Source organism: Labrus mixtus, chromosome 9 (genome assembly GCF_963584025.1).
Source record: "Labrus mixtus chromosome 9, fLabMix1.1, whole genome shotgun sequence".
In the NCBI taxonomy this organism is placed as follows: domain Eukaryota; kingdom Metazoa; phylum Chordata; class Actinopteri; order Labriformes; family Labridae; genus Labrus; species Labrus mixtus.
Genome location: NC_083620.1, coordinates 4,845,322 through 4,989,500, shown reverse-complemented (window position 1 = coordinate 4,989,500; position 144,179 = coordinate 4,845,322). Strand labels below are relative to the sequence as shown.

Here is a 144,179-nt window from a genome sequence, read left to right as displayed (position 1 = left end):
ACTGACCAGCATCTATTTGGGCTAATAAACTTACTACACGTACCTCCAACCACACTTTTTAAAAACAAACTGTCTCTTTAATGCTTATTTCTCTGAGTATGTTAGTTTGAATTCATTATTTGATGGTTTACAAAGAAGCATAACATTATGATTGACAGCTCTGTTGATGAGTGAGGCTTCTGTAACGCTGCATGAACCGGATTATCAGAGAACAATGATGCATACATGCATGCCAGCAACATTTCTGCAGCTCTTCTCTGGGATTAGACTCCATCATGACGACTTGTAACGACATGTAATCGGAGCGGTAATAAGGCCAACAGCAGACTCCCAATTTCTACCTTCAAAGTGTAAATGAAAAATGGACTTGAGTTTGTGTAGCCGTTCTCGATAGTCTGAGAACTTTTTACACGGCAGGTGACACACACGGCAGAGTTTTCTATGTGAAGAGTCCATTCAAACACATTCACTGACACAGCAGTGGGAGACATTTGAGGTTTGAAGTGTCCTGCTGTAGGACATGTGACTGCAGGAGCCGCCTGAGCTGCTGCGCACATTTCATTCCAGAAAAAAAAAAAAATCACACTGTAGCTTTAAATACCTTTCATAACAACAGGTGCAACATTTACCTCAAGATTCTTTAAACGTTTTTGTGATCATTATGGAGACCCCTAATCTTTGTTAGTTTGTTTTTTCCTCAGGTCTGGACTACATTGTTGCCAAGGGTGATGAAGTGTTTCTGGAGTTTACTGACTTCTCCGCTGCAGAATAAAAAACATTTACTGTTTACATCGTCAAACTTCTCTGTGCACTTCATGCTCATTTTAAGTAAAACCTAATAAAAAAATATAAAAACATCCATCTGTCCTTTCCTTCACTGTGTGACCATAAGAAATAAATTGCGAACCTAAATTATATATATATATATCTACACACACACACACACACACACACACACACACACACACACACACATTACATTACATTATTAATCATCAATCTTTATTTGTATCTCAACTGCACGTCAACTCATAACAAGAGTTATCTCAAGACACTTTACAAAAAGCAGGTAAAAAGACCTTACTCTTTGTTATGTTACAAAGACCCAGGTTAATCCATCATGAGCACTTTAGCAATGCAGCAAAAGTTACATTGGTAAGAAAAAACTGCCTTATTAAAAGGCAGAAATCTTCGGCCGGATCCCCGGCTCATGACGAAACAGCCCTCACAGCCAAAGTTTACATTAGATTATAATAATTATTTGGTAAGAGAAATGTTTTTAACATACATTTCAAAATGTTTATGTTTTGAGTCTAATCTCTGATGGCAGATTGTGACTGAATGTTTAGTCAGGACTCTGGACTGAACAAGGTGATCAGAGTCAATAGATATAAGGTTTCTGCTTGCTTGATACATTTTTAAACCAGTCAGTAATGTATTCTAGGCCTATATCGTTCAGTGACTTGTAAAAACTCTTTCAAATCTATTTTAAAATCAACTGGGAGCCAGTGCAAAGATTTTAAAACCGGAGTGATGTGCTCCAGTTTTCTGGTCCTGGTCAGAATGAGCATACGGTTAAACAGCTGCAGCACTTTGAATGAGCTGCAGCTGTTTTATAAACTTTTTCAGAAGTCCAGTCAGAAGACCATTACAGTACAGTAGACAAGTTACTTGAAATAACTGGACGAGTTTCTGTAAAGTAGTTTGACACAAGTGTCTCGGAAGGTGATAGGAAGGCAAACTCAGCAGATGACATTTATCCAGAGGTGAGCATTTATTTACAGTGATAATCCCAACACGTCTTAACTTCACAAAACAACAAAAGTTCAATGAAAAATCGGGTAAATTAACACATACCTAAATCAGATTAAGGACCGTGTTTAAAGGCAGCACATCCTCACCTCTTCCCCCCGCAGGAACAAATATCTCCTCATTTTATAGACTGCAGAGAAATACAAAATACAAATAAAGCCTTACCTTTAACATCAGATCATTTACTCAACTAAATGAACTTCAAATACTTAAATTATATTCTACCTGTAACTTACATAAGAAAGAAATGATAAGACAGAAAACATTTCTCAGAAAACAAAACTTTCAGATGGTCTGCCCCAGTGATGTCAACGATGACCTCATCAACCTTATAAATACCCAGGAAGTGCTGGGCCAGCCCCTTTAACTGCATGGGACCACATGGAGAACTGGACAACAGAACAAACAAAAGTAAGTATGGAAAACAGACAAACAATGACATATTGCAATTCCAGAAACTAAATAAAAATGACTGAACTAAATCAAGACTGTGTGTTTGCTTTAAGTTGATTTATACTTTGATGTGACCTGTAACTTAATGCTAACACAAACAAACCTGGGATAGTAAGTGCTGCAATGTTACACAAGCAAAAAATACATTATAGCAAAATACACAACTGTAAAGAATAATATGATTTGATATTAAATGAAGATGTAAGTGACAAGTGGTGAATAACAAAAGAGCATCTCACCCACTTTGTCACACTTTGTCTTGGTCTTTTTGAGACACAAACCCCCTCATTCAGGCTTTACTATGAGATGATAAAATGCTGTGTATGAAATGGCTCTGATATAGCTCACAAAGGTAAGATCATAATGGGGATTGACAAAAATGAATGAATCTCACGTGTCTGCCTTGAAAACACCCAGCAGCTCTCTTGTTCGATGCTGAACGTATTGAAATGAAGACCTCCGTAGTCATGACAATTGAGGGGATAGCAGCAAACACAACATTGGTCTGCAAAGTTTTCCAGGGAAAATTGATATAAAAGGCAAAACGTTTTTCAAATTAACAGCACACGGAAAAAAACACATTCATGTTTAGCTTTATCCACTAAAGCAGATGCCAAGGCGGGCCTAACAACTAAATATGTGTTGTACGTAAACATACCACTGACACTGAAAAAAACACACATGCTGGTTTTTTTTAACGTAATATCTGGAATATAAGTCACACTGGTATAACATGCAGTTGGATTTTAGAAGTCAGAATGAAATTGGTTTCAATCTGTCTTCCCTGCATGATGATTTCTATCTTGTTCAGCAAAATTTAAATCTGTGCAGTTGTGTCACTCTTGTAGTACAATCTGATGGAGGTTGTACTCTTACTGATTGAAATCAGTCCAGCACTCCACAAGTTTTATCTACTGAGCAACAACGGTTTGTATATAAAGCACCATTATGAACTCATGACAGAGGGAAGGTGTTTAAAAGTGGGGCTGCCAGCCTGGTCTGCATCGCTATGTCACCCAGCAAAACTTGCAATACACAATGAATGGCAGTGAATATTCAAATGCATCATGTAGCGTGCAGTGTGTGGTGGTTGCTGCTGCACTCACGGCAATGACTGCGCTTGTGTCAGCATTTTATACTGCTATATTAATCGCACCAGAGTACAGGTTGCAGTCAACTTTTTTAGAGGAAAAAATAAAAGTGCATCTTAATACACCAGATTTGACAATTTTTTTGCAAGTCACACAATGTCTCTGATGGGTAGGCCTGGGACATTTTGGGTATATCATAGCCATGTCACCTGCTGTGGGAAGTTGCTGACCATGGAAGCGATTAGTGATCAAAATTCAAATGAAAAAGCTAATTTTAAAATGAAAATACAGGAACAGAAACGCGTTTTAATTTTCAGAATATAGGTGCATTATTTGACCTATATTTAAAATTAATATTCAGTCATCCAGTTTGCATTATACTTTTACTCTCTATGTATGCATTTTGTATGACATAATTCAAACTTGCCGTGCTAAAAAGTGATCATAATTCAAACCAACTCGAAAACGAAATGGCAAAGTGGACGGCGCAGGAAAGTGACGTCAGACTCCAGAAACTAGTTTTTGCCCTGATTTTGATTCAATTTTGGCGTTGTAGTTGATTATTCTTTTAATAACTACAAAACAATCTCTGAATGGGAGAGAGAGCTCATACAGTTGGTCGAGAGGGAGAGTGTGTGCCATTATGCACAGAGGATGAGAGACACTTTGTGTACAGAGCTGGAGAGATTATTTGAAACAGAAAATTCAATCGATAATCTTTTTTAATGTAACTAAGTTAAGCAGAGAAGAGAGTGATCTATAATCTATCAATAAAGCGGTCTTAGGACACGTCTGTGTGAATTTCACAGCATGGAAATGTGGAAATAAATAAATGTGGAAATAAATAAATGTAGAAATAAATAAATGTGGAAATAAATAAATGTAGAAATAAATGTAGAAATAAATGTAGAAATAAATAAATGTGGAAATAAATAAATGTAGAAATAAATAAATGTGGAAATAAATGTAGAAATAAATGTAGAAATAAATGTAGAAATAAATTTAAGACATTTAATTATTTATGTCCCATTTATTTACCAGTTTTTATTTATTTATTCACACAATTAATTATTTATTTATTTATTCATTAATTCTTTTATTTATTTATTCCAGTAGTTATTTATACATTTATTTATTTATTTATTTATACTTTTGTCAGGTCTCGTCCTCCATACTGTTCAGTATGGAGTTTCAGTATACTGAACTTTCGTGGTCATTCAGTATGCATTTTTTGGGTCCACCTCAGTATACTGAACATTTCAGTATGGATACTAACTTCCGGGTTTCATGCAGTATGGATCGGATGCGTGCTTTCAGGAAATGAATTGTATTTTACCACCCACAATGCTGTGCGAAATTAAACGTAAATCATCACTTCACGTCCAACCTCCAAATCAAAACAAATGAGTGTGGATTAATTGAATCAATTTTTAATCTAGAGTTAAAGTCCCGACTGAAATCACTACTTTTAATTAACAACAGAAAATATAACAAATATCTGCATTATTATAAAACCTTTCCCCCTCTATTTAAATAATGATTTCACTATTTAAATGTGTCTTTATTGGTTTATTTTATATTCTGTATATTACTGTCTTTCATTTGTACTTTCCTTTATGTAGCCTACTGTATGTTATTTAATCTGCCTTTTACTTGATATACATTGTGATATTGTTTTCTTTACCTGACTGTATATGCACATTTCTCTTCTTGAATAAAGCTAAACAAAGAAAAAAACAGGTGAATACGGCCGGTTCGGGAAACGTAAATGACGTCACTTCCATACCGAATGAATCAGACGAAGTAGGAACAGATATCTGCCTACTGTGTGCGCCTACTGAATAGTAGGTACTAAACAGTATACAGCACAGATAGTAGGTACTGCCTACTGCCTACTGACAGATTGAGTAGGTACTTGGCAATTTGGATACAGCCACCGTATACTGTAGTGGACTTGTTGCAATCCACAATGCATTGTGAAAAGGTCGGTCACTAACACATCAAAAATAACCATCATGCATTTTGGTGCAAAGCTTTACAGTGGAAAGAGACGTTTGACTGCCCTCATCTGACGGACAATCTGAGTACGAGCAGCACGAACACAGAACACAGAAAAGTTCATATTGTGTGGCATTTGAATGGAATAGAAGAAGCAGTTTTTTTAAAAAGAGTATAAGATATTTAAAAGAGTAACCTTAGTTTTCCCTTTGGCTGATGACAGCTAGGCACTCGACCAAAGTCTGTAAGCACAACTTAAGTGAGTTGTTGCACGGAAATGTTTCATTCATTTAAATACAAATCTGTGTAAAATGTACAATCTGTAGTCTGAGGTTTGGAGTTTAGTATGAGAAGTGTTCTGGTTCCTGTTTGTAGTCCGAGCAGTATCGACCAATCATGTATCAGCAGGCTTTAAAAAAGCAGTCAGGATGGAGAGCAAAAGCAGGCATAAGGCAATCCACCTAAATAACATCACAGCACCCATGAGCAGTAATCTGACGATGTAGTGATAACAGTGACTGTTCATGAATAACATTTGAATCAGATTAATATTATGAAGTAAATATGCAGCTCAGTGCTCTAAAATGTTGCATTCAGATATTTAAATTTAAAGGATTGTTTATTCAGTTGTAGTTCTGCTAAAGTTTTCACATTTTTATGAAATATATATTTAATGCTTGTTTGTGTTCAGAGTAAGTGAGTGAGTGAGGTAAAGAGACGACAGGTGAGACAGAAAGATATGCTCTCATCTTGGATTTATTTTTATTGTTGCACCTCTAATTCTAGTTTTCATGAGATCCACACAGAGATGGAAAAGACAGATCAGGATTGATGATTGTAATATGTTGAAATTTAAAAAATAGAAAGAAATGCAATCAGAAGTTTGATTGTTGAGGATGCAAACAGTGATCTGATCTTCATATTAAGATTTACTTTTATTGAACCCCACAAGGGCTGACTGCACAGTTGTGAAGTCAGTAAAGTGCAGTACCACTGTGTCATCACTGCAAACATTGTAGTCAAGACCTGTGGAAGTGAAGAAAAACACAGATCAGTTCATGCAAAACAAGAAACATCACATAACAATATGAACCTTTCAAGAATCTTGGGGAGAACATTGTTGTAGTTTTAATGACAAATACGATACCTATTTATTGTCATACTAAATAATAGGAGTGGGTACACCCATCCACTTTCCCTGCCTCTCTCTCTCTCTCTCTCTCTCTCACACCTGTCTCTACTGTCCTATCTTTAAATAAAGACATAAAAAGCCTGAACAAAAAAACTACTTAAAAATGATTAATAATTCAATATTGACTTGACACTATTTGACTGTTCTGTTGAATAAATCAGGGATTTTGACTTACTGAGAGGTATGAAGCCACCGTTTGCACGATAGAGGAGTGTTGACCAGTACTGACTGAATCCACTGTTCTGCCCCATCACTGAGCTCACGTACATGCCGCTGCTGGGGAGATCTTTGGTCTGAAAACTGCAGAGACAGAACAGTGTCAGAAAAGGTGCAGAAATGTTGCTGAAATGCTTTTTGCATTTACTGCTTTGTGTTGAAATGTGATTTATGAAATAAAGACTTCATTGTATCTGATATAAAATGTTATTAAACAGAACTAAGATGCACTTAAGATTAGGACGTCTGGGTCAAATACAATACAATACCACTCCCTCAGACAGTCACATCTTTACATCTGGCTGATTTACCAGTTACAAGAGTTAAATGATCTTCTATAATGTGAGATATATGCATATGCAAGGATTAGACACATCATTATAAACTTCATACATCATATTTTGTTACTCACCGAAAATCAGTTTTGGTTGTCTCGTAAACTTGCAGTGCCTGAAGGAGAGGCTTACCGCTTGTTGTCGGCACAACAAACCTTTTATAATCAGCCTCTGGATTGAATAGAACCAGATTGAAGGTGATTGGGAGATCTACAAAACACAGGTTAGAAAAATTAGAATTCATAGTACAAAATCTGATATTGCATTGCTAGCCAGTTTGAGCAGTAATTTTGCCTCACTTGAAGCCATCGTTGTCTTCTCGTTGTCTTCTCGTTGTGCAGAGCGATCAGAGATCAGAGGTGGAACATTTCGTTGCTTTCATGCATCGCCTTTTATAATGAACCCAACCCAGAATTTTACATTGTTGATGTAACACAAGGAAGTAATAGTTCTCATTCCAAAGTTTAGATTTCGGCTAAACATCCTGGTTTGGGGAAAAAAACGAATGTTCAAAGATAAGCTCTGAAGAAAGGAGGAACATGATTAACAATCTCTAGTTGTTGGTGTGGTTGACAGTTTGGGTTTTCTTAGAGTAGAAAAACAAGTCAAACATCATAGTTCCTTTTCATTTGTAAATCCTTGATCCTTGTTTTCCTTCCTTGTTTGACTTGTTAATCATGTTCCTCCTTTCTTCAGAGCTCACCTTTGAACATTTGTTTTTTTCCCCAAACCAGGATGTTTAGCCGAAATCTAAACTTTGGAATGAGAACTATTACTTCCTGTACTTCCATTTTCCTGTGACGAGTCATTTAAGTTGTTTTCTTCAGATCTGGACATATTCTCTTGTTAGCTTATTAAACCTAGTTTTACATTTATAACAGATTCATTTATCTCATTATCTCAAATCAACAATGCCTGTTTTGTCGTGTTAGTGGGACCATTTTCTAGCAATAAAAATTAAATCAATCAATAGACTGGTCACAGTGACAGGCCAGACCACGACATGCCATACTGTTGCAAAATAGTGTAAATAAAATATATATTTGTCATTACAACTACAACAATGTTCTCCCCAAGATTCTTGAAAGGTTCATATTGTTATGTGATGTTTCTTGTTTTGCATGAACTGATCTGTGTTTTTCTTCACTTCCACAGGTCTTGACTACAATGTTTGCAGTGATGACACAGTGGTACTGCACTTTACTGACTTCACAACTGTGCAGTCAGCCCTTGTGGGGTTCAATAAAAGTAAATCTTAATATGAAGATCAGATCACTGTTTGCATCCTCAACAATCAAACTTCTGATTTACATTAGATTATAATAATTATTTGGTAAGAGAAATGTTTTTAACATACATTTCAAAATGTTTATGTTTTGAGTCTAATCTCTGATGGCAGATTGTGACTGAATGTTTAGTCAGGACTCTGGACTGAACAAGGTGATCAGAGTCAATAGATATAAGGTTTCTGCTTGCTTGATACATTTTTAAACCAGTCAGTAATGTATTCTAGGCCTATATCGTTCAGTGACTTGTAAAAACTCTTTCAAATCTATTTTAAAATCAACTGGGAGCCAGTGCAAAGATTTTAAAACCGGAGTGATGTGCTCCAGTTTTCTGGTCCTGGTCAGAATGAGCATACGGTTAAACAGCTGCAGCACTTTGAATGAGCTGCAGCTGTTTTATAAACTTTTTCAGAAGTCCAGTCAGAAGACCATTACAGTACAGTAGACAAGTTACTTGAAATAACTGGACGAGTTTCTGTAAAGTAGTTTGACACAAGTGTCTCGGAAGGTGATAGGAAGGCAAACTCAGCAGATGACATTTATCCAGAGGTGAGCATTTATTTACAGTGATAATCCCAACACGTCTTAACTTCACAAAACAACAAAAGTTCAATGAAAAATCGGGTAAATTAACACATACCTAAATCAGATTAAGGACCGTGTTTAAAGGCAGCACATCCTCACCTCTTCCCCCCGCAGGAACAAATATCTCCTCATTTTATAGACTGCAGAGAAATACAAAATACAAATAAAGCCTTACCTTTAACATCAGATCATTTACTCAACTAAATGAACTTCAAATACTTAAATTATATTCTACCTGTAACTTACATAAGAAAGAAATGATAAGACAGAAAACATTTCTCAGAAAACAAAACTTTCAGATGGTCTGCCCCAGTGATGTCAACGATGACCTCATCAACCTTATAAATACCCAGGAAGTGCTGGGCCAGCCCCTTTAACTGCATGGGACCACATGGAGAACTGGACAACAGAACAAACAAAAGTAAGTATGGAAAACAGACAAACAATGACATATTGCAATTCCAGAAACTAAATAAAAATGACTGAACTAAATCAAGACTGTGTGTTTGCTTTAAGTTGATTTATACTTTGATGTGACCTGTAACTTAATGCTAACACAAACAAACCTGGGATAGTAAGTGCTGCAATGTTACACAAGCAAAAAATACATTATAGCAAAATACACAACTGTAAAGAATAATATGATTTGATATTAAATGAAGATGTAAGTGACAAGTGGTGAATAACAAAAGAGCATCTCACCCACTTTGTCACACTTTGTCTTGGTCTTTTTGAGACACAAACCCCCTCATTCAGGCTTTACTATGAGATGATAAAATGCTGTGTATGAAATGGCTCTGATATAGCTCACAAAGGTAAGATCATAATGGGGATTGACAAAAATGAATGAATCTCACGTGTCTGCCTTGAAAACACCCAGCAGCTCTCTTGTTCGATGCTGAACGTATTGAAATGAAGACCTCCGTAGTCATGACAATTGAGGGGATAGCAGCAAACACAACATTGGTCTGCAAAGTTTTCCAGGGAAAATTGATATAAAAGGCAAAACGTTTTTCAAATTAACAGCACACGGAAAAAAACACATTCATGTTTAGCTTTATCCACTAAAGCAGATGCCAAGGCGGGCCTAACAACTAAATATGTGTTGTACGTAAACATACCACTGACACTGAAAAAAACACACATGCTGGTTTTTTTTAACGTAATATCTGGAATATAAGTCACACTGGTATAACATGCAGTTGGATTTTAGAAGTCAGAATGAAATTGGTTTCAATCTGTCTTCCCTGCATGATGATTTCTATCTTGTTCAGCAAAATTTAAATCTGTGCAGTTGTGTCACTCTTGTAGTACAATCTGATGGAGGTTGTACTCTTACTGATTGAAATCAGTCCAGCACTCCACAAGTTTTATCTACTGAGCAACAACGGTTTGTATATAAAGCACCATTATGAACTCATGACAGAGGGAAGGTGTTTAAAAGTGGGGCTGCCAGCCTGGTCTGCATCGCTATGTCACCCAGCAAAACTTGCAATACACAATGAATGGCAGTGAATATTCAAATGCATCATGTAGCGTGCAGTGTGTGGTGGTTGCTGCTGCACTCACGGCAATGACTGCGCTTGTGTCAGCATTTTATACTGCTATATTAATCGCACCAGAGTACAGGTTGCAGTCAACTTTTTTAGAGGAAAAAATAAAAGTGCATCTTAATACACCAGATTTGACAATTTTTTTGCAAGTCACACAATGTCTCTGATGGGTAGGCCTGGGACATTTTGGGTATATCATAGCCATGTCACCTGCTGTGGGAAGTTGCTGACCATGGAAGCGATTAGTGATCAAAATTCAAATGAAAAAGCTAATTTTAAAATGAAAATACAGGAACAGAAACGCGTTTTAATTTTCAGAATATAGGTGCATTATTTGACCTATATTTAAAATTAATATTCAGTCATCCAGTTTGCATTATACTTTTACTCTCTATGTATGCATTTTGTATGACATAATTCAAACTTGCCGTGCTAAAAAGTGATCATAATTCAAACCAACTCGAAAACGAAATGGCAAAGTGGACGGCGCAGGAAAGTGACGTCAGACTCCAGAAACTAGTTTTTGCCCTGATTTTGATTCAATTTTGGCGTTGTAGTTGATTATTCTTTTAATAACTACAAAACAATCTCTGAATGGGAGAGAGAGCTCATACAGTTGGTCGAGAGGGAGAGTGTGTGCCATTATGCACAGAGGATGAGAGACACTTTGTGTACAGAGCTGGAGAGATTATTTGAAACAGAAAATTCAATCGATAATCTTTTTTAATGTAACTAAGTTAAGCAGAGAAGAGAGTGATCTATAATCTATCAATAAAGCGGTCTTAGGACACGTCTGTGTGAATTTCACAGCATGGAAATGTGGAAATAAATAAATGTGGAAATAAATAAATGTAGAAATAAATAAATGTGGAAATAAATAAATGTAGAAATAAATGTAGAAATAAATGTAGAAATAAATAAATGTGGAAATAAATAAATGTAGAAATAAATAAATGTGGAAATAAATGTAGAAATAAATGTAGAAATAAATGTAGAAATAAATTTAAGACATTTAATTATTTATGTCCCATTTATTTACCAGTTTTTATTTATTTATTCACACAATTAATTATTTATTTATTTATTCATTAATTCTTTTATTTATTTATTCCAGTAGTTATTTATACATTTATTTATTTATTTATTTATACTTTTGTCAGGTCTCGTCCTCCATACTGTTCAGTATGGAGTTTCAGTATACTGAACTTTCGTGGTCATTCAGTATGCATTTTTTGGGTCCACCTCAGTATACTGAACATTTCAGTATGGATACTAACTTCCGGGTTTCATGCAGTATGGATCGGATGCGTGCTTTCAGGAAATGAATTGTATTTTACCACCCACAATGCTGTGCGAAATTAAACGTAAATCATCACTTCACGTCCAACCTCCAAATCAAAACAAATGAGTGTGGATTAATTGAATCAATTTTTAATCTAGAGTTAAAGTCCCGACTGAAATCACTACTTTTAATTAACAACAGAAAATATAACAAATATCTGCATTATTATAAAACCTTTCCCCCTCTATTTAAATAATGATTTCACTATTTAAATGTGTCTTTATTGGTTTATTTTATATTCTGTATATTACTGTCTTTCATTTGTACTTTCCTTTATGTAGCCTACTGTATGTTATTTAATCTGCCTTTTACTTGATATACATTGTGATATTGTTTTCTTTACCTGACTGTATATGCACATTTCTCTTCTTGAATAAAGCTAAACAAAGAAAAAAACAGGTGAATACGGCCGGTTCGGGAAACGTAAATGACGTCACTTCCATACCGAATGAATCAGACGAAGTAGGAACAGATATCTGCCTACTGTGTGCGCCTACTGAATAGTAGGTACTAAACAGTATACAGCACAGATAGTAGGTACTGCCTACTGCCTACTGACAGATTGAGTAGGTACTTGGCAATTTGGATACAGCCACCGTATACTGTAGTGGACTTGTTGCAATCCACAATGCATTGTGAAAAGGTCGGTCACTAACACATCAAAAATAACCATCATGCATTTTGGTGCAAAGCTTTACAGTGGAAAGAGACGTTTGACTGCCCTCATCTGACGGACAATCTGAGTACGAGCAGCACGAACACAGAACACAGAAAAGTTCATATTGTGTGGCATTTGAATGGAATAGAAGAAGCAGTTTTTTTAAAAAGAGTATAAGATATTTAAAAGAGTAACCTTAGTTTTCCCTTTGGCTGATGACAGCTAGGCACTCGACCAAAGTCTGTAAGCACAACTTAAGTGAGTTGTTGCACGGAAATGTTTCATTCATTTAAATACAAATCTGTGTAAAATGTACAATCTGTAGTCTGAGGTTTGGAGTTTAGTATGAGAAGTGTTCTGGTTCCTGTTTGTAGTCCGAGCAGTATCGACCAATCATGTATCAGCAGGCTTTAAAAAAGCAGTCAGGATGGAGAGCAAAAGCAGGCATAAGGCAATCCACCTAAATAACATCACAGCACCCATGAGCAGTAATCTGACGATGTAGTGATAACAGTGACTGTTCATGAATAACATTTGAATCAGATTAATATTATGAAGTAAATATGCAGCTCAGTGCTCTAAAATGTTGCATTCAGATATTTAAATTTAAAGGATTGTTTATTCAGTTGTAGTTCTGCTAAAGTTTTCACATTTTTATGAAATATATATTTAATGCTTGTTTGTGTTCAGAGTAAGTGAGTGAGTGAGGTAAAGAGACGACAGGTGAGACAGAAAGATATGCTCTCATCTTGGATTTATTTTTATTGTTGCACCTCTAATTCTAGTTTTCATGAGATCCACACAGAGATGGAAAAGACAGATCAGGATTGATGATTGTAATATGTTGAAATTTAAAAAATAGAAAGAAATGCAATCAGAAGTTTGATTGTTGAGGATGCAAACAGTGATCTGATCTTCATATTAAGATTTACTTTTATTGAACCCCACAAGGGCTGACTGCACAGTTGTGAAGTCAGTAAAGTGCAGTACCACTGTGTCATCACTGCAAACATTGTAGTCAAGACCTGTGGAAGTGAAGAAAAACACAGATCAGTTCATGCAAAACAAGAAACATCACATAACAATATGAACCTTTCAAGAATCTTGGGGAGAACATTGTTGTAGTTTTAATGACAAATACGATACCTATTTATTGTCATACTAAATAATAGGAGTGGGTACACCCATCCACTTTCCCTGCCTCTCTCTCTCTCTCTCTCTCTCTCACACCTGTCTCTACTGTCCTATCTTTAAATAAAGACATAAAAAGCCTGAACAAAAAAACTACTTAAAAATGATTAATAATTCAATATTGACTTGACACTATTTGACTGTTCTGTTGAATAAATCAGGGATTTTGACTTACTGAGAGGTATGAAGCCACCGTTTGCACGATAGAGGAGTGTTGACCAGTACTGACTGAATCCACTGTTCTGCCCCATCACTGAGCTCACGTACATGCCGCTGCTGGGGAGATCTTTGGTCTGAAAACTGCAGAGACAGAACAGTGTCAGAAAAGGTGCAGAAATGTTGCTGAAATGCTTTTTGCATTTACTGCTTTGTGTTGAAATGTGATTTATGAAATAAAGACTTCATTGTATCTGATATAAAATGTTATTAAACAGAACTAAGATGCACTTAAGATTAGGACGTCTGGGTCAAATACAATACAATACCACTCCCTCAGACAGTCACATCTTTACATCTGGCTGATTTACCAGTTACAAGAGTTAAATGATCTTCTATAATGTGAGATATATGCATATGCAAGGATTAGACACATCATTATAAACTTCATACATCATATTTTGTTACTCACCGAAAATCAGTTTTGGTTGTCTCGTAAACTTGCAGTGCCTGAAGGAGAGGCTTACCGCTTGTTGTCGGCACAACAAACCTTTTATAATCAGCCTCTGGATTGAATAGAACCAGATTGAAGGTGATTGGGAGATCTACAAAACACAGGTTAGAAAAATTAGAATTCATAGTACAAAATCTGATATTGCATTGCTAGCCAGTTTGAGCAGTAATTTTGCCTCACTTGAAGCCATCGTTGTCTTCTCGTTGTCTTCTCGTTGTGCAGAGCGATCAGAGATCAGAGGTGGAACATTTCGTTGCTTTCATGCATCGCCTTTTATAATGAACCCAACCCAGAATTTTACATTGTTGATGTAACACAAGGAAGTAATAGTTCTCATTCCAAAGTTTAGATTTCGGCTAAACATCCTGGTTTGGGGAAAAAAACGAATGTTCAAAGATAAGCTCTGAAGAAAGGAGGAACATGATTAACAATCTCTAGTTGTTGGTGTGGTTGACAGTTTGGGTTTTCTTAGAGTAGAAAAACAAGTCAAACATCATAGTTCCTTTTCATTTGTAAATCCTTGATCCTTGTTTTCCTTCCTTGTTTGACTTGTTAATCATGTTCCTCCTTTCTTCAGAGCTCACCTTTGAACATTTGTTTTTTTCCCCAAACCAGGATGTTTAGCCGAAATCTAAACTTTGGAATGAGAACTATTACTTCCTGTACTTCCATTTTCCTGTGACGAGTCATTTAAGTTGTTTTCTTCAGATCTGGACATATTCTCTTGTTAGCTTATTAAACCTAGTTTTACATTTATAACAGATTCATTTATCTCATTATCTCAAATCAACAATGCCTGTTTTGTCGTGTTAGTGGGACCATTTTCTAGCAATAAAAATTAAATCAATCAATAGACTGGTCACAGTGACAGGCCAGACCACGACATGCCATACTGTTGCAAAATAGTGTAAATAAAATATATATTTGTCATTACAACTACAACAATGTTCTCCCCAAGATTCTTGAAAGGTTCATATTGTTATGTGATGTTTCTTGTTTTGCATGAACTGATCTGTGTTTTTCTTCACTTCCACAGGTCTTGACTACAATGTTTGCAGTGATGACACAGTGGTACTGCACTTTACTGACTTCACAACTGTGCAGTCAGCCCTTGTGGGGTTCAATAAAAGTAAATCTTAATATGAAGATCAGATCACTGTTTGCATCCTCAACAATCAAACTTCTGATTGCATTTCTTTCTATTTTTTAAATTTCAACATATTACAATCATCAATCCTGATCTGTCTTTTCCATCTCTGTGTGGATCTCATGAAAACTAGAATTAGAGGTGCAACAATAAAAATAAATCCAAGATGAGAGCATATCTTTCTGTCTCACCTGTCGTCTCTTTACCTCACTCACTCACTTACTCTGAACATAAACAAGCATTAAATATATATTTCATAAAAATGTGAAAACTTTAGCAGAACTACAACTGAACAAACAATCCTTTAAATCTAAATATCTGAATGCAACATTTTAGAGCACTGAGCTGCATATTTACTTCATAATATTAATCTGATTCAAATGTTATTCATGAACAGTCACTGTTATCACTACATCGTTAGATTACTGCTCATGGGTGCTGTGATGTTATTCAGGTGGATTGCCTTATGCCTGCTTTTGCTCTCCATCCTGACTGCTTTCTTTAAAGCCTGCTGATACATGATTGGTCGATACTGCTCGGACTACAAACAGGAACCAGAACACTTCTCATACTAAACTCCAAACCTCAGACTACAGATTGTACATTTTACATGGCTCTGTATTTATTAGTGCACAGAGACTTTGCTTTTCTAAAACAAAGACAAGAAAATATGTCATAACTCGCCCCCACTCTGAACTTGGCATCTCAGGAGCTGCCCTCTGCCGGTTTGTGTCCCGATTTTTAAGAAGATCTTTTAGAGTGTTTTGTAAGGGAGACGTGTCCGAAGCTCACAAGACATCCACAGGGGTGCCTCAAGGGTCAGTTCTAGGTCCCCTTCTCTTCTCCATATACACAAGCTCACTTGGGGCAATAATCCACTCTCATGGCTTCTCATACCACTGCTACACTGATGATACCAAGCTCTTCCTGTCGTTCCTACCAGACGATGTTACAGTCTCAGCAGGAACTGCTGATATCTCTAAATGGATGAAAGAAAGTCACCTTTAAATCAGCCTCTCAAAGACTGAGCTCCTTGTCATCCCAGCCATTGCCACTATGCATGCACATATCAATATCCAGCTTTGTACAGCCAAACTCATGCCCACAAAGTCTGCCTGGAGTCAAGCTGACATGATTGATAATCAGCTAAAATTTAAAGTTCAAGTGGCCTCGATTTCCCGGTCCTGTCGATTTGCCCTGTACAACATCAGGAAGATCAGATCTGACCTGTCAGAACATGCAACATAACTCCTTGTACAGGTTCTTGGGATATCACACGTTGACTATTGCAACTCTCTACTGGCAGGTCTTCCTACATGCACTATCAAACCCCTGCAGATGATCCAAAATGCATCAGTGCGACTGGTCTTCAATCTACCCAAAAGAGTGCGTGTCAATCCGCTGTTCATCTCCCTCCACAGTCTCCCAGTAAAATGCTTGCATCAAATTTAAAACTCTGTTGCTCGCTTTCAAAACAGCGACAAAACGGCTCTTTCTTACCTAAAATCAATAATCCAGGTCTACACTCCCTCCTGCCCTCTACACTCTCTAAGTCTCTAACTAGACTCTTCTCCATTGTCGCCCCCCAACAAGGCAACAACCTTCAAAACTCTATTCAATTTGCAATCCCTTTGCACCTTTAAGAAACAAATCTAAAGACCTAGCTCTTTCATGAATACCTACGCACTTAATCACATTGATGAGAACGATGATGATGTTGATGGTTTTGTTTGATAATAATGATTTTCATTACCTTTATTACCCACCGTTGTACAGGTGAAGCAGGGGTGAGATATGACTTGTCATATTTTCTTGTCTTTTTTTCATAAGAGCAAAGTCTGTATGCACAAATATGAACAGATCCATGTAAAACTTAGAGTCTGTACATGGGGATTTTTGACTCCAAGGTTGCAATTTGCAGGGTAATGGAAACAAGGTGGAGTTGTCGACGATGATTCTGGGTGGTTATGGTGAGGGATTTGGGGCTGATGGTTTTCATGTCTGATTTGCCAACATGTCAAATGTTCTTGTTCTGCTTTTAAGTTTTCCAGGATCTTCAATATTTGGTACAGGAAGACAATCTGTCGTCTGATGGCCCTGCCAAAAATTTCACAGTTCAATGTGGCTCATTAAGAATATTTTTTATGAACATGCACTGATCTTCTACCTGATAAAGAGTTCAACTTTTCAAGTGTATTTTCTGAAACACTCATGGTGGAAACCTTGAGCTCATCAAACAGGAGGACCTCAATTTCCCCGTAAAAATCCAAAGCAATTACTGTAGAGCCATGAATCTCTGCAATCTAATAGTGCTCTCTGTGTTCTTTTCCAGCGTTTAAACTAATTCCTGATTGATCACTAATTATCGGTGACGGGGCCCCTGGAGAGAGCTGGGCAACCTCCCTCCTGTTCACAGCATGATAGCAGCTATAACTTTCAAACAGTCGAGTCTGCGCCTTGTTCTGACAGCTCTATAGACCTGGAGACGTTTGAATAATCATGGGGGCCTATTTCCCAATAAAGACGGTGACGATTTCCAACATGAAGCTCCGGAGGCCAAATATTACCCTGTGGACCGAGAAACAGTCTGAAGCTTTAATGATCAGAAGTTCTGTTACGGCATCATAGTTTTCAGGGGTACATCAGCTGTTGATCTTTAACACTCCTGAAATAACATCAATGGTACTTTTTCTTGTTATTGACTGAGTCAAAGCTGTTGGATTGATAACCTTCTCTGTGTAATGACAGGAGTGTCTCCTAATAGTGCACCAATTGATGTTGGCAACGTGGTTGTGAATCACTCCTCAGCCAAGCCCGACAAGAGCAGTAACAGAGAGCGTCATCGATGACATTGTATTTATTTATTTAAAGGTGGGATCAATTGAGGGGCAGGTTTTGTCTTCTTGGAAATCAATCCACTCATTTTGCTCTGCATGTGCTGCAGAAGGCAGACTATAAAAGTGGAGGCATGTGAGGTGATGTTGCTCAGAGGATGTTGTCCTGGTTTAGTGAGAGGAACTTCAGCTGCACTACAGAGACATCATGGCCAAATCTGAGCCGGTAAGTCATGACCACTTTGATTCATTTTTTCCCTTAAGCTGATAAGAGAGTTTATTTGTGACGACAAGAGTATGGATAAACTTGCAGCTACGATAATGGGAGTATAAGGTAACTTAAATTGACTGGCGGCTATCAGATGAATGTGCTTTATCTAAGGGCAGTCTAATTAAGGATTTCCTCTTTAAAGATTTAAGAGCTGCCAAATTAAGAAGACTATTGATTGTTGTTAAACAGTTTTTGAGTCAAATTTGAAGCAATCACTGCTATTATCATCTGACACCATCTGGCATAGAATATACCTCTGAGAATAAAGTCCATCTTTTGACCATGCCACTGTAGCCAGCTGTGCCATAAAGGCCTTCAAGCCAAGGCTTCCTTTTCTGTGGTTTGCATTGTTTACAGTCCGTCTATGATGGCGTCTTCCGAAAATTTGCCACTCCAGGTTTGGTTACAGAGTAAATGCTTTTGGGGCTTCCGACAAAGTCGGGGCTTTCTAAGCCTAAAGTCAGAACTTCCCATGTCACGAAGCTGACTCTTGTAACCTGGCTAGATCACAATGGTTACCTCCAAACTCATAAATGGGGCGGTACCAGGTTATGTTCAGAGTAATGGCTTTAAGTCAGATGTTAAAGATTGAAGAAATCAGACTGGTATAAAGGAGCTTGCTCATTACAGTTTACTAGCAATAAAGATGTTTCTCAACTTTGTTGATAAATCTGTGCCTGCAGCAGACACCATTCAAAGACAGAGAGCAACATGTGTCAGGTGTGGCAACAATATATTACAAGAATCAAGTCTGGAGTTCTCTGCATCATCTTTGGGCACAAAAGGAGGAATTTCAGGCCATTTGTATGTCAAAAATGACTGACAATAAATAACATCTTTGCTGTTATTAGCTTTTACTATAAAAAAACCCCTCCAAAAGTCTGAATTCATCACAAGAAATACATTTGTTTTAAAGTAAAGAAACATGTTATGTCTTTTCTAGAAGCTTGCATCTTTATTTAGTATCTGTTTCCCCCTGTTGGTCATTTGAGAGTAATGTTTGTGTTGTTCATTTCTTCCCATCATTTCTCATTGGTCAGTTTAGTCATGTGACACAGCAGGGTCACAGTTTTGAAACTCTAACCAGGAAATGCTTCAGTTATGAAGACACAGGTCTATATCCAAGGATATAGGCCTGATAGAGTGGTAACATGATTATTGTCATCACACCTGGGCTGGCAGAAGAAGAAGAATGCTTTAGTTATTGTGTAGTCAGCCTGCAGCTCCATTCTCCTTCCTCTGCTCGTGCCATGGACAGCTTCCTCTATAAGTTTAGTTGCCCAACTCATTACATTGGCCGTTCAGTACAGCTTTGTACTCTTGCTGTACTCTTTAAATTGATTTTGGATTGCAGAGGGACAAGTTACACACCAAAATATTGTGTGAAAATTGAAGTACAGCCGTTATAACAACCAAGATGTTACAGCTCACATGCACTCTTTCATTTTGGTTTACCACACTTCTTGGGCTGTGGCTCAGTGAATCGGTTGTCTCTCAAACGGAAGGTCAGGGGTTCAATCCCCAGCTCATGTAGCCACGTGTCACTGGGCAAGACACTGAACCCCAAGGTAGTCATGATGTGGTGTTGATGGTGTAAGAATAGATGAGTTGATACTGATGGACAGCCTCTACCATCCATGTCTGAACTGCGGTGAAAACATGCCTTGAGGGGTCAGAAGACTAGAACAGTTCTATACAAGCTCTAGTCCATTTGCTTCTTGTGCTCATTGCAATTGAACAATGTAAACACACATTGCATATTCAGTGGTGGTTCTAGACCACTTTTACTGAGGGGGCCAAACTGGGGCCAGTTGTTTTGTCAGAGGGGAACATTAAACCCAGGTGAAAAATAGACAAAGATGATCGTTTTAAAAATATCTATATATTATGCCAAATAATAGTGCACATCATTAAATACCACAAAATAAAATACCATGATTCATAATTGTTTTAGTAACATTATTTATTACTAGATTGTCAGTCCGGTTGTTTAGTCAAATACTGTGTATGTGTTATTAGGGGGGGTGCTTCCTTTTGGAGGTGTGGCACAGGGGGGACCAAGTTCAGTGTCACAGGGGCACTGGCCCCTTCTCATAGCCTGCAGGCCTATAGGATCACTAGTTGGGCCTTTAAAATATGAAGAATTTCCAACAAATACTCATTAGGTTTATTGGTGACTCTTAATTGTCTCTAGGTTTGGATGAGAATGTGTCTGGGGTTGTTTGTCTCTGACTGGTGACCAGTCCAAAAAACTGTCACTATCAACCAATGACAGCTAGGACTGGTTCCAGCCACTTGCGACCCCAAACAATACAATGATTGTACAATTACATTGAAATCAAGTCATGATCTGCAATTCCCCAACTCTTCCACTGTGAGAATGCAATTAAGCCTACTGGAAAGCTCTGCTCCTACTGCAAACACACGTTATTAACCTTAAAATATATGAAAGTAATTCAAAGCAGTTTGGTTGGAGTATTTGTTCCATCCAGAGGGTGGTGCTAGTGCTCCATGTGTGGGTCAACATGCACGTACACGTAGAGGTGCAAAAGGCAAATGTTTTTGCCTCATTTTCCTGTTGTGTGTAGGTCTATAGTTCTCAAAGTCTACAGATTTTTGCCTTGTTTTACTGTCTACAACCTGCTTTATCTCCAATAGTTTGACCACAATCTGTCCTGTCCTCTGCTACTGCTGCTCGCTCTGTTTCAATACTGCATGTACTCTGATCTTTGGAGCTGCTATACGACCTGCTGTTGAGGTAAAAAAAAAAAAAAAAAGAGGACATGTGCAGACATTTGTTGCTAATGATGCTTTGAGCGTTTTGTCAATGTGACGGCTTATAAACACATCAAGCAACACCTGCCAAAAACAGATCAATACCGCTGCAAAATCAATTAATGGTTTTATCAATGGGTGAGAGAGGGATGAGTTAAACTTCACGTCACAACTTTTGAGATGCAACAGCTCTTTCTTTTATAGTCCAACCAGCTGAGCATGCAGATGTAGTATAAAACATTGTCTCTTTTAAAGATTATTTATCTAATTAAAAATTTAGCACAATGAATCTACTGTTATTTATATTTTCAAGTGGAGGTGAGGATTGAAATGGATATTCCATAGGTGATATAAAAACTGAAAGAGATACTGAACTGTTTAAATTAGATTTTCATGGATGCAAACGTGACTGTTACAGCTTGAGGAGCCTCAGGAAAGAGGAAAGACTCACAGGAACGTTCAAGACTTCTATCCTCTTAAGATTTAGAAATTAAAAGATGAAAATTAGTGGCAAAAAAAGGAATTACTGTCGGTGCTGATTTAACTCTTTTGACACTTTCTAAAATGTAGTTTGTTTTGATTCCTTTTTTTTATTAAATCCATTAATAAGATATTTAGATAATTCTTAAACATTGAATGTGGATTACATTTGCTTTTTTCATCCCTTCGTAGGAAAGGATCAATATAAGTCAGCATCATGTTAAAAATCAAACACCTCGCTGCTTTGCAAGTTCAACATGTCTGTGTTCTTTAGCTTCTTGTTATTGGGTTATTGACCGAGAGAACAAGAAAACAAACAAATCACTTGACACAATTATTGCACCTCTCACACACCTCTCTCTCACACACACACACACACACACACACATCTGTGTTTGCAGGGGAGCAGGTGGATGGACACTCTTCTTCTGACTGTAAACATCGCCTCACTCTATGCCTGCCTAAGATGGGGTGGGGGGGAAATTGATGAACGTTGCGTGTTGTGTTAGTCTGACCCTCCTCATCTCACCCCAGACTGTCTGCGGGGGCTGCAGGTTGTGGCCAAGGGGGCAGCCGCGCCGGAGTTAATGACAGGTCTTTGTTCAGAGCCGGGGGATCTCGTCGGGAAAGGTCCGAGCCAGACAAAAGCCGGGGTCACAGGTCCTCAGAGACCCCGGGTGAGAGGGCTAATGAGTCAGTATTGAGCTAAGAGGAGCAGGCCGGTGTGGTCTGCAGCCACAGGCTCAGATGGGTCTGACACAGCAGAGGCCAATTTGTCTGTTTTGTTGTTTGTGACAGGAGGCTGCAGAGTCGGCATGTGAAAGTCTGATCAGGAAGCATCCGATACACAACATATTTATTTACAATTCTTTTGAGTTACATTCAGTTACAGCCAGAGTGAGGAGGTTGTTAGTCCCTCATAGAGCTTGATGACTATTTAACACTTTGTAAAGTACAGCCTGACTGATATTTTTTAAACCCATACCAGTTTTAGGGATTAATAATCAATGATTACACTGAGGTCATAACGACTGATGCAGTAAATGTTTGAAAGAAAATACATAGGCCTACTCTACGCTGTGTGTTCACCAGTTTTTCATAAATAATCTGCCTCCTTCTACATTTACTAAAGAATATTTTACATTACACGAAGTCAATACATTCTTGTGCAGACCACCGTCTGCTCAGCTGTGAGTTGGTTTGTATGATGTTAAAAAAGTCTATTGTGTTGGTGCAACTAGCAACATCTCACTAGCGTTCAGAGTCTCCCTAACACATCTACATAATGCGGTTGGAGATCGGTATATACACCTCAATCAGCCGCAAACTGGCCGAGATGTTCTGAGCATGCTCCATAGTTTCCACACCAAGTTTTGACCTGGAAGTCAAACAGCATGAATGAGTAGAAGAAAGCTGAACAGAAAAGAAGACGGAGGTATCAACATGGTCAGTGCTCGAGTAAGAACCACCCAAGTTTTGGACAGACGAGGAGACACAGTTTATGTTGTGTTTGCTTAAGGAGTTAAACATATTGACGAACATGGATGAAAGGAAAATGAGACCTTTTCAAGGAAGATTGTTTGGTGTATGATGTATTGGTCAACATGAAGACAGTCCAGTAGTAACTAGCTGAAAAGGGGCATATCGCCACCTACTGTAGGGAAGTGGGACATACTTCCATCAATGAATTGATTCTCCCTGCTGCCTGTATTTTACTCCAACTAGATGGCCGACTAGGCTTTAACTCTAGCTGAACTTAGATGTGCATGTAAACATACTGAGTGTATGAAGCTCTGTTGCAGATGTACTGAGAGAATTGTTAACTAGTCAGAGTGCATTCTGCTGCATGATGCAACCATTTCTCAATCCCCCATTTTCTTTTTCTGCATGACATGTCCTTTAAAACATTTCTCACATCAGTATAGTAACCATGATGTTTCTCACTGATTTGTGGACATGAAGCCTTAAGTTTGGCATTGGGCTGTCACCATCTGGGAAGGTTTGAGACAGAAGACCATATTTGGGTATGAAATACGTCCGATTGATAGATCATCAATAAAAAACTTTGTACATGAATTTATGCAGCCAAATTTGACTTTTGGCAAATGACTAACCATCCAATCATACAATGAATAAATCTCTTTAATGTCAGGTCTGTGCTGCTATACTGGGGTCTGGATCTTCAGCATGGGGAGTGTTCTGGTTTCAATTTGTAGTCCAAGCTGTATTGACCAATAACATCAGCAGGCTGTGCAGGAAGAACAGTCAGTGTGGAACATTATCCACGCTTATGCTAACTTGGTACTATCGACAGTTTTAGTTTCAGTTTTTTCTACTTTTCAATACTGCACCTTTCACATATCGCTTTAGTTCATTAACTCTGCACCTTTTGTTCTTATTTATTTTTTATATTTCTTGTTTTATTCATGTTTCTGTACAATACGGCCAACTGCCATATACTGTACAAGAGCCTCATAACTTCCAAACCCCCCCGGGATGAATAAAGTATTTCTGATTGTTCCGAGCGTGTAAAACACTGAATTTCTGTTCCCTCTTCTCCAAACTCTCCGGATCCTGCATTCCTTCCATGGTGCTGGACTGTGAACTCCTTCAGGCTCGACTGGCTCCTCTCTTCTCTTTGTTCGACTTTGTAGCTTTTAATTTTGATTCTGTCACACTTTCTCCCACCCACCCATCAGTCCTCATCGCTCCATCAGCCGCCCTCCGCACGGACACATGCGGCTCTGGATCATCCAGCCGTGACATTGACCTCTCATCTTCATACTGACCCCCTGTTTCCCATGACCTCAGACCTTTGGGGGTCAATCCTGCAGCCGTCTGGACGTCCACCACCTCCTCCACCTGGCCCCTAGCGCCACCCTTCAGATGGTCCAGATGGATTACACTCCGCTCAAAGTGATTACATTGTTGACTCAGCGGAGAGGAATCACAGAGCTCGTCAGCTGATTTATTTTATTTTGAAACTCCAGCAAACTGGACATTTATATTCTTCCTTATTGTGATGTATTTCTGGAGTATCTACAAATACTTTGTAGCTCTTAAATCTGTGTTTAAAATGTTATTTAAGTCATAAACAATCAGATACAATACAAAAATATTTAAATTGAGTCCAAAATTTGAGGAAAAAAAAGATCAGATTTTTTCTAAATATAAACCAAAAACATATTGATCCAAGACTAATTCAAATTTAGAAGTTTTTGAGATGTTCTCATCTTCATGAGCGGAGTGCCACATCTTTGTGATGGACTTGTAAATGCAGAAAACATGGATCCCAAGATATGCAGAGAGGTGACATCAAAATAAGCAATAATGTGAACTCAAATCAGAGCTACTCTTAAAAACTAAAATGTGTTCAGAGTGTAAATAACTCCTAAAGTGTGGAAACATGAGCCAAATATTTCTCCACACTCTGAACATGTTTAAGGTTTCTGAGATTCGCTCATCTCTCTCTCTCTATTTTTTTAAATACAAAAATAGTTTTGATTTATCTGGATCAATAAATATACTTTCTACATCAATTTATCCAACCAAATGTGACTTTTGGCAAGTGACTAACCATCCAATCATACAATGAATAAATCTTTTTAATGTCAGGTCTGTGCTGCTATACTGGGGTCTGGATCTTCAGCATGGGAAGTGTTCTGGTTTCAATTTGTAGTCCAAGCTGTATTGACCAATAACATCGGCAGGCTGTGCAGGAAGAACAGTCAGTGTGAACAGGTGGAACGTTATCTAATGACATAATATTACTATAGGCAGTACGTTAACGTTAATTTCTTCTCTTCTTGTTAATTACGGTGAATAACAAGAAAACGCTCATCTTTGTCAGCAGAGTTCAAAGGCTTTTTCACAGTTTTATGTGCGATCTACAGTGTCTACATCAATATTTTTGCAATTTTTTCAAATGCATCACATCGCTACAAAAATACACTTTTTAGCAGCCGTTGTTTTAAACAGTCCTCTTTTAATGTCTGTACTTTGTCTTGGGTTTTTTAATGTAATGTTTGAGTTTTGTCAAAGGAGAATTTATGTCTGTCTATCTAAAATCTGTAAATCCTACAGACAATGTGAATATTGTAAGTTAAGTTCCAGCTATAAGTTTACATTTAAGATCATGTTAACAGGATTATGCAAAAATAAGATCTCCTGCAGCCAGCCTGCATCTCCATCACCTCACATGTAACATAACATTATGAGGTCATCATCTAGTTAAAACCAAATCACACAACAGCCTGAGGTGTTAGCCTCTTGTTGCAAAAATAAAAAAACAATAATATATATAGTAAATCAATTTAAACAAGATCATGCATAGAACTATTTTCTGCTGTCATTTTGTTGCCAGTCACGAGCTGCTACGGGACAATGTCATCAACAAACAAACAGTTTAAGTGTTAGCTTTAGATCTATTTTAAGTATGAAGAAATCTGTATTTCAAAGGGTCTCTGCAGGCTTGCTATCACTCCCAATATTGATTTCTTTTTTAGTTTGCATTGCTCCATGTCACTTAAGATTCTTTGCCTGAGTAGCACTTTACAGATGGCTGAGGAACTTTCCCTCCCTGTCTCTCTTTCTCTCTCTCTCTCTCTCTCCGTCTGTCTGTGTGAACTCGCTGCTCTCGTTCCTCCGCCTGCTTGTTACACAAAACGTCCCGATAGTTTGCCTGGGAGAATCTGGGTCAGTGTGCGGAGCCGGAGATAGCACAGGCACGAGGCCGACTCGTTGAAGCGATAAGTCACACATCGAGGAGAGAAAACAAAAAAACTCCTCTGCTGCTGCAGCAAAAACAGATTATTCCTCACAAAGCACACCTGACAGACGTGTTCACACTGTGCTTATACCACTGAGTGTTATACTGGGATCACTATTTCAATGCTGTGACTATTTAGAGGGGTCATAGCTGTTTGTTTGTCTGCTCATTATTGGCATGGAGTTCAATAACAACAAATAATCTCAGAATGAATGTCTTCTTCTTAGGTCGATAATAAACATCAAGACACAATCTTATATTAATGAATGTGAGAATGTACCGTTTATCCACAATCAATGTACCTGCATGTATAACATTTAATGAGATCATTTCTATTTTTTTCTTTTGTAAACCAAAAACTAATCAATAAATGGTAGTCTAACCATAACTCTGTACGGTGGCCCTGAGCATACATTCATCGATTCACTTTATTTAACTCTGCTTTCACCTGATGATGAGTTCATTTCAGTTGTTTCCTCAACATCTAGACCTTTTTATCTCTTTATCTCAGGATTACGATGCTGCTTTCCTGTGACCATGGGTTCTTTTCAGCCGTTCTCTGGAGATCTCATGAGATGAACTCGTTATCACGGGAAAAGCAGCGCTGTTATCCCCGAGGTAACAGGATAAAGAAGATCTCGAGAGAAAACAATTAAAATGTGCTCGAAATAAAGTAAAATAAATGAATGGATGTATGTCAGCTTAGGGCTTCTGTGTCTTAGCAAAATAACTTATAAAAAGATTTCACAAATGTAAATTACGCTATAGTTCAAAATTTGATCTAAAATTCACATTTCTCAATAGTAAAATAAAAACATAAATTTGCCCAAAATGTTTGCAAATAAACTAAAAAGCAATAAAAAAAGCAGTAAATCTTCAGTAAGCGTGCATTCAATTGAAAGTTAAAATTTCATTCTTAAACGAGAAATCATGTGAAAATATTTCCCGATAAGTCGGCTGAATTCAAAAAGCTATTGGTTCATTAAGGGGAAATTGTCTCCTTAGTTTTATAAAGAAGGGAAGACAAATATTTGTTTTATATGCAATGGTAAAGTGCATTTTCAAGATGGGAAAAAAAAGGAGAACAAACAACATATTCACCGTCCATTTAAAAAAAAAAATATATATATATTTCAAAAACAAATAAGGGGAAAAAGAAATGTACACACATGAAGGAAGACTCAGGAGCCACGGTGCAGTTATTATGTTACAAAAAGGAAGGAAAGAGTCAAATGTCTGCTTTGGCTGCTGTGAAAAAACATCACTCCTCACTCTCAGATCATGTTTTCTATCTTTGTGTGTGCAGGAGTGCTGCAGGAGATCGTTCACAGGAGCACATTTCTTTTGAAAATAGACCTTTTTTGTGTTTGCTGGTTGTTTGAGTCATCGTTTATTAGTTTTGGATTAAATATTAGAACACTGACGTCTACACAGCCATCATATGCTCATGAGATTGAATTACACGGTTTTAAAGGGTTATTGCACTAAAAGTTAGTTTCTGATTGAGACATTTATCATCTTTTTCTCGCCTTTGTATACTTTGTTTATTTTGTCTTGTCTTCGAGCTGGATGGACTTTAGTCCGAGCAGCGTTTCTGATCCCTGCTGGACTGGGAGCTGCAGGGAGAGAGGGGAGAGAGAGAGAGAGAGAGAGAGGAGGAAGGGAGGGAGGGATGTGAGGGAGGAGGAGGAGGAGGGGGGGAGAAGGCAAGAACAGGAAGGGAGGAAGTGAGTGTTACAAAGTGTGCCTCTCAGTTGTGGGCATGCCCAGTAGAGCCTCTAAATTTGAACAGGAGGGAGACGAGGTGACTGAGCTCCCTCTCTTTCTCTCTCGCAGTGTTATTTTTCTCCTCCTCTCCCTCAGCGGTGAGTGTGTGGAGAGATCTTTTCTTTTTTTTTGCAGTGGAAGAGCAGCAGGAGGAGGTGTAGACTTCAGCTGGTGCATAATAGAACAAGGGGGAAGTAAAGAAGAAGAAGAGGAAAGAAAGACAAGAGAGGAAGACTTCTCCCTCCTCCTCTGAAACATGCCCTCCTCTGCAAACGACTTTTTCCTCAAAAGTAACGGGGGGACCAACTTCAAAAGGCAGTGAAGGAAGGAGCTGGAGAGTGAAATGTGAGAAGAGGTAGAAGATGAGAGGCTGACCGCTGCTGTGTTTGCTGTGTGTGCAGGTCAGTGCTGAGGAAACACCAAACCACTGCTCTCCCTTTTTTTTCTCTCTTTCACCTGCTTTCTCTGCTCCAAACTCCCGTCTTCTCTCTGCATGCAAACATTGCTTTTACATCTGCTTGTAATCTGATTTAAAAAAAAAAAAGAATGAGTTAGTATTTTTTGAATTCGTAACGGGACAGCCTGATTGACAGCCTGTCAGCACCCTGTGTGACCGGTGTCACCCACACAGCTCGCAGTGAAACTCCAGCTGCTGCTCCCCCCTCAGGGCTACATATGGGAACAGTTTAGTTGATCAGCTCAGATGTTCACATGCGTGTTCACACGTGTTCAGGGGAAGAAAAACTCGCCGAATGCGGCGGCCACGTGGTTGTGGGAAAGGTGAAATCACAGAGACGCACCGTAGGATGGGTGCTCACGTGTGGGAGGATGATTCGATGGAGGTAGGAAGAGATGATTAAATGTGGAATTTAGTGAATGGAGTTTTGTATGGATTTGTGACTTTCTGTTTCAAGATTAATTTTCAATATTTATATATTTTATTTGATCGGTGAGTCAACGTCTGATCTGATTTGTTGTGCTGTTTTTTTTTGGTAATTTTTTTTAATGCATTTCTGCTTTCAGAATGATGCAGTAAGCAATGTTTTATCACTTAATGTATTCCCTTCAACTAATACGTTACCTTCAATCCAATAATATTATTGGATTTAATCAGAGTGGAGTTACATCATCCAATAGAAATAGAAATAATAGAAGTGCCGATCAGTTTGTGACTTTAATGAAACAAAGTTCAGGGAGGAGGACTCATTATTTCACATGTCAGACCGCTCACCTGTCTGAGGTCGTCCTTCGTCCGAGGCAACCCCGAGGGCCTGTCCCCATTAGCTATCCCAGCATGCTTTGCTGCTGACAGCCAAGTGTCAGCAGAGGCCTCCCAGGAGACCCTTTGTTGACAGGTTTATTATTCCTCAGGCTGTTAAAGTGGCGCACAGCGAGGATACTATTGCACAGAAGCACTACTTCTATTATTATTATTATGATGTTAATACGCCCACCTTGCATTTTTCTTATTTTTCCATGTAAACATTTCTTTTAGTTACTCAGCTATAGTGTTTATTTTCTATATTACTAAACATTCTGATTTCTTTCTTTAAGTTTTCCTACACATTTTTCCCTTAGAGTCAAATGTGTCCTTTACATGTTTATTGTTTTATCTGGTCACCAATTTATTGAAGGGGCATTTCTAAGACAAAAACCTTTAACCTTTGTTTGAGATGCTGGAAATGTTCTATTTAAAAAAAAAGAAAGAAATCAAATTTATAATAATTTGCTTGTAAAATGGCAATTCATTGATCTCAATAACTGAGCTTATCCTCCCACATCGGTGTATTTAAAGCACATTATTCTGTGTGCTTTGACTAACAGATATTTGTTGTGGTTTGACGTCATTTCTCACATTGTTTCATGTCGTCTTCAAGTGAAGGATATTTTTCTCTGTATAACACATCTCGGCCTCCTCTCCTCTGTGTCTGTTGTCATCATCTCTAACATACCTCACATCCTCTCTGCTCCATCCTCATGCTTTTTTTTCTGACAGTATTTAATAAGTTTTATACTCAAGCGTGCTTCAAACAGGTTTTTTTTGTTGATATAGATTTTAAGGAAGGATTAGAGTTCATTGTGACTCTCAGTGACCCTCTGCGTCTACATCAAAGATTCTCTGTAAGACTGAGTTTGTGAGTCAGTTCAGATTGTATTTCTCTTCAGTTTTTAAGTACTTTTTAACAATTTTTGAAGAAAGGATAAAAAAATATATTTTAAAGGACAGATTGTGGCACTGACAGTCTCGTCTTGAAAACAGTTCACTGTGAAACATCTAAAAGTCTGCATTGACTGGACACTTGTTTTTGCTCGACCCTTCATAAACACACACACACTCATTGTGATCTCGCTGCTTTGTTCAGGATCCTGCTGGGGATTTTTATTTAGCCTAAAATAATGACATTTCAGTCACACTTTCTCTTTTTGCCAGATCACTTTTTTGTTATTTTCATTCTGTTTCAGACAAAAAAAACGCACATCACTCCTCCACATTTGCAACAACAACGTTTGAGTTTTCTGATGAAGTCTCCTGTGTGGTTGAAAGGAAACATCCTGTCTTCAAACCGGGGGCCTGTAGTTTGACAGACAAGCTAATGTGGTTTAATAAAGGGGAAGTGCATTTTGGGAAATGCTTGATACAACATGTTCGAGGTTTGACTTATAATTCAGACAAAAAGGCAGAATATTTGAACATGTCACTCCTAATTTCCCGGTAATGGTAATTCAATACTTTATTGATTGTTATTGTTTTCATGAAATTCTCTGGAAACTCAAACCAACAGCAGACACAACAGAAACAGATATCCAATGGGTTTAAGTTTTAATCAATGTACTTGTTTGTTCTGAAGACAAAAGAGACTTCTTCTAATACCCTCCCCCCCTTTCCCACAACCTCAGGAATGATTAACACTGAAGGACTCAACCTGAAAAGTGTCCGTTGTGTCGTTAGCGGTAGCTCAGCTTGCAGCCTCTCCTGACGTCCTGACTGTGGAGACAGGGTTTTAATATGAAACCATTTTTTTTTTACTGTTAGCTTAAGGTTTGAATTGATTTTAATTTAAAAACTAGAAAATTAAGATTTTAAAATTGTGTAATAGAAAAGAAAAGAGCATGTTGATAAACTAAATTCTAAAGTTTAAATAATGAACGTTTTGGTTTCTTTAAGCTCCTCTATATTATGAGACTGTCAAAGAGAGATACTTTTTATTCTTTGAAGGGAATCACCAAGTCACAGCAGCTACAAGACACAACTAACAGTGAATGTCTATTAGGAACAGAAAAATACACAAAGATAGTACAGATAAGTTCCTAAAAGACTTCTAATAATGAAACATTTGTTCTTATTTTCAGTTTAGTAGAGATACCAAAATAACTTCAGATTTCTGTTACAGTCCAAATATGAAATATTGTCTTTAAGTTTCTTTAAACTTAGTTAATGTTGGATATTTATGACAAAATTATGCACTTAATTCCACAAACCAATCACAGTCAAGCAGAGGCACACTCTGCCACAGTGTTAAGCAGGGTCCACTCTACAAGATAATCAGGAGGATTTTGGGCCTCACCCCCCCCCCCCTCCCTCAACAAAGATTAAGTTAAAGTCACGATTGTTTGATTGTCTAAAGATGATCTTGAGAGATTTTCCTGTGGTGTAAAAAGCGATCCATTCTGCTCAGAAGAATGTCGGGGGCGTAAATATTAAACGTGTTCAATATTTTTTCGATCAGATCTTCTGTAGTGTGAGGGGAACCCCGAGGGCAAGCGACTCTGTGGATTGACATATCAAAGAAGCGATAGCCGACTGGGACGCGAGCAGTTGTTGCGGAAACACAACAGCTGCAGGAAATCAATTTTAAGCAGTAGAAAAAAAAACATTTGAGAATTTTCAGTAAAAAAGTAGATAATGAAAACGATTGCAGAATCTCCCAGTTCATCGTCCACCATGTTTGTTTTACTGTTTTACTGATTTGAAGAGATTCAGCAACATCTCCAGTTTTAGGGTGAAGACTGGTTGTTGGTGAGGGATTCTCTTAGTGCAACCGTTTCTGGCTTGTGACCCCGCTCTGACTTCACTAAACTCTTTTCACGTTTATTGTTGTGGACAGAAGAAGAAATGCCGAGATGAGATTTCTGCAGAATGGACGACAGACAGACACTCTGAAAGTTTCTTGTTTTGTGTTCACTATATTTTAATATACAATATATCTTTTGTTGATTCATAAATAAACATTTTAGGCGACCCCATTTGAATTCCAAGGTTGGGAGAGCCTGTGTTAGTGTGTGGTTAGCAGTTAAAGCCATCATTATTAGTCGTCATGTGTGGGATCTGTTAAGATATTTCTTTAAGTATTTTATATAAGTTTTTAAGTGCAGGCCAAGTATCTGCTCACTGTTGATGTGGCGTTTGGACCATTAACGGGCAGTTTTCAGAAGCAAGTGTTGAGTTCAGTTGTGCAATAATGAAGCTTTGGATAACAACACAAAGCAGTGATTAAGGGATGCTTTCATAGGTCTGAGAAGAATTAGCATCTCAGCAAAAATTGCATTAGTTTGCTAACTACGATATGATAGCAAAAAAACATTTTCCATAACTCTTTGACATGCTGCAAAAGATATTATTAAATCTTTTATTTAACTTTAATTATTCTTCTGGTTCTCAGACATAATTTAAAACAGACTGCTTTTCTCAGAGTACCTTTATGTGCTGGGCAAGGCAGATGTCAATCGCAGTGAGTTTTTCAACGCACTTGATTCTTTTGGACAACTCTTCCATCATATTTATATTTTTATTGTTACGGCCAAATCTCCAGAGGCATTATAAGATCACCTGGGCAGTCTACTTTAGATGAGGTTTTCACTTTTTTTTTTTTGTAACACAACTCATATGTGGCCTCTTTTACTTTAAAATAAAATAAATGTGAAGATCTCCAAGAGAGAATGAACCTGTCCTGTCTGCATGCTGTGGAGTGCAGTAAGAAGCCTTTTCTGATGCAGCATTGTTGCTCCATATGGGCCAGCTCAGAAAGCCTTTGGAGCTTCTTTTATCTGAGAGTTCATTTATTTAAGCAGGAGGATAACTCCCTTTTATCTCTCGAGACTGGGTTCCCATGCATTTCGGCCTAGATCCCACCCCTGATGTCCCATCTGAGGCTCCATCGTCCATCACACAGCAGGCGGCCATGTTTTCTGAAAGGGCCGTGAACTTGTTACCTCCCTCAGCCCGACCGGCCTGAATGTCAAACCCATTTTTCTCTCTTTGTGCTCCCCTTTCTCCCCTCTTCCCCTTCCCAGGATTGAAATAATTGGGCTGCATTCAGAGCGACCAGGTTGCCAGTACGGCTTTTGAATAGAGATATCAACTCTGGTGCCACGATTTCCCTCTGACCTCCCTTTCAGAGCTCCTTCCTCTTCCCTTAGCGGCCTCTCTCTCTCTGGGTCGTGACGGGTCATCATCGTGGCTCTGGCCTCTCAGTACAATGACATGACATCTATGGTACATTATCTACAGTGGGTCAGCTGGCCTGGAGCTCTGTCTATAGGCTATTCTTCCCTGCCTTGTTGTCTCCCTGATCTCTGGATGCAGTCTGCTCGACATGGCACACATTCAAAATGGCAACCTCAAGGGGCTTTTATTCCTCCAGCAGAATTCAATCACTTCTCTCTCTCTCTCTCTCTCTCTCCTCCTTTCTGCCTCTCCGCTGAGTTATTCAGAGTTTAATGAGGGAGAGGAAGATAAAGGGAAGCTTATGGTTTTGGGGATGATAGAGAGGCTGCCTTTTTGTTTCTGTTGGAGGAGCCACACAGCAAGCGTTCATGTGAAATGAAGTTTTTTTTTTTTTTTAATCAGAGGGGAAGGTGATTGAAATGTCTGAGAAAGAGCCAGGGAGTCTGGAGAAGAAGGGGTCATTAAAGTGTCAGAAGAGCTGCAGCTCTTCAAATGTTCTTCTGCATTTTGGAGATGGTCCAGGTTCATTTATAGAGAGGTCTTTAAGTCGGTAAAGAACTTTCTCGTGATGTTTCCCTGAAACATGAACGACACAGAGACAGCCTTTTGTTCACTTGCCGTTTACTCATATATCCACTGATGCATGCTGCTCTTATTTTCCAATGCAAAATAATCAATATAAAGATAATCTTGTTTAATTTTCTATTCATGGTAAAGACCAATGAATTATTGCTTCACAACACTGTGTGGAAATTCTATTTTAAAAAATCTTTACGACTTTAATGGATTAAAATCTTTTTATGTTGATGGTAGGGAGGGAGAGAGCTATTATCGATGGGCGAGCTACATTGACTTTTAATTAGAGAGAGAGAGAGAGAGCGGCTCACTGCTGACTCTTTATGAGCGTGTGTCAACAGAAAAAGTATAGAAGTACTTTAAAGAGAAAAGAGAGACAGTCAGACCAGACAGGGACACTCAGCACTCTCTCTTCTACGTTGTTTTCGAGGACTTGTCAGTCTCAGGAAATGTTTTTTAGAGCTAAGCTATGACAAAAGACATGACTCTCTCGATGTGACAGTCCCAGTTGTGTAATAGAAAACTCAAGCGTGTGTTAATTATAACTAATAAACCCTTTGATTTCTTCAAGCTCCTGCATATAATGACACCTCTATGGACAGATAGATGGATACTTTATTAATACAATCATTAAAAATACACCTTGAGCATACAATCACAGTCAATGACGCATAAAAAACAACAAAAACTACAAATAAAAATACTCAACTGATGTATGTGTGCATACAATCACACACCATTATCTGCACATGGTGGTGTATTGTTGTTTTTTATACAAGCACATTAAAATGTCTGATGAGTTTGACATCTTTCACCTTCTCTCTTAGCTGCATTATCAAATAATATATTCTGAAAAATATATGAATAAAGAAACAATCATTTTCACCATGTCGCCAAGCTCTAATCAAACTTCCATTTACTGATTTATCCCTATAGGAATGTGATCATTGCATCACTGATATGACTGCACAGGATTATCCCCTTACATAAGTGGGAGTGGGTGGCGTGGGGACAGAGTGGGAGGGCATCATGCAGGCGGACCCAGAGGAAGCCGCCGTGCTGACGCTGGGTGACGACGGTGTTGTTGAGGGTTCATCTGCAGGTCAGAGTCCGTGCTATGTTTCAGCTGTGTGTGTGTGTGTGTGTGTGTTTGTTTTAAAGGCTGCACACGCGTCAGCAACAGACGCAACGTTTCTCTGTCTGACATCAGAAATGACACAAAGAGTGGAAGGGTAGAGGAGGGCGGTCGGAGTACACACTCTGACTAACTCACACACACACACACACACACACACACACGGTCACTCAGGTCATTGCTGGTCTATCTCTCTCGGGTTGTTTGTTACGGTCTCTCAGAGTAGTTACTGTGGACGCACAATTCCCTGATAATTAAAATCAAATGTTCACAGTAAACGATAGCGCTTTCTACCAGTGAGGCAGATTTTTCACAGACAGATAATAATAAACAACCTTACTACGTCACTCTAAATCTACAACCTCGGTGTTAAAAAATGAAGCCAATGTGAAAGTGCAAAATCCTGCAGTGGCTGGCTGTCAAGCATCAAGGGTCTCTGCTTTAGGCAGCTCCAAGAACCCTGGAAGTCACATACAAACCAAATTCAAAAAAGCTAGCAGCAGAAAGTAGCATGTTTACAGCCTGGTACAAAAAAAAGATATTGGTCTGATGAGTCATTGTCCTCATGGACACACACTGTACTAGGGGGTTCATTTTATTTTATAACACACCCGTTTGGATTTTATGAACATTACGTGTTATCCATAAGGCGCTTAGCTGACATGATTGACACGTGGGCGCGATGTGACGGTTTGGAAAATGAAAACCCTCCTCAGCTCCAGCTCTCAGCCTGTCCATAGGCTGACTGAAAGTTAGGCTGAAACGGGATTTCCAACATGGCGGCGGCTGCCGATGAGCCCTCTGTAGTAACAGACGGGTGACGTCACTCGGGCAAAAGGCAATCAGCCATTTTCATATTTTTTACACCTCAGCTCTCTGTAGAAGGAATATAATATACACACGTTCCTCTTCATCCATTACAAAGTCACATCACCAACTACTGGCCTGGCATGTGTATTACAGCGTGTCTAGTTTTTTTTGTGGATCCGTGTGAACTGGCTGCAGGTTGATCCAGGTGACATCTGGAGAAAGACTAAAAGTTTTTATGAAAATGTCCGTTTCTTTAAGTGCTGGAAGCTCCAATTTTCAAAGATGATTATTCTCAAACTGACCACGGTGACTCTTCTTCTCTACTCCGAAGCCTCTGAGCAGATTATAATGTCTGAATGTGCTCCTACCTCACAGGCAAGCTGTCGATTGTGTGTGTATGTGTGTGTGCTTAAACAACACCTGCCCTCTCTCTCCACCTTTTCTTTTTTTTCATCCCCTCCGTTCCTTCTCAGCGGGGGTGAGAGTCGCAGGTTGACAGCCACGCAGCTCTGCTCATTACGCCGCGTCTGAGCCAGCAGAGATTTATAGAGATGATAAAAGCAGTCTGGAGGGCAATAATGACCATGGGCCCTGTGCATGAGGAGGAGGAGGAGGAGGAGGAGGAGTGGGGCTGTGTCTGACCACTCTGATTTGCTCTCATTGACTTACCTTCACCTCAAAAGAAACAGCAGAGAAAGTTATCTCTGATGTTGAAAGCTGATTATATTCATATATTCTAATCTATATGTTCACATATCTTTTTATGTCTATGTTCCAAATCTCCCGCTGTTTCTTAGCATCCTACTCAACCCCAAGGGAGCCCACAGCATGAGGCAAACCACCAAACCACTTTCATATTTCAGAAAAATATGAGTCCAACCTTTTATTCTTTTTGTCTTCACCGACTCAGCGCTACTCACTATTAAATTATGCATTCATTTCAAATATTGCGAGCTAGTAAAAGCTAGAATGTGATTAAATGTAGGTTTTTATTTCAAAGGAAATTCACAGATATCCATATGAACATAAATGCTGAGCCAAAAGGTTCAAATCTGACCTGAAGTTCACCCAAAAAAATCCCAAAGTTCAATTTCATCATTATTTCACAAGAGTAAACTCTGCTGGACTAGTTATGATAAAAAGTCTCTTTAAGCCAAAAGTGAGAGCTGAAGTAAAAACATTCAGTGTGTTGCCTCATAAATCTGATACTGCTCACTCTTATGAGGATTCATTTTAGCTGAAAAAAGAGCAGTACAACCTAAAGTCTTATTGCAGAATTTCAGTCGGACATCTTCCGTTTGTATTGAAGTATTTATTGCAGCAGCAGAACAGAGTTTGTGTTTGGTGTCTGACCTCCTCGCTCCTCACAGTTTTATTACATGCAGATTTATGAGGAGTGATGAGATGATATCTTAAAATAGAAACAGTTGTCACGTTGTTTTCTTTAAATCCACCGGACTCCATTGACTAAAAGATTCATTTCTCCTTGTTTAAAAGGGATTTCTCTGCTGCTTGGATCAATTCAAACTTTAGATGTATAACTGTTACATAAAAATGGTGTTGAGTCTGAACTTACTTTATTCAAAACTCCAGGGTTACACAATAACTAAAGCTGTCAAACTAAGTGAGGCAGCGTTACATTAGAAACTTCATTCTTCTCGCAGGTAAAATTACTCCTTTCGATTCAGTGGGGTTCTGTGCCGAGAATCTAATAACAGCTCTTTCTGATTTTCAAAAAGGATGTGAGCTTAAAAAAAAGGGTCTTCTATCTTGAGATTTTTAATGTACACTTCAACCACGATTTTCCAAAGATAACATTGCAGCCATTACTACTCGTTTCCTGGCAACCACCTGAAGCAATCAACTGGAGAAAATTCAAACCTGCTTCCCCTATTTGTCATTTAGTTCAGAAATATCTGAAAAAAAAAGCCCAGGTTCAAAAACTCCTGAAATTCCCTTTAAATTAAGCACCACCCTAACAACAGCCCTGCACAATTATCATGGTTTCTAATTATTAACTCAAAGATTTGAAGCATCCGTGCATAAGACTTCATCTTTGCAGTTTGATGGTACAGACAAAAGAGAAAAGTGATTAGAGGCAGAATCATAAAGTGTGTTCACAGTGTGGGTGCTGCTGTTCCTCTTTGTCTTTTATTTTACATCTCAGTCAGAGATCCAGTGTCCCTCTCTAACTGCCATACTTCCCAAGCTGCTTCACAAGACAGGCCAGAGAGCCAAAATGTTTCCAAAATGTACCTAAGAGGTCATTGTTTCTGCCAGTGCAATAAAAAACTTGAAACTTTTCTCATAAGTTTGAATGTAAGTTGCTTTCACACATGCACTTTCTGCAGTTTTAATTCACCCTTTCCTCACAACGTGCACTTTTCCCTATCAAGGGGGGGGGGCTCTGTCACCTGAGCTATTGATCTCAGGTGACAGGGCATGACTTAAAGAGCCTGCAGGCGTAATGTTAAGATATCCAAGATGGCAGACAAAGCAAAGTCTGACATTATGTGTTTTTTTCCCCTTTACATGAATACAATATTTTATTGTATGTATTCACTTTCAAATGAACATACTGGTTAGCAGAAGGAGTATGAAGACGCTTTATTACTTGCATGACAGTTACATCAATGCTGCGGGATACGTCATCACCCCCTCCTGCTCGCTCACAATGAGTCTTGAATATTTCACAACCCAACTTCACGTGGGATATTTAGTAGGGGGCTGGCCGGAAAAATTTAGAGTGAAGTTGCAGTGAAAAATGTGGCTGTTCCTCGTTCACACATGCAGCTCCTCCAGAAAATTTGATGAAGTTTTCAGTATTTTCGTGCATGTTTGAATATTCTCAGCTCATGGGTAAATTTGACGTGCTCATAACCTTGAAGGTTTGGTTTCAAAGCTTTTAAAAATAATAAACAGCTTGAGTTTCCTGGTGAGCCTCTGTGTGAAGTCTGGACATGAATGTAAACAGACAAACTCTCAGTGAGTGGATGAAGGTAAACCCGCTGCTCTTAATAAGAAGCCGTTTTGCTTGGACTGGCTCGGTCTGGTGTCTGCCTCTCTGATCCCAGTTCCATTTTCTGCTCCATTCATATGGTAATTGGGGTCAGGGGATGAGGGGGTTCTCACGTTCAATGTGAAACTTGGCCTTTTATGTATCCTCGGCTCAAGCTGCCGCAGCAGAGGCCAGAGGTGAAATTGAATTCAGATGAAATTCCCCAGTGAGTCTGGCCTTGGGCTGGACCTTGCCAGACTGGACTGGGGACTGGTCTGATGCACAGTGGAAGACACCGCTCTCTGTTTGTCCTGACTTTTGGAGGATGTTGGCTTGTCAAATTTGAGAGATATCCAGGGCTGCAGGGAACTCTTCTGTATGAATGTTGTCTTAGGCTGGATTAGCATGTTCAAGAACGCCACAAAAGCTGAAAAAAAATGTGCTCTCCTGAAAATGTCCAGATATTTTTTACATAGTCTGTGTATGAACAATAGACATGTTGCCCTGTTGACGTTACTTGAAGTGAAGGGAACACCAAATTATATGACACCTATATGCTGCTCCATTTTATGGCACTGCATCCAATAGTCTCAAGACATTTCACCAAAACTCAAAAACATAGACCTCATGGTGGTGTTCTTTAAAGGTCCCATATTCTGCTTTTTCTGGTTTTATATGCTCTTTAGTGTGTTTTCCAAGTGTCCTGTGCATGTTTAGGCACATGTATGTGCAAAAATTCTTCTCCTACGTCCTCCTGTTAGCTGTAGCATTAGTTGCATGTAACGCTCGGTTCTAGCCCCCCTCAAAAAAAAGTTGTCAGTGTGACGTCTTGTCAGTGTGATATCACTGATCTAAGCCCATTGGCTCGTTGTGGCAAGCCCTGCAGCTCATGTTGCACGCCCGTTAACTTCTGTTGCACGCCCACGATATGCCGTAGCCTGCGGTAGCACAGTAGTGCTAAGGTGCTAATGTTTTTGCTCCCTGGCCCTCGGAGCCAGAGTGGCTGAGTGACTGACCAATTATGGCAGAGCAGACAGGCCGACCAATCAGATCAGACTTGACACACTTGGGACTCTTAACGTGGGCACTTCAGAGCCTTAGAGAGAGAGTCAGAAGCGAGCCGGTGCATGGAGCGGCAGTACATGAAAACAGACACTTTTTTTATAACTTTAGTAGGTACATAGATTAAATATATGAACCCCAAAAAGGACATAATATGGGCTGTTTAAAAAAGTGAGGGCTACACCAAATCCTTTCAACATTTGGAATCCGCTAATATATGTTTAACCCATAGACTGTAGAAACTAGTGGGCAGCGTAGCTCAGCAGATTATCGCCTGACAGGTGCTGACATAATGTGAATTTGTAACCAGAGTCGGTGTGGTAGGGATTAGCAGGAAGAGCCGCAGTATCGACTTCCGCCAACAAAAACACACATTTAACTTATCAATAAAATGCCAAAGCTCTCTCAGATGGGTGCGGTCCATAGCTGAACAGATTCTTGGTTTTCAAAATTGAATAACTCTTGTATAAGCGTCTGGTTTTCTCTCGCTGGACTCTGCTAATCCTGTGCACAAAGCATCACATCAGAGCTGTCAATCACAGCTTTTTATACCTTTTTCTCGGGACTCCAGCAATTATTAAACTCGCAAGTATCACAATGCAAAAACTGCCTTCACTTCAGCTGTGAACGAAGCTCAAGATTTTCACTGAGAAACATTTATACAGGAACATACCAAGAATTTCTTCTCCCTGGAGTTCTTTCAAGTAATTACATTTTTCTATTTCATCACTTGATTATGACAACCCCAGTGTGTAGATTACCTGCAATATTGGTGTGTGTGCCTGTAGAAATTATATACTTAAATAACAAGTTTCAAACATATCAAGACCCTGAGAGCTTTGTGAACATTTTTGTTCCCTTCCTTTTCATGCTTGAAAAGGACATATTACATGCGTTATCTCAAGCCAAGCAATAATACAGCCGTAACCAGAATCTGAAGGCTGCAGGCAAGTAACTCAGATCTTTTACAAATACAAAGTATATAACCAGGTTCCATTCTGTTTGCAACCTTGAGTTGCAGCATGAGCAAGTTCCAGAGACGTGAATTTAGGTAATTAAAGATTCTCCCTGAAACATAGATTTGTGTCCTTGTGTCTTTTTATAAGCGCAAGTCAGAGCTGCATTTGTCATTTTTAATAAAATTATGATCACAACAAAAACAATTAGAAGAGGTAAAGGAATGCAATGGGACAAGTATTAGAAACGAAATGTTCACTGCATTTTCATGAACTGACTGAGGAACAACTTTCAGAGGCAGTTATTCCGTGTAACTGTGCCACATTTTCCTGTTCAGCGTCCTGTTTCAGGAAAGACAAAGACACGAGAGGTGCTATTTTTCAAAACCGCTTTCAACATCCACCCACTGCGGTAATTCTGGGAAATAGGAGACGTGCGTTTCCAGCCAAACTCATGATGTAGAAGGCCTCAGAGAGAGCGAGCGACAGCATGCCTTTGAGACTGATAAAAAAAGACACGAGACCAGAATGAATGGGCCACTTGCATCATAATTCAATCATATTTGTTTATTTCACAGTAAAGGGAGTTACAGTCTGGGTAGAATCCATCAAGACTCTCAAAGCATTCCTTGGAGACACATGCAGGTTATATATTAGGTGTTGGGGAGGGGGGGGGGGGGGGGCATCGGGTTCAAACTAAAATCCTGTTTACAGTAGGAGTCTGTGTTTTCTATAGGAGGAGCCCAAGCTACCTGCCAGTCTAATGTATTTATCTTCATGCAGCACAGGGGGAGTATGGAAGCAATTACAGGGCGGTCACATTTGCCTCCTGCTGGAAAGGAAAGTAAACCTGCTGTGTTGTTTAATATGATGAAACCAGTCTGAATCCTAAAGCTGCATGGTGGGTGGAGGGCAGAGGAAGCCGTGCTGCAGAGGTCTGATGTGCCACCTGAACTTAGTTTTAAGTATTCCACTCTTTGAAATCAGCTGTTTTGAGATATATTACAACAATAAAGAGTGGAGAAACATTTTTTATACATATCACCACAGACAACAAAAAGGAATGAGTTAGCTAGTGTTACTGAATGTTAAACGAGGCTCGTGAGCTAGTGTGGTAAAATCAACAAATCTTACTGGAATTTCTTTAAGGGTGAGCTGCATGTGTTTACCTAAACACCAGGGCCCGTATTCACAAAGCCTCCTCCTTAGTTGCTCCTAGTGACAAAATTATAAGAACATTCTTAGAATTGTGACATTTTCTAAGGATTTCCCCTCAAAGTTAAGACTAAATAGTTATTCACAAAGTGTCTTTGCCCTTAAGAGAGCTCCTAAGGTGTCAAACTGTTAGGAGGAGTGAGGAGGACTTCTAACAGGAAGAAGAGTTTCTTAAGCCGAGGAGAAAATGGAGAAATGTTCCGCAAACACGACATGAAGAATATTTTTGACTCCTAGTTGGGCCGAACAGACAAAAATGATTTGTGCAGACATTTCAAGCCAAGAAGGACTTTTTTCAGTACAAAGTGAGACACGCATGTTGAGTTCCTCTACATGTGGTTACCTCCACAGGTGAATCAAACTAATTAAGACCCTTTATCTGCTGCTATAACTATCAGCATGTGAAGAAGCTGCCGCAGTAGTGAGCATGTGATTTCAAACATTTTGTAGGCTATATACTTTTAAAGTATGTCTTATAAGTTATCACACAGATGATAATTTAATAGTGTTCATAATTACACAATGTCTGACTAGAGTCTATGTTTGGCTGTTTATCACCATTTTTTTTGGATTCACTAATCACAGCTTCTGAAAAAATGTTGTGGGGTCAACCACGCCTCCTCACTAAGATAAAAGTTTCTGTCTCTTCCTTGCTCAGGGTTGCTCTGAGAATGTTCCTAAATCACTCCGAGGCTTAAGACTCCTTCTTAGGCATTTTTAAGCTAAGTTAGGAGCTGTCTGAGAGGATTCTCAGAATGTTTGTGAATATGCCAGCCTCCCAGTAGATTTTCTGCGTGAAGGTGGACTGGCTGTTGTGAGAATGCAGCAGAAAAGTTAGATGGACAGGAGCTGTCCTTTACAATGTTTCTTGCTCTGTTCAGGCAGCGGGAGTTATAAATGTCCGTAAGTGAGGGGAGTGTGCAGCCGATGATCTTTTGTGCGGTGTTTATTACTCTCTGAAGCCCCTTTCTGTCTGCTTCAGTGCAGCTGGTGTACCACACTGTGATGCAGTACAGCAGCAGGCTCTCGATGGAAGAGCGGTAGAAGTTCACCAGCAGCTTCTCATTCAGGTTATTCTTCCTGAGCACTCTCAGGAAGTGCAGGCGCTGCTGTGCCTTCTTGGTGATCTCAGAGAGGTTGGGAGTCCAGGAGAGGTCAGCAGAGATGAGGGTGCCCAGGAACTTGAAGGTTTGGACCCTCTCTACACAGACACCGTTGATGTGGAGGGGAGCTGGGTCTGCGTGGTGCTTCCTGAAGTCGAAGATGATTTCCTTTGTTTTCGTGGTGTTCAGTGCCAGCTTGTTCACTGAACACCACGTTGTCAACTTCAGGATCTCATCCCTGTATGCAGACTCGTCTCCCCCTGAGATTAGTCCAACCACAGTAGTATCGTCTGCGAACTTGACGATGGTGTTACCGGGGTGGGTTGGGCTACAGTCGTATGTGTAGAGGGAGTACAGTAGTGGGCTCAGCACACACCCCTGTGGAGAGTCGGTGCTGAGTGTGCGGGTGGAGGAGACGTGGGGGCCAAGTTTAACAGTCTGGGGACGGTTTATGAGGAAGTCTTTTAACCATGAGCAGGTGTATGAGTGGAGGCCTAAGTCCGACAGTTTTTTAACCAGAATGTCCGGGATGATTGTGTTGAAGGCTGAGCTGTAATCAATGAAAAGTAGCCTTACATAGCTCCCCTGGTGTTCCAGGTGACTCAGCGCAGTGTGGAGAGCTATGGCGTCCTCTTTGGATCTGTTTACTCTATAAGCAAACTGGTGTGGGTCGAAGGTCTGAGGAAGGCTGGCTTTGATGTGATGTAAAACCAGCCCCTCAAACCAGGTAGTCGTTGAGGCTGTGGTTGATTTCTTGGGCACGGGTATGATTGTGGCTGATTTCAGGCAGGATGGAATGGTGGCTTGTGACAGGGAGAGGTTGAAGATGGAGGTGAAGACTTTTAAGAGCTGGTCTGCACAGGCTTTGAGCACCTTCCCTGGTACTCCGTCTGGGCCAGCTGCCTTCCTGGGGTTTACTGCTCTTAGCACCCGTCTCACTTCGAGCTCCTGTACAGTGAGTGTGACGGTGCCATGTGCTGGTGGAGGCTGAGGTAGTGTGGCTGTGTGGAGCTCAGTTTTCTCAAACCTTGCGAAGAAGCAGTTCACCTGGTTGGACACTTAACGTGCTGAAAGAATTTCAGGAGAACCGTCTTAAGGTTTGCCTGATTAAAATCCCCAACTATAATGTGAACTCCATCGGGGTGAGCACGCAGCTGTGTGTTTAGCAGGGTGGAGAGAGCTGCGGTAACATTAGCATCCGGAGGTATATATACAGCCGTAACTATCACTACTGTTAGCTCTCTGGGTAAGAAAAATGGCATTTAACTGACATGGATTCTATGTCCAGGGAACAGTATTTATCTATGATTATGCTATTGTTGGACCAGTCGTTCTGCACGTAAATGCAGAGACCCCCTCCTCTGCTCTTACCAGAGTCTTTGTTTCTGTCCCAGCGGTGGAGAGTGCGGCCTGCTAGCTGTACTGCAGCGTCGGGGATCCGCGGGTGAAGCCAGGTCTCAGTTATAATCATAAGACAGCAGTTACGAACATAGCGATTCCCAGCCATTTGTAGTTCCAGCTCGTCCATCTTGTGAGCCATTGATCTCGCGTTTGTGAGGAACATACTGGACAGAGCAGGCTTGTGTGGCTGTGTCCCGAGTTTCACCAGAAGAACTGACCGGCATCCTCACTTCAGCTTTCTCTCCCTCCGCCGTCTCCGCCGCCTGCTGGGCCCGATAACAATCCACGGGGAGCCTGGTGGTCTCGCGACGTCGTCGGGTACATTGTGAGTGCATTGAAAGTCGCCTGTGATAGATAACTTGTGCCGAAAACCAATGTTGAGTAAGTCCTGGGGGCTATGGCAGCGATTTGCACAAGTATTCACATAAAACACTAACGAAAAACACAGAAAATAGCACAAAAAAAAGGGAGACACTCATGAAAATTACATCATCAAAGAAGAAATGTCATAAGCTTTTTGTCTCCATGGACTGTAGTCATCTACCCCAATTGTTTTTATCCAGAAGTCACTGTGATTGGTTTAATTGAAAATTTGGCATGTCTACATTCTTTAAACCCTCAAAAGAGAACCAGGAACGACAAGGAGCCACGTGTCAGATTCAAACCCAGACCACCCGTTTGGATGATGGCGCACACTAACCACTAGGCAACCGGCACCCTGTGTATCTGATATCTTGGAGTAAAACTTTTTAAGTGTAACTTTCCTGATAGATGTGGTCCCTGAGCAGCAGCGTGACGGGGCTGATGGAGACTGATGGCCTTATTTATTGTTTTTGCGGGCCGTTTCTCCTGAATGCTGGCGTCGGTCCAAACACCACAGATAATGTTTGTTTAGCTACGAGGCGTGTAAGAGGAGCATGTGAGCTGGAATGAATGTTGTTCGTCCTCTGACACTGATCCTCCCTCCGACCCAGAGTCCATCAGTCAGCGGGAGTTCTGCGTCTGACGGCTCAGGAAAGCTGCTGCTGATTTGTGACGTTTTGTTCAAAGAGCGTTTGGTTTATTTATTAATTAAACGATTAGGCAGTTTCATACTAAACTTCTCTGCAGTGTAATACTTTGTGCCAATTTATTACTTGTTTATTTTCTTTCCACTTTAATACAAATCGATTACGTGTCATCAATTTTCATAATAAGAATTTTAGTCAGACTTTATTTGGAAAGGTTTTTTGGGGGGCTTTTTGTGCCTTTATTGTAAAACCAGGGAAGTGGATAGAGTCGGAATATCATGGAGAAAAATGGCAGGGAACGTCTTGCGAGAAAGGAGCCTCAGGTCAGATTTGAACCTGGGCCACCTGCCCGGAGGACCACAGCCTCCGCACATGGGGCGCGCTCATGAATCACTACGCCACCAGCGCCCCTTAGTCAGACTTTTGAAGTCATAAATCTTCCAGTCTTTTACAAGCTTTTAAAAAAAGTTCACTTTACCTTTTGGTGCATATTTTTTATTCAAACAAGTCTGCACATGTAAACAGGATGTTTAAATCAGTTTGAGTATATTTTGTGCTTTCATGGAGAAGTCAGGGAACAAGACGGCATTATATGATGTTAGTGCTGCTCTGGATCTTTCAGCCAGAAATCTCTCTCTTTCCCTCCGAAGACATCTGTAACACAATTCGAGCTGATAGTACAATGTCTCTCAACAGGAAGAATGGCGTCTCCACATGTCCACAGAGCGCCCAGGTCGCCTGTTTTCAGCATTATGTAACTTTGGCAGCGGGCCACAGCTCTCTTCCGAGAATACGGCTTTTCAGCACTAGTTCACACAGCAGCCTTCAGCTGTAAAGCAGTCAGTTAGCCCGTCTCTGTTCTGTTTGAGAATGACAAGATCACGCAGGTATAAGGGGAAACATGTGCAAAGATGTTGCTTTTTCTTTCTGAGGATGATTAGTTGTTCATTTAGTGCCTGTTTTGACGTAATGTTGATAAAGTGATGAAAAATACGATCGTGAGTCCGTATATTGTGTTTTATTTTTAAATTGACTGGACGCTTTGTGCTTTTCCATGTCTGACTTTTTGTTTGGGTTGTTATATTCTGTCCAACTTGATGCATGCCTACAGCGTACACAGCATATTTGAACCGGAGCAGAGCGTAGTGGCGCTGGTGGCACACTCCGGAGACGGACTGCGCCGCTCACTGTGAATGACTAATGGCAGCAAACTATGACCTAGTGTGTGGCGCTGATGGACCGTGGCGCACAGATTATGTAGAAATTGGGGCTATGAGACGGAAGATGACTCTGACGGATAAAGTTAAGAGAAAAATAGGGTGACCGAGAAAGAAACCAGTCTAGAGAAAAAATTGGATAGACTTTTACATGTTGGTGAGAGCTTCACAAAACAGTAGGCTGCAAACTGTTGCATCACACCATGTGTGTTTTACAGTGACTTGTAGTGGCATTCTGAGACTTTCTGTAGGGGCCCAAATCACACCAAACTGAATTCCTTCATAATGTAACTTGGGTATGTTATAGAAAGAGGGTCATGTTGCGCAAGAATGAGTAGCTGGACACAATTGCAGATGAAACAAAAACTTTCATCAAACAGAGATCAAAAAAATTCCATAAAAGGTGAAAAACACAAGGAGCCACGAGGACCCAGTACAGAACTGACAACAAGAGGGAAGGAGCACTGAGACTAAATAGACTCTGGGTTAATCAGACACAGGTGAGACTAACGACACAGGTGGAAACAATCAGCGCAATCACAATGGAGGGAAACCAGACAAAGGGAGGATGTAAGACTAGACCAGAAACACAGGGACAAGAAAAGACTAAATAAAGCCGGAAACACTAAAGCTAAAACAGAAGCCAATAAAATGTGTCCCTTTGCGTATTTGTTGTCACTGAAGTAAGATTCAGAATTCACTGAATGTTAGCTGAAATTCCTTAAAGTTGGTCTTGCATGTCATATTAACCTTTCAATTGTTTTATTTATAGAGAGCTTCTTATTGGCAAATCAGACCAAGAAGACAAATGTAATCTTCTAAGAAACTCATAGTATGCATTGGGAATAGTTGATAACTGTGATGATTTATGAACAACGTGTGACTCCATACAGTAGATGCATGCGGGTTGTTGAATATGAATTCTACTTAAAACTCCTGTGAGGAACTTTAGGTTAAGATCTTTCCTTTTTTTCTTTTAACACTTTAATGAATGACTGGTGGTGGAAAATAAAAACGGGCTGTTTCTTCTGCTTGCTGTAAATCATCTCGTCTGACACCTACCTCTTGGCAGCGTTTAAAGGCATGAACAATTACAAAATAAAAGTTGTTTATGGTCTTGTTGCTTTTGTGGGTAATTCAGACCCATTAGGATTAATTTTAGTCTGTTTCATAGCGGATAAAAACTCTGCACAGAGGCTTTAATCCATTCATGCTCCTTTCTGTCATATAGTCATTGAGTTATATTTATTGACAATTAATTATTGAGGCGACTTTTGAATGTGGACATGCATACTGTATAAACTAAAATCAGAAGACAACCCTAAGGTGCCCTAAGGACGCAACCCTAAGGTGCGTCCTTTAAATGTTTCCAACACTCTTTTGTCTGACGTGGCCTTAAACAAAAAATCCAATGAGCTATTGTGGTCACAATAAATGTATTTTAATAATTCAAACAACTTTGAACTTTGGATTTGTTTTTGCATTTAGTCACAGCCTTTGCCAAACTCCATTTTCATTCTTACATATTCTCACTGTCCCCTATTTAAAACAGTCGCCACTGCAAAAGCAGACCGCTACTTCTGATAGCTCAGTTGTTATTCTGTTAAATCTGTCACAGATTACAACATGTTGAACAAAATATATATTTAAATTGAGAGTTTCAACACTGACCTAAAAGAAACTCTAACACTGTTCCGTAGATAAATTGTGAGGTTTGTTTTATTTTACACACCACAAACAAAGCATTTCTGTCTCCTCCGTGTCCCACTTTGCTTCTTGTTCATCATACTTGTGGCCTGTAGTTACTTGAACGTTTCGTGTGTAAGCCTGTAGCCTGACAGATGATTGACAGCTGGTAATGAAATGTGGAGAAATGTGAGAAACCAGCGTTGAAAAGAGGAAGTGAAATGATGGAAGATCGGCGAATGAGAGCGCCGTAAATTAAAGCAGGGAATAAGACTGCAATCCCCAGGACTGCTTTACTTCTTGGTGTAAAAATGGTGGCTTCTCACCACAAACTATCGCCCTGTGTGACAGGTAATTATTTTGCGGCCAGCAGACCCTCCCCATTGCCTCCCTGCCAACTCGATATCTGCACCTCTCTCAGGGGGCCATCTGTGCTCAGCTAGCCCAGATAAGTGAGAGAAATGTGGGGCAGCCGGACTGAGATGTGAGGAGCTGGCCTGGACCTCAGATCCTGCTTCCACGTGGTCTTAATACATAGAAGAGAGGGAGAAGGGTTTAGAAGGACGAGTCAGGCAGCAGCAGGAGGTTTGTGGAGAGGTGTGTGTTTCCGGTGAGCTGTCCTCTTTGTGTTTTATCTTTTAGTTTAGATTGTTTGGCTTACTAGAAGAAGGTCGACTCTGCATGAAATCAGCATCTGAAGGCCACCACAGTGTTTTCTCATGCTAATTTTGCAGCGCTAAAGTCACCTTGCTAAAAGAAAACAGTGTGCCAATGACGGGGCTCGGATGAATTTTAACCGTACATGTGCAAAAAAATTGATTTGAAATACTTTTTCCAACAAACAAACTTAGTCTTCATGAAGGAGTATTGTTTGCAACTGTCCTGCAAATGATTCCACTTTTTCAGTATGCATCTAACAATTACAAAGTCGGTACTTTTTACAGCAGTACTGCACATGAAAGATCGTAACATCTTCCTTACATGGGCCAAAAGTCACAAGTTATTGCAGATTGATGAAATGCTGTTAGGGGGAAAAAAGCCTTTTCACAACATATAAGCGACTGTATTTGCATATGACCGATGTCTTCGCTGCTGTTTAACATGCATTGAGTCTGTTTTTGAGGTGCTGAAGTTATGTGTAAATGCAAATGATCTAAATCTACTGATGTGCAAAGTCAAACAACGTAGACGAAGTCAAACAAGAAAAACTAGACATGGTTCAAAATCAGACATGCACAAAGTCAAGACAAAGAGAAGACGTGCAAACAAAGATGAAATGTGACTGTGATATATGTGGACTTAAAGAGTAAACATTAAAGGCTTTATGTAGACATACTGCTCATCACGCTGTAAAAACAAGCATAAAGATAGTTCCACTCGTCAGTGCACTCACTTTATAAAAGAGCTGATTTTTCAAAGATTCTGAAGGATTCTGCAGCCCTGATGAAGTTCCTCTGCAGTAAACAGAAAGTCACCTTGATGCATATTTGCTGTCTCATTTGCTCAAATAGCTTTTCCCCTATTTCATATATCCTGCATTTGTATACAGCGGTACATTATCTGTGTTAGACACACTCAAAAAACTCGAGCACATAGACAACTAAGGTGAGCAGTAAAGAGTGAGGCTGTGAATCTCTCCTCAAGACAATCTATTCGATCATAGGCTACAATTCCGTATTGGACGATTTATTAAAATACAGAACAATTCAGTCAGATTTAAAGGTCACGTATTATCTTCCTTTTCAAAAAGTGTAAGTAAGTCTCAGAGCTCCGCCAAACATTTACATCTGTAAAGTTTCTTGCTATAAATCCACTCTGATCCTATATTTGATCATGCATATAAACAGGCTGTTTCTGTGTCTGTAGCTTTAAATGCAAATGAGCTGTGTTTGACCACGCCCCCCTCTGGAAATGCTTGGGCTTTCCTGAGTCTTAATTTAAGGTGTAAAGTCCGCACAAAAGCCTACGTGTAAACAAGTTAGTTTAGGGAAGTAAGGTTCATCTTAACTTGAATATGTAACATAACTAACCAAAATATTGTTGCAGAAATTGCAGAAAGAAGTTTTAACTTCCTGTGACAAATCAGTGACAAAAGTGTTCTTATTTGAGTGTTTGTTCCAGAGCTTCCTCTTGGACTAATTGTCTCTGATCGGACTAAAAATATGTTCTGTCATTGCTCGTTATTCTAAAAACAGAGATGATAATGTAAGTAGGGTGTGACAAATCATTCTGATTAGGTGATATCTAAAGCCTACCCTCAGTTTACAGTGAGAGTAAAATAACCACAATGACGTTGAGTGGGGAAGAGAGCTAATTTAACAGTACGCTATCAGAGGGATAGAATTATCACCACTCATGGAAAACAAAAGCAAAAGTCACCATTTATTGCTGAACGATATAATCTGTCGCTGGGAACGCACTGCCCTTTGCTCCTCTTGATCCCAGAAGTTATCCCAGCTTTTAAAAATGATAAACCATCAAAACTGTATTTTACAGTATTGTACACCTACACGCTACAGGTTTAAGATTTAAGCTGTAACTTCTGTCTATGTAGTCCTATCTGAGCTGGTACAATAAATGTTAGTAGAGCGCAAACCCCTTACTAAATTAGAGTTTTAGGAATTTTGGTCCTAAAAATGGTTCAACAGGGAGACTCAGTTCAGGACTGTCATTGGACAAGCTGAGTGAAATACTCTTCACTGCTATTTACTTTATTTAATAACAGGTGTAAGGATGAAAGTGAAACACAGGTAGAATTTGAAAGTGAAATATTCTGAACAACACTGATGCAGAGTTCATTTAAAAAAAAAAAAGTTGTTTGGTTAATCTCCAGTGTCTGTGAGATTGACGTCGATCCTCAGACATAAACAAACACATTTTCTGTGAGTGTGAGTCAGTTTGGGGTTCAGAAAGGTGTTCTTTAAACCAACTTCATGCATCACACATCAGACAGTCAGTCAGGGAGCCATCAGGTCATCCGTACAGTCAGGCTGCATTTCAACTATTCTGCCAGAGAGTTCATGATTCACCCAAACAAGCAGCCCAGCGGAGAATTAATGAATAAAACATACTGCACAAGTGAAAGCTTGAGAAGAATCGAACATTTGAGTTCCTCTGGGCACCAGCCTGCTGTGTTCCAGGCTGTAAGTGCAAATCATTGACTGTATATAAAGATGGTTGAAAGCATCTCCACCTCCTCCAGTTGTACAAAAAGCCTACATTCCAACTTTGCATGGCGCTAACATCTTGTGAATTCTGAGCCAGTCTGCTAAGTACCGTGGCAGTCATGTCTCGCCCTTGCTACTAACCATGTCAATTATGCTCTTTGGTCACTTTTTTTTCACACCAAATTACTGATTAAGAATATGTTTTCTCAATCAAAGGTCCCGTGCAATGTGTGACAGAGGAGACTGCACCTGCGGTCATGATGGTGCATGATAGTTAGATTTTAGTGCCATAAAAATACCCTGCTCAGAATCTTATACTGGTGTATTAGTCACACCCGTATACAGATCGCAGCCCAGCTTTTAGATGAAAAAAAGTATGAAAAGTACATCTTATACCCCAAATTGGAAGATACTTACTGTATCGATCACTTTCTCTATCACCTCACTCTGCACTAGTTTATTAGGAGTTTAGGATTTAAAGAGTGTAACGTCTGTTGAACTTTCTGCAGTGTAATTCTCATTCATTCCAGACTACATGGTGAAAGCGACCATTTTCCCCTCCCAAGTTCAGTGGGTTCACTTTGTTCTCCTCGGCTGACACCTCTGTTTATTTTACCGCCCTCAGTGGAAATCGTCGTCTCTTGTCCCCCCTGCCTGTTTCTCACACACTTCCTCTCCGCTTCCTCTCTCTGCTGAGCCGTTAAAAAACACGACGGGCTCTATATGTGCCCCAGTCGACACAAGGTGCAGTACACTGTGGCGACTATAGAAAATGATGAGTTATAGCTCCTGCAACAGAGCCCGGGGCTGATTTCAGAGGAAGGGGAGGCGGTGGATGTCTTCCGTCTGCGGTGTACAAGAGGAGGTGACACTGCAGTGTGTGTGCCTGAGTGTGTGTGTGTGTGTGTGTGTGTGTGTGTGTGTAGGTTCAGGTTTGCCATGTCCGACGTGACACTGCTGATTGATTTGAGAAAGTTAATGAACAGGTGAAATAACGACTTCCCACCTCGGCTCTCAGAAACGTCAATTTTATTTGCTCAGGACAAAATGATATATCTCTGTTTGTACCTCATTGCATCAAAGCTTTAAACCAAGTCCAAATAAAGTCTCCATTTTTTTTTGCCAGTTCATCAATGCTAGTGTAAAAGTTACTTTTCTTACCTATTATAAAACTTCAGCCAGTTGGGTTTAAACACAGAGTTCCTCCACAAAGGCCCAACTGGGGACACGAGTTGGAAATTAGCAATAGCTATATACTCTTTATGCAGCACATCAGTTTCATGCTTTGTATTGAAATTATGTTAAATTGCATTGTCCCTATTAAATAAATAAATTCAATAGTTCTTTTATGAGTTGGGTGTGGCTACACATTTCTGACAAATGCTGCTCTTATTAAGACACTTGTATGTTTTTCATTATCTTCTTCTCTGAACAGTGAAGTAGCTCATACATCCCCACTTTGAAAAAATCAACTCTCCCTTCGATGCCATTGCCGATGCAGACTGGCGAGGACCACACCTGACTTTAAAGACAGGTTTTAGAAGAGGAGGTTAGGGGGGGTACAAGAAAACTCTTGACAGGTGTGAAGCAAAAGTGAACAGAATAAAACATTGAAAAAAATATATTAATAGTCACGCTGTGGGTGTTCACACAAAAAAAAGACAAAAAGAGAGGATTACTTTCCGAAATGTAGAAAATGACTGACACACTCACGCGTACAAAAAGACAGGGAGAGTGTCGGACAAAAGGTGAGCTCGGTTTGCAGATCTTACCCCTTCCATTCATCTCTCTCTCTCCATCATCACCCCTTTCTCTCTCTCTCTCTCCCTCTGTGCTTCTGCCTTTGTCTGGGTCCGGCCGGAGTCTGGCAGACCTAGACAAAAGAATGCTGCCTGTCATGAGGGAGAGCAAAGGTCTCTGCTCTCTGGAGGGGGGGGGGGTTAGGTGGGAGGACAGAGGGTTGGCTGGGTGTCAGGGTTGGACAGGCATTGTCAGAGCTGTGGCTATCTTCTTTTTTTTTTTTGGGCTCCTACCACGCCCATCTCTTCTGCTACCAATTTCCTCTTATATTCACCTTTTCCCCTGCTCTCTGTCTTTTTTCCAGACCAGGTGATGGGAATGTAAAAACAATGGGACATTCGGCAGATGTGTGTATGAAGCTCTTCACCTGTTTAGCGGGGTGATTTCATACATGATTGGTGGATCTTTTCTTTTTAGTTCTAGTTATTGTGATCCCAGAGGAGGAGCTGATGCCTCTTGACAGGGTGCAAACTTTCAGAAAGTTCATGGTGCGGCTGTCTCTTTGAGCTAACTACTGTTTTTTTAAGGCTCCTTGATGAACTCCATTTTACTTGGCATACATTTTCTTTTTAACACAAACTCCTGTTTTTGTGCTTAGATGTTACCAAGCTGATTTTTTTTTTGCTTCCAAACATACTTGATTAATGTCTCCGATCACATGACAGTTTGTGCGAAAATAATATTACACCATTGGTTTTCTGCTTTCATGTGGGACACAGACTGCCATCTCCTGGGTGAAAGATAAAAGCTTACCTGCACCGAGCATTGGTATAAGCTAATGGGCAAACAATTCTACGACCACAACATTCAGGGTTGTGCCTTCTGACACAAAGACGCTTTGTGTTGTAGGTTTGACAAACACTCAAATTAAAAAACCCATGAATTCCTTATTTCTGCTGACTGACAATGAAAACAAGAGAAACTCCTTTTAGTGTTTAAGATGTGCCGTGATAGAAGTGGCATCGATGGACTGTTACTTTTAGGGAGTGCAGGGGGGGGGGGGAGGGTGACCATTTCCATTGCATTCAGTTAAGTTCACAACATACAGTCTTTGTGCAGCTGTGTAGCTCTTTCTAGTACCATCAGTGTTCATCATGTAGAGTTTGTAATGCTGCTAACTATCAGCCTATCATCCTATACCAAAACGTTGATAGTTGTATCAAGTACTGACCTCTGAGTTGTGCTTCCCATCTGCACTGGTGACTTTTGACTTTAATAGAAGAGATATTTTCAATCAAACCGGCACTCCACAAGGTAACACTGTTATAACAGGGTTTCTGTTAAATCTATATATCCAGCACCCACTGCACCATGAATTAGGGCCGATCTTTGTTAGCATCATGTCTTATGCATTGGGTGGCGGCATCACTTGGGGTCATGACAGCGCACGTCTCAGCATGTTATAGACGTTATACACGGTTCAGATGAACAAGTGTTAAGTGTGTTTTAGACACCGGATGTACAGTGACATAGCCTACACAGTAGTCTTGGCTATATTCATGACATGAACATTGAATGTAAACCTCCATAATCCAGCTGCTCGTTACCTGTTGGCTTGCTGATATATACAAGGAAGGAGTCAAAGTCTGGGGTTTCATTTGTTTTTTAGTCCATGCAAATTATGTGGGAAGATAAGAACATTTTAAGTTCCACAAAGATTTCTCCTATCTGTCTACAGTTAATTTAAATAAGGTTTTTTAAATGCAGATCTTTTACTTGTGATGTATTTGCAGAAGAACTATCTAAAGGCATGTAGAGGAACTACTTGTGTATAGAATATGGCACTGTATTGTGTTGTCTCAAATGAAAGAGCACCCGAGAGGGCACTTCATCACATGCTGCATACTTAATTATGTTTTATCCTCCCTGGAGGAATCCAAGAGGGCACTTCTTTCTTTCACTGCTTTTTCTTCTGCACAGTGACACGTAAAGTCCTTTACTTTGTAACACCCACACCAACATTGAGGGACATATTTTAAGAAGGGTATCATCTGTTGTGCATCAGGAGTTGTTTATTCAGTCGGATGCTGAGCTGTTTGTGGAGTTGTATTAGGTTCATATATCTGTGTTTTTACAGTTAGTGCCATAAGAAGTGAAACTTGAATAACTAGCCCATGTTTTCTGCTGCCACTGATGTGAGTCTGTCATTCCAGAAATAATATTTTTACTTGATAAACAGCTTCAGATTTGACATTTAAGAAGTGACTCTGCCTCCATGTAGGTGATTAATATATTTTGTTTTCAAGACTACTTCACAAACTGCCTTAAGACTGTTGTATCATTGGCTGTAAACCCTGGAAGTATTTTTTATACTCTATAGAAGTCACTTTATTTTGACAAGGTTACACTAAAACGACTTTGTGCTGTCAGCATGCATTTGCGCATCATCTGTCGATCTCTATATTTTGGGGGAATCCTGGTCCAAAGTCGGCCTGCTCTGAGAGAGGTGACTCAGCCTCTCTGTGGCCTCACTGCAGGGAACAAACCAGAACTGACACCTGATGTCAGGCTGCTGCTGATCTGCTATATCTGAATGATTATTTCCATATTGAAGCTGAAGCTGTTCCTTTACATTGCTGACTTCCCGGAATAAAAACGCCTGCTGCTTGTGTCAGGATTCAGATAAAGTATGAGGAAGAGAGGCCAGAGGTTTCAGATTTGAACGTAGTTTTATACTCCCACATCCCTAAACTTTATTTTTGCAGCAGTTTGTTCTGCATATTTTGCTCTTTTTTTGTGCAGACTGTTGCTATGCAGCAGTCTGGGGACAAATTGATTATTCAGTCCACAGCCCAGACAGCCGATTGTCTCCTTTTCGGCTTTGATTCACTGAAATGTCATTCTGGCCGATGCCAGCGGTGATAATTTCCTGAACGGCACAGTAAACACTAAATATTTACTGAGTCTGAGGAGGAACAAGCTGAATCTGATTTAAATGGTAATATTTTGATAACAACCCGTCTGGAAAAAATAACCGGTCGGCCTTTTGTGGCACGAAAAGGTCGAAAATATTTGCATTTGTAGTTTCTCATCCTTTAAAAACCTGCTGTCTGAAGAAAAGTGACTCTAGTTGAACTACCTTCTTTATTTGTATAAAGTAAAACCTTTGAGGATATTAAGAGTATTTTCCAATCTTGATAATTGTTTTTGGAATAAATTAGTGACTCTAGTGACATAGACTTATTCTTCATTTGAATCTGTTATTTAAAGTTACAAAGCTTTAATCCTCCAGACCCGATGACGTTATTTTATTCTAAATGTGCCCGTCGGTCTGCAGTCTGCATGCAGCTTCTGTCTGTAGTGTAGTGACTGTGTTGTGCCAGCAGAGGGGGGAAGGAAACGTCTTTGTCATGAATGAAAGTGTGCAGCAGCAGCAGCAGCAGCAGCAGAGTGGGAGATGATTGCAGGGCTCTCAGTGTGTGCAGCGACCGCACGCCGCTTTCACGTCGTCTGACAGAAGAAAACTTTTTCCCCCCTGTGGTCGATGTCGAAAATCTTCCTTCATCAAATCTACAAAAATGCATCAGTGTTTTATTATTGCTCTTTTAAATACACTTCTTGCAGATGTACTCTTAGTGTTTCCAGTTGAGATGAGCAATTACATGCGATCTCCGTTTTTGTTGAAGGCAAAAATACTCAAAAGGAATACTTGACCAAACGTTGAGAGAGTAACCCTCCTGTAGAGTTCTTCTAAACAGTGTTGATTTTTTTAAAGGAAATAAAACATTTGTTTTCTCTGTTGACTTCTTCACATTTCTCTGATTTATATGTGAAAACACGATGAATTAATTATTTACAAATTACTCTCTGAAATTACAATTGACAAAAACTCAAATGATAAACATTTTGAAAGCTTACAACTTTATTTTTTGTAAATTATAATAGAGGCTCTGACTTGTAAATTTGAGGATTTTCCCCTTCAAGTCCTGCATGAACGTTGAGTTTATCTGATTCAAACACAAAGTCATGAGTGCCAAACTTTTGCTTTTGCAATTGTCTTCAATGAAAACACACAAACCTTTTAATTTTTTGCAAATATTTTTTAATAATAATGTGGATTCAAATCTTGCACAAGTTTTCTGATTCAACTGATTTCTGGTGATTTGATTTCTAAAGTGTCAGAGCTGAAATGTTCCCCTTCAAACTTTTACATTTTCTATTCTTTATTTCTCTGTAGTTTAAAATGTCTGTCCAGAAAAGGAATCAATAGAAACTTTCATCTTCTTGACACTTTCAGATTTAAGCGTGAAGCCTTGATTTTGTTGTCAGACGCAGCGGCACACGGCGGCCCCACCATCGTCGTGGGTGGATGAAGTTTAAGGTCGATTTAAATAATGCGGGATGGGGGAGAGGGGGTGAGGGTGGTGGAGGAGTCAGGGGAGGAGAATCAAGTTACCTCGGCGCTTTAGAAACGCACTGTAAAGCCACAGGATACACACACACACACACTCTCACTCCCTCACACACACACACACACACACACACGCTCCCTCTCAGTGTCTCTGGGAGATGATTTCCTTCCTGCTTGTCGTCCCCCTCGCACCCCCTTCCCCATGCTCCTCGGCCCCCTCCTCTCGGCTACGCAGTGTAAACACACTGTTCCAGAGGAATGTTGGACTCCCTGACCTCCGCTGCAGTTCACTCGGTTCAGCCTGGCCGCGCTGTGCTCCAGCATCAGCAGCAGCAGCAGCAGCCCCCACCTCCTCCCTCACCCGTCTTCCCTCCCTCGCCTCCCCCCCCTCCGGAGCCCCCTTCACTCCACTCTCTTTATTTTTTTCACTCCTTCTCCTTGTCTCACCACTCCTCCTCTACTCCTTTTTTTTCTCTCCTGTCCTTGTCCCTCACCACCTCCACCCCCCTCTCCTACAACCCGCTTTTTTAGACCTCCCCCTTTTTCTCCCTTTTCTCCTTACTCCCCCCCACCCCCCTCCTTTATTGCTTTCTCCCATTTGTGTCGTTTCCCTCATCAGTCATCTCACAGCGTAGCGGTGGATTGTGTCTCTTTTCTGTCTTTTTCTTTATGTCTGTCTCGGTTCTGCTGACTTGATTGGCACATCAGGACTCACGCTGACAGGATTCTGGAGTGAAACTGCAGCTGTAGTGAAAGCATGCAAACATGCTACATGCACTCACGTAACCTACACATGCACACACCTCGCTCAGACGTCATTCTGTGCAAAAAGAGAAACCTTTGCACATGCACAGGCCGGCTCTGCGCACCCTCAAGCCTCACTTTCCCCCTCGCTCGCCCCCCCCCCCCCCCCCCCCCCCCACCACCTCAACTCACAGTGGACCGTAGTTCCTAGAAACAGGATACCAGAGCCAGAGGCTTTAGTGTCTCTGCTCTGAGGTGTCTGAGGGCACAGAAAGCCGAGAGGTTACAAGTGCATCCGGCTGCTCGTCCGTTTGATTACAGAAGGTGACAAAGATGGCAGACATGTGCCGCTGCCCGCCGTTTTTATCCCTGACTGTAGTGTTTTTTCAGCGTGCGGCAGTTCAGGAGGGGTTTAATTGCCGCAGGATAGAGCAGATTATAAATACATGCAGCCGGTCACGGCAGGTCGTGCTGAATGCGTACGTCTGGGGGAATCAGAGACTTGTTTGTGTGTTTGTAATAGATGCTGCGGCTGCTGCTGCAGGGGCTACATGAGGGCGAAGCAGCCAGCCAGTTTTTACAGCCAGTCTGTCAGGCTGCCAGCTAACCTGAGCAGCAGGGTCAGCAGCCAGCCAGCGCACATAGCATGAATATAGATAGACCAGAGGAGGGAGGCATTTGTGAGGGCCATTTTTAGCATGCAAACCCAATCCTCCACACTCAGAAGCATCAGTGCACATTCATGCATTTACATTCAAACAGACAGTTTTACATCTCTCTCGCGCTTTTTCCTCCTTCCTTTTATGCTAAATTTTGGTCTGAAAATTTTGGGGAGAACTGCTCCTCACTTTAAAGCAGTTGGGATTTTTAACCCTTTGCCTCTCCGTTATACAGAGAGAGAGAGAGAAATAGTTTGAAGGACGGTGAGGTCTGCACTCATTAAAAGACAGGAAATGTGCTCAGAGCTGGTGTGAGCTGATGGTCGGTGGGATCTTTTTAGAGTTTTGGATTGTTGATGGTGTCCTGCCCAGGGGGGAAGTTATTCATGGTGTACAAATCTGAATCAGTCACTGATTTTACCAATACAGTTCAGAGTGCATCAGTCATTTTTGCAATCCATTTGCCACAAATTTCATCATTTTACATTTTAATGAATCGTCCCTGAAAGGAGACATGCTCACCCCTAGGGGTCTTCAGTATGTAGGTGTTTGCCTGTTGCTTAGTTCAACCCTCAGATGTTCAATCATTCAGTGTAAAGTTTGAATTTTTGTTTCCTGCACTTCCAACTGATAAAAATGATGCTGCCGTCTGACACAAGCCTGAACAGTACCGCAACATTTCACTGCAGTTAAAAAACAAAAGCACTTGTTCATCATGTTGCAGAAATTCCTCTTTATTCTCTCATACCATATTTTGATGTTGATTAACTATGCCCTTTAAAAACTATAACATAAACTTGTTCGTGTCCTAAGCGTTCTGTGATTTAGTATTTTGTGTGAAAGCTTACTGTTAGAACTTATTTCCTCAGAACGTTTGCTCTCTCTTTGAGATTGAAGGATACGCACTTCACTTGAATATTGTTTCAACGTTCAGGGTCGAAAAATATCGTCCTTTGTTTTTTTCTGAGTGTGAAAAAAAAAATGAAAGAGGAAAAAAGAAGCCACAAAAACCCCTCTTGAAGCTTTCTGTATAAACAGCCTGAATTGTTTCTTTCTTTGTGCTATCACCTGAGGATATCTCTCACATATTGTCTGTCCACGTGTGTGTGTGTGTGTGTGTGTGTGTGTGTGTGTGTGTGTGTGTGTGTGTGTGTGTGTGTGTGTGTGTGTGTGTGTGTGTGTTTGTGTGTCTGTCTGTCTGGCTGGCTGCTTTTCCTTCATGCTGTCTCGTCGGGGATCTAAACCATCCCTGCGTTTACCTTCTATTTACTTGCATGCCTGTATCTAATCTCTGTTCACGTCGCTACATATCAAATATATTTTTAAATGATGTCCTTTGTTCTGTTGTGAGTCTTTGAGCAAGATAGGATCATTAATTACTCAGGTGGTGTAATTGTCGCACTCGGTTAATGAAAACGATGCAGGTTTTGGAGGACCATGTGGTCTGTTGCTCGTTATGCTGGCAGGAAAAGAGGAACTTGGCTGACCTCTGCTGGCCTCTGACAGGCACTGTTGCAGATGTTGATCACGGTTAATGATTTGATGCAGGATGTATATTTGTTCTCAAGGCTTCCTCTGGCTTCCATTAACCACAGAACAGCTTCAGGGATCATTAGCAGAGTCAGTGATGCTGCTGCAAACGGCAGCAATTTAGCAGCAGCCCAGCTTCTTTTTCTAATAAAACATGCTGCGTTCTTAAATGTTCTTATGGTGCAAGCTCACATAGTAATGCATTCTATGTTGACCTTGAATTACCAGATTTTATCCGTTTTAAAATCTTGAGAGCAGGAAAAAGAATAGTGCAAGAAATGAAAGCTTGAATGAAATGGAGAAAAACAACAGAAAATCGCATGTTTTTTAATTGGGGGAATTCGACTTTACTGAGAAGAGGAAAAAAAAGATGTGGAGGGAGAGAAAGTGAGAGAGTAAATGAGTGAAGTGAGTGAGAGAGGGAAGCAGATGGCTGGAAATATAGCCTGCTAAATTATTCATCCGGGCTGGAGTCTGGAGATAGATAGATGGATCGGGGCTGGCATGGACACTTTTATTAGGATTCCAGGAGCTGTGAGCAGAGTGCTTTCAAAACACCCTGATTGCCTTGTGAGACTAAGAAAAGTAATTGTATCAGGTCTGGGAGCAGCCATTTGCCGAGAAAATTCAAATCTCCACAGATGCGGGCGTGTGTATCGAACTTTGCGAAGCATGAAAATAAGTTTGAACCATCTATGGATGTGATTGTTTCAGCTGCAGTCATTTCATCAAGCCGATGTTTGTACTGCAGCAAAAAAAGAAAACAGCAGAAGAAAAATCTTTAACAAATACTCTTCCTCTAAACTTTGACCAATACAAACATAGCAGAAGGTGTATCAGGATGCAAATCTTTGCGGCATGCTTTGCTGTGTCGATTTAGATGCAGAGATGTATTTCTGCAGAGTTGGAGAAAATAAAACAAGAAGATACAGGATGCAAAAAATATATATTTGAACATGGCTTGGATTAGATTATTTAAGATGCAGTGATGTATTTTTTCTTTAAGTTACAATGGCAATCCCTTATTCTTAAATGTAATAAATACTGACTACATTTGAGATATAGGATGCCAAACTGTCTGGAAAAGCATAAACATTAAGTCCCACATTAGATAACTTTAACTGCACTGATTCCTGTTTCTCATGCCTGCAGAGTCTAATCATTACAAAACATTAGTGAAGAATCTTAAACTAAAATGATTTCCTCTGCAGGTTTTTCAAATTGCAATAGATTTGTTGTTTTGTGTTTTGGGATCTTTGACCAAACCTCTGGATTAAATCAGTATGATGTGACAATTTTTACTTATAGCAATTCCTGAAAAGTCTAACAATAAATATACAACTACAGAACAACTTTCGGGATGTTTTTAATGTCTGAAAAAGCACAGAGAGGTCTAAGCCATGCTTAAGTAAGATTATTTTCACTGCAGTGTTTCAATTTCTAAACCCAGTCCCGACAAAGTTTACAAATTAAGAGCAATCTTTAACAAATGTTCTCTGTCTTAACTTTGACCTCTGTTTTCTCTGAATGCGGTCAATCAGGGTGCAGAGATGCTTTTCCAAAAAGCCCTGACATAAATCCCACCTGTGCTTAGATTGCAATGCACATGCAGATGTTCTTTGTTTCTTAAATCTGATCCCTGCAAAGTCTACCAATTAAAAGAAAAGTGTGAAAGAAAGCCTTTTCCTAACACCTTTAATCTTCATTTTGAGTAAACCTGAATTTGTATCAGGAGATTCAGGATGCAAAATAAGTCTAGTTAAGCCATACCTGATGAGATATTTAAGATGCAGGTCCGTACATATATGAAGTAGAACTATTACGGATAAAAGAAAGGGAAATATTTGACTTTCTCTTATCCTTAATTCTGACCTACTGGGTTTTTTTATGAGCTTTTTCAAGATGCTGTGGTGCCTGGCAAAGCATAAATATAAGATTAATCCATGATTGAATGAGATCATTTCACCTGTTGTCATGTATTTCCTAAACCTGCAGAGAGGAATCACTAAGAAGAAAAAAGGTACAAAGATCTTTTACAAATGTGCTCCCTCTTTATTTTGACCACAACTGTCTCTGAATGCGTTGATTCAGGATGCATACAAATATGTTTAAGCCACCTTTTCATGACACTTTTTAATCTGCAATCATGTTTCCACCACCTAAAAACTCCTGAAGGGTCCAGCGTTTGTGAAAAAAAGATTGTTCACAAATGTTCCAATCTTTGATTTTCATCACCTCTGAGTTTGAGTGAGGTGACTTGGGAGGTGTGGTGTCAAGAAAAGCATGAATATAAGCTTGAACTGTGCTTAAATCAAATCATTTTAGCTGCAGTGATGCATTTATAAACCCAGCGCCTGCAGAGGGTAATACTGAGAGGGGGAAAAAAAAAATATATATTTTTATTCCAGATGTTCTGTTTTATAGTTTGGTCACCAATGGGATTGTCTGAGGAGCTTCAGGATACATAAAAAAAAATAAGTTGAAGCTGTGCTTGTGTACAATTTCCTTCACCCAAATCCTGCAGAAATATCTTAAGGAAAATGTTTAACAAACTCTCTTCTCCTCTTTATGAGGTGATTCGGGATGCTGCAATTTGTCTGGAAAAATGGTGGGCGCTTAGACATCCCACCTGCCCCTCGACTGTTCGGGTGTTCTTGAACAAGTTTCAAACATTGAGGTTGAATAAAAAATAAAAGACTGCCAAGAGAGGGAAACAACCTGGTTCGTAAAATAAGATTTGTGGTGGGCAAGTGTAGTGAACGTCTGCTGCGGGGAAGTCCAGCGGTCCTTGAGTGTGTTTAAACCCGTCTGAGGAAAAACGTAGTAAAAATGTCTATATGTACTTGCGGTTATTTCCAGTTTTACCTCTGCTTTTAGAAAAAAGAAACATCAAATATTTGCCTTCAGATTGGCTTTGTTTGCTTTATTTCCCCCTTTGCTTCAACACATGCTGTAGAGAAAATACTCTCTCTCTATGTTCTATTTTTCCACTTAGCTTTGAGCATCATGTGCAGCATATATGACACACACACACACACACACACACACACACACACACACTCCTGAGTGGAGGGCTCCGGGGAAATAGAGCAGAGAGGAAGCTACGTGCCTTCGCCAAGCAAGGGCTGTCTGGTGTCATGGCAACCAGTGCAGATTACCCCACCCTCCATCACTCAGAGAGAGAGGAGAGGAGGGATGAGCGCGCACACACACACGCATCCATGAATGTATAGGAACACGTTAAAAATGTTGCACAACATCGTAAATGCTCTTACATGATTCATAAATAATCTTTTTAAAATGTGTCAGCTTTTCAGACTGTAACGTCTTTTCTGCAGCTGTAAACTCTTTAAAAATAAGCTGGAGGAAGAAATGGAGAAGGAAGGGAGGGAGAGAGTGGTGCAGGAGAAAAAGGTGGAGAGGGCCATAAACATATAGTAGAGCTAAATACGTCTGGGGGATATACTGTTATTAAAAGCAGTAAGGTTATCCGACGAGCAGCTTTACTGTGGGGGTGGACAGTTAGCATCGCGCTAACGCCTTTCACGCCGCCAGAGTCCTATTGAAAGGAATTTAGCGGGAGATATTATTCTCTTAAGTGTGTGTGTGTGTGTGTGTGTGTGTGTGTGTGTGTGTGTGTGTGTGTGTGTGTGTGTGTGTGTGTGTGTGTGTAGGTTAATGCTGCAGCCTGAGGAGGAGAGGAGAGGAGAGGAGAGGAGAGGAGAAGAGAAGAGAAGAGAAGAGAAGAGAAGAGAAGAGAAGAGAGGAGAGGAGAGGAGAGGAGAGGAGAAGAGAAGAGAAGAGAAGAGAAGAGAAGAGAAGAGAAGAGAAGAGAAGAGAAGAGAAGAGAAGAGAAGAGAAGAGAAGAGAGGAGAGGAGAGGAGAGGAGAGGAGAGGAGAGGAGAGGAGAGCAGAGGAGAGGAGAGGAGAGGGGAGAGGAGAGGAGAGGAGAAGAGAAGAGAAGAGAAGAGAAGAGAGGAGAGGAGAGCAGAGGAGAGGAGAGGAGAAGAGAAGAGAAGAGAAGAGAAGAGAGGAGAGGAGAGGAGAGGAGAGGAGAGGCAGTGATGCATGGACGAGCTGACAGCCAGAGAGGGAAGAAAAGAAGGGGGAAGGAGAGATAAAATTAGAGTCTGCATCAGGGTAGAACGGCCGAAGTTTGAGATTTTTTAGGAAAGCAAGAAAGAGAAAAGGGTGTGGAAGAGATAAATGACAGCAGCAAGAAGAGGGAGAGGAGGAAGAAAGGGGGGGGGGGGAGTAGAGGGCGTTTGAGGATATCGCCTCCGAAATTGACTGCGGCACAGCCATCGTCCACGGTTACATCACAGCTGAGCTCAAACTCAGGATGAACCCACCCCCCTCTCTCCTTCATTCGCTCCCTCCCTCCCTCCCTCTCTCTCTCTCTTTGTCTCTGCCAACCTTAAAGCACCTCAAATCTAACTTTTGACCGTTTGGCAATTATGCAGAGATGACTGAGTGTGTGCGATGGGATGTATCATTGTTTAATGGGATGCACCGGAACGGCATAAGACTGAAATCCCGAGGAGACGTTTGTCGACTCTCTGGCTTCCTTTTGTTTTTTAGCGCTGCAGTCATCAGCTTATAATCAGCTGCATCACATATTTAAAAGATTGTATCTTTCATAGAGGAGCAGTTTGTTATTAGTAATCAATTAGAATCACTACAGCCTGTGAACACCAGTATGAATATTATAAGTTTAAAGAAAAGTCTGTATTCATGCAGTGATTTCAGTCTGAACGTCCTGCTGTTTCCCGGCACACACACACTCATACTACGAGCTCTGCAGGAGCAGGCGAGAGTCCAGAGCCCAGTCGAAGGTCACCTTAATCAACACCTTCTAATTCCCATCTCTTCAATAAATCAGCTTGTTCAGCGGCCCGATGCTTCAAAATCAGATCATCTGGACTCACACCTTATGTCACTTCTACACGGACATGGCTCTGCAGTCAATTTAGCAACTTTAGTATACAACCTCCAATAAGACAGAAGAAATACAATTGGCAATGTCTATTTTTAACGTGCAGCAAAAGCTAGCTAAGAAGCTAAGGATGCGTCTTTTTCAAATTGTTAATATTAAACATACTTACGATCTGATATGTTGTGTGTGTGTGTGTGTGTGGAGGGGGGGGGGGGATTATCACTTGAATCAAAACGAAACAAAACGTGAAAGTGTATGAATTGGATTAGTTTCTTCTGATGGTCACTTTACAAAGCAGCCTCTGTCATCAGTGTGTGAATGGGTCGCTGTGTCTTGCGGTGTAAAAAGCGCTCTGAGTAGTCAGAAGACTTTATAAGTCATTAAGACCCCAATTTATGTAAATCAGGGCTCTGGTTTAAACAAAAAATGCCAGAATTCAGCTTGCAGGTAGCAAGCAAGTACATATAAGCATGGCAGGTTGAAATTCAATATTTGACCTTAATCTGTTTAACTAAAAATCACACGTTTATGATGATTACACTGATAGAATAACCTGTGTTATCTCCTCCCCTTACAGGAGCTGATGTGACAGACTGGAACCCACACATGACACCTGACAGTAATCTGTAAGTACTGATATGTTATAAACTGATTCTATGTCGGATGCATTGGTCAAAGTTTGTCGGCCTGCTGGCTGTCTCTTGTATCAGTGTAATCAATGACACAATGCAGTATAAACAGCTCTGTAGCGTCCTGCAATATTTCAACATGCTGCATAAATTAAATACAAATCTAAAAACATTTTCATGCTCACTTTCTCCAGAGTAAATTCAAACTGAAATTTAAAATGCACCAGTTAGTGATGAGTCATTATTTTCTCCTGGGTGATATATGAATTGGTGATCACGTCTTTGTTGCAGCTTCTACATATGAGGGATTTCTCCACATCATTAACTGAATATATGTATGTTTTAGAGCATTGGTTGGACAAACAACCAACATATCACACATGTGCTTAAAGAAATTATAAATAACATTTCTAAAGAACATTAAACATCAAAATAAAGTGCATATTCGCATATTAGTGAAGGGTTTCTAGCTAATTTACTACTTTACTGTAAATAAATCTGAGATCAGATCAGCACATCTATGCGTTTATGACCTCAGAGAAAAGCCAAGCTATTCCCTCACAAATCTGAGCAGATCACAGATATTATCTGAGATATTTCTTCAGAATATAATCCCCCCCCAGCTATTAGATTTTTTTTTCTCACTCTGACCCTTATACACAGTCATTCCTATACAATATATCACTCTAAGCGATTTTTATCATGTGTTAGTGCTTTATTTGCAACCCCTATCTTCCCCAGCTGACAGTGGACATGTCTCTTGATGTCAATCTCTGCTGCTGCCGTCTCAGCGTTTGATGTTCCAACACCTTGCCGTTTGAAATCCTGCACAGACGCACAAGTCTGTTGAACAGGATTTCAAAGATTCAAATGTCACTTTCAGCACGGTTAGCATGGAGGATAAGAGCGTTGAACACGTCAGGTTTCTGTGTCTGGCTCGCTGTGTGTCTCTGTTTGATGCAGCTGCTAGCGTTCTGTGGTCATCGCTCTATAAATACAGCAGCTGACTGACGGACCCTGCAGCAGCTGTCTGCCGTCTCATGAAACATGGACACATAATGTACACACTGATGGAAACGGGCAGAAACACATGTGGAGTGTTTATTGTTGTTGTAAAAAAGATGGAAGACCACCGGCATATTTCTTTATTTCTTTTTCACGGTCATCCTGTGACGCAATCTTTCAAACAGTCCCAGCTTCACCTGTTTAATAATTCAGGCTAATTCTCTTTGAGCTCAAATAATTATAGATTTATTTGGGCCGGTAAGATCATATTAAATCCTCTGCTCTGATTTGGTTAATGGCCAGTTGCCGGTCTTGCTGAAATATGGGTCTCGGTAGTCCAGTTCTGTGATTTGATTGGTTTATTTCTTTTGCTTTTTTATTCACAGTTTTCATTACAAGACAGTCAATGGGGTATTTTTTTTGTCTGGTTCCAACCTTTACATATCTGATTGTGTTTGGATCCAACAAGATATTTGTGAAACACAAACAGCAACAAAACTTACTGATTGAGGCAGAGGTCGACCAGCGACCCCCAGGTTCTGACGGGTAAAAAAATACTGTTTTTGTCAATGGTGCAATATAGCTGACAACATGTTTTGGTTGAAAATGGCATCTTAAATTAAAAGATGATTCTTGTATTTTTAAAACTTGGTTCTTGTTTGACATATTTCAGGGTCTAAATGACTAAAAGGTTAAATAAGAAGGACGTTTTGGAACTACTCCAGTATAGTTTTTTTTATTTAGCTGTGAAATGCAACAAAACCCTTGGTGGCAAATTAAAGAACAGCCAGTCAGAGTTTTTGTTTTGGGCACTGACAGGCTCAGATTGTTATTCTTAAGCTCTTTTCACACATGCACTTATTGAAATTTCAAAAAAATGTCAGGACAGACTTCCCCTAAAATGTTCCTGACCTGCCTGTTCACACATTCACGCACCACAAAAACAGCATCCAACACTATATTGAGAGTTTTTGTCTACACATCAGTGCTTCATGTAATCGGACTTCTTAGAGTCTCAATGAATGAGTAGTAACAAACATAGTTGCATACAGGCATGGTATGAAACTGCTTCACTATACAGGCAAAAGGATTGCACCTGTCGCTCATTGGTTGCATCTCATTAATGTCATCAACCCTGCCCTATTACTTGTGGTGAATTTTCCTGACATGTCCTGCTGCATTCACACATTGGCTCAACCCCGGATTCTTGTGGAAATTTTACTCTTGGGATTGCAAGAAAAATTCAGGATAAACTAAAAAATGTTTCCCTTTGCATGCATAAATGCAGCTCTTCCTGAAAGTTTCAGGAAATTATCAGGAGTTTTGTGAATCTGATCTGTGGCAACACCAACCGTTTCTGACAATATTACAGAAAGGATCCCTACTAAAACTAAATCCTAAAACTAAGACCTCTTTTTTCTAACCAGTAACAGCCTTTACATACATCACTTGCGCCCCCTCCTTTCTACATATCTCCTTTCAAAGCAGCCAGAACCCATTGGCAAAATCAGCTTTCTCGACCTAAAGAACACAGAAGTTGATTGTCTACCTTTAAATCTACGAGTTTGTTTGTTTCTTTTATTGTATGATTCTGATGTTTTAAATGGTTGGTGCAGATCTTACACAATATTTGTGCACCAAGCGAGGCAGCAGTCGACCAAATTCTTCTGTGTTCTTTAAGGTCAAATTACTGTAATCTTTAATGGAAGCTGGTGGCTTTAAAAAGAGAGCAATGTTACAGCCGTAAAGGCAACCAAAGCGGTGGATTTCTGCAGGGATCTTTTCTGTAATGTCGGCAGACCTTTGACCCTGTCAGATTGAAACAAGTGGATAACTTCGATCAGACGCATTTGCCTGATCACAATTATTATTGCAGCCATTCAAGCTTCCTTTTGCAGGAAAGTATTTCAGCAATTCAACAACTATGTGCACCTTTTAGTCAATTAGACCACAACAAATGTAAAAACAATAATGCCCTGCTTCAAAAACACCAGATTTCCTTAAAATGTTATTTTTTCTGTCAAACTGGACAGTCTATAGAAAATATTTTCAAGCTAAACAAAACGTGCATTTTACTGCAAGAAAGACATCCCCAACAAAGACCAGTGAAAAGCATCAACAACTTTAATGCAACGTTCTTTCTAGTACAATACGTATAAAGAATATATCAGTCCTGCCCAGTTACAGACAGTGGACAGACAGATCCGTCAGTGGTCTCCTCCTCCTCCGTCTAGCACACATGACAGCAGAGAGTGGCAGTGAAACAATGATGCGGATGTTGAGGATCCCACATTTATCCTCCCCATTCAGCGCTGCAGCAGCTGCACAGACATAAGGAGAGGCATCGTTACGGCGAGCTGAGGACTGTTAATAGGCCCGCGACGTGGGGGGCCTGCCAACTCCGCACGGGGCTCATGAGAGGAGAGAGGAGGGGAGGGAGGCAGAGCACGAGGAGGTCACAGGGTTAGGGAGGAGGACAAGATGTGGGAGGAGTGTTTGAGACAGGAGGAGCAGAAATGAAAGAGTTTGTGTACAGTAAAGGGTGTATTTTTATCTTCCCTGAATGGAGGAACATGAATGAATGCGGGCTTGCTTGCCAATTTCTCCCGCACAAATGGCTTCAACCCAGGAACATTTAAATGAGGAAAAGATGATTGCAGACAAACTACAGAAATCTGCATTGGCGCAGCATAAGATATGTGCATCCATCCACGGCTGCTCTCTTTAATCGAAATGTTTTAACCTGGTTCGTCTTACTCTAAGTGGCCACAAAGTCAGTTATCGTTTCATTAACAGCCATAAACTACATAAGGCTTCGATGGAAAGGCCTTTACCAAAAGTTGAAATATAAATGTCAAAACTTCAGCCACAATAACCAAATCCCAGAACAAGACTAAAACCAACAATGACTCTGTCAGTGAACTAGTATGTACAGTATATGTAGGCTATGTGTGTGCTTGCAGTATGTGTGTGTGTGTGTGTGTGTCCTGGCCTGATGTTAGCCCCTTTAACACCATACTGGCGTCAAAAATTGAGGTGCACTGAGCTTGGCAGCCAATCAGAGTATTTCCATCACCGAGCACTCTGCTGCCGTTTTAAGTATGTTCAATCCAATGTGGGAAGCCGTCAGCAATCAGTGTCTGACGGCGATTTATGTGTCTTAGAATGGAGGCGGACTTTTGGCTTGTAGCCAGGTACAGTAAGTGTAAAATGACTTCAAGCTAAGAATTCCCTTTCCGTATGTTCAGATAATTTAGATCACAAGCAGAGTTAAATGTACACCTCCAGATATGTCTGCAAAATAAACACTCATTCTTTGGTTCTTGAGGAGTGGACAAAACTTTTAAAATGTTTGTTCTTCTGATGCATTTTAAGGAAGTTAGGGAATTAGGGAATCCAAACGCTGACTGGCTACACAGGGTCACACTAACATGTCTCTCAACTAGAACAGTCTGATCGAGAACGAATTGTTAGCTTCACCTGAATGCAGATATCTGTTAATAGATGATTAGTCTTTAGATTATTGCCAGATTTTACCTTTTTATGTACAATCTGTTAATAGAAATGATGCCCAATCTAGCTAAATCTGAAGTTAAGGGCCGTCTCGTCCCTATATCTTAAAACCAATCCAACAAAATCAAATGAATGTTCAGAAGGCATGTGGCTGTATGGAATAACCCAAAGATAGAGCTACAACTTAAAAGCCTCTCTCTGGCTATTGTCATGACAGGTTGCAATATAAACAAGGTGAAATGTTTCTAATCATTTCATATAATTAGTTAAAACCTGATTTCAAGATGTCGTATTTTAAGTGTTTCTAGCCCCATGAACTACAGACCTTTTATATTTTTTGAACCATCCTAAGTGCCTGGACCTGGATCATTTCTACCAATGTAATTAGGTCTTATCAGGATAGTTTTTGAAACCTTGAATGATTTTTAATGATATTTTTTGAATTTGCATTGACAATTACTGAATACTTCTTACATGCTTACAAGACCTTGTATAAGTTAGAAGGCCGTTTGTGTGTTTGGGTTTACATCTCTTTAGCAACGCTTGTCTATGAAAACAGTCTAAGGAGCTGTGTGGTTGTTTTTATATTCTTTTGTATCTTCGTTCTTAATGGAGCATAAATCAGTTGAGTGTTTTGAGTTTCTGGCAGCAGTCGGTGTGTGTGTGTGTTGTCATCGGAGCCTTCTCTTGACCTTCACAAGGTCCTGCTCTGCGTACGTGCCACTCTTTCATTAGCACTCTCATGTCAGGAGTTTATCGTTTTGCTTCTGCAGAGTGAAGTTGGAGCTGTGGGTGTGGCCTGCAGACATTTCTTGTATAGAACATGATTGGCAAAAAATGTGCACAGCTTGTTTATTTGTGTATAATGTGCATGTGTGTGTTTCTCCTGCTGGTGCCGTCCAACTGAAGGTCACACCATCCCCATGCTCGGCTTCATGGAGGGCTGCCAGTGCTGACGGCTGCTGCTGCGGCTGCTGCACTGTGTGTCTGGCACATGCCTCCCCCCTCTGCAGGGTATTGATTAAGTGGCACAGTAATACCTTACCTGCTGGAACCAGCCAATACCAACACAGCCGACGCTCCATCAGCCAATACCAGAGCACCAGAGCGGGGAAGAGGTTTGGAGAAGCTGGAGACAAACTGGCAGCCAGAAGACAAGGGGTGTTTTTTTTCTTTTCTCCTCTGGTGAAAAAAAAAATCGGGAGAAAGTATCATGGAGGAGGAGGAGAAGAAAGAGTGATAAGATGGAGGGTGGGTAGAAAATGATGGGGAGAGTGGAGGGTAATGAAGCAGGGTGAGATGGATGTGTGAAGGAGGGCCATTTTAAAAGAGAGCGATAAGAAGAAAGAAACTCAGAAGGAGAAAAAAGGAGAAAACAGCTTCTGAAAAAACCACCAGGGACTAGCAGACTGGAGGGAAACAGGCGAGGAGGCTGCATTCATGATCACACACATACACACAAATATTTTGAGCTGTTTCAGGCTGGTTTAATGAAGCTGTCAAGATGAAAAATGAGCTAGTCAAATCTAATAAGTGGAGAAGTTAGGAGGCAAACTTTTCATGCAGAACTGTGAAGGAAAGTTTAATTCTGTGCTGATGAGCTGGAGACGTATAGAATTCATCAAAGAGCTGAAAATGATCGTAATTTCTCTATGAGCAGTAAACTAGAGACTGATTTGTTTGCTTAACAATTAATCACAGTATCAAAAACCATCATCGAACAATAACTTGCAGAATCTGCTGAGAAACTGAATGAGTTTCCTCCCTCTTTTAGCTCTGATTGTATTAACCAACTTGTTAGTAAAATAGCTTACTGCTAAATGTTCCACCACATTCATTGGAAAGAAGTCATCGGCTATTATCTCTCAGGAAGATGACCAATATTTCAGGGCATATGGCAAAAATCAAAACAGCGAATTACAGATATACAACCCAAGGATGGCTTTCTTTTTGCATCAAAACAACATCTTGAGATGCAAGAATTGAGTAAGAGTTGAGAGAAGACATCTGTTATCGTACAGTTTCAAAAGTTTCCAGCAAACAGTCAGATAAAAAGTTAAATTTTAGTCACACGAACATGAACCAAAACCAACTCAAAAGGGATTGTTTGCTACCCATCCGACTACAAGGGAAAACTTCCAATTCCTGAATGTTTTTCCACCTCACTATAATTAGAAATAATTCTGCAGTTTGGCTCTTAGCAGATTGTTTTATGAGAGTTTGCTACTGTGCTACATTCTGGTCAGAAGAGCTACATTGTTGGATGTGTAGTGTAACGAATTAGCTGTACATAGTGGTGGAAGCCTTACACAAATTTCCAAATTTCAAAGAAAAACGTTATAAGGTGTTCAGCCAATGACTGAGTCTTCAGGAGGATTGGCCCAGTCAATTCAATACATTTTCCCCTTCTGACAACTGAGTCCAGGACTATGGTTTGGGTCCTTTGGTTTGCGAAAAAATGTATGGCCAACATTACCAGGTGAAAGCATAGACTGTATAAAACATGGACGCAGTCTCAGTGATGTCACCTATTGGTTTCTGAGGTAGCATTTTGAAGACGAACGATGGCGGTTGCCATATTTGAAATGCTAATTCAACCTAACTTTTAAACAATCTAGAAACAGGTATAGAGGTGGAGCTGAGGTGGACCTTTGGCCTCGTGGCAAACAGCTTTAATGAGCCCACCTGTCAGTCAACTCAGCCATACCCCTAATTATACAAATACGTAGATAACTCTTGCCCTAATGTAATCAAAAAAACTTAGCCCCATTATACCAGAAAAGAAATGCACTATAAAAACAGAAACCAGGTTTTGTACCAGGATGCAAGCAGGTTTATTTCTGCTGTAAAATCTATGTTTTCATATGGGACCTAATGGGGATTCTCTGCTTTTGGAGCCAGTCCTCAGGTGGACACTTGAGGAACTGCTTTTTTTTTGTACTTCAGCATTGACTTCATTTTTCAACACTGACGTTGCTGAATGGTTAAATTAACGGTTTTCTTATGAACTCGTTTGCGTATTTCATATTTGCAAATACAAAAAATACAGTTTTATTGAGAGTTATGGGCTGCAACTATTGTGTAAAAAACCTCATGGTAATGACAATAAAGGAAAATAATTACTTTGACTTCTATCACAGAAGTCTAAAGACCACAGTTGTCAATGTAATCTGTTCGTCAACACAACAATACTTGAGTGATGATCCCATGTTCTGTCTTGTATTACAGATAATGCATGAACCAAATAAAGACTGGTGCATCATGTCCAGGACGTTTTGTTTTATGAGAATCACTTTTACAAATGCAGACTTTGCATCATAATCATGTTTCTTTTCTGATAATAGTGCTATAAATGGACCCACTGAAAACAATGGTTTGACATCAGAGCTTGAATTGAAACACTCTGTGATTGCCAGAATAGTTTAAACTGAATGAGCAGCGGTCTCCAGCAATAAAATGCTAATCACACAGTAATAATTAGATTCAACTGTTTAATTTTATGGTCTGTCTCTGTCTGTCAGACCTTCACTGTCTCCTGAACGTCTCAGAGTTCCTAAGCTGTCTGCTGCTGCCGAGGCATATTAGTCGGCGTGTGTGTGTGTGTGTGTGTGTGTGACTGTGTGTGTGCACCTTTAGTTTGATGCATATGGGTTTGGTCGCTTTTGTGTTTGTGTAGGCGGGTGTGAAAGCTTGCAAGCAAAATGCCTTCTACAGGATGTCAAATAAGGTAATGACAGACTAAAGACGGCTTCACAGAGCTCTGATATCTGTATTTCAATGTGTGTGTGTGTGTGTGTGTGTGTGTGTGTGTGTGTGTGTGTGTGTGTGTACTGTATGCATAGCTGTGTTGGAATATTTTATATAAATCTAGTGACACCCTATAACGTGTATACAATCTTATGAGTTTGTTTTTTTCTATTTTAAAAAAAGAAGGGAGAGGGGTTGTGATGGGTGTGGCAGCAGAACACAAAAATATAAAGACATGAGGGTAAATGTAAAAGCACATGTGTTGGTGTGTTTGAAATCTGTAAAAGCCCTGTATGAAAACCACACCCGAGAGACACATCAAATGAAAGAAAGCAAATAAAATCACTGATTTAACATAAATATATGTGTTGAAGAAGGTATACAAACATGAAGCATTCAAGCTAAAGCAAAAACAAGAGGAAGCAAAAGTGACCAACATTAAAAAAACAGAGAAATACACAGCATTCGCATTTCCATTAGACAACATCAATCTCCAATATTTGATAGACAAACTGATGAGAATATGTTTTAATCAAAGGCAGACAGAGATTCTTAACCTGTCTAGTTGGGTTATTATGTTAATTGAGATGATTATGTAAATAATATCCAAACAAAAAAGATAAATGCGAGAAGAAAAAGGAGACAGGGGAGCAGACAGAGTCAGACAGACAGTCAGACGGGGGGGGGGTGGGGGGGTGGGGGGGGGGGGTGTTAACTCGCCCTCCTGTTGTAAAATCTTTCTTTGATTGTCGGTAACACACACTCCCTGATGTATGATCCATCTATATTCTTAGTGATAGCTCACAGCCCTGCTCGTGCTATTTTGATACTCCAACAGGGGATGAAAGCTCAGACGGTTTTGTTTTCATCTATTTCTAAATATACACTTTGTTTAAGTAGAGCTCCAGTGGTTGGCAGCTGTATGTATTGTCAGCCTTTAGATGAGATTCAAACCTTTATACCCACATGTGTTCTTCCTGAAAATTTTGCAGCAGTAGTTCATAAAGGTATTGACATTGTATCATTGAATTGTACTGAATACATCAAATCTGACTTTTTCTGGCAGGATTTGCTAAAGGAACTAGTAAGCTAGTCAGCTGGGCTTCCTAAAGATTCCACATCAGGTTCAAACTGCAACCACCGAGGCTGCAGACTGAAGACAACATTTTAGTGTCGGAGACTGCAGGTCCTTGAGTCACCACTTGAGGCTGGTCCTGAGTCATTCCCATTGACTGTAAATATTAATGGACGAAGCCTGAGTGACAGCACCTACCTGTGACCGCAAGGGGGGGGCGGGAAAAGCGTCAATGGCGGTCGCCATGCTGGAAATGCTGTGACACCCGAACTTTCGCTCAGCCAAATGACAGGCTAAGAACTGGAGCTGAGGCAGGTTTAAAGCATCCTGAAAAACAGTTACACTGCTGTTTGTCAGGAGGTCATGGTCACCAATTATCACCAGTGGGAGTCAGGATGTCATTTCTGTGGATTATGTACAGTATATAGGTCCTCTCAAGAACAGTACAAAGTGCTTTACAATAAAAGATTAATAAAAAATACATAAAATACAGATAGTTACAATAACAATCAAATTCAGATCACACACACAGGTCTAAACAAATGGGCCTTCAACTGCTATTGAAAAATGGCCACAGAGTTCACAGTTTTGGAGCAACAACCTGAAAAGCACAGTCTCCTTTAGTTTTAAGTCTACTACAAGGATCAACCAGCAGACCCTGATCAGAAGACCTCAGAGTCCTGCTAATGTTGTGTGGCTTCAAAAGTTATTCGATAGAAGCAGGTGCTTGACCATGTAGTCCCAAGAATTTTAAACTGGATTCTGTTATTAATGGGAAGCCAGTGCAAAGACATACATGTAAAGATTGGACTAACATGAGACCTTAGGAGATCTGGTCAACAGCTTAGAAGTATTATTTTGGACCATTTGTAGGCGATTAAACGATGTGATGCTCAGATACATAGAAAGAGTATACCAGTAATCAAGTCTTGATTAAACAAAGGTATAAGTAATCGTCTCTAGCTCAGCTCTGGATACAACAGGTCTGAGTTTCGCTTCGTTTCTTAGATGGTAAAACAGAAGTGCAGACCAAACTGTTCACATGCTGGTCCAGGCTCAAAGACCGACCCATTTGGACACCTATACTGTAAGTTACACAGGGCAGGTTTAACAACAGAATATTCAAAACCAGACATCTCTTCACCTCAGGTACAACACATTCAGGAGCAGCGATAACAACCTGTTGTGCCGCTCTCATCTCCAAATATGGTCATCTCCAAAAAAATCAACATGGCAGTGGACAAAAAGCCAAACTGGAGACCTTCAAATCCAGTCGACAAACCAATCAGTGATGTCAAAGTTCCACCCCAAAAAGTTTTGCTTCTTCGATTTTCTCTTTCATCTAAGGCTTGGTTGCTTTTCTACGATTGGTCAGTTGATGTTTTGAAGAAGGGAAACACATTTTAAAAAAGAGAGGGTAGAGGTTTGCATTATATGAAGGTTAGACATTTTAAATTGAACAAATACTTTTTATTGTCTACATATGAATAGTAGCTCCCGTGTTTTTGAAATTACCATATGGTGTTTTGATCTAAGAAAACCTGAAGCATCTTGGGACAGTTGTCATGTAGATTCTTTTAATCATGTTTTTTTTAGTCTCACTGACCTTGTCGAACTTCATTCACTTAGTGAGCGCTCTCTGCTTTCATCTCGTCTCTTCTGTTCGGTCTGGGCCTTGACCTGCTGCTGCCTCTTACTTAGTTTCCCCTCCCTGTCTGCTAATATTCAGGCTTTTACCTCATACTTTATATAAATGTTGATTTTTTTTTTCTACTTGTTGCCTCCATTTAGGGGAAAGGAAATAATTGAATCCAAGTATGCTTCAGTAATCTGTTATCAAAGTGTGTTTTTAATAAAAGAAGTTCAGAGCGGCTCCAGGCACTCTTTCACAAACTGCATTATGAATATATTTTTGCACTGTGGCTACCGTGTTAGACTGAACCCTCATTTGGCCTTTAGGTGCTCTGCAAAATTGTGTTGCTAAATATGTAAAATCATAGTTCACAAGGTCTAAAAATGTTGGGATAAAGACGGTAACCACTGAAGAACGGATTGGTTCAGTATATCTCGTATCCCAGGCTCATTCTGACTGGTCAGAAGGTCAGGAGGAACATATTTGATTCTTCTTGTTCTGATTGCTGTTTCATTTCAAGGTCAATATGTTAAAACTATTTACTATGTTTTTTTTTTTTATAAATGGACAGGAAAATACTCTTACTATGGGCTATGGAAATGTTTTGCTGCAATGCAACATGTTGGCGGTTGGATTCCAAGCCAGAGCTAATGTCGAATCCATCCTCATTTTCTTTAATCCTGAAAAATTGAGATAAAAAAAACAGTATTGGGAAGGGTACAAAAAGTTGCGCCAATATCAATATTTGGACTGTGATTTTAATAAAATAGAAAAACACTTGTCACTTAAGATTCCGTTTTTTGCAGAGCTTTCAGATTGTTCTTTTTTCTGATTATGTTGACTTTCTGTTTTGTGCTGGAAAGTCTTTAATTATATTCTACATTTTAATTGCAAACAGCATTTAAAGCAAATACAAAAAGGCAAGGGTCTATTTTTGCTGTAAAATTCTGCACAATTCTATGATGTCTCCATGTTTGCACAGACTTGTGCAGACAAACTGAGCCGGTGTGATAGATGTGAGGCTGCAGGGTGGAGGAGGGGTGAAGCTGCCAGACTGATAAACTGACACGAGGAGACATTTCTCTCTAACAGTTCATCTTCAGCTCCTGACAGAACCTCCTGTAAGGTGACCTCACACACACTCACAGCCTCTGTATTTCAGTGCACACTCTCACATGAAACAGTGGATGCATGTAAAGGATGATATGTAGTGTACTCCTCTGAGTCTCCACAGATGTGTGAGATATAGACTCAACACTCAGACAGCCTGACAGCCTGAACCTGCAGCCTCGCTCTGCTCTGCCTGGTATGCATGCAGCAATTGTGTTTTTTGTTGTTGTTGTGTGTGTGTGTACATTTTTCTGTGTCTACTGTATGTATGTGTGTTTTGCAGTTAAAGAACAAAGGATCTTTTGTACAACAGGCCCGTGGCTTTAACTTCTCCTCACCCATCACAATGCGTGCTGCATGTATTTTCATGTGTGTGCTGTCCACATGTGTGTGTGTGTGTGTCTTTCTCGAGTGTGTATCCCTGTGGAGTGCAGCTCTCGCCCCTAGGCTGGGCTGACTTTAGCCCTCCTGCTTTTTGTCAGACCCGGCTCGCCTCTCTGTCCTCTGGCTACGATCCACCAGACTTGTGCTGCAGTGAATGCTAATCCCTACTCCTGACAGCTCCTTTAAAGAGCAACACCAGCATTATCAAGAGGTCGGCATTACAATTTGATTCCAAAGAGGGGAAATTTAACGAGCTGACAGAACAAAAGTTTAGTATAAAATAAAGTCTCTCAAAGAGTAGGATAAAACGTCAGCAATGAATGTACTGCAATTGGGCTTGGTTTAGGCTAGTTTAGGTGGAGTGCATTTTCTTTTTAGCATTTTAAGCATTGTAATTTTTCAGATGATTGTTTTGTGAGTATGAAAAATGTTAGTTCAAATTATTTCTGATGTTACCACAGTTTTCTTATCAGTCCACAGCCTATAGCTTTGCTTACTTTAAAGATGTTTTCAATGAAACCAAGTACAGTATATTCAATATAAAACATATAGAGTGAATAATTCTGCTAAAATGAACCCTTTTGACCTTTCCTTATGGGAATGTGCATGGATATGACCATGGTGAGGTACTCAGAATGCTGCTTTCTATTTCTGTTTATTAAATCATATTTAGCATTGTGCATTGTTTACATACTGCAGACGATGCTAAGAGTGTAATGCACTCTCTGCTGGAAGAAGTATGTAATGTCAACATTTTTTTTTAAAGATTTTTGGGACTTTAATGTAGAGATTAGACAGTGGATAGAGTTGGGAATAAGGGAGAGAGAGACTAGGGAATGACATGTGGGAAAGGAGCAACAGGTTGGATTTGAACCTGGGCTGCCCGATTGGATGACCGCAGCCTCCATACATGGGGCGCGCACACTTACCACTGCGCCACCAGTGCCCCGAACATTTGTAAATCACTCTATGCATTGTTTGCTGCATCATACATTATGTTTGTGAAAAAGTTCACATGCAAAATGTATTTGCCTATATCAATGTAGTCTCGATCCTGGGTCATGCATATTGCACCAGTTCTGTCTCAGGAGGCAAAACATGACGTAAAACGGACAACTCAGAAGTGTCCGATGAAGCAACAGAGTCTGTCACTTTAATGACAATTATTGCCCGAACATTTTCTCCTTTACATTCTCATCCCACAACTTTTTTCGTACCTACCTACAGAGCTACATACTTCAAAAAAGTAATGGAAGTTACAATCTTCGCTCGCAGGATTTACACCTTCTAACCATCCCTAAAGCCCGTACTGAATTAGGAAAAAAGGGCGTTCAAGTATGCTGCTCCCTCTTCTTGGAATCGGTTGCAAGATACTTTAAATCTTCAGGAGCTGGTTTCCTTGAATGTTTTTAAAGGTCGTCTTAATGATCTGGAGGCAGAAATATCTGACTGTAGATGTTTTAGCTAACTCGTATTGCCCCTTTTTGATCGCTTTGTTGCTGATGACTTATGAATGGTTCTTTTTGTGATTCCTGTATTTATGTTTGTTGTTGTTAAGTGTTTTTATGTCTGAAACCCTGTAATTGTGCTGCTGCCTGTCTTGGCCAGGACGCTCTTGTAAAAGAGATTTTTAATCTCAATGAGACTTTTTCCTGGTTTAATAAAGGTTAAAGTTCTTGGTGGCTGGCAGGAAAAATTCCAGTTGAAGTAGGAGTGAAATGCACTCTCACACATACACACAGTACACGGCCATGTGTAATCCCATCGTTTGAGCTGCCCATCCCTGTGCCATGTGTTTGTTTGTGTTGTATCTTGTTCCTGCTGCCATATGCTATCCGCCACCGCTGGTATCACACTCTGCGGCAGGCCCTCAGTAGCCTGCTGTTCTCTGGGCTCGGCTCGTCTTGTCTAAACAAAGCCTGCTCTGACAAACACGGTAAAGTTCATGATGAAAGTTACAGAGCAGAGAGAGACTCGTATTTTTTTACTGATCCACTTTCCACACAGACATGCAGCACCGTCAAAGTAGCCCTTTGAAGATCTGCTGCAGCCATTAGATATCGAGTAGAAGGCTGAATGAGAAAGCTCTTCTTAGTGCTGCATTTTAACAAAAAGGGATTTCATACTGGTGATGAGGGGAAATTATTAAAAGTCTTCCAAAAACTTGAAAGCAGGAAAACTTACTGCAGCATTTGAACAATAATGTAAATGTTTGTTTTCATCTCACAAGGTCAGGGAGTTGCTCTGATATCGAAAAAATGCCTCCAATGGAGCCTATAAACGCATGTTTGGGTATTGGCAATACGCACGTTTATACAACTAGCAGCTGCTACAGCAAACACAACCTTTCAAAATGTATTCCAGCTCTCTTCTTGGGCTTTTAGAGGCTCTGTTACCTCTGCATGAGAATCCTAAGTGTTAAGGATTTGTGCTTCCATGCTTAAGGTCTGGTAAATGGTCCCACCTGTTGTTAACTTACCACACAGCCTTTTGGATGCTCTTCATTTGGCTAGACTTCGACAACTTTATTTATCCAAGAGGGAAATATGGTTCCACAACAGAAGGAGATTAATCAGAGACAACAAACAAATCAGTATTTGACAAAGGTAAGCATTGGCACGCTGATACTCTTGTGTGATCTCTAGCTTGCTTACCAGGCTCTGATATGTTTTTCTATCATTGCTTGACATACATTTGAGACATAATCACGCAGACAATAACTTGAAACTAAACTTTCTAACAAAGGAGAAACGAGGAAACTCAACAGTCTGTCCTCTGTCCTGGCACTCACAAACAAATCATCATGCTGCAGCTTCCCTCCGTATCACTTTGATCATCTTCCTTTTAATTAAAATCCGAGGTTACACAGCAAGTTGAGCTTTACTGCCAGCAGTGACATATCAGATAGTTGCCAATCGAAACCGCTGTTTTAGAGCCATGACATTTTTTTTTAAAAGCACGGTTAATTTACAGACTGGAGATACCATAGTGGTCTCAACATACTTTTTTCTCCTTAAAACTCATCTGAAAAAAGTGGGATTGTCTTATTTCCATGGGGTCGAGACTAATATTAAGTTCACAACAATAGAAGGATAGCAATAGGCGTTTTTCAGACAATAGAACTTTTTTCATAGTTCTAGGAACTGTTGGAACTTTTCTATTGATTCCTCAGCGCAGGAACTATGAACTATTTTAGTTCCTAGAACTCCATCTAAGAGGAACCCTTTCAGCCCCTGCTTCAGAGTGTGTACCAATGTGGTGCGAATGCAGACAGACAAAAGGTCTGTGGAAAGATTGCAGGCCAGCCGCTCCATGGACACTATGAAGCAGCCTACAATAAAAACATGCTAAGATTGGTTAAAGGCTCATGTATGTCCTACATCTGATACACATAAAGATATGAATGAAGCCTTCTGTCTATTACTCTGCATTCCCTTCATTCGTTCCTCAGATATCACGTTCAGGAGCACAGGTCTGACTTACAAAAAAACATTATTCCTGCAAGCCCCCGGCTTCTACCAGCGCTTAGGCATGAAAATGAGTTTCAGTAGTGAGGTCAATTGTTTCCAATCTGAGCTAAGTATGACAACGCAAACCATGTCACAGAAATCTAATGGAAAACAGGAAGCCAGATGGATCAAATCATGTGAACATTTGCAAGTTTCTCATTTAAGAAACATGTTTGAAAGCTGTTCCACTCTTAAGCATCCTCCTCAGTACATTTCCTATCATCTGTTTCCCATATGTCCCATGATAACTGTATTATAGAACTGTGCTGATCTGTTAAAATAAACCACGCACTGTCAAAGGAATACAAATTTGAACCACTCGTGGTCCTCTTACATAAAGCGAAGGCAGGATAAAGTTTGCTGAAGTCATCAGGTTCTTTGAAGAGAGCTTTGGTAAATTTATGGACAATGAAAAACTATGTTTGAAGGACTTGAGTATGGGCGCTTGACAGTACAAATACTGCAGATGGTATAGTTTTTGTCAGTGCTATAAGGACTTTAAAGATGTGAATGTGACCTCGAAAAGGCATTCATGTTGTGTCTCTCCAGAGTTTGTGATTCTTATTTTTACACCTCTTATAGTGTTGATTTTGTCCGTATAGACTACATGGACGTATTCTACATGTTTGTTTCTGAAGCAGACTTTTCTCATTTTCGTTCAACCTAGTACAGTGTTGCCAGACGGAAAATGCAGCAATATCGTACTACAGCTATAAAATCATTGTATTTTACTCAAAACTATCGTTCATTTAAAAAAAAAAGAAGAAATGTGCCCTGCACACAATATTGATTTAAATAAACAAACTAAGGAACACATTATCAAAGTAAACTGTTCTGCTCTGAGTGTAGCTAAGCTAGTAGCATATTAAGTTGTGATGTGTGTTTCCCTACAGTCTGTCTGGTACAAAGAGCCGCAGGTGTGAGCAGGGCATCAGGTGGTGATTTGATTGGCAGTTAGAGTGGAGGGTGTGTTGGGATGTGATGGCCTTCTCATGCTGATGTGATTGGTTGCTCTCAAATCCCAAACAACGTTTGGTTGTGGGGACATTGAAATGGCAAAATCATCGTACAGAGGGCAAAATGATGGTCTGAAATGATGATACAAATACGTTATCGTACATCTGTCCACACTGATCTAGTAACAGGCAAACAGGTGGAGCTAAGACTCATGACTAACAGCTACAACAGGCCCGCCCATCAGTCAGATAAGCCATGCCCCTTATTATGAATTACTCTTTTTTTACCCCGTTTCCAGTGTATGCTGATAAAGGCATTAGGTATTCGGGCAGACTTAGTTTATTTGAACACGTTTATCTCTGCTCAGTCTGGTTCTGCTCGAGGTTTCTGCCTCTTAAAGACAACTTGTTCTTGCCACTGTTACTTTGCTAAATGCTGCTGCTTAGTGCTTTATTCATGGTGGACTAATGTTGGTAAATAAATTGGTGTTGTACAAATAAAGATTGATTGATTGATATTTTTTTGCACTTCTGCATTGGCTATATTTTTTCAGCACCTAAGTTGCCACTTGATTTTGCCACTGACTGACTTTCTGACAACACAGTAAAAGAGTTTTCCCACTGTGGTAGATTTGTTTTTATTTAAGGAAAATCATTTTTATCCAGAAACAGCTGTTACATATCTATCTTCAAAGCAACCAAACACCATTAAAAAAAACACACATTTTGTTTGCAGGACTCGGGTATTACTGCTCTACTGCTGCCGCAATCAGTTGCTCGCTTTTTTGTTATTGTGGGACCCCTTTAACTCATGTGCTGTGCAATAAAATATCACAGTTTTTGTCAATGGAGCGTAGTTGCTTTGAAAAGAGTGATGCAACAGTTTCTGCTTTAAATGAAGCATCCTACCCTCAGACAAATATGTCCATTTCTGCAAGGATTCTTTCTGTAATGTTGTCAGACACTTAGAATAACAATCTGAGCATATTGTCTAAAACAAGCACTTTCCATGGATGAACTTCAATTGTGCACATTTGTCCTGAAAGTTTATGGCTGCTGTTTGAAGTAATCTCCTGAAGCCTATAGACCCTGAATCGTGTAAATGTAGGGCCCATGTTTAAGTATACCAGAACTTGCTTTTTATAATCTGTGGTTTCTCACTGTGGCTACAGGAGGGTTCTGTGGTAAATTTGTATCCCAAATGTTGGCATGGTAATGTTGCACGTTTGGAAACAACCCCGCTGCTTCCAGGAACTCCGAGAGGCCAACATGGCTGCCAGACGCTGCATTACATCACTTGAAAGTGTCTCTACATCGGATGGCTCTGACATTGGCCTTGGGTTATGTCGAAACCATGTGTTCAAAATAAACGAGCTAAATGCATCCCTCCCCTCAACTTATTTTATTTGAACTTGAAGACATGATCGGCGCTGCTGCTATTTTCAGACTCTCTTTATGGAGGTGTGTGTTTTTTTTAAGCATCCTTGGCAACTCTGATGATTGTCCTGAAACCAACCGGTATTCATTTAATGCACTGTACTTGTTTAGAAAAAGGGAAGGAAAAAAAAAAAAGAAACTCCTTCACTGGCGTCCTAGAAATTCTCTTTCAACTACTGTTGTGAATTCTGTTTGAAGCTCCGACTTGACAGCTTCATTTGTGAAGTGTCTCAATTAGGCAGAATATTTTTGCCGACATATCTCAACGCCCAGACTGTCTCACTAGAACATGAAAGCCCAGGCTTAAGGAAGTCATCACACACCTCAGCAGAGAGAGAGAGACAGACACACACACACTCCTGCATGCGCACACACAACCACTAAAAATAGAGGCAGCTATCCTGCTAACGCTGGTTAATGCTCCTCACCCCAGACAGTTTGATTTGCATATCTTTAATGTGCTTTTTTCTCTCTCTCTCCTCTCTCCATCCCTTCTCCGCGTTCCTCCTTCTTTCTGTCTTGTGTGAAACAGTCTGCCTCTCTTATAGGAATTCTCAGGAGGGCTTGCGGTGCATGTTGAGAGGGAGCTTTTTGTATCAGAGAGCAAGAAAAAAGCAGGCTGAAAAGATTTCAACAATTGTGGTAATTAGAGATTTTGGAAAGGCGAGATCCCCCCCCCCCCCCCCCCCCCCCCCCCCCCACCTCCCAATTCCACCCACCCCATCTCTCACTCTCTCACTTTCTCTCACTCGGGCTCTCTCAGGTCTTTCAGGCCACTGTAATGGTCTCCATCTGGTCTGTGAGGGGGGAGAGGGGGAGAGAAAGGTATTGAATCCCTGGGCTGTATAGGACAGCCATCTGGGCCGAGGCCACTCCCACAGATCTGGGGCCACTTCTCAGCTGTCCTAACCGACCAGCCGAAAGGCCCAGCAGCGGCCCCGACTGAACGCCGTGACCCCTGTCAGTTAGAATATCAACAATAGGTGCTCGCCTGCTTATCACAACAAGCCCACGTGAGTCTCCAAACAAATAATCAGCATCGCAGTCAGCTGGCCAGTAGTTTCATCCTGCTAATATTCACCATAGTGCCAAAAGGCTTTGCAGTGAAACCTGTCCTCATACAAAACTTCATATTATCTTATGTGTTCTCATCAGATCTTTAAATACTGACACTCTGTCACAGTGCTCTTGTGTCTTATACAGGTGTAGAATTAAGCATCTGTTCAGCATCTGGTTTAAGGTACCCATTAGAGTTTGTTCAAAGTTCTGCTTTAGATCATAACAACTGAACTACAAAAAAGTTTGTGTCAGGTTTTAGGCTCAAAACGACTTGGTTGTGTTCAGGAAAGTTATCATGGTGGCTGTTTAAAACAATTCAAAAATCTCTTTAATTGCTATTTTTGGACCATTCCATTTGTGCTTTTATCAGATAGGACAGAAAAACAATCACAGTTTTGATTCAGGACTTAAACCCTAGTCTCCTTGTGAAAAGTCCTCCCATGTTTGACCGTCCCATAGCCCCCAAACCACAACCCAAAGTGGACTTTATTGATATTTCTTCTGAAGCACTAAACCTCCCACACACTGGATGGCCAAAGTAGGGTTGTCATGACACCAGGATTTTAAACTTTGATCCAAAAATCAAAATCAAACGATATTGATACCTGTTCCAATACCACAGCAACAAATATAGAAGTCCAAGTCACCATTTTTTTTTTTTTAGCAAAAATTGCACAGAAACCCCTGCATGAAATGTCGCCATCGTATTTGTGCTGTGTTCTCTCTCTTTCACTTGCTGCAGGTTTTGGTCCAAATATGTCTGAAGATCTGAAGCTTTTTAAAGCTTCTATCTTTCAAAAAACAGAGATTGTACCGTCTTTAAAACACATGGTATCAAAAAGTGTCAAAGTATTGAACATTTTTGACAACATTTGGCCAAAGTATTTGCTCATAGAAAAAGTTTGCTGCAGAGTAGTTCATAAAATCTAACTACATCAGTATTTGACGCCTTTGGAATGAGAATGGGCTGGCTGCACAAGCAAACTGCACCTGCAGGCAAAACTCTCTTGTGCAAAATGTAAAAGATTAGCATCAGATAGCATACCAGAACGACTCCAGTTGGGCTCCAGTTAATGTACAGTGTGTCAACCAAACTAAGGGGATGCATCTATTTATTTGATTTTCAGCTATCTGCAACCTTCAACGTTTATCTGGTGGAGTTTGTTCAGGATACAGCCTTAAGGAAGAGAAAGGTGCATTTCTGGGCAAAAATGTTGCAAAAATGATACTAATGTTAGAGTGCTAAAACACTAGCGTTCTTTACATTATTTATAATATAAGTACAAATACTCCATATTTTACTCACTGTTCAGAGATGGTTTGAATATACTGTAATTTAGTTTAAAATTGCCGTGAGTTTATGCGCAACAAATTTGAGCTCCGATGAAACAACCTTCAAAAGTATACATGAATTACACATTTCCTTTAAAAACAACAACATCATTGTTAGGGAGGGTTTGCTGTGGATATTGATCGGCACTTCTAGTAGCCAATAGCATTGCAGTCTCTGGAATGAGTAAAGAAATAAGTAAGAAAAACGCAGTCATTCTTAATCCTTCTTGTGTTTTGAGGAAATAGAGTAGCAGTAAAATATCTTAAGCATTCAAACCAATGTTTGCACTAAAACTCGTCATTTAGTTCTCTGTGTGTTGCTGTTTTAGACTCGAGCTGAAGGTTCACTTTCTGCACATTAACACAAATAGTGAAGACGGAGGTTGTGTTTCTGTCAAGTAAGCGGAGCCTCAAGATGAGGGCTTTAGAATAATATATGGTAAACGCTTGACCAGACCACTCAAATGATGTTTAACGAAACACATAGCAGAATCTCAGACCTCGAGCCTCAGCTGTTTATTTATTAAATAACCCGCAGCCGTCCAAACGTCCAATAATCTAAACACAGCTTGATTTCCTTAAGAGCCCTCCAAACATAAACAGTCCGTCCTGTTAGAGCTCACTGTACACAGTATATTTATCCTCTTCATTTTAAATAAAGCTTCCTGCTGATCGGCTGCTCAAAAGTAAATAACTCCAAATGAAGCTGTGTCCTGGCATTATCAGCAGCAGGTATCATCTCTTTGAATTCAGTCAGATTTCCCAAACAGGCTCTGTTTATATTTTTGGGGAGTGAGTGAGTCGTTGGAGTGCGGCCCTGCACATCGAGGAAACTTACACCAACACCACAGAAGAAGAAATCTCTAGTTTTGGTTTTAACCATCTTCCTGGGCGCACACAAATAAATAAACCTGACCATAATATCCAGTACCAGTTAAAACTTTATGAAGCATGATATTGCTGTTTTGGATGTCATTAACCATTGGGACTGTACGATAGTAAGCCATTGCTTATATTGATATTTTAGCAAATTCTGATGTCACTTTTGGACTATTTCCAAATACTTAATATCCATAGTATTTGTTCAACCCAGACTGGAAGGTTACAGAAGTTTAAAAACCAGAAAATTATAAAAGTACAGACATTTTGTCAAACAAACAAAAACAAATCTTTTATTAGATTTAGCTATATTCACAAACAAAACATATATTGACGAATTAAAAACAATCAATATTGTTCCTTCTCAAAAAGTCAAACTATTCAGGTTTCAAACAGAGTCTCGATGGAATTTAAGAATTTTGTAAATAATCAAAAAGGACAGGCTACATTGGAATTTTTGGCATATTGTGAACAAAATAATAATAATATCAATATCATCCATTAACAGCTGTATCAGTGTTTTTTCTTCTTTGGAAAATACCAATCATTAAAGGATGAATGGAGTAAAACCCGACAAACATCTTTTACAGACTCTTTTTCCATCTTCTTTTCCAATAAGAAATCATTGACTCGGTCCAATCAAAAGCAGACTTAAACTAAACTAGGAACTTAAAAGGAGTTACTGGTGCTGGTGCTGACCTTTGCGTACAGGAACAGACCAGTCTATTAATTAAGAAGAAGTACTGGACCATGAAAAGCTCATATCACTGCTGAACCAAAATGCTTGAAATTGCTGCAGTAAACTTTATTGGCTCACTTTTCATTTAATGAGATTTTATACACGTCATTCCAACCCCTGAAATCTGTGTTTTCCCTCAGTTTTTCTCCCTTTTTGTTATTTCATACCTCAGCTCAGGGCTGACTCAGCACATTCATCCAAAGATCTGCAGAGAGAGTATCTCTCAGGATGGTCAGGGATTTATGAGGGATTGTGTTTGTGCGAAAACAGGAAAATAAATACGAGTCTGTTATTTGTGCTGATCAAATATCAAACCAAAAAGATGGATGTGCTTCGGGAGATAAGTACGTGTTGGGAATGGTTCAGCTTCAGAATTGGAAATCTTGAAGGTTGGCATCAGTTGAGTGATTGAACAGTGTAGAGTCATATATCACATGTCTGCTCAGTGGTTCATTTTTAAGGTCTTCAAAAGAGCTCAAAAATCAAGTTTTTCTATTTTGATCAGTTTCAGAATGTGAAATTGGATAATGCTGCAAGTTTTGAGATTATCCTCTTAATTTTTATATTGTCAAAATTGTGTTTTACATACTTTACTATTCCCTGATGTCTGGTTCACCCTCTAGTATTGAGAGATATAGAGGTATTGCTTCTCACACACATAGGCCCGGAAAACACACATGCACAAACAGGACATTTGGACATGCACTAATAGAGAGATGTCCGAGTCAATGTGACCTGGCACCTCTCAATTAACCAGACCAATGATCATACTTTTGTCCAAATCGGCGACCCTCCGGTCCCCAACTAAAGTCCCTACAGCTGGAGCTACTGACGCCCCAATGAGAAATGAAAAAGTCTGAAGCTGAAAGCTGCAGACTCTATTTATGTAACTTGAGAATACAGTTTATTCACAGATGTTCAAATTGTCCTTTTGATATATCGAGGGCTTTGTGGTTTATTTTTTTACGAGTTCATATAAATTACAGATGGAGAAGCTGGCAACCTACTAGGGCTATCGGGGTTAATGCATTAATCGCAATGTGATTAAGGTCCAAAATTAACGCATTCCATTTTCTAAAATCACATCAATTGCATGCTGTTTTGTCCCTTTAGGCGCACCGTAGGTAAGCCCCTGCAGCGTCTCCCTGTAGACACAGTGATGGAGAAGAACAACATTACTGTGCCTTTAAATAGCTAATTTTAAATGAAAAAAAAAAAAAAGCATCTGGACAGCTCAATTAAAGAGTCTAAAGTATTATGCACCTTGTGAAATCAAACATTTAATTTTTTCACCGTTCCCTTGGAACTTTTTTAATTTACTATTTGATCTGTGAAATGTACTTTTTCCCGTGGTTAACTTTATATCGTAACTTCAGATGTACCAGAAGTTCTATATTTTCAAAATAAAAGCAGGAAGTAAAGTAACCTCAATTTATGTCAGTACAAAAATATGGAATAAAAGGACACAAAATTTTTGAAATTTCAAACAATGGAATTTCAAACATGCAAGTAAAATTGTGATTTATCAACATTGATATCCAGCAATTAAAAAAAAATACATTCAAAAGCCTTCAAATCTACTATTGAGGTCATTTAATATGACAGTGCTTGTATCACTCTGAAATGTGCATGACTATATGTGAAGCTATGACGACCTGTATGAACCACATTCCACCAAGTAGTCCGTCCATGATTCTCCCCATCTGTCTCGTTAGTCTGTCTTTGCCTGTGGCCTTTGTGTGTCCTGTGTCTTTGAGGTTGCCTCTGTCCGTCTGTCTGCGGTCTGTCCGTCTGTCTGTCGCCTCTGACTTTCTGTCTGTCTCACAACAGTCATGCAAGCTATACAGACACTCAGCCAGTGGAAGAACGCCGGGCAGGGTGCCAGCGAGCTAGGGCGCCAGTTGGGCAGTCCATCAGTAGCATTAAAGACATGTTATCCAACCGAGTGTACCCGCCTGGCTTAGAGCCCTGATCCCCTGTCCAACCCCCCCATACTGCCCCTCGAATCACTCAGGGGCCCTGGGTAGAGTGCACCGAGTCCCCTTCTTGCTTTATCAGCATGGCACCCAGGCATCCAGCCTGCTGCTTTGGGTCTCTTAAAACACGTACACAAATAAATGAGGAGGGTGCTGGAAATAACTACTTTCTCATCTCCAGCCAAGCTGTCCCGCTGCTCAGGTCATTGTCTTTAAAGGGACAGGACAGCAGAGGAAGCAGGCTGCCATGACCTCCACTCCAGTTTTTTTCTTCTTTAAGTCAGCAAAGATCAGTAACATAAAAAAGGATAAACGGCTCAAAAGGGCTGTTTGTTTCCTGTTATACTTAGCCAGATAATGGACTTAGTGCTTTTTTTCATCATGGCTAAAAATATTTCTGTTGCTGTTTGATTCGTTCTGTCTCTCGTCCTCATTCTATCTGCTTTAATTTTATGGTCACTGCTTTGTAGATCAACTTTTATTATTGTTGATGAAAGGTTTAAAGTGTCACTAAGTCTCATGCAATGATTATGGATTTTGACATCCCGATTATAGTCAGAGGAGTAATCTCACTTTCACAATTATCAATATTATTTTGCATTTATGATTATCTACCAATGTATACAATCACATTTACAGTCTTTAGAAATATAAAGGTGTTATTTATTGCTGCTTTTAAAAAACAGAAATAACTAAGTAATCCAGTATAAAATAATAAAGGTAAATATAAGTCCATCTCTCCCTTTTGAATTGTAAGACAAATTGTTGCAGAACCTTTATGATTAATTAACCATGATGTTTTTAACCCCAGTTAACCAGTTCACCGCTTCATCCCTAGTCGTAAGTGCAAAGCAGAAGTCAGTTACTTCAGGAGCACATTAATATTTACACAAAATGTAGATTTTCCATTGGTTCTCAACTGGTGGGTCAGGTCCCAAAAGTGGGTAGCGTAGCCGGATTCAATGGGTCCCAAATGTGTTTCTGGAACAAAAATGCTGTCAGAAAGTAATTTGAAGCACTTTTGTTTCTTTTTTCTATCAGGCACCATCTGAGGGTCAAACTGCTCAATCTTTTTTTAAATAATTGTGATTGATTGAAAAAAATAAATAAATTTGGGTCGCAGGTCAGGAGTAGTTCCTGAGGCTAGACCAGTTGAGAACCACTGGATTTTCTTTGCACTCAATTATCTAGTGAACCTTTGCTCGGCCTTGTATTTGTTTGATCCTTATATGGCTAGTGAATGTAGGCTTTCTGTTTGGAAACCACTACCTATTATCTCTTTTCTGACTTAATCCTGTACATGTGCAAGTACTGTTGTAAGGATAAGGATAACTTTATCCTTGGCTAAAGTTGTTTCTGTTGTTTCTGTTTCTGCCACTGCCCTGTGGCATTGGTTTCAGACATTAAATACAACTATGTATATATAGTCAATTAAGTTTTTCTTTTGTAACTAATTTAGAGGCATCAATAGCCATTTTAGTCTGTTACCTACGCAGTTCTGAACTCTCCATCGATTCATATCAAATGCTATCTCTAACACTTGTAAAAAAGAAGAGCAGGTCTAGACATTACTTTGTTTTATTGCCCTAAAGCCTATAGCAGCATAATGGAGTTGGAGTTGCTCCAAGCCCGAGCTAGCTCTAACTACGAGTGTACCACAAAGGACATTTTGCAGAGAAGCCAACAAGCGATGAAGGATAATTATGTCTTTTTCGAGTCCAAATTAGTTTAGAATATGAATTCAGATGACTGTGTGGAGAACATTTGCTGTGTGTCAAATAATTGTTTGACATTCAATGAATGAATCTACTTTGATGTATTTCTTAATAGTCCAGTAGACAGCTCATTCATTGTGGCAGAAAGCATGAATGTAATAGAAATGAAGAATTCTGCCCTAAAATGTCTTCTCAAGTATTTTCTGTTTTCATTTCTTTGACCTTATTTCACTTCTCACTCTAATAAATATGTATTAAATACGACATAATAGACTTTCGTGTCAGGCCTATTTAATCTGTAGAGAGAAGAATATCCACTTGTTGAAGCAGATTCTTTGGTGTTGTTATTGATGGCGGTTGAGGTAGTTCATGACTCATGACTCATGTCTCTTGACCCTGTTGAGAAAGGAATAAGCCAATGACAATGAGTGAATTGTCGACTGAAGGTCAGCAAAACGATTCAAAGTCAAGTACTTCTCTTGGTCTGAAAGGAGTTTTCCAATCCAAAAAACCACAGCCATCTTTTTTTTGCCTTTTTTGCCCAACTTGAATACCCATATCACTTGACGTGATTATTTTTTGGATATCAACATGTGTTAGGATATGGACGATAGCTTTTTCTAACTGGTAATGTTTCCCTTCACAGAGATTGGTGTGGACTGTTGAAGGTTTGCGAGGGGAAACATAAAAGGTAAGGCAATTACCTTCACCAAATTGAATGGCTGCATATCTCTCTGTTTGGCTTTTTATCTCAATCCCTGCTGCCTTTTGATCAATCCACCTTGACAGCTTGCAAATGATCCACCAACATATAGCGGTTCAGTCTCGAGAGTACAAGTGTTCATTGATTTTTGAATACAAATGTGAAAAATCAATGTTTCTTACTGCGATTGAGCCACCCACACATCTTTACAATCACAAAGAACTGGGTCTGGTCTGTGGAGTTAAACCAGGTCGTTTTTTTTGACTGGTTGGACGGAAATAAAGATTATTTTTAAGCCAGGAGAGTAAGCCTTTCTATCCCAGGATGAAGAAACATACAAACATGCTGACGAAAGACAATCATCAACACCTGCTGACAACTAACAAAGCCGGGGGAAAACAGCTCAATTTGTGGTTTTCTAACAATAGTGTACAAAAAGTAATGATGGGGTACGATGCTAAGAGGCAGCAGTAGCCAGTTGGATTTTTCTATCTGCTATTGCAACTCATTACCAAATTGACAAGGTTCTTGTAAATGTTAAATTCTTCCACAATGCACACGTTTTTTTGCTAAAGTGAATAGAGCTAAGCAGAAGCAAGAGGTCATGCAACCAGGTTTTCAGGTTTCAGGCTACAGGCGTTTTGGGCTTAATTAGACCTTGTTTGCATCAAGCACTACAGAATAATTCTGGTTTAGGACCTTGGTGGGTGTTTGTCCAAGATTCCAGGCTTAAACCATTAAACGCTGACACATCTGAGCCGCTTCGATTGTTTAGAAGCTGAATGATTAAAATCAGGCTCAGATTTCAAAAGCTTCAAAATCCTAACAACTTCACAGTTCACAGATTACCTCAAATATGCAAGCGATAAAATAAAAAGCAACACGTTAGATCTAGTTGGGGCCATTCTTGGTTTTACAGTTTTGTACTTTGCCTTTTCACCAGATCTGGCCTGTCTCCTCTCAATAATCACATATCTTCAAGGGAACAACATTAGCCTCTCTCTAACCATTAGCTCACATTGATCAGCCCTTTTTTCTGTTACGACAGTCTCTTACGACATGCCTTTTCCAGCTCGTCAATATCATCCACATGCACTTCATCGTCAGCGTTATGTTAACCTATACCTTTTCATTCTTTTGATGGTTTCAAGTGTTGTGCAATGAGTGGATAGTTCTTTCTTCTGTGCTGTGCTTTCAATGGATGTTAATGCATGTTAAGGTATCTTGGCTCCATTTCCCTCTCCGTGCTGCAGCAGATTCAGGGGGAAGAAATCATTGTTCTTCTCAAGGGCTTAGAGATCTTGAGGAAGTTATCGACGGCGCTGTTCCCCCTCCTCCTTCCTTCCTCTACCTCCCTCTCTCACCCATTATCATCAGTCTATGAAATAAAGTGCATCACAATGTTCCCATATGGCCGAAAGGAGCAGAAAACTCGAGCGCTTTGCATGATAAATGATCAACGGTGTGAGAACAGGTACCACTGCAGAATGCTCTCTGATAAATAGCGTTTCTGTTGTAAAGGGCTGTTATCGACCTTCTATGAAAAATCATGCATCACCCAGTCATCGGTGTCCACTATGGTAATGACGGGTGTGATGCATCTTTATTGATCTCATATTTACTATAGAATTGATTACAGTTTGTCTTTAGGAACAGTTTGATGCATCGCATGGTGGTGTCTGTTCGATTGAATTGATCCATGGTTCCCCTGGCTTCCACATAAACTGGAGATCCGCACTGAGAGCCGACAGTGCAGACAGCTCTGCTCACCCAGCAGCATGTAGAGACAGACTAGAGCCTGAGCAGCTTGTGTGCAGAGGTTACAGCCTGTTTGCAAATGGAGAAAATAGCAGAGCATAGTGCTAGAGGAACAAGGGTCTGTTTTCAGTAAATGAAAACTTGCAGTATTAATAATTCTGCAGTTAAAAAAATGTGTTGGTTTGGCAGCCTTTCAAAGAAGCCTCTTCTGTTGTGAAAAACAGGGTTCTATTTTTGTGATTCTAGACATCAGTTTGTTTGCTTATTAAATCTCTGCACGTGTCATAATTATCAACCCCTTTTTTCCAGACAAGAACAACAAAAGTATTGGCATTTGATTCTGTAAAATCTGATTTATTTTTAGATGCTTCTGCAAAGTTAGTGAAAGTCTTGCTTTCCAAAGTCTCCATGCATGTCACTAACAGCATAGTAAAGTTTAGGGGATAAATCATGTTAAGTTTAGGGAAAGATTGTTAACAGTTTATTAAAAAAGGAATTGCAGGTCTGTGCATTATAGTCCGACACGCCCTTTCTCTCCATAGCCTCTTTTTTCCTACTTTCTGAATACAGCACACTCCCTCCTGCGTTGCCATTGGATGATAGTCTCGAGGTGCAGAGAGCTCTGCAGTTAAAAGTCTATCGATCATCCAAACTATTTCTATAAGCCTTCAAGAACAATTTTCTCCAGGAGCCTCTCCATCTTTGAATCAGTCCCATACCTGAATAGCTCCTCCTTTTCTTTCCTCCTCCCCTCCTGAAGTCTCCATTACCGCTTTTACTTGTTGCCCTCCTCCATCTTCAATCTGTCTGTCTGCTCCATTCATACCAGAAGGCATCCCTATTCCCCTCTTCCCTTTTCTATACTTCTTTTTCTATAAGCGCTGCAGCCCCCCCTGCTCCGCCTACATCTGGAGCCACTGTTGAGCCATCTTCTTAAATTCCTGGCATGTTTCTTCTCTCTGAGCCCGGCATCCCCCGGCTGGCTGTCTCCACTCTCTATCCAGCAGCATAAATTACATCGTGTCCTCACACCACCTATGCACAGAGTTATATACTACTAACACACATACACACACACTATATGCTGACAAATATTAATATTTTCCCACCCTTTTGGATTCTTTATAAACCTGCTTTATGGTTGTAAAAGCATCTTAATTACAGAGTAATTGAAGGAGTAATACCAGGATCTATCATGTATCTGAACATCTCCATGATGAGGATGTTTTGTTTTATCTGACTTTGTTGTTTTATCATCACTTAGAGTTTCAGAGGTTTCCTGAATCACGGTTGCAAAAACCATGTTTAATCATGAAGTCATTCATAATTAACGATCAGATTCCTTCAGTGTTCCTCATTCAAAACGTGTTCAAAGGAGCTGAATTATCCACATACAGCTGCTCCTCTCCAAAAGTGAGTGAAAACCCTTCAGTCTGGTGAATGAAACATATCTTTGAATTAGATGAATCTTTAATACCTTTTTTTTTTCATCTTAAAAGTGGCTTGTCCTATATACCAGTTTGACTAATGTACTGGGATAAAAAAACATGTGGTGTCATGACCTGAAGTGCAGCCGCCACCATCACCTACTGCATGCAACCTGAAAACTGGCCCCCGTTCATTGGGTATTAGAAGCGGCCGCTTCCCTGTGCAAAGTGTGCTGGTCAGTAGTGACCTGAACCAGGCTGGGGGTGCTACTTTTCTACATATTTTCTCCCTCGTTAGGTCATAACCATGCATTAACAGAGAATGGTGGTATACTGTAAATAAATAATAAATAATGAATAAATAAACATTGTGGAGTGCTGGTTTGATTGAAAAGATACCTCAATTAAAGATAAAAAAGCGTCCATGAAATTGTTCGTGGGCTGTGGGTCTGTACGTCACAACTATCAATGTTACTGTAGGCTGAGAGCTCAACTAGCTAAACTAGCTAAACAGCTACACAGAAACTACAAGTATTGACTTTGCTGAAGGCATTGCAAATCGTCACACAGGAAGACAGTTTAAACCTTTTTGTTTAAACCCAGATTGTCTTAAATCCTGGTGCGACTTATATTCTGGATTTTAAGGTGTCACGGTTCAGAAGAAACAAAGACCCATGTGCAGAAACAAAAAATATTTATTTAAATAAAAAGGCCAAATGCAAACAAAAACTTATTTCAAAATCAAATCCAAAATGTCCAACTGAAAAACCACAAAGGGTTAAAAACACTGGTAGCCACGAGGAAGACTGGCATGGAACATGGACCGACAAACGACATTCAACAAACTACAAAACACTGGGAGCCACAAGGGATTACCAGGAGGACAGACACTGGGAACAACAGCCAAAAACAATGATCTGACAGAAAGAAACACAGAGACTAAATAGACATGGGGTCATCAAACACAGGTGAGACCAAAAAGACACAGGTAAGGACAATCAAGAAAATCAAGACTGGAGGGAAACACACAGAGGGAGGGAGAAAATACAAGACAAGAAACACTGAGGACAACTACAAAATAAATCATGAAACACTGAAGACACACAGAGAACTTAACGTAAACAACACACACTAGAACATAGAACACTGGGATAAGAAATTACCAAAATAAAAACACTAGTAACTAAACTAGGAAACAAGAACAACTTAAACAGGAAAATCTAAATCTAAAGTCTTAAAATATACAACTTAAACAAGACCAAATCATAACAAAAGGTAAATATTAAAATTTGGAATAAATATGTTTTAAGTAAAAAAAAAGAAGAGTCAGTGCGCTCTTTGATGCCATTCAGCTGGGCATCAGGGGCTGGTAGCTGAGCTGCCGCTAACAATTACCATTGTAATTACCATTACAAATGGAAAATAACTTGACTGTATTTTATTGTGAGTGAACACCGTGTTTCACCTGTAGCTTCCTCAAGTTCGCCCAGCGCTAATCATTTAGTTGTTTGGAAACGTAAACAGCTGGAACTTATGTAAAAATCTTTTTACAGGTAAATCATGACTCTCATGTAGGCTTATACAGGAGGTTAGCTGAACTAAATATGGAAAACTTTATTCTTGCCTTTAATCCTTCACTGAGCCGTGCAGATGTGAACCATCTCTGTGTCTAAACAGACCCACAACACGAGAAGTTCATCACTAAACAAGCAGCGATCCATGTCTTGTTTTCTCAGCTCTCCTCCTTCTTTGTTTTACTCAGAGAAGGCCAACCTCTTCGCTGTATTAGCACAGCCTCCGAGCTCATCCCGTGGCCTTCTGCCATCCAGTTACATGAGGAGGGATTTCTGGCAAGACTTGAGTCAAACCTCGAGCTGTATTGAGCTTGATTAAAGCAGCGCTGATTTGGATACACCAAGGAGGCCAAGCTCTTATTATGAGGACGTTTACAATTAATAATGCACAATTAACAGTGAAATTGTGATTTAACAACTTCACCCAGAGGTATTGAAGTTTGCCAGAAATCTGTGGAAAAAGAGTAATGTGGTCAGCTGCAGAATTTAGACTGTAACACAAAAAGACAGAGAGCTACATTTTACTCATTGATATTTAAAGATTACAAGTTATCAAATAAATCAGGTAACACACTAGCTCACTGTGTGTCTTTGTGATGAGATCTTTTCTTCAGCCTTCTCATTCAGTTATAAAAGTTAAGGAGGTCTAGTGAAGGGAATTCTGTTTTTCATACATGTGCCTTTTTTTAAACATATTTTGGGGTCTAAATGACTCAAAGATTTGGAGTATGTTCAGTAGATTGCTTCAGCTGGCAGGCATTAAACCAGCTATGGAGACTGCAATTTAGTCTTTGGCGCCCATTGCAACAAATCAAAGTATGTTCACTAAAAGTGTTTGGTTTTTTCCCTTGACATGCTCAGATTGTTCATCGCAAGTTTTGAACAACATTACAGGAAGAATCCCAACAGAAGCAGACTTTTCTGTTCAGGAAAGATCCTTTTGTATTTCCCCAGAAACAGCTGCTCCATCACTTTCCTTCAAATCCTCCAGACTCCATTGACAAAAACAGGGATTTCAGTTTGCAGATGACAGGAAGTCATTGTCTAACGCTGCCTCAATTGGTTAATTTGTTTTTATTGCAATGTGACTTGTGTTTTCAAAAGTTAGATTGGGTTTACACTACCACAAACAGACGAAACAATCATGTGAGGGATGGAGAAAAAAGTCCTCTGTCCTGCATGGTAAACGCATTTATTCATTTCATGGAGTCTTGTGTCTTTGAAGAGGAAATTTAGCCTACAAGCGTTTATGGTTCAATATAAGATAAGATAAGATAAGATATACTTTATTCATCCCAGCAGGGAAATTTAGGTGTTCCAGCAGCCAGCATACATACAAACACACAACACAACACATATATACAACATATCCCACCCATACAAAAAACATGAGCCCACAATACATAGCCAGGATAAAAAAGTGGTATGGATGGTCCATGTGCATAAGTAGCTGTTACTCATAGATAACAGTACAAAACACTAGCTCTGCCAGTGCATAGTATGATAGATAAATAAAGAATTATTATAAAAAAGCAGTCAAGTGTGCAAATATACAGGTGCAAAATACAGTTTGATATATGCAGCTCAGGCTAAAGTTTAAAAGTTTAAATGTCTTCTGTCCTTACTTAAAGGGGAGTTTAGAGCTCTAAATGTCGATCTCTGACATTAAGAATAACATGTGTAACTTCCAATGGCACAAACATGACATTTAAGTGAGCAAACTTTGATTGATGTATTTTTACTACAAGAGCACATTGCAGCTAGAATCCTCTGCCCAGAAGTCTACTGGTGCATTTCAAACTTTTTATTCTACAATCCAAAATGTGTGAAATTAAGTTAAGTTAAAATATAAAATTTCTCCTTGCTCATCTATTGTTACAGACAATGAGAAACTGAAGCAGGCATTTTTTCGGTACAGTTGATGGTATTATTTGGGTACAGCCAGTCCTAACTTTGGCTGAAATAATATTAAACTGTCAAAGCAATTAGTGTTCAACATACAGTCTTGTCTCCCAGCAGGGGTTCCTTGGCACAGGAAATAGATAAATAATGATGCCAGACAGCCCATCTACACTTCCTCGTACTGTACATCACATTTTGACAAAGTTTGGCTTATTTATCAAACTTGATCAGTCACACTGAGTCTTTTTTTTTTGCAATTTGCATTTAATTAACATTTTTAGATATTTTTAGCAAAGTTAGATTTGCAGAAAGTCTCACTGAGGTGAAAATTACTTCTACAAAATCAGCACATTACCAACGCTACGTATACAGCTCCTCTGGTGTGGGTAGGGATACAGTGGAGGTAAGATCATTTAAATAGTCTGTAATCTACAGTAATGTCTCTTTTGATAGTCAAAACTTTTAATTACATAACGCAAAGACTCAATCAGACATGAACGTAGTCCAATCTATTGGCCCTTTCACTTAAACCTCTGTCAATCTTCAAGACAATTTCAGGACATTCAGGTCCTAATAATATCTGAAACAGCCTTTCACACATGTACCTCACAGTGGTAGATTATGTGTTTGGTTTAGTTGAGGGGAGGCGTCTGGTTATAGGAGGAGTGTAAAGTAATCGACCATTTCTGCTTAATATCATAACATTAGAAGGTTTGTGAAAACCATTATACAGACAACTGAGGCAAGCATTAAAGATTATAAAAGAAGCTCTACATGAACAATGCCGGCGTCCTGCCCACTTGCTCGCCATGAATGTTCAACACAATTGCAGCAGGTCTGCATTCAAACATCCACTCACCCAAACTTAAACAGAGTACAGTCTAAATTGCAGGAGTTTGCTTGCAATTTTTTTTAGATTCAAAACAAGAATTTACCCAATATGGGTAATATCCATGCATAGGACTTGAATTATTGTTGTCATGGTATTGGAACAGGTATCAGTGTTGTTTGACTTTTACTAGTTAGGCATTTAAGTTTAAAATCTGGTATTGTGATAACCTTTAGGTAAAAGTCCAAAAAGATGTAAAAATGTAGATAAGGTGATGAGACACTTGAGCATTAGCACCGTTCACAGCTCCCTCGATGATGACAGAAAAACTCAACTCTGTTGGACCTTGCAGCAGAGGGCCTTACTTCTTTTAATTTTTTTAAGTTAAGCCCAAAGGAGCTATAGAAACATCGAGACCCTAGAGGTGCATCCCCACAAACCAGGATGTCACCTTCTTCCACAATGGAGAGAGGTCTTATCCTTTCATCGTGATGTTTTTTGTGTTACAATTGCATGCAAGACTTGCCTCCTTTTTCTCAAAGGATTTTCTGAGGCGGTCTTGATTTTGGCCTTGAAATAATCCTGATGTTTTATTCCTGACAATCAGACATTTCACTCACTCTCTCTCTCTCTCTCTCTCTGCGCACATGCCAGACTCCCTCGCTGCTGGCTCTCTGAAATTATTGTCAGCAAATTTGTAATGCAAATGTCACATTGGATTTCTGTTGATTGTAGAACACTTTTATTGTTGCTGTGTTTTTTTCTTCCATTCTCTACGATGTGATGCATTTAAACTCACCAGTAAATCAGAAGGTTTTGAACTCATTTTGGAGGCAAGCAGACTTAAGAACAAGGATATAAAGCAATACACAAATCTCAGCTTTAAACACAAGGTTGAACAAAAGCATTGATTTTCTCTCTTGTATTCATCTCACAACTCTGCAGCAGCATCAGCAGCAGCCAGACAGTGTCTGACAAATGCATGATGGGTACTGGTGTGGTGGGTGCAGAGGGAGGGGGGGTCAGGCAGGCAGGGAGTGGCAGAAAAATCGACTGGCAGAGTAATGAATGGCAGGCAGCCAGTGCTGTCAGCTCATGGTGGTTGTCCTTCATGGCGGGGGTGGGGGGTGGGGGGTTGTGATGAAAAGGAAAGGAAGATATGGGTAAGACGGAGAGGACAGAAAAAAGGCAGGGTTACTTTAAGTACCCTAAAATCACTTTTATCTTTTGGCATTTAATAACTCTTTAATACTGCTGCCAATGATACTTGAATTTGGCTTCTAGAAACTTTTTCATGGAATAAAATCAGGAAAACGTGCACAACAACTTGGCTTGCCTTCAAAGCCTTCAATGCTGTTTTTTTTTTTTACAGTACCCCATTTTTTTTTTGAGGCACCTAACTGAGTTTAAAAGAAGTCTCCAGTTTTTTTTGGGTGTCTTAGTGACTGTATTAAGGTGACCTCTATTGGCTTTGAGGTACCTTTAAGCAGCTGCTTTAACGCATCCTATATTTGTTTCAAGGTCTCTATAGCATTTCTTTAAAGGTATCCTCGATCTGCCTGTAACTTATCCACCTAAAAATAGTAGTTTCAAAGGTAGTACAATAACTTTCAACACAGAGAATGGCATCTCTCCCATGTCCACAGCACGCCCCGATAGCTTGTTTACTGCAGTCTGTAACTTTTGCAGCGGACCAACGTCATCTTGCGAGAAATGTGTACGGTTTTACAGCGCTGGTTCATACACAAGCCACAAGTTATAAAAAGCACATCCCTGCTGTTATTATTCATTACACACTGAGTTGTAATGTTAGACCATGGCGTCATCGTTGGAATCTTTGTCTCGTGTTAAGCAGCTTTACTGTGTGCAGAAAGTCATCAAACTGATGTCTCAGGTTTGCAAAAAAAAAAAAAATCCCAAAAGTTTTCTTTTTCCTTGTCGATCTTCAAGTCAGCTTTATCTTTTTTTTAACCTTGCTACCTGAACTAGCATACTGAATTAGTCGCGCCAATAAAGCCATTTAGCCACAGCCCATAAATATCATGTTGAATACACAATACATACTCCACATGCTAACAGTTTGCAACCAACAGACTGAAGATGCTGAAAGAGATCCGATGATTTTACTGTACCTTGTCAGTTGACATGGTTTGTTTAGCTTCTCACAACGTCTTTTCCCACTTTGCACAATCTGCAGTTTACAAAAGCACATTGTCTGAGGGTGGTAAGTGTAACTGCAATGTGTTTTACGATAGTGTAGTTGCACAGAGAATGTTGGTCGGCGCCAAAGTGCACCAAACCAAATCCCTACATAGTGTTGTTTTAGGTGTTCTTTGCAGTCTCTTTAAAGATACCCAGTTCCAGTTTCAGGATACTCTGTAGTATCACTTTTAGTTTGAGTTGTTTTCATTTCTTACACCTGGAGAGGTCCATTAAAGTACCCTCAAGTGTCTGTTTAAAAAAACACTGCTTTAATCCAATTTTTTATCTTCATGCTCAATTAATTGTGTGAGCGAGGGATGTGCTAACAAAGTCGTGGAGGTGTGAGCTCTCTATCTTGTGCCCTAATTTGTCTCGGAGATCACACCTTCTCTCCATCAATCCACCTGGTTCATATAGCTTTCCTCCCTGCACTTGTTATTTTTCTCCCACAGAACGTCTTTGCTTTTCAGCTCAACCCTCACACTTTTACTTTTGGCTGCTTTTTACACAAGTATGCTAATTGTTATAATTAACAGCGGTTTCTGAAGGCAGAGGCAATCAATATGTTGTTACTAATTTAGCGCCAGTGTGCCAACAGACTGTTTAATTAGGCTCCATAAAGCGTCTTGATTGCTCATTCACTTTATTGCTTTTGTGTGCAGCTGTAGGTAAACAGTTCCAGGTTAATGAGTTGCAGCTTAATGTATGTAAAGTGATTTGGTTGTTTTCATGTCAAGGACGGTGAACAGGTCAGAATGCAGTAGGGGCGGCTTTGGCTCAGTCGGTCGTCTTTCAACCGGAAGATTGGGAGTTCAATCCCCAGCTCCTGCAGTAACATGTACGATGCGTCCTTGAGCAAGACACTCAACACCGAATTGCTACCAGTGGCCTATGAATGTGTGTGAATAGGATTAGTTGCTTCTGATGGTCACTTTGCACACATTGCAACCTCTGCCATCAGTATGTCAACGTATGTAGGTCGAGTGCATCTGCTGACCTGGACTTTGAGCTGCTAGCTCCTAAATATGAGGTGTGTTTAAAGGCTTAATATGCAATTTTTTTGATCCAGCAGATGTCGTTGAGCACCAGCATGAAACCAAAACAACTCGAGCTGCATTGTTGTGTTAGCATCCGAATGCTAGTGATCTTTATTATGCTCGTATCTTCACACTACATGTAAATTTACCCGAAATGACTGTGATCTAGAAACGTTGACCTGACATTCAATTAAGCAGTGAGTACAGTATGTTATTCTTCTTTTCTCTAGTCCCTCAATTAAACAACTTTTATACGCGAGGGGATGAGTCAGCCGGCCGTCCTGGCGATGTAAACAAACTGAAGCTACGGCTAGGAAGGCTCGGAAAACATCACAGACAGTGGGACTCGGGTGTTACATCCATTGTAGACAGTCATGACTCACAGAGTTATTTTCAGAGGATATACTTGATTTGTATTACATTTAAGTGTGAAAAATCGCATGTTAAGAATTTAATGTCAGAGAAAACCAGTATGTATGTACCAGTATGGGCACAGCAGGTAATTGTCCTGAGTCTTTATAGTGAACAAGTAGGCCCGTTGATGACACCGTTAACATTGCACAGAGTTTGTGCTCTTTACTACTCACCTAAAGAGCCAGTACATTGTTTTCCTCTTTTTGTGTAACATTCAGTAACATTCAGCTGCAGGGAAATGCCACCTTTTGCAACTTGAAGATTTCCATAGTTTTCTTATAGGTTCTCTTTGATAAGGCAAAGGTAAAATGTAATACGTATATGTTAGAAATGATAGGTAATCAATATTAATTTACGTAAATACGCCAAACAATTGGACTCCAACAGACACATCATTGTGTGGTTTTCAATATGATTTATAGTGAGCAAAGTTTCTGCATGAAAATTGACAGTCAGAGGGAGACTTCCAAAATTATTTTGAAATTGAAGTCCAAGTTGAATTTAACTGTGGATGTGGATGGATTCCAGCAGCGGCAGACTTTTAAATTCAGCAGATCTTTGGACTGGCAGCGTGGGCCAGACTATAACCTGGAGCGATGGCACTGCAGCATCCATTTCACACTGGCATGTACTGTGTTATGCTACATTCAGGAATCACAGTGAATTTCACTGTCTCCCAAGCTTCTACTTCAAGCTGCAATTGCTTCCAAAGTCAATTTAGAGTCCTTCTATTTGATTGGACAGTTGGGAGAAATCCTGCCTGGAATTTGATTGGTTATGTGCAGCCGTCTTGAGTACCTAGCTACAGTTTTTCTGTGACTCTGCTCACAGGCAGATTTGTCTGCAGGGCTGTTGGTTTAACTGGCCAATCACAGTTCAAAGAAACACAGCACCAGCATAATAAACATATTGTAGAGTAGAGTAGAGGTGGGTGATATGACCTCAGATTTATATCACAGTATTTTTTGCTGTTTCTGGTAACGGTATTATATCACGTTATCAAATTATTAAAACGGATTGAGCACATGAACACATATTCACACACTTAGATCCCCCTTTTCCCCCTTAAAGAAGCCTGTTTGATGGGATATCTTACTCATTTATGTGCAAGCGAAATATATTTCTAAAAGTCCCTGTGCTTTTAAATCCCAGTAGATTCTAACTGAATCTGTATGATTTTAGTTTCTGTCCCACCAAAGGGGTAAAGCTGCTGCCAAAAACACCACATTTCCTGATATAACTCCCATATTAAAAGCGTCTCAACAGCTTGAAAAGAGGGCACTTATATTGTCAAAGATGTGGCTGAAATAGAACATGTTAATCATTCAAGGGGAGATTTTCAACAACACTGTCGGCAGTGTTATTGTCTTTTCAGCTGCTCCCTTCACAGTCCGCTTCTTTTAACCATCTTGGACTTAATGCAAGCGAGACATCAGTTTGAACATACCCTTAAGCAGGTAGACCTGTTGTAATGGAGATGCAAATCCATTTCAGCGCATAGCCAAAGCCCCCAGACAGACCAAAAGAGACGTGCACTGCAGGCGAGCGGTGAGCGTTTGAGACCGCTGGCTCTGCTCCGAGTGTCATAGAGAAACAAGCAGGAGACTTTGGGACTCAATCTGAGCTGTTGTCCGTCACAAATGATGACTACTACTTTGATTTACCCACCACTGTGGCTGAGAGGTTGAGGAATCGGTGTGGCCTTGTGTGTGCACTACAACCAAACGTGTGTATTTAAACCGGTGAAGGTATGGAAAAATCCATGTAGATGCAGAACGTAATACAGGTGAAGGTACTGATACAGGTTTACCTCACACCCATAGTTGGGAGTCACTTGTTTGCAATCTATATGCAAACTGGAATTTAAGTGGCTGATAAACACAGTAGGTGCTACAAAGGCTGCAGCGCTGCGAACTAAAATTAAGGACATCAATCATCTCTTCAGTAAAAAAGGTGCAGGTAAAAACTAATAGTCGTGAAAGATGTTTGTACTTTTCAGCCTTTGAAGCATGTGTCACATTAACAGAGTGAAAAGTCCATTATACCTTGTGGGATTAATTAATTGTAAAAGTAATGAAAAGAAATACAATAATACATGCCAGGGTTTTGTGAGAAAATTTGACAGGGTGTTTGACTAAGCCTGGAGTGTGTTTCACCGGAGAGATTCATGGTCCAAAGACTTCCTTCCATTCTCAAGGAAACTCTTGAAACTGTTTTCAGATTTCAGTGATGACAGTTTTTGTAAATCAATGATATACGACTCTATTCAGCTTTTGAACCTTTCTTGGCCTTCCAATTCATTTCAAGAGATTTACCATCTAAGAAGATGTTGGCATTGCCTTCAAGACTATAGATCTTCACTCACTAAAATGTCCATAGAAATGTGAAAACTGCACAATTGAAGACTGCAAACCAATTGTTTCTTTATTTCACCGCTCATAATTGAGTTAGATTTGATTGGAATGGTTGGGTTGAAATCCCTGACACTACATCCTTGTTGAATACAGTCTATGTAGAAAAACATGTTTTATGCTCCTAGAATTAAACATCCAGATTTGTCAAACAGCTTTATCCGTTGGTAACAAGAACAATTGGTTACTGAAGGGGCATTTTGAAACCCAACAATGGTGGTAACCATTTTGAAAATGCTGAATCAACCCTAACTTTGGTCCTAAAGCAAAGAGTCAGAGCGGAGTTCGGCTCTAAGCCTCTCGGGGAACACCTGCAACACACCTGCTTGCAGTCACATACGCCACACCCCTTACACAACTCTTATCCTTCATGAAAACAAAATGGAGGCGTTAAACCAAGATTGAACTCTTTTACAGTGTGTGCAGATAAACACCGTAACTACTCAGAAGAAAATCATTTTGTACCAGTAAGATTCTGCTGTAAATGTTCATTTTAACAATGGGTGGGTGTGTGACTTCTGGGGCTTTTGCAGTCAGTCTGTGGACACTCCAGGAACTGCAGTTTTTGCACTTGTGCATTGGCTTTGGTGCATTCCCTACTCTCTTTCCCCAGATGTCCTGTCCATCTTATGTTGTCCTATCAAAAAAAGGCAAAAACCCAAAATGATAAAAAGAATCTCTAAACATAATTATTCTATTAGTAGCACAGATGAATGCTTTATCATTTAATCACATATATCTAAGTACACAAGTCAGAGACTCTGCATGCCCCTTTTAATATTTGGATTATTTAAGTATAAGTATCTACTTATTGTTCTAAGGAGCACAGCTTTAAAAAGTTTATCCCAGCGTTTCCCACCTCCCTGGTCTGCACAGCAGGCTTTGATTTTGCTCCTTTTGCTGTCACTGAGCTTATCTCGCAACTGGCACAAAGTGAGCCGTTGCTGCAGCGTCGTCCAATCAGCTGCAAACACATGCTCTCCACTTCCTGGTCTTTTATCGACCCATGACATCTGATTGGACTGAGAGGAGCACAAATGCCCCTTTCGTCTCATCCTCGCTTTGTCGTCCTTTTTTTTTTCATGAAATGGCGGACACATTTTAGTTAATTTCTCCTGTCTAACCGTGTGTTGTGAAATTTCATACCCCTTAATAGAGGAGCAAAGGATAAAACTTAACGATCTCCTCTTGAGGGATGGGATCGTTACAGGAGGGAAATAAAAATGGAAAATGAAGTATCATGCAGGAATAAGGGAAACTGCTGGATTAAAAACCATCAAACATGGAATAAATTGGGTTATTATTGTTGTAAAGATGTTTCTCTCAGACAGAGCGGACAGTGCACTGCGGCGGTAATGGCACTCAGCTTTCAGTGGCAGCACCAGCTGTGCCCGAGCCAAACGGGCACCGACAGCGATTCAGGCTGAGCAGGGTCATACGAGGACACGAACACAGAGGGGGGAGGGGGGGGGGGGGGGTGGAGGAGTTGGTTGACGGGGCGGGGAAAGATAGATGGAGAGAGTAGGAAGAAAGCGAGGAAGGCAAAAGATATTGTGAGGAAAAGGGGGGAGGGAGGAGAGGAGGAGGAGGAGAGAGCATTTGTTGTGATGAAGGAAACAAAGGGACAAGGAGAAAGGCAAACAAAAGGCTGGGTGTCAGGGTTAGACCAACAAATCTTTTTGTTGGTATTCGCAACCAATAACGACTTTGTGGTACACACGGACATCCTGAAATCATCATCCACCGCAATACTGAGAATTTGAAGCAGATTGTGTTAAATTTGCCTGATCATGTTACCAGAATCTGATACAAATACATTTTTTACTGTGAACAGAGGCTTGTTTTTTTGTTTGTTTTTTTAAATGAAACCTTTTTTGCCAATTCCTACAATAATAAATGCCGTCTGGTGCAAGGACTTAATTTCTAAAGGAAAATAAGCTCCATATTATGCCTTGAAACTACGTACAGTATATAAATGAATATATATACATCGTGGTTTGCATCAAATATTAATTTCCAGTGCCAGGTTTATGTGGTAATCCTGCATCAGTGTGTGTGTGTGTGGAGGCTTTCATGACGTTAAGATCTTACCTTAGAGAAGTCTTCAAAGCACAAAACTTCTTTAAAATGAATCTGTGCTTTTGCAGAATTTCCCAGTTTTACTAGTTTTTATCAAAAAAATGAAAAGTGTATCTGGAAAGAAAAACCTGAATAGCATTTGTAATAAGGGAATACAGAAAGTAAAGGAAATTTTAAAACTAAGGTAACCTTAGCACCAGTTTCATGTTTCCCTTTAGCATCAGTTTTAAAGTTTGTTTTCCTACTCTCTTTTTAAGATTTATCTTGGCCTTTTGACTTTAGTGACGAGGAAACCTGAAGAGTGGCAGGAACTGTGGGGCAGAGAGAGTAGGGGAAGTCATGTACCAAACAGTTGCTGACAGGGTATCAAACCACTGACCACTGCGACAACACGGGGCGTTCGCCCTTCCAATCAAGCCAAAACAACGGGTCATTTTCCTCCTTTCTTACACATCATCAATGTGAAATGCTCTATTTCCCTTCAGTCTTGGTGAAACAGTACTACTACAAATTTAGGAATTGCATGCTGCCAAACTACTAATTAGACGTTGACTTTTGCCATAAAAAGGGACAGAAATCGATGTCTACAAGGAGGGTCAAATATCTGCACACTATTTTATGAACCATTGGAGTTAATTGAAAGCCTGTTACGTCCATGCATAACAATTGGCTTGAGATGACAAGCCAATTGTGCCGTTATTTGGAGCCAGAGTCTGTGCAGTAGAGATCCACTGGAGGAGCTTTGGCATTGAAATCCCGCCCCTTCCCGAAGCAGACACTCACCGTTATAGAAAGTTAAATAACTTTAGTGTTAGCGTTTCTTACTTTTCCTCATGATGTCCCTCCCACACTGCAGGGGCCTTATTTGTCAACAGAGCTGTCAATCATATCATTATAAAGGGCACAAAATTTACCGATGCTCGCATTTGCATTAATTGCTGGTTCATGGCATTAGGTGTGAGGTGCGTTATCGCCCAACATATTTATATTTAGTTCAACTTCACGGAAATAAAACAGTAACTTCTAAGGAACAGAACACGTAATCTTTGAAGGTTGGAGGTAGGTAGAAGTTCTGTGGAAGTAATCACATTTCAACAAAACAAAACTCATTCCTTATAAGTTTTCTCATAGACGAGTCCTTATCTAACAGGAGGACTGATTCATTCCAGTTTCTATCTCTTCTTCCCATCGTTTAGTCTGACTGCAGCTCTGATTTCAATCCTCTTATAGCTTTGCCATTTCATAGTACAACAGAAGGATTCCCAAGACCAGAGCCAAACCAGATCACAGATAAAACGTTAAAACCCCTTATGAGGGAAACACTGTCAGAGGAGAGACTAACAGTCCGAGGCAACACATTCTGATTAGTGGCCTTTGCATGGGGGTCTTTTCTTTTGCAGTGAATAAATTAGTAACCGTGCATTAAATCTGCGGCCGTGCAGTATCGGGCGGTACAAGAATGTTGAGGAGCTTGGCATTCCAACAAAGATTAGGAAAACAAGTGATAAGTTCATTCTGTGGTCGTCCTCAGCAGGTGCTCCTCTGCTGTGAGGACTGACCTCAGTCACTCTCCAATAACAAAGGTTTGAATGATCTTTTCGCTTGTGATATTGGAATAATAATAGCGCGAAGGTGATCACAGTTTCGAGTTTTTTGAGGATTGTTCATCCTGAGCTACTTATCCTGATTCTGAACCTCGGACTAAAAAATGTACCTGTAGGCAGACTCTCTGCAACGTGCTGGTTCAGTGGCTTGTTGCCTTACTGTACAAGCATTCTTGGCTGGAATCTCTGATCAGACTGGAGTTTATGTGGGGAGAGTTTGCATGTTCTCCTAGTGAATGATCGAGCATCCTCTTGGTATTCCTGCTTTCTTACACACTCCAAAGACATGCTCCTTATTAATAAGTGATTCTAATTGGCCTTTAAGTGTGAATGTGAGCGTGAATGGTTGGTCGTTTCTCTGTGTGAGCCTTATGATTGACTGGCGACTTGTCAAAGGTGTACCTCGCCTCTCGCATGATGACAGCTTGAAACGGCTCCAGCCTCCCACCACAATGAACGGGACATGCAGTATAGGTAATGGCTGGATGGACAAAGGCTTACTCCTGCCTAGAGCAACCAAAATGCTGTTTTTAGTGGTGCACATGGTGTTGAAAAGTGTTGTCGCTTGAAGTGATGAAGGATGAAATACTGGTCCCCAAGCTGATATAAATGCCACGTTTGTGCTTAAGGTCACCCATGTTCCCTCAGACTGACCTGAGGGTTCAGGTTTGTGGATTTGAAAATATGCTCATAATAGATAATACTTAAATTGCGTCTTTTGTTTGGATTTATAAATTCTACTCAATCAATGATGTTGTTGTGCGCTGCCTACTTCAGCTGAAGAAGTGTTGAGAGACCTCAATCATTTAAAAGCAGAAATGAAACCTTGGACTTTCAATGGATTCAAAAACTTAACTATGGGTTTAAAAAAATGGAAGTTACGTTACCTTAATTACCTTGACTTCTTCCAGGTCTTTGGTGAATGACTTTTGAGGCTTCTGTAGGATTAAATTGTTTCTTTGGTTCATTATAAGGTGAGGTTTTAATGATTGAAGGGCCGAACAGAAAGACAAATAAAGAAATTAAAGAAATTGAATGGCTTTAATATCCTTGTACTCGTCAGAGGCGGTGCCGATTACTATTGGTGCTCAAAGAAATTCAGATTCAATTGATGCAGCTGTGTTGGAAAATATCTTAAAGTAATGTCTCAGAGATCTTAGACAGAATCGACAATCTACTTGGAGGTCCACGACAATAATATGTTTGAGTCTCTCAGAGCTTAAACTTCAGAAAACAGTAGCGGCGGAGTGGAGCTGAACTTTTTCAATGTTCGAGGGACAGTTGCAGTGCCTCCATTTTATGTCAAATGGACTCCAGGGAAGATTAGGAGATACTTTTGTCAGACAGGCCGTGGCTGAATAGAGAGAAAGAAAAGGGGAAATTTAGAGAGTTTGAGAAAAGAAAGAGGCAGAGCAAATGAAACTGGACGATGAAGAGCCACGGGGAGACCGAGTGAAAGAAATAAAAGGGCTGAAGAGGGAGGGAGAGGTAAGCGGTAGAGAGCAGGCCAAATGTGTCTGGGAAAGTTTTGGAGCTGAGGTGCATTGTGGGAGAGCAGACAGTGTGTCTGGGGGGTCTGAGGTGTGGATTAATGCCAGCGATTGGAGGAGGGCTGCCGCAGTTGTGCGTGAGTAGAATATCAGACGGAGGGAGAAGAGAGGAGAGAAGATGGAAAGGGTACAGAGACTGAATTTTTTTGGGGGGAAAGGGGGTTGATATGTTCCGCCTGAAGACACTACAGACGATGCATGAAAGAAAGTGCCACTAAACTTCAACATAAATGTAAAACAGCACACTTATACAGTCCTCATTTGCATTAAGTTTAGTTCATACAGAGCTGTTTGAATTGAAGTTGGATGAGGATTAATCTTTGAAGTAGGAGGACAACACTCAGGCTCGACTTCTCATTCTTTAAGGTTTCAGCTCATTTAAAGTGAGGAAAAGTCAGCGAGGTTTCATTCCAAAATAGTAAAACTCCAGCCTGGGTTTATCATGTGCGTTTGAGGCAGACCCCCATAATCCACGATCTATGAAATGGCACCATACAACTCTCATTTCTGCCGAGAAGTAATTTGAAGGGATTACGAGGACTGCAGTAAACACGTCCTGTGAAGCCAGACTCGGGCTGAAGGCTTGATACAGTAAAATTTCATTACAGCAAGATTATTGTGGATCTACTTTGAGTTTGAGGCATTTATTTCTTATTCTTTCCCTCAAGGAAACTTTATATTAGTTACTTGCTTGCTAGAGTTAGCATTACCGTTCGTATGTGAAAGGCGGTAAAGGATGGACCAGAGAACAACAGATTACTTATAACATATCCTTATTAGGGGTGCCAGGTCTTGTGGCTCAACCTTCATTCTTTTTTTGAGATTTTTTTGAGCTCATTTTTATTTACGAGGGGGAAATAAAGTTTATTGGTTTGACTCCAATGCGAAGGCTTGACACTGATGATCTGTCAGTTTGTTGGAAAGCCTGTTTGACCTTGCAGTAAGAATGAAGGCATTTTGATTGTTTAAAAATATCTACATGTATTCCTTAACCATAAAAACCCACAACATGTGTCACTGTGAGTCTATCAACAGCCATTACCAAGTCGTTTGACTGTCAGTCTTCTTGACTTGCTGGTTCTGCGATACATCGTTTGTTCATTGGCAGCTCATAAGACCAGCTTCGAGGAACATTCCTACCACCAACTTAACACCAACTTTAACACAAATTAAACTGCACAACAACGCTATAAATGGCAATTAATTAACTGCTCATTTGTACAAAAGCTTCACTGTAAAGAGTCACATCATCTGCAAATCACTGTAGCGGCCCTTTGTATCTCATATTGAAGACAAGCGCTTCAGTTGGCAGTCAAATTCATACACTTACTTTTATTAAGGATGTTTAGTGAGAATATTGAGGTTATTTGTCAATGGACCAAACCCAAATGACAGATATGAAGACAGTGTGACTACTCAACTTCAGTGTAAACACAAAATACGTTTTTCAGGTTCACGTAACATGAATGGCATGTTGGCTGATGACTGTATTTTGTATCTAAAAAGTCAAACATTAACCTCATTCTCCCTTAGATTTCCAATACTGACAAAATGCTGGTACAACTTCACACTGGAAAATGTTTTTTCAGCTCCCTAAATCTACTGCTTCTCATGTAATCTTGAAAATAGAGACAACTCTTAAAAGAGTTTTGTTTTTTCAACATTGTGTAAGTTAGTGCTTCAGTTTGTGCTGTTCTTCATGTAGGCGTTAATATTTGGCTCAATGTACTTTTTCCATAGAAACAACATGAAGAAATTCAATATTTAGCAGATTCTGAGCCTCTTTAGTTGGGATGCGTATCAAGGACTGGTATTTTTTGGTACCAATAGTGATTGGTCAGTACCAAAGTGACTGATGAGCTCATGGATGGTGCTTCTATTTATGATAAAAGTCTGTTTTATTTAATGTAGGGTCTACCATAAGCACCAGCTGTCAGCCAAACAGCGGACTAGTCGTGTAATCACAGCTGGCTTCTTTTTTTTCTGTTGTTGAGTTTAATAAAATAGTTAACATTAATGAGCTGCGGCTCAACATTCATTTTAGAAGCACAGGCCTCTGTTTTAAATCAATACGAGAATTAGAAAGTTCACTGTGTCAACCCCGACCCTACTATTAATAACCAACTATTAATGGCCTAATTAAATGGTTAAACCAGAGGAGCTTGTATGCTACCATCAGAGTTTACAAGGGAGGGGTAGAGTATTGAAAATTATAAGTTTCCCCCAAAAATGTTTTATCTTGAAATTAAGTAATTTTCTCAGTTTCACCTAAGCAGAACATTAATAAGAGCTCTAGAAATAAATTAGTAATTAAACATTGACTTTAGATTGTTCTTAATAAGACTCATATTTATTGTTGCAAAAATGCTTATTTAACTTACTCTTTCCTAGAATTTTTTAATTGTAGTTTTATATATATATATATAAATATATGCACGAGAAGACAAAGAAGACAATTAAATCCTTCACAAATGAGGTTGCAGACACTCCAGTTCATGCCTTTAAAAATAACAATTGAACTAATTTCTTATGTCTACTGCTAAGATTCAGCATGCTTAGAATCACATTAAGATCCAAACACAAAGACTAGTTTTAAGTAGGATATTAATAATGACCCTAACCCTAACCCTAATATTCTTACACACATTTTGTCTGCAAAAAAACACGACCTTGTTTCTTTTAAATGAATTTATAAATCATACCAATGAAAACAGTGATGACTAAAGGAAAAAAATGAAGGCTCTAGCTATAATGTTTTTTCATTTTAGATACATTTTCACAAACACATACACTATTAAAAACTTCACTTTTACCTGTTAAATGTCATGCTTTTGAAATTCCCCACAACAATAAAATATGAGTTGCATAAACTGGGCTGAAATGAACCGTCCCACAAAAGCAGAAAAGGTAGCATAATTAGACAAAGTGGTTTAAAGTTTGGGTTTAGACATGCGGTCAGAAACAAGGACAGGTTTAGTTAGTGCTTGAGAGCTTGTCAATGTTTAACATGAAGTTGGATGTGATCCAGATAGATGTGACAGTGATCTGATGATATATTATAATTGGACAGTGGTCATCTTTTGGATAATTACGGATCCCATTGCTGTTATGGGCAGAGACTGGATGATCGGATACATTTTATTTTCGGGGCGATCTTTTCCTCACACTTGAATTCCTCAAACGTGATGTCAGCATGCCCGTATTTACCAAACCAGCCTGTGTGACGCCTATACTCGTACCAAAGAATACCAAAGAGATGAGGGAAGAGAAGAGCTAATTTTGGGGGGGGGGGAGTGTCTGTAGTTTACAGCTTGTAGTCTGTAGAGATAAGCGTTTGTTACATTTGAAAGTTTGATTTCGAGTACATATCTCTTCCTTCAAGCTGAATTGAATTTGGAAAAAAAAAAAAAAACAGACTAAACTTGCAGCACCTCAGCGGAGCATGTGTATCTCTGCTCCAGCAGTTTAAACTGAAGCTGTCTCCCTGTCTCTGAGTGCTGTATTGATTCACTTGGCACCCACTTATGTCCTATAATGGAACAGAGCTCATGTGCTGTCACTAGCATTCGCAGAGCTGCACGACCCTACCTATTAATTCCCAGACTTAAAAAACATGACAAACAAGTCCAACAGTTTTTCTTTTCTTTCTTTTTTTCAAATGTCAGCCGCTCTCACGCTCTCATTACTGGAGCTGGATGTTATCAAAAGATATCAGTGTCAGAGGGACCTTTTTTCACGAGTATTATGATACAGTCAAATCTGGAGCTGCTCTAGAGCTGCGAAAGGCAGGCATATGGAGAAATGGTCTGTATCTGTGCCTCCGCAAACCAGAGCCAAGTCCCGAAATGACTCCTTCTTCTCTATTCGCAGCTGAGGCTAACTAAAGATTGGTATTTGTTTTTGGTGCATGGAAGCCTTCCAAGAAATGTGTGTGTGTATTTCTGTGTTTGCACTTTTGTTAGTGCATCCGCGAGTGTGTACGTGCAGGCCAGTCAGTCTGCTTCTGGCTGTGTGGGACGCTCTGGGAGACGAGGATACACGTGTGTGTGTGTGTGTGTGTGTGTGTGTGTGTGTGTGTGTGTGTGTGTGTGTGTGTGTTTCTAAGTGTTTATGTGTCGGAGTATAGTGGGGCATTTTGGGAAAGAGAAGGACTGAGTGAGTAGTTCCTCGGCTGGACTGTCCCTGTTGCATTTTGGTAAAAGGGGGGAGAAGAAGAAGAAGAAGAAGAAGGAGGAGTGTGCAGGGAGGAGAAAAAAAGGAGAAGAAGAAGAAGGAAGGAAGGAAGGAAAGGGGAGAGGTTCAGGGGTGACAGGAGGATGGCTTCATGGCTGCTTTTTCCCTACGCTGAATCTCCACACTCCCCTTTCTCTTCTTTTTCAGTTTTGCCTGATTCAGCTGAGCGAGGGAAGCAGACAAGAGGAGTTTGAAGACTGAAAAAGAGAAAAATCAAGCCAATTTTCTTCTCCTTTTTTTTTTTAAAGCTGGGATTTTGGCTGTCTTACAAACAGATGTTGCTTGTCATTTGCTTGGGAAGCAGCTTGTAGAGGCAGAAAGATTACGTTCGGCTTATTATTATTACTAACGGGCGGGAAAACCCGAAATTGTTAAAACACACAAAAAAATCTGTTTTTCTGTTATCGTTTACTTTTTTCCCCCCTCCTTTCACTCTCTTCCCACCTCACCAGTCTCTCTCCCTCTTCCCCTTTTTTGCTTTTTTCTTTTGTCTCACTCTTTCCCACCCTCTCCCTGAGCTCCTTTTCTTTCGGGTGGTTTTGTTACTGTAGTTGCATGTTTGAGCGTCTTTTTTATTTTGATGGGCCACTGTGGACATGCCTGCCTGCTCCTTCTGCCGAGCACCGTAGGCCCTGCAGAGTATAGAAAAAGACTGCGAATCGGTAAGTCACCATGCTACACGTGTACAGAGGACATTTGTTTACTTCTTTGCTTCGCTTTCTGGCTTTAAATATCAAAAATGTGTTTGCCTGTTGTGACTTTATCGTGTTGTTTTTTGTTGATTAGCCATGCTGGGTAAATAGGCCTAAACTGGATGCTACCTGTTGGCTAGCCGTGGCTATCTGTTTACATTGTGCGATATTACAATATGAAGTGCTAACGACACACCACTTCCTCACCTCTCACTTCTTCACCCCATTTATGCCCCCCCCCCTTCTTTCTCCTGCACACACCTCTTCTGTTGCCGGGTAGAATTAGGCGAGTATGGAGGGTAGCACCGCTGGGTTTGGCTTGCTGGTTGCTGCCGAACAATGCGGTTGGTGGCCTTTAGCTGGTTTTGTCGGTGCTCTCTCACAAATGGTGGTGCAGCGGTGGCGGCGGCGGCGGCCGGCAGGGTGCTGTGGACCCCACTGACCTCTTTGTTCGGCCAATCTCAAGGTGTCTTTCAGCGCGCTGGCAAAGACCCACTGACATACTTTAAGCAACTTGGCAACAGCTTCAAAGTCAGACGTCTCATTTAAATTCAGGCAGAACGAAGAGAAGGAGAATGGTTCAGTCTGAGAGTCTAAATTCAAGTACTCGCTCAAGTATATTTTGTTGCTTTTGCTGCAGAACTCCATCTACATTTTACCTGATTGAAACTTTTTGTTCTTTATAAATTCAAGCAAACTTCTTGTCTTTTATCCTAAATATAAAGCGTGTAACTTTATAGTAGTTTTAATAACATTAAAGTGTGTGGGCTTTGTCGTCAGCTGATCATTTATTTATTTCTTGCTTTATTAACCTCTTGATATCACACTGTTTTTTTTTTTTTGTCAACATTTTAATGAATTGATTAATAGGTTAATGTTTCTCTATGGCATCCCAAAGTCCTGCTAAAATATCCACAGGTATTTATAACGCCGAAACTACAACAAAATGTTTTATCAGCAAATTAAATGTTTCATATTTTTAGGTTTCAGTGTGTTCAGCCACGTGCCTCTGAAAATACTGCAATCACAATAATCACTCTCTCATGAGGAAACAAGAGAGCTGGTAGAATAATAAACTGTAAGAAAATGATAAATTGCAACATGAAGTTGAGTTTGAACCGAGGTGTAGACGATGCAGCGTGGAGTTGGCTCAAACTGAAATCTGGAGTTCAGAGCCTCGTGTAATACTGAACAACATTAAGTCCCCTCCTTTAAGGTCCTTTTTTAAAATGTATAGCCTATATATAAATTATGATTCTTATTATACAAGTTATTTTTCCTATATTGCAGCAGTGGATCATCTGTAATTCATCTCTTCAGGGCCATGAAGAGGAGACCTTGTCAGTTGTGATGGATAAAAGCCTCGTATTTTTTTTTAATCAAAAAGTGGCGTCAATGTGTGTGAAACTGTAAATTAATTAAATCTAACTTTTGGCTTTTTATTGATATGTTTTCACCTGTTAAGAGTTTGAGACTGAAATACTCTTAAACATTTTTTATATTAGAGATCAATGGTTTTATTCTTCTCCCTGCTTCTTTATTCAACCAAAACCACAAATTGTTATAGATCGTAAGGTTTTCCTTTTGAATGGTAGCTTCTGTTTTTGTATTTCTTCACAGTAACTCTCAAAGCTATTTGGACAAGACTTTTAAAAATGAGACTTAATAAACGAACATCTTTGTGCTTAAAACCGATATGAGGTTAAGATCAGTACGATACTGTTCCCAGTATCTTACACCCCATCCCTTAAGACAGGACAAATAAAACATACATAAACTTTGTTAGTTGTCTCAATAGGCAGAGTCATTAAAATATATAACAATAGTGTTGTGTTTTTAATTTAAACAGTACAATAACAATGAATCAATATTTGTCTTTTGGGGATGTGTATCGTTACTGGGATCAAAATATGATTCATCACGATTTTTTATGAATCTCATTTTTATAAAGACAATTTGTGAATATATTTATGAAATAATATAATTCTCTTCTTTCAATTCTCTGACAACATTGAAAAAAACACTAATTTCAGGGTTGTAAAGTTACTAATTAAACGATGCATCATCATTATTTTTAAATCAAATAAATCATGTTTGGCATAAATAAGGAAATTCTCTTTAAATAAACAAATGTGCAGCCTGTGTTTCTGAAAGTGAAGCTCAGAAAACTTTTAAAAGACACTGAATATTCTCAACTTTGTGTCACCTTATTTACGTTTTTATTCACGTCTTTCATCATCACAGCTGGCTCTAACATGTTCATCATCAGTAAAGATCCTCTAAACACAACTGCATGTTATATTCTCTGAGGCTCTTGCACTTGTTAGCACAATGTTTTTATTTTTTAAATCTGCTTCGTAGCGTTTGTTATTAATATGTTTTTGAGCTTGGCAGCGTGCTGCTTCATGCTCGTTGATGTATTTGTGTCGTTTCGTTCTCAGTTCGTTCTGTATTTGCAAACTGTTTTTATTTTGTCGCTATCTGCTCGATTCATGTCGACACACCCACTTTGAAACGGGGTGCATTGTAAATCTCAAAGTCTTCACTTGTCTATACGCCTCTTTTCTTTAGCTAATGACATCGTACAACAGAAGACAAAAGTAGATAGCACCCTCTGCTGGTTAAAAAAATAGTACCGCAATATGTTTTTGTCAAATCGATTAAAATTGTTCATATTTGCATTGATTTGTAATTATACTGTGAGGTATAGTAACATCCCTTTTACCTTTTTATTTATATTTTCCTGAGTTTTGAGTTGAGTTCATTGATAGTATGCAGATTTTAAAGATGCTGTTCAATCACTCAGTTTCCATTGTGAGACATGAACAATGGAAGAATCTGCAAGGTGCAAACTTTTTATTGTTAAAATACATTCAGCTTGGGTCAGGGGCCCTGTGCTTCAAAATATGAACATCCAGGTAACCCCTCCAGCTTCACTCGTTCAGCATGAAGAGCTCCATGGCCAGATTAAAAACAAATGATGTAGCGTGTGGTAAGCAAAATGCACTGCTGGTTTCACAAAGGACTTTCATGCAACATTAAAACAATAATGAGCTGGAGCATTCTGAAAATGATTCTAGATTTGAACCTACAGTTCATATTTTGAAGCGTTGGGTCACTGAGATCAAAATATGTAGGTAAGTTTAGGACTGAGATACAAAAAATGCAGCTCATAAAAAAATATCTGTATTGTATAAATAATTCTTTTTTTTTAAAGTGCAACAGCAGATTTTGAATGTGTCTTTCCCTCCTGCTGGTGAGGAGGGGCTACCATGACTCGAGTAAGATTGTCGAAACTTTCAAAACTTCTTGATACCATGTGTTTTCAAACGATACAATCTCAATTATTTTAATGATCCATTTTATTAAAAAGTACCTAAGCTTGAAAAGAAAACTACAGCTCTTCTGTCATAAAAAAATGCAGTGCTGCACACTGTCTTAATTGCACAAATATGTTGGCAACTTGTCAGTCGCGAATCATTGCGGTATCATTAACGACATGTTGCTAACGTCTTTGTGCTATTGAGACAGTGTGCAGAAATCTGCCTGTATTTTTGGAAACTAAAAACAATAAATTATCCAACATTAGTAGCACTTTTGTAGCTGTGATATCATAACGGGCATCAAGTGGTTTGATTTTTACTAGAATCATATCGAAGATTTAAAAAATCTTGTTTTGTGACAACCCTACACTACAGCATGTTTCTGATTGAGGAGTAAGACATTGTTGCAGCTGACCCCAGTCTCCCCTAATTGAGGTAAAGGTTTTATGGATTAAGGAGATTTATCTCTTTGGCTTTGTGAGCTAATGGATGTGTGAAGTCATCTGCTCATGGTCCCAAACCCGTAGATCCGAACTTGTGTTTACTGACATCACAAGCTTGTATCTACAGGTCTGTGTCTGTGCAGCTCCAACAACACGAAGTAACAAAATACAACGAGGAGGGGGCTACTTACCAAAATCTCACCGACATTATTAACTGTTTTCTTGACAAAGAAACCAGCAGTTTTATTTTTTTTTACACATGGTCAAGTAAATATCTACAGCCTACTAAGCGTCCTCTGTCCCTGGATCTGCACCTCATGTTGGTCTTTAAATTCAAGGTACCTCATGAGAAGTTAGAGTTTAAAAAATATCTCCAACAAATGTCAACATGTCCGTTTAAATGTCCTTACAAACCCTCAAACAGGCTAGATAATAAGGTAGTAAATATGAGGACGACTTTGTTTATTCACAAATACTTCTATTTATCACATATGTAATGTTTTATGATATTGCCAGTTTTCAAATAGTTTTCTGATAATGACTGAAGTCTATTCTCTCCTGTGACTCATTTTTCAAAGGCTGTCTGTATTTTTTGATATAGTAGAATAATGTTGTTCAGGCAAACTCAGGAATAGAATATATCTTTATTGTCATTGCTATAAAAACAACAAAAAACAGTTCAACACTCTTGTCAGTGGCAGCAAAGAAAGACACACGAAGTCAGGAAGGATTGCAAGTTGATCTACTGCAGATGACGTTCGATCAGATTTTGGATTTCATCGTTCAGAATTTTTTTTCACAAAACCAACAGAGCTGTTGATTCAAACCCATACAGTACAACACGGACGCTTTTTAGTCGACACAAGTTGCAAGAAGGGCAGTGAGCTCAACGCTGCAAACAAAGTCTGCTCAATTTGAATTTAAGTTTTTCACTTTAATTAAATGATTGACAGTCTCTCCCTCTAAAAAAAAAAAAACGATCCTGTACCAAACAGTAGGGGTGTCCCCAACTCAGGGGGAAAAAAAAATCAGTCAGATTTTTGTTGTTGCGTTTTTTTTTACCTATATTCTCATTTACAACATTAAAGATGAACTCAGTAATTAAACTACAGCCTGGCTATCAGTCTGTGTGTGGAATTAACCACCACAGCAGCCACAATCTACGCATCTGTCAGACCACCGACAAAGAAACAAAGATTTTTATACTCTTATGACTTACCAATTGAAGATTTAATGTACTCTCGTGATAATATTTTGATAGAAACAGTCCTGCTATACGGCCAAAGGGTCCCCAAGATCCAAATCCAGTCAAATCTGTTTTTATCCAACACATTATATTCATCCAGGATCCACAGATTGCTTCAAATTTGCCACCGCTGTTCCTGATATCCCTCTGTATTTTCTCTAATAATTCATTTCTATGAATGAATTTCTTCAACTGCGATGCATCAAAAAGGCGGGGCACTCTGACCTTTTGATTGACACCTCATTTGGCTGATAACGATCATCCATTCACTGTTCCAAGCTTAAAAAAGCCAGTGAGAGCCTGGGTTGGGAGTCCGTACCTGTCCCTTTTTCGATTGTATCTATCTATACCTGGCCAGTTGCATGCGACTGGGCCGATGACTGACGTTTCTTGTAGCCAGTGAAATTCTGAACATGTGGATGTGCTGCTTTAATTTATAATTTTGAGTGATTTCTTCATGCACACACTTCAGAGATTAATTGATAGTATGAGTTATTTTCAGAAAAAGTATTACTAAGTTAATATTTATACCAATGTAGGCTATGAGTCATGATTTATTGGGATAACGTTATGTAATTTTAGACATTTAGCTACCTCTTTAAAGCTGGAATAAAATTATCCTTTTTATTCATAAGCAGGTGTTTGACTGTAAGATTCGAATGAGGCTCTTTCAAACGAATCTTCGACTATTTGGGGCACCCCTACTGAAAATAAAATAAAACAGTTTCCTGTTAAAAAGTAATGCTTTTGTAGTTCTTTTTAGAGGGCAGACTGTCAGAGGAGGCTGTGAGCTGAGCTGCCAGTCATGATGTTGGCTCAGTTTTTTGGTTTGAAATCTTTTAGAATCTTTCTTTGAAAAGGTTTTATCAGAAGTCGGATCATCAGGCTCTCATCTTCATCAAAACAAGACAGTACACCTCATGATTTAATAACTGAACGCCGAAAAACAGTGAATGAAGTGATTTCATGTTAAAGCTCCTGTGAGGAACTTTCAGTTTGTGTCAATTTTGGCGCCTCCTGTGGACAGATTACTCTTATGCACATATTTTTTAAATCATGCTTTCTTTTAGCAGTCCGATAAATTGATGGTCTTTACCATGAAAAACGTAAAGTAGGCCGTTTCTGCAGCCTGCTGTTAATCGCTTTGTGTGAAACTGACCCTGCAGCAGTTTAAGACAATTAAACTTACTAAACAGAAAAAGTAAATCTTCTCGCAGATGGTCTTATTTGCTTTTGTTGACGATAAAGAGGCCTCAGTATTGATTTAAGTCTGTTTGATAAACAGCTTGAAATTCCCCAAAGGAGCTTTAAGAATATTTTTCTTTGATACTTTTAAGGGTGACTACAGGGGCTGTGAGCCGAGCTGTTGCTTACAACGATAGCTCCCATTTTTTATTAGGATTTCTTCAGTGTTCTTCAGGTTTCAAGCTTGATTCTGTTTATCTGAAAGGTCCCTTCCTCCCTGAAACGCACATAACCAGTGATTGAACTTTGACAATAAATCAAAAAGGTGTTTCATAATGTAAACCTTTTTTTTTTTTTCAGACCAAGAGGCTGCAACTGAGCTGCAACTTCATTTAGCTCTGCTTGTTTCTTCAAGACTTAAAGACTTAGAAGTACTTTGAAAGGTTTTTTCTAAAAATCTAAAAAGTGTTGTCGACTTGTCTTGCACATGATCAAAGCCATGGGTTGGAAATGTTTAGCTTCTGGCATGTACGCAAAAAAAAACTGCAGACTGGTTGATGCTACATGTTTGAAACTTTTAAAAATGTCAAACATAATTAGAACTTCATGATTAGCGTGATCGAGTGTATCATTGTTACTAAAGTGTAATTTAACGTGATCCTTATCTGATCGTAATATCTTCCAGCCCTACCCTTGAGTTAAGAAAGTTTGGTTTCAGTCTCCTTGACACTTTGCAGATTTCTCTGTCTCCTCCAAAGATTAGTGGGCTTGGAGTGTTAAGAAAAGGCCAACGAGAAGTCATTTAAAAAGGCTGCACGTGCTGTTTAATTACACCTACCATTTCCATGTGTTTATTTCAAATGTAAGCTTGTAGAGAATTCAGGAGGAGAAGCAAATATTTCAGTCTGCAGTCAATTAGCAACAGCCTGGCCTTTCGAGTGTTAATGAAGTAGACGTCGGCCTAATTAGCAATGCATACAAACAGCAGTCGTTGTGCTTGTTTTCTCATTACCTCCCATATGTTCACGTTTTTCAAAAAATTAGTTAGAGAAGCTTTTTCTTTAAGGGAGGAAATCTGATCAACATTTTTTAAGGGGGATGTTCAGAACTCGTTTGTGTGTGTTTTTGGGTCAGTGACGTAAAGAGTTTGGAGTGAGAAATGTTTATCTGTGTTGTGTATAGAGACTGTATCCAAGATATGAAGCCGCACTGCCAGAGCAGCTCTGCAAATGTTCTCATCACTTGGACATGCTGTAGTAAAGTGCATCATGTCACATATATTCTAAAGGTTTTTTTTTTCTTTTATGTACACTGGTGCCCCTTTTCTAGTTCAAATATTTGCACCCCTCCCTCGGTTTTTTATTCATGTCCAGGACTGCTTGCTCCCAGGTTGAGGTAGTAGGTTGTATAGTTGAGAATTACACCACCGGGAGATAACTGTACAACCTCCTAGCTTTCCCTGAGGTACGCATGGCGCTCTGCACAGCTGGATCAATACAATCACATGTTGTTACAGTAAAAAAAGAAGAAACAAAGAGAGAGAAAACAGCCTGTTAAAGCGAGATACAGTACATTCAACATGGTCAATAATAATCTAGGCTGTTTGCTGATGGAGCAGGAGGGGAGAAAAAGCTCTGATTTCCACTTTTGGGTGTGTGACGCCATGTGTTTGTCCAAGTGTATTTGTGCATTAGGGGTCGATTTCCGGGTATTTGATACAGATGATGATGTTTATGGTTTGATGTTTGAACACAAGTGTTTACAAGAGACATGACATTTTATTTTATGGAGAAGCTCTGGGTTTTAAATCTGATTTTCTTTTTCTGAGTAACAGGGCATCTTCTGAAATTTTCATCTTGCCGATTAGGCAATTTCATTTTGTTTTTGAATGTGACGAGTGATTTATGGACAACGCGATTAATGTTCTAGCCCCTCCGTGACAGTCTTCAAGGTGCTCATTTTGTGTGACAAACAGACATAAAGATACACATTGCTCTCACAAATAAAACCTGCAATCTTGATCACTTGAAGTCGGACATTTGAGTGTGTTTCAGTGAATGTAATAAACAGAAAAAGTGACTCAAAGTCTGAATTCAAACACATGAAGTGTTCATTTTTATCACAGAAATGTTATATCATTTGATCCACTTAATTTCAGAGACAGTGGGAAAAGCTCATTACTGTCTTTATGAAGTTTTCATTTTTGACAGGCTGAAAGAAGAAACATTTCTCAGGTTTTTGCTTATAAATTGACAGATTTAGATTCACAGATTTCCATTGCCAAGGAATTTGTCTTTGTATTTGGGTGCACATAAATGAAATTGAAGAGAGGTCACTAGAAAATAATAACTGATGAATAAAAAGCAGGGCAGAACACTTTCCAACAATGACGTCCTCTGGAATGTGTTCATAGAAGAGACCACAGTATTTCTAGCTTTCATTGAAGTATCTCCATTTTGTATTCGATGACGAGCTGTTCAGTTTGTGCAGGAATGTGCACGATGATTTGATATTTTGCAGGTCGTGTGAACAATAACAGAACCAGTAGTAAAATATGTAGTTTTTTTCTTTTTACTTTTAATTATATGACCAAAGGTAACATGGTGCATGGCTGCATTTGTTCAGAATAAGACAAATGATTTCTCATAGACCAGTCTGAAAACAAATAACTCTGTAAGATTTCACTGTTATGGAAGACATTAAAGGCAGGGTTGGTTATTTTCTCCAGATACATTTTTTTTAAGATTTTGGTTGAAATAGTCTTTAGGTCCTGACAGAGATCAATAACACGTGCTCTGAAAAACGAACAAAGAAAATCTGTCATCTGTATCATGTTGTAAGCCTGTAAAAACTTCCACCAATGTCTGCCATGAGGTACCAATCTGATGAACCAATCATAGCCTCCCTACTGTGAGTTTGTCGTTGTGAGTAGTAAAATAGTCACTTTTTTTTTTTACATGTATTATGGTAAAGTTTAGAGTTTACTTATTATTATATGACGTAGTTTCTACACGATGCAAGTGATGAGCTGAGGTCCGCTTTTGGACCAATGGCGCTTGTGCATGTTAGTGAGGGGCGTGGCTTTTGAGGGAGCACAGAGGGGAGGGGGTGGGTGCAGACGGCGCACTGAGGGAATGCTACTTTCAAAATCATGCTAGTTTTTAAAAATGATCAACCCTGCCTTTAAGGGTCATGTTCATATTTTTTCATTATTGCCAATATATTTCTTGAAAATTGACAACTTGGGTAATTCATTTATTTCAGCTTTAAAGGCTCCTGTGACCAACCTTTGGTTTGTGCTGATTTTGGCAGCCCCTGTGGACGAAGCAGCACCTCTCACCTCTGCCCTGTACATGTGTAGGTAGTGTTTTTAGACAAAAATCTCATCCTTAAAGAATTATTTAGGGCTTTTTGCCTTTATTGAACAGAGCAGTGTATAGAGTAGGAGACGAGGGAGAGAGAGCGGGGAATGATGGCATGAAAGAAAGGAGGCAAAGGCCGGATTTGAACCCAGGCCGTCTGCTTGATGGACTCCGTACATGGGATGCCCCTCATCCTTTTTTTTAACAGACAAATATTTCACTAATTAACAAATTCTTCCATGGAAAATGTATGAATAAAACAAAAAACAAACATTTTGGCAGCATGTAGCTGAACTAACAATATGTTAGTATTGTTAGTTCTGAACTAACAATATGTTAGTATTGTTAGTTCACGGCTGTGGTTTCAGACATTACAAATAACAATATAGAAATAATCAATCTTGTGGCTTTTGTTGGTTATAAAGAACCACCTGTATTCATTTCAGTGTGTTTGGTAATCAGCTGAAAACTCCTCATAGTAGCTTTAATATGTAAATACGATCATCTGCGTTATCTTGATTCTTTTGCACATCTTGTTGTATTTCTGTGAGCTTACCTGTAAGTCGGTGTTAATGTTTGTTGATTTAAAGTCTGTTGTTCATGTGATACGACTGACATGTGAGAGCTGTGTTTGAAACCTCAGCTTCATTTCCTTTGTGCGCTGATGTTTTGTTGTTGTTGTAGCCTCATTAATGCTGACGCTTGTTGTTTCTCGAAGTCCGGCTGTTGTTTGTGAGGCGACAGTTAATGGTTGTAAAAGCGTATCAGAAACAACAGGAGGGGAAAAAAGTTTGAGAGTTGAACACGAGCCTCGTTCCAGTCGAGTTTACAGGCGGTAGGATCATTTGTCAACGTGGACAATTGTTGTCACAATATTTTCTATAAGCAGACGCACGGACTGCGTGGAAGCTGCTGCTGTCAAACAGCTGACGTGTGAAATATTGTGACACTCAGGGAGGAAAAGAAAATGGACTAATAATGAACAATAACAGTGACAGGTAGAAAATTCTTCAAATGATTCAGAATGTCTTTGAAACTGAAAACATTTTTAATTATTTCCACTTTCAAAAGGGAATCCCTCAACAAAGTTTTTGAAAACTAAACTGTTTAATTTTTATATTTTGAACTGAAATCCTATTGATCCCCCTCCCCCCTTCTGTCTGCATTTTATTACTCAAATAACCTTTTCTTTTCTTCTTCCCTCTTTATAGTGTGCATGTGCACTCCTTCTTTGGGTTGAATGTTCTTTCTTATCTCTTGTAATAAAGCTTCCTCTGCTGGATTTAATCATCCATAAATAACATGGTATAAACTGTGAATAAACTGAGTCCTCCTCGTCTAACAGGACATTTGGGGTTGTAGGTAGAGAGGAGAGCAAAAGACTGCCCCCTGTTGGCTCCCTCTGTAAGGTGTCCAGCTGTGTCAGGTTGAGATTTGGTGACTTTGCAAATAAAAGGTAAGTTGAAGTAAGACGTGCTCGTGTGATTTTTCAATGATTGATGCATTAAGACAAACCAGAGCAGAGCCTGACAGCTCACCTTCTTCTTCCTCTTCTTCTTCATCTATCCCTCTTTTGCTCTTATCTTTGAACAAATATTCTCTTTTTTTCCAGGAGACTTTTTCACTGGATGTTGAAGATTGTCTGGCTCGTTTTGTCTTTGTTCCCTCCCATTTTAAAGTCTTCAAGTTAGGAAACGCCTCTTATGTCAACGTGTTTCATATGATACTGAAGTGACATCATTGCATGCACAGAGGGGGCTGTCCCTGCACTGTATCTGCACTTTTAAACCTTATATCACAGGTTTGATTTAAATCTCTTAATTTGACTAAATTATTTTACTTCAGAATTAGTTTTATTCCCTCAAAGAAAAAACTTTTAAAAATATAAACCAATATGTAAGGGTTATTAAACACAAATGATAAATGTTTATGTTCATATTACCTCATGATGACAGTTCTTTTCACATGTCTAGTCCTCATAAGTTAGGGTCTAACATAATACCAGTATACATTCCTCTTTATTCCTAGACCTTTATTTTAATCATCACTGTTGCTATGGCGACAACCCCATACGACCTCTTCTGCACATGTCCTCCTCATCCCATCAATCAGACGTGACAGCCGTCACTCATTCACTCTGGCCAACAGCACAACCATGCAGTGAGTGTGTCCTGTGTGTCGCCCCAACCTGCTAAATGCACACACACACACACACACACACACACACACACACACACACACACACACACACACACACACACACACACAGCATCCCCACTGTACTCAGTGTGTGTGTCTTTGTGTTGTCTACCTCTCAGACTCTGCAGACTTGGAGCTGTGTGCTCATATCGAGCCGGGGCTGCTGCAGTTTTCTCACATGCGTGGGCTCCAGCATGACAGATCTGGGTCTCTGCTGATGAACTACTTGGCTGTAGTTGAGGCCATTACCGGCACGTCACCAATACATGAAGAGTGTGAAAAGGATCAGTAAATCAATACGGCATGAGATGACGTCTACCTGGATAGAAAAGCTAATTCAAGTATTTTTATTTAAAAGCAGTAAAACCTGATTCTAAGCACTGTGTTTGTGCGTACTGTTAGCTTTTCTGCATCTACCTATTTGTGCATGTGTGTGCCAACTCAGCATGCATGTGTGTTTGAGCCTTTGTCTGCCTGCATGCTATTATTAGCGCCTCGCCGAAGACTGGCTCTCTCTGGACACAAAGCAGGTGATAAACGAGGATAGCTGCACTCTGCATGTGAGTGTGTGTTTGTAAATGTATGTGTGTACATGCGGGAGGTTTTAAAACCGGTAGCGTCAGTCATTTTACTGTAAAGGGGGGTGAGAGTGTGCTGTGGATCCAGATGCACAGTTTTCTGCAGCTGTATAGAGATAGAGAAAAACCGGCACAATGTGCTGTCTGCCAGCCAGCAGTCAAAGAGGATTGGAGATTAGCCGGCTGCAGACACAGTCGGTCGATCAGTCAGTCAGGGAGGGAGGGGAGCACAAGAAAAGCAAGAGGGCAGTGTGGTCTCGGGGATTTTTCCTTTTTTCCCCCCCCTCTCTCTCCCCTCCTTCCCGGTCTCTCCGGGCCCCGTCGCTGATTTGAGCCTCCAGCTGGCTGCATGTCGCGGCTCTCCTTTTTTTTCTGCTTCATCTGTCCCTCCCCCATCATCTCTCCTCTTTCTCTCCTTCTCTCTCTCTCTCTCTCCCTCTTTCTCTGTCTCTCTCTACCCCAGCCAGTGGAGATTAAATGTAGCTCTATAAGCCAAAGCACATCATGTAGCAATGTTTCTATGGTCCCTTCTCTCTCACACTCTCTCCCCCTCTCTTCATCTGTCACTCCTTCCTTTCTTGAAGTAAATGATGTTTGCAAAAAGATAAGAGAAAAAGACAGAAAGGACTGCAAAAGTGGACTGTTTTTTTTTTTTTGCATGCAGAAGAGAACAGAGGATTTGTTTTATGGGGTGGAAAATGGACAACGGCAAGGTGGAAAAAAACAACGGAAAGGAGGACTACTTTCTCTCTACATCCCCTCCTCCCTCCTACTCTTCCCCCCTCACCTCTCTTGTCTGATACAGAGGAAAAGTGGGCCTCTGGCAGTAAGCGATTACAGCTGTGAGGCAAATTAATGGATGATATCCCCCCCCCTTCTTTTTTTTCTCCTCCTGCTGATCAACAGGGTAGAAGAAGGGAGAAATAGCCAGAGGTGGGGAGAGTTTAAAAAAGAAAGATTGAAAGAAAGAGGTGGAGTACTAATATTGGGGCGAAGTAGCGGAGGAAGGGGGAGGAGGGAGGAAGGGGGAGTTATGGTTTTTTCCTGTCTTCCCTCCTTTCCAGCTCTGCATGCGATTGAAAGAGAAAACAATGCGAGGGGGAAAAGGGCGAGGAAAAAGAGAAAGCCGAGCCGAGACAAGAGATCAGCAGGCACGTTCTTTAACTTGGATTTGTGTGTGTGCGCGTGTGCTAAAGACTGAGAAAATGTGTGTGTGTGTGTGTGTGTGTGTGTGTGTGTGTGTGTGTGTGTGTGTGTAAGAGGATGTGTGTGAGAAAGTGTGTGTGCATTTTTTGTAGCTGACGCGGAGGTGCAGGTTTGGATAAAAAAAAAAAAGAGTAAGTAAGGTGCAAGGAAAGGCAAAAAAGCATATTACAGTTTTTGTGTCTGAGATGCATGCAGGTGTGTGTATGTGTGGAAGAGAGAGAGAGAGAGTGTGTGTGTGTGTGTGTGTGTGTGTGTGTGTGTGTGTGTGTGTGTGTGTGTGTGAACCCATTCCTCACCCCCTACCTTCCCTCTCTCTCTCTCTCTCCCTTCGGTAAGGCAGCATACTGGTATCTGCTTCACTGACACGGTGGCCCGGCATGGCTGCAAACACTGATTCTCGGTGCTCGCTCTTTTTTTCATTTTCCCTCTCTCTCCGTCGGTGACTCACTTTCTCTCACCTTCTTTCCCTTTGCTTGTCTACCCTTTCTACCTAACCTTTAGGTATCACTCTTATTCAATGTTTCGTTTTCTGGTAAAGCGTCTCGCGACTCGCCTCCTCTCCAGACTGCTCGCTCTTGCTCTGCATGTGTGTGCGTGCGTGCGTGCGTGCGTGTGTGTGTGTGTGTGTGTGTGTGTAAAAGAGAGAGGGGAGCAAAGAGAGAGAGAGAGAGCGAGACTGTGCACATGGTTCACTCTGGCTCACGCATCCTTATGCCTCTCTTTCTTGTCTGCGTCCGTCGCTCCTTGCCGCTTATCTCGCCTTGACTCGAAGACGGTCAATTGGACGGATCTCTCAGTCCTGTTTTGTGGCCAATAAAACTTCTTCCCCTGAAATCATTGCTGGAATCTCATTGGCGTGCTGTAAGTTAAAAAAATCTGAGATTTCTCTTTTCTCTCTTCTTTTTCTTCCCCTCCCAAGCAGGAAGCAAGCAAAGAAGAAGAAAAACGAAGAGCGAAAAGGGGGCATCAAGGATCCTGAAGGGGAGGGTGAGTCGATACCGAACGAATTCTCTTCCTCCTCACTTCCCTCTCGGCTCCCCATCTGTTTCCTAAGCCTCGGACCACCATGGTGGCATGAAGGAGCCGCACCATATAGCTTTGTTATCTGGCACGTCTTTTTCTCTGTCCGGAGGATTTCAGAGGACCACACCGGGCAGGGATTTGCGCTGGTAATGATTGAGCATGCACTGCAAGATTTTAATAACAGTGACAGTCGGGTGAGCATCATGTGAGAGGCGGCTGTTTGACGCTGTGCGGTCTCACAGCTTCAGATTTCGATGCTGCAATCGATGCATCCACACAGGGGTTTTTTTTTCATACATCCTGACAATGAATAGCAGACAGTGGCTGATGTAAAAAAAAATCCCAGAGGCGGCAGTCGTCATTAGACATTCTGTTACTGCAGCAGGCTCTGTACCTGATGGCAGGGAGCATTTTTCAAAGTGCTGTATTGTTCAGCTGTGGTGGGGGAGGGGGAGAGGGAGAAAGAGAGAAAAGAGAGAGAGTTGGGTTGGGGGGGGGGGAGCTGGCCAGTGTTGTGTCTGGCTGAGGTTTGCACTTGTTGTATGTTCATGACTACATGTGTGTGGGGGGGGGGGGCAGTGGAGGTTGCAGAGCATGCATGTAAAAGAGGAGTGATGCGTAACTGCATGTGTGTAGCAGGGAGCGCTCGCTCTCTGTGCAGGAGATGCTCAGACGCTCCGAGTCCTCATTTGACTTATGGACGAGTTCAGTGCGTATAGAAGCAGGCTCGTCGGAGTGAAGTCAAAGAGCAGCTCGTTGTGAGGAGGTAGAGGAAGTGAAGATGTATCTCTCTCTGTCCCTGAGACCCTAACTTGTGACGTTATGTTCTTCATGTCCACGGGTTAGGCTCTCGGGAGCTGAGAGGGATGCGCGGCCAGCGCTATCTCCCGCACGTTCCTGCGTCGAACAATGGCGATCAGAGCAGGGAGCAGGGAAGGCCATGGCGCAGCGAGGCTATAAGGCGTTCGCCGCACGCTCGCTGTGTTACACATTTTGATTTGGCTCACACCCTTGCAGGGACATTGCACGTCATCTGGGCTTTTCTGTTTTTCTGTCTGCTGCACTGTGCACACACGCTCACAATGTGGATAAAATGTAGATGGACTCCTGAAACCTCTTGGGTGAGGAGGATGGGGATGTGGAGGCATGTATGTTTTAAGTGTCATGTGATGAAGTTCAGACGGGATGAAATGAGGGTAAAGATGGATGACATGATGCTGTCTTCCTTAACTGCAGAAGCCTGTTGAAACAAAGGCAACGCTCATTATCAGCCTTTGATATTTGCTTAAATGAAATATAGGTCAGGCACTTTTCAAACTTTAATGTGATCATTTTTGCGTTAAGCACTTTTTGTCTAATGTTAATTAATTAACATGATTTGAATCCACTGAGAATTTCTTTTATTCAGATTTTTTTCAGTGAGTTTGTTATAACGCGCATGCTCTTAAATTCCCTAATTTAACCCCCTCAGAAGAAAACATTTCACCTGCAAATCCTGAACACATACGTTTTTAGCATCCAAGCTAATTATTTAGCGAACAAGCAGCATACCAGTTTGCACAGTTTGCACAAGTTTAAAGCAGGTGGGATGCTTATTTGAGAACTGTTAGCATCCTAAGCTACTAGCCAACCTCTGCTAAAAGGCGTTGCTGCTGCTGCTGCTGGTGGTAGAGAAAGAGCTAAAAAAGCTGGTTAGCATCAGTAGTTTGTGAGCGCTAATGCTAATGCTGCTGTGATAGCATTAGCCACTTCACAAACCAGTGGATTCTGTTAAGTGAAGAAGCATCTGTCAGTGTGTTACACTTCTTTGTGTCTGCAGCAGACCTCTGGTGTGTGTGTGTGTCTGAGTGTGTGTGTTTCTGAGTGTGTGTGTGTACCTTTACGAAATGAGGGCAGCACAGAGTAATGTTGAGAGCGTGACCATGACAGCTCTGTACATTATGTGCTTGACCTCAGTGAACCCTCGGCGATGTTCAGGCTCACTTGCTCATGCTAACTGACACACATGTATCGGTGGCAGATGGACACACACACACACACACTGCAGTGAGTGATATCCACTGCAGCTGCCAGGCGACAACCGCGCCGACATCTATGAAGTGCTTCTGAATATTCAACTTGATTAAAGCAGAGTGGCGTCACAGTTTGTCGCTTACAGTAGCACAAATCTTGAATGTTGACTTTGGTTTTGGAACACTTCAGTCGGTCATAGTAGCACTGAAGTACATGGTGGCTGCTGCAGGATGTATGTTAACGTATTGTTTTACCATGTCTTACCAAGTCCTCTTGCACCTTGCATCTTGTTCTCAGTATAGGCTGCGACTCTCCTGAGATTTGCATTTGCAGCATAGTTCTCAGCAGCAGCTCTTTGGCAGCATGATCCATCGATTTATGACTTCATACTGTAGCTACTATCTGGTTTTAATGGGGCATGGCAATATTATTGACGCTCTTTAAGGATGCTTCCCTGCGTTTAAATAGATGCTTAAGCTTGTGCACTTGTGGAGTTTGAGATCCAAGGGTGGGGAAATGATATGGGTGCTAGACGTTTTCTGCTGCAAGGCCCTACATGGATGCATGTAAAGGAGCTATTCTGTTGTTACAATACAGTGTTATCTTACCTTTGAATGCATTGGTCACACCTGCTTTTTTGTGCAATAAAAGGTACAAGTACAGATGTTAAAATGGTAACAAAGAGCAGTTACAATGTAGTTATATCAAGGGGGTTCCCAAAGCCAGAGGATGTGAGGTTATCATGACGCCTGAACAAGATAAAGTTAGTATGTGTGTGTAACTGTCTGCATGTTTGTATGGAGGCGGTGGTTTGGTCATGTAAAACAACTGTTCATATCTCAAATATCTGTGTCTCTGAAGCTTCATCTATTTGGATAAACGCCTTTTTTCTGACATCAGGAGCATCACAGTCTGCTTCCCACTTGACCTTGAAAACTATTTATATCATTCCCCCTCCTTCAGTTTCATCAACCTCTCTAACATCAGCTAATCTGGGATACTAATTTGTTGCTTTTTTTGTTCCTTTTCCTAAGCGTAACAATGTGATGGTTGCATTCTGACGTTAACAAACTTATATGGATTATAGCTTCAACCTGTCTGCACTTTTAAAATCTGCCATTCCAGCTCCTCTCTTATGTAACGCCTCTGTCTTTTCTTCTACCGAATATCTGCATCGAAATCGTCTTGTTATTTGTGAGCATGGTGTACAAACATGAACCTGGAGCAGCTTGTGTGAAGTGGGTAAAGCTGAAAAAGGGGGCTGCAGGCTTGCTCTCCATTGTTCGGCTGCTGCGCTCACTGTCTGTACACCGTGTCCCCATGGCAGAGGCAGACATGGAGGAGAGACAGACAGATAGAGCTACTGGTGGGCACATGCCAGCCTCGATAAGCTGCTTCATTGCTGCAATGTCTATTGAATTTTGTAGAAAAAAAAAAAAAAAGGGGGCGATCAGTTTCACCTTGAGATGCATTCTGATCCAATTCAGGCAGATTTATCGATAACATATTTTGGCGATTAAGTGGCGACTCATTTAGAAGCAGCTTCAGGTGTGTCAGTCAGTAAAACCTGTAATGACACCCTTCTTATTGAGATCATGCACCATTAAATCTCAGACTTCCTCGTTGAGGTTTCGGTTTAGTTTTTAGTCTCACATTTTAGGGTGTGAGAGCGGCTCTCGAGGCTCAAACTATCGGATATCCCTGTTTCGATTGATTCTGAAAGCTAGCAGGTAGCTTGGTTATGGATCAAATCTCCTTTAAAAGGTGGACATCTTAGGTGGACTGCGGAGAAGTGCAGTGGACACTACAGTTCAGGTGTGCAGGTGATGCCGCAGCAGGTTGATTGCCGAAACGTCGATAATTTAGGGACCGATCGAAGATATAAACGGTGAAATGATTGATCGGAGAGATCGATTGCTGTAGGAAAAGGCGTCGAATGAGGCAACAGACTGCTGGCCATAAGCAGAGACGTCTCTTTGTGGCAGCAGTGATGCATTTACAGTCACCATCCTGCAGTTCTTTTCTGCCACTCCCTTCAACACAGAGCCTCGGCTCAGCTGCAGGCGGGAGCAGCACACCCATCAATAACACGAGCTGGTCAGTTTGTGTGTGTGTGTGTGTGTGTGTCTGTGTGTGTCCTACAGTATCCGTCAGCATGTCTGTAAAGTCTTATTTGTGTGTGTGTGTGTGTACGTGTGAGTGCATGTGTGTGTGTGTTTAGCAGCACTGCAGAGGGGTTCACCACCCGCTCCTTCCAAGTCTGTCGGTGAAACAAGATGGCGTCGCAGCTCCACGTGGGCCCTCCCTCCCGCGCTGCCTCATGCCCTCTCTACCAATGGCACCGGAAAGCCAGCGGAGGTCATATTTGGAATTGTTGCACACCTGGGGCATATTTATTCCCTCATAACTGAAATTGCTGCGGCGCTTCTCTGTGCTGGAGCCCGGCCGACTTTAGGAGATTTAGGATTTGGGGCCGATCCAGAGCTTTCATTGTTTTTCTTGGTTTCTTTTTTCACGCAGTCTGTGTATCGGCTGCCAGACTGTATGCTGTTTTGGCTGCGATGTGGGCGGTTTAAAATGTTCTGGTGGGGTGGACGAGTATGTTTTCAGCATGATTCGTCTGCCTGCCTGCGTGTGTGTGAGAGTGTCTGTGTGTGTGTGTGTGTGTGTGTGTGTGTGTGTGTGTGTGTGTGTGTGTGTGTGTGTGTGTGTGTGTGTGTGTGTGTGTGTGTGTGTGTGTTCTCCCCGACTCAGGCTGAAGCTAAGGCCAGTTTAAAGGAGCTTGGGGATTGTGCAGCCACACCACAGCAGCAGATTAACCAGGCTACACTGTAACCTCATTAATCTGAGAGACACTAATGTCACTAACAATGTGTCTGCAGTCACACACAATCTCACACACACACACACACACACACACACACACAAATGCATTTAAAGCTGCTCCCTTTGTCTGCAGCTCACTCAGGTAGTGATAGTGATGACTGGAGTGTCTCTGCTCCGGGTTAGGCTGGATTTATTGATATTCTGGAAATCTGGCCATGAATCAACATTTAACTCTTTGCTGTTTAAAGTAAGATACATTTATGCAAATTAACATGGGTCAATGTTTTGAATAGTTTTCTACCACCTGAAAGCAGGAAGCTGCATATTTGATCAGCTTTTGTGTTTCTTCACAAAAAGATGTGATTTTAAAGTTTCTTGTTATTTCTTCAGTTTTTTAACTAAGCTGGCAAGGTTTTTAAAGACTATATGTTTTTTCTTTTTGATGATGATGATGATAATTAGGGGTGGGAATCACCAGGGGCCCCATGATACGATATTATCACTATACTTACAATAGAGGATTTGATCACGATACTTGAGTCACAATATGATATTATTGTGATTTTAAACATTTTGCGATATGCTGAGAATTGCGATAAAACATATTGCAATTAAGCTTTTTAACTGCTTATTATGTCAACAGAATTAAACTAAACCAAAAACGGTTTTGTCTGTTCATCTCCCTTCAGTCTTTTGATTTCTACACAATGTGAGTCAACTGACCAACACAGAGTCAAACGAAAGGTTACATGCTCCTCACAATCTGAACTGTTAGTATTTCAGTCTAATCCAACTTTAAACATACAACTTGTTCAAAATGAATTAAGTAACCCCTTCAGCAATTAATAATTAAAAAAGCATATTTGAGATTAATATAATAAAAATATTGATACTTGGCGGCCATGAGACGATACAATATCGCCACAAAAAATATCGTGATACTATGCTGTAATCGATTTTTCCCCCACCTCTAACGATAATGATGATGGGAACATCATGTTAGGGAGAACTTTTTTACAGTGATGTTTAAATGTTTACATACATGTCTTTCTTTGCAGGGTCGTACATCAGCATGCACATCTTTGTGAGATAATGGAGATGACTTTTTTGTTAAAAAATGTACTTTTTTGTATAAAGGTACAACAATTAGTTGACGCTGTAGTTAGTCCATCAACTAAAACATACTCTCTTGATTAGTTCATCTGTTTTATTTATTCTAAAGCAAAAAATGCAGATACTTCAGGGATGTTTTCTTCGACCGACATAATGATCACTGGCTTTTTTCACTATTTTTGGATATTTTACAGATGAAACATACTTTCTTGGCAGGGAAGAGACTATGACCAAGAAGGAGGTTCACCCATGCAGGGCCCAATCTTTGCACCCCGCTGGGCTGACTTATGCTCAATTGCATATTTCTGTGCTGTGGGGGACTGCTTTTGTGCTGTCTCCTGATATCTTATTTCAAAAACTCCCCCCCTGGGAAAACAGTCATGTATTTCTGATTCTGAAAAATTGTTGGTTTCACACAACTTTTGAAATTGCAACATTATATAAAAAGTTGTAGATGAGCTGAGTTCATCATTTCACAACAAATGCAAAACATTCTAACATGTATTACTTCATACAGTATGTGCCTTTATTATTTAATTCTTAAACTACATTTTGGTCAAAAAATAGGACACAGGTTACTTCCTTCTATCAAATCCATTTTGTTTTTTTGTTTTTTTATCTTGTCTTCTCGTTTCTTAGAGCACATGTTTATGAGCCAGTCTCACTAAGAAGCTCAAAAAAGCAGAAGTTCACATTGTAAAAGATTTTAGACATGACGCTTTGTTAAGATCAGTGAGGTTACATTAAGCGTGTCGTCTGTATAAATACAAGTCCACTGTCACTTTATTTTTGTGTTTTATCGCCTATGTTGTACCAAGTTATGGAAAATGTTTAATCAAACGTTCATTGATTAGTCGTCAACTCTGCAGAAACCAAAAAAATCATTGCCAACTATTCTGATAATCTCTGGATTGGTTTCAGCAGTTTACCTCTGATTTGAATCATCTTTAATAGGATTATTATCTCACTTTTCTCCTCCTGATAGTAAATGAAGTTGTGTACAAACAAGACGATTTAGAACATCATGTTAAAAAAAAGTATGATGCATTAATAAAGAAAGACAAACAATAAAAAATAACGTAAAGTCATTAGCTGCAGCTCCACTCTACAGTGTTGATGCTAATCACATCACATTTTAAGTTAGATATGCATTAAATGTAAATATAATTCATTATAATTCAAATAACCAGATATAGTTTAAATGACAGCAGAGGAAAGTTTTTACTTAATTATTTTAGTTTTGACGTGCTTTATAAAGGTCATTTTTCACTACATACTCATTTATCATAAATCACTTCTTCCTGGTGATAAATGATCGTAAGGATGGAGCCGAGATGTGAGAGCAGAACAAGCGAACCTTCAGAGGCCTGGTACTGAAATAGAGACGTCTTTAACTGTTGTGTCTAAATAAAGCCTTGATGCTGTCATTTCACACGATTGTGATTCTTTCAACTGCCGTGTTTATTAATAGAAACTCAGGATAAGTTATTTGATTATTTTTTCTGAACAGATATGTCATGTTGCATAGCTTATATTTCATCTCTGGAGGTATTTTTATACCTTTTGAACGTCTTGAATCTGTGTCAAGCAGATTCTTCTGATCTTAGCCGTGATTTTTGGTTTCTGCAGAGCTGATACGACACATTACAACTTCCTGTCTGCTGACCACATAGACAAAGACACGGGACGGCACATGAACTGAGATTTTAAAAAAAGACAGATGATTGCTAGATCACAGTTGTCAGTCTGCTTGTTTTCATATTGTCTTAAATTAAGTGTATGAATATTACTTTAATGGGCTACAACACCATAATAATACATAATTAGTTCATGTTGGTCATGGTATATAATTAAAGTCATTTGGGAATAAGTTTGTACACATATTCCTTTATGTTTCATTTAACTTCAGTCAGAGTGCTGGATGTACTGTACATACTGTATGTGCTGCACAAAGGGTTGTGTCTTCTCTCTCTTTCAGCCTGTTAGACCAGGTCAGGACAAGTCGAGGAATGGTCCATTAGCGTGAGACGGATATGACACCCACACGGATCAAGCTTCAACTGCCCCTACACGAGTATACAATTATTTACGGGGTTTACATGATACCTTGACCAGGATGTACTTACAACTGTACTGTACATGTTTTCTCATTATTAACCTATGTCTTGTATTTTCTACTGTGGCTCTGAAGCTGAGATGCTAAGATTAATTTACAAAGTCATTTCAACATTTTTAATTTTGTAATAAAGAAAATGTTTAATGCCAATAAAATGTTTATGAAAAATGTCTTCTTTTTGTATTTCTTCAAGTTATGAATACTGAATCAGCTATAGGTCAAAATAATACCAAATGTTAGCAGCAAGCTACACGTAGGCCGTGTCCGAAAATGCATACTTTCATACTATTCATGCTAAATACGATGCCACATTGAGTATGTCGTGCAATCCAAAATCAAATAATGCAATTTTGTGTATGCAAGAAATGCCAGGATGTACACTAGATGTGCCAGAATCTTTAAACGATAGCACACTGGTCATACTAAACCACTCAACATTGCTCGCAGCTCTCACATTATCAAATAGTTGAGCTCGCCAGCTAGCCAATTAGAAGCATTCAAATGACGGTAACCATCCTGTAATACGTATTACACGTTGTCAAATTATATTATAATGACTACTCAGCTGTTTTCGTAATAAACAGATGTATATTGTTATTGAATTCTATTACAGTCCGGTTATCTTGATGCTAGCTTATAAAACGTAGCTCAGACCGGATGTATATAACGTAACAAGTTCAGTATATTGCTAACAACATGCTAACGATTAGGTTTTTATGCGGTTTGCAGTACATTAGTATTCGGTTTCGGACACAGCCTTAATCATGATTTTCACTATTTTCTATGTTTATGCTAAAAGTTTAGCTAACATTTAAGCATGTTTTTTTCTATTCTTGTCACACTGACAATGCCTGTTAACGCTCAAGCAACCTGTTAACATGAAGTAGCAACAGCATGCTATATTAAATAAACGCATAAACGGCCTATCAGTGCTACTGTAGATGATGTCAAGGTCTATGCTAATGCTTTAGTTTATGATGCTTTTAATTAGCAGCCTTAATGCTAACCCTTTGACAAATACAGTATATGCCATGCTAACACTTAGCACACTTTGCTAATTATGTTTAGCTAAGTTAATTAAAGGTTTATGCCAACACTTCGTTTAGGTAGTAGCTGATCATGCTAACACTGCCGTACATTTTATTCGTCCCTATGTTATATGATTTAAAGGTTTTTGCTAACACTGTATCACGGTATGCCGTATCATGCTAGGATAACACCAGCATATATTTTTGATTGATCTGTGGCACACTGATTTAAAAAAAACTATTTTGTGTGCAACTACACTCTTAACAATCTGACACAATTAACATTTAGCACTAGCACACTGTAGTGTTAAATTGATGGTAGCATTTTAGCATGTTCTATGCTAAGTGGTTGTAAGCACCATGCTAGCATTTTAGCAAACAATGATGGCTGTTTTTTTTTTTAACATAGCCAATAACTCTATTTGATAGGTTTACAATTTAAGGATAAATATTTTGAATGCCTACATATTAGAAGACAAAATGTTACATTAGGTTCTAGGCTTTTATTAAACTTTATTATTTAAGCTGGTATTTAAACTTTTACTTTTCTTTTATGGCTCAATGCTAACACTAACGTGAAGACCCTCATCAAAGGCTTCAACATTATAGCATTGATGGTTAGTCTCTCTGGAAAGCCCCACACCGTCACAATGCTGAAGATTATAAATCCGGAAGTTCATTCCTGGAGTTTTTTAGCAATGAAGTGTCAAGTTTTTGTGGTGTTCATTCAGCCTCAACCTGCTTCCTCTTCCTGAGTGATTCAGCACATTTCCAAGAATGACTTTCAGCACTGGAGCGTTCTTGTCTGGACTTGTTGGAGCCAGATTTTGTTTTGTTTTGGATAATGTGACAATGAAAAGTAAAGTATTAGCACACGCCGCAGGACTGATGCAGCAAGAGGGTTTTTAAATGTAACAGGGAAAGCTAAAGGATGTTCAGTATTAGAGGTCATTAATGAGTAAAAAAATATTTATATCTGCCAATGAAGCAAACACATTTTATTGTTAGGTTTCTTGAAATGAGATAAACTCACTAATTCCGACAGTCAAAATATGTGTACTATATTGGCAGACATTGTTTACTCATTACAAGCAAAGCAGACCTTATTTTTTTAATGTCTTGAAATTAGATGTTTAGCTGGATGTGTCCGGTGAATGTGGATTATATTTAGTGTAATGATTTAATTTGTACTAAAAATTACACAAATAGGAGTTGAGTTGTTGTAGTGTATCAGGCCTATAGGGGACATGAAGTTTGATAAATGAATCTGGATGTTGTCTTGTTAATAAGAGATTTTTTAATACCACCATGTACCATATTTGTAAACGCTCCCAATCTCACCCTGCCACGACTCATTTCTATAATCTGTTTTAAGTGTGATTCAAAGTTATTGGTAGAACAATATGAAATCTTGAATAGAAAAATGTTGGTCATCGTAGATGGACTCTTCAGTTACTGAATTCTGGATTTCTTTGTTTAAATATACAAATCTGATTTTTATGGTTTTTACATTCATGTTCAAATAAACCCTGAAATACTGTGTTGAGAGATTTCTGTTGTGTTTTATGAGACTTTTATTGAACTCATTAAATAAAGAACTGATTCCTTCTTTGTGTGAGAATATGAATTAAAAAATACTAAAGAAAAGAAAGATTTACTCTGTATTAAATGTTAACATTGAGCAGCAGAATCCCTGAAGATAAAAACATCTTCAGGTTTGTATTAGGTGAATACGAGTAAGGTAAGTTTATGAACGGGTGAATCTTTTAAAAGTCGAAACATTTCTTTAAAAAAAAAGAATCAAGTCCTGTTTTGAATTTAAATAATTACAATCAGACATTTAGAAGACAAGGATGTGTGTTTGTGTGTTACATAAGTGCATAGGTGATGGTGCAGGCCGTGAACATTTCTTATTATACAACTTAAACACAGAACATGTTTTATTAGAGTGTCTGTAACATTTTGATTCCCGACTGTTTTACCACGACAGATAACTATGAGCTGCTACGGTTATATAAAATAAACAGCAGGGTGGATATCATCTTTATTCACAGCTTTTTAAATAATCTCTTACCACACCTTTTACAGACGTATAACTGTGCGGAGTTTCCATTTTTGTTACATAAGACAGAAATGTCATGAGGTTCAGCTTCAATCGATTTCACACCAAAAAGCTGCTTCAAGTGGAAACATGAAATAAGCAGCTCATCAAATGCTTTTTTTTACTGATGGTTATGACAAAATCAAACATTTACACATTTGAAGAAATTCATTCGGCCTGGGATTATTGAACCAAAAAAAAGAAAAAACGCCTGCATGATGAAATCTTAAACAAAATGTCAGTCCTGACTGCTGGAACATAGATGTAAATGCACAGAGAGAGAGAGAGAGAGAGCACGCAGAACACAAAGCTGAATCTCTTCTCATCCGACATCTTTCCTCGCTGTCTCTCGCTCTCTCCATCCCTCCATCTCTCGCTCGCCCTTGCCTGTAAATCCACGCTGAGATTTGGCTCGCACACACTGGAGCTCTCTGCAGCCGAAAAAAAGTAGGCCAAAAGCCATCTGAGGACAGAGCTCGGGGAGAGACAGAGAGAGAGAGACGGGGCGAGAGAGGAGGGGGGGGGGGGGGGGGGGGGGGAATGTGAGGGAAAAAAATGACTGAAAGGATCTGATAGAGGACATGAAGAGGGATATGTATTTATATCTTTGACAACCTTAAACCCTTTTTATGGTTTCATTTAGGGCCCTTTTTTAACCCGTCTTTCAGATTATATAACACGTTGAAGGTCTTTGTTGTGAAAAGGCTGACGCGCACTATTTTTAGACCAGATACCGGCCTTTTTTTAAATCTTTAATTATGAATTTTTAACTCTTAGCTGCGGTTTTATTATGTCTCTACATTAACGCTATTCCTTCAGATGAGATTCCTCCAGAATGTTAACCCTAAAGCAAAGATCTTTAATGTCATAAATAAATACCTTATAGGATATATCAGGATTCTGTAGAGTTGGATTAAATCAAATATTACTCTGATCGTCTAAAAGCTTTCTGTAAGGCAGGCTCTGAACTTTAAGATGCTAAAATCAAATTTTGTTGAGATAACTTTCTTCTTCTTTTATCCTGAAGTGAAACATTTCTTCTTTTTTTTAAATGACTAAACATGAAACTGGATTTATT

At 39.9% G+C, this 144,179-nt stretch overlaps 1 long non-coding RNA gene across 1 annotated transcript; it reads left to right on the top strand.

The window, feature by feature from the left end:
- The first annotated feature begins 28,422 nt into the window (after positions 1-28,422).
- On the top strand, positions 28,423-140,144 carry LOC132980108 (uncharacterized). The gene is made up of 5 exons (XR_009674136.1): positions 28,423-28,825; positions 66,804-66,852; positions 93,571-93,615; positions 131,804-131,868; positions 139,835-140,144. It is a non-coding gene; the product is annotated as an uncharacterized LOC132980108 (long non-coding RNA).
- The last annotated feature ends 4,035 nt before the right edge of the window (positions 140,145-144,179 follow it).